The sequence below is a fragment of the Rhamphochromis sp. 'chilingali' genome (assembly GCF_963969265.1).
Source record: "Rhamphochromis sp. 'chilingali' genome assembly, chromosome: 1".
Lineage (NCBI taxonomy): Eukaryota > Metazoa > Chordata > Actinopteri > Cichliformes > Cichlidae > Rhamphochromis > Rhamphochromis sp. 'chilingali'.
Window position 1 is genome coordinate 54,352,654 of NC_137929.1, and position 144,179 is coordinate 54,496,832.

A 144,179-nucleotide genomic window follows, 5' to 3' on the forward strand; every position below is an offset into this window, starting at 1 on the left:
CTATCCTGGTTGGCACATCTCTGTTAACAACTACATATGGAAGTTGGGATCTGACTGGCTCCTGTTTTAAAAAAAAAGAGGGACTGGAGAGTGTGTTAAATTCAGGGGGACCACACTTCTCGGCCTCCCTGGGAAAGTTAATAACATCGCACAAGAAATTAGAGTGTAATCTCAGATTAGTGAAATCTTAGATTATGGAGGAAGAATGCAGTGTTCATCCTAGGCATGGGACACTGGACCAGCTCTTTATTCTGTCAAAGAGATATGAGAGTAAGTAGGAGTTCAATCCGTAGCAAATACATTAAAATATATTCTGTGTGCTGACAGTGGGGTTTGAAGTATCTGTAATGGAATGTCAAGACAAAATTGTAGGTGGAGATTAGCTGCTGCTGTAAGGCACCACATCTGTTCAATGCTGAGAAATCATTTAAAGTTGTACCTTAAAATCTCCCAGCAAATAAAATAACGCCTAACAACATCAACAAAGGCGTTTCTGGGTCAGCTTGAACCACCAACCTTTTTGGTAACAGCTGAATGTGCTAACCAGTTGCACCACAGAGACTGCACTGGTCAACCCACTGGTGGGTATATCTTTAATCTTCACCCCATACAGTAGCCTATAGAGTCTGACTTCTTTAGGTTTGTGAAGATATTTCTCCTGCCTCCTAATGAAGAGGTCAAATAGGGGAAAAAAGAACCTCTGTGAGATATTTACTAAGCTATTGAGATCACCTGAGACAAGATGCACGTGGAGTTCAAACTGCTGGGAATGGATCTCAAGACTGTACTGTAGGTGGCTGGTGTCATAAGTTACCACCTCTGTTCAGTGATGGCCGTTCATGGCTGGTGTAGATGGCTTCCTTTACTTTCTCTTATTTCTCTCCTTAGTCCAAAATGTGAACACATTTAGGCTGTTTGGTATCTCCTATTTAGAGCTCCAGGTATTGCACTCCACAGAGAACACTATATTATTTAACCTGTATGTGATGGACATTCTTCTGCTGGGAAAAAGCCAAAGAGACTGGGCTGGCTCACTTAAGGGATGGGTGTGACTTCCCTCCTCTCCTCCAAACAGTGGTCTGCAATGTTAATATTTTAAATGTTATACTGGTAAATGGTGATTATGCTGAGGTTTAACTGGTATGTAATGCAAGTGCTTCATCCTTTATTGAACTATCAATGTTCTACAATCACTTTAAGTTGTACCTTAAAATCTGTACATATTTTAAAGGGTGTGGTTAAGGAAAAATACATTGTCAGGTAGGCGTGAACCAGCGAACGCTCCAGTTAACAGGAGCCCTGTTAACCAAACGTGCCACAGAGACTAGACTGGCTTAGCCAAAGGTAGGTGTGGCCTCACCTTTGACTCTAAACCCACCTTTCCTAGTGGGTGAACAGTGAACAGCCATATATGTAAACTATAGCTTGACAAGTTTTCAGAGAGATACAATTATGCAGTAGTAAATTAGCAATCTGGTAAATTATTATATGATAAATATTCATTTCATGTTTAGCTGTCTCAATGTGTCACTGTGGGAACCACTTCATACATATAAATATGTGTTCCAATGAGGGGGGAGGGTTTCTACTCATGAGGAAAGGACTATATGTAACTGCCTCAGTCACACTAACTGATGATAATTATCATCACTGTGAAGAGGTAGGAGGGAGCTTTCTGCTATAATCTATTGTTCAGGCTTTGGGGAGTGGGAGAGTGGTGGTTGCCGATTGCGTCCATTCCTCTGGAGGGGTAAAGTGGTGGAAATCTCTCTAAGCCTGTTTGACTGAGGCCCTAAACACATGAAAATGTGTACTTTTATGCGGAGCTGAATTGCTTGTGGATTTACTGTAGTAGAGCATACACAGCATAGTGATGAATTCTTGGTGGTTTAAGTCTTTTGTTTCGGCTATGCTACTATGTTCTTCTTCTTAAGATATTCCTTTTACACATTTTTTTAAACCAACAATGGTGCTGAAATGAAGAAGAAAGCCAAATGTTTGACCTATATACCTTTGTTATTCATGAAAGAGAGCCTTTGGGGCTTCTTGTTATTTCATTTCATCTTTATTTAATCAGGCAGAGATTAAAAAATCTCCTTTCATGAGAGACCTGAATATTCACATTGTATGTTATCTGGAATCAGCTTTGCCAAGGTTAGTGTGGGAATGTCAAATAAGTATTTACCACAACCTCAATTCCAGAAAAGTTTGGGCTGCAGTGATGCAGGTCAAGGTAACCTAAGGAGCTTGGAAAGAAGAGCGATGGGAATCCTTCAAAATACTTGAAAATGTTTCTTCTCTTATTTGAGAAGCTTCTTTAGTTCTAAAACCAAATGGTGGAGAGTCCTACATAATTAAGTCCTACATAGTGGGCCTCATTACATGAGTCAAGGTGTGGAAAGGGGTGAAGGTTTTGGGTGAAACCATTGTGAGTTCTTGACTCACCCTTTCATGTGACCTACTGGGATCAGTGAAAAAATATTCTCCCATTCCTGCATATCAGTCCTTGGTCTTTCTTCATGTATTTTTCATGTCGCGATGTTCCAGATTTCCAAATGGTGAAAGGTCTAGACTGCAAATATGCCTCTACAAATATGAAAGCTGCCAGCTCCATAGCACCCCCGTACCTTTAGAGATGCTCACTATAATTATAATGAAATGAAATTAATTGTTGGTAACAAGATGACATAACGAGATGGTCCCTCTTTAGTCCACAGGACATGGCATCTATATTTACCAAGATTACAATTCATATTTCAGCTCATCTGATCGAGGAACAGTTTTCCACTTTGCTTTGTTGATTTAAAAGAGCTTTATCCCAAGATGGGGGTGTTCCTGGATCATGTTCGTTGCATGGCTTTTATCACTGTATTTACGGATGGCACAGCGAATGCCTTTTAAAATTTTAATTACAGTATGGTCAGAGTCACTAGTAGAGCTTATTAATAAGTGCCAACTGAAGTACTGAAGATAGACTGAAGGCCTGAAATTTCACAAACCAGCTTTGTTAAAGGTGCTCTGACAATATCTAAGGTGGAGGATTTATTAGATTTTGAATTGTAGTTGTTAAAGCAAATGAAAAGAGCTATCTGAGGTAGTGTGGAAATTTCAACAGCATACATTTATAAATGAATGAGACTGGATTTTTGTTTCTTCTTGACTGTAAGAAAGTCCTTCTAACTTTTTCATAACAAAAAAAACGATGAGTAGAAAATCTGAAATATTTATGACGCATTAAGAACCGTGGTATACAGAACACTGAAGACGTGTTAAAGAGGCAGAACATTTTCATAGTCAAGGACAGCCAGTTGGAAGAAAAAAAAACAGTAATATGCCAATTCTGTACAAGAAGCTTCAATTGAGTTTAAATTTTTGAGCCAGACATTAAATATGAATCTTAGATGAGGAAGGAAAGGTCGTTTTGTGAAGCTGTTGTTTTAATATAAAATCTTAAACTGTGATAGAGAAAAAATATATAGATGATACCAAAACAGTGATTCAGTCATCAAAAGGCCAGAGCTTTGTGACCTATTTAGGGGTCAGATGGCCTTACTTTGATAAATTATTCCCAAGAGCTAGGGATCCAAAGTAAGCTGTTTTTTGTTTTGTTTTTTTTATTTTGAAGACAACATTCCATTTGTTTCAGTGGCATTAAAAGAAAAGTGTTTTACAAATGTTGTATTATCCAAAATGCCACCAAATATCACAGCATGCTGTTTCAAACTAAATGTCATGTTTTGATATAAAGCTGCTGGATAAAGCTCACTGTGAAATTGTGCGGGAAGCAGGGAAACAAAAAGAATAGACGCTATGAATGTAGTTTAAATTTTCAAGACATCATTGAAGAGTCTGACACAAAAGCATAGGCTATAATATACTCAGAGTAGACAATGTAATGAGGACAAACTGAAATTTTCACCAGTGTTTCACATAAACTGATGTCGTCTTATTTTTCATTAAGTTTTTCTACGTGAGAAATCTGCTTTTAGATTTATAGTAAGGCATGACTGTCAGGTATATGTGCAATATGACTCATATTTACTTATGTTCAGGGTTTTAACACTCAAATTATAAAAACAAGCATAGCATATCCTGACTGCATTTACAGATGAGCCTGAGCTAAAACCAGACTGCTGTGGCTGGAACAAATTCAGTGAGATAGTAAGGGGAAGTAGTTGAAAATTCACTGGTTCATCTAGGATCATTGATAAGGAATGATATCTTTAAGTTGATTTTGGAGACGTCACCACTTTGTGAATTTGCACCCAAAGGTAAACATAAATGTGTCTCAATTCAAAGCAATTAATCCAATGGGCAGCTATTTTCATGTGGGTGCAAAAAAATGGACCCTCCCACCATTTGCCATCACCGACATCCCTCTGGACCTCATTTCTTCTACATGATTTTTCTAACAATCCGCAAGTGACACAAGTGATAAATGTAGCATGTGTAGAAGCATTTGCTGAGGTTACATCCCTGCGTTTGTGGTTTATTTTTAAAACCGAGTTCCTGGCAGCTCAAGCTGATGAACAAAGCCTTCACAGTGGGCTGCTCCACAGTGAACAGTGAGCCTTTTTGTTGTTGTTGTTGTTCTAATCCAAAACACCCACCACTGAACTGTCACTATGAGTCCCGTGCCAGCATCCTGTTTTCAGCTGGATCTTCATCAAATTTGTCTATAGCTGATTTGTTCTCAATGTTTTACAAAGCTTACACAACCCGGCCTTTATCATAAAGTTAAACTAGTGACTAGTTTCTGAAAACATTTATTAAAACAAGATATATGTTTAAAAAGTCCAATTTAAATTGTTAAACTTCATTTAACAGAAAGAAAACTGTGAAGGGGTAAAAGTGAAGCCTAAATGTACCTGTGAAAGCCTCAGAGACGAGAATGGATCATTGTGTTGACGGCACTCACAGTGAAGGAGGTTAAAAACGAATCCAAGCAGCGCCAGTGCCAAATGTTGTCTGTGCCTAGCTGGGGAAACGTCCCAAAACGAAGTGACGGCCAACAAAATCCTCTAATTAAGCAATCAGCGGAACAGCAGAGGACTGAGGCTCGGGATGGTGCAGGACTTGGCAGAGCTCAGAGAGAGAGAAGAAGCCTTAAACCAACAACACCGGGACACTGTCTCCTTTTGTTAGAGCGACAAACAAAACACCTCCAGTTCCAGTCGTTTTAACTGAGGACGATGGACTTTTCTACTTTGTTTCCTCTGTGACTCAAACACATGAGGCAACAACATACAAGCAAGGCCCAGTGCAATGCTCAGCTTTCCAAGAAAGAGCATCTGTGGCAGACAGATACTCTTCTGTGCCTCAAAATAAAAACAAAAATGAAATGTACATGCTTCATTTTCAGCTGGTATAACACAGAAAGGTGAAAATGTGAGTCAGAAATTTATTTTTCCTCAGTATTTTAAAAATAGTAATAAAAATAATTAGCTGAATAATCTGAGTAATTTGTTGAAAAAACGCAGGAATCCGACCGATGATTCAGATTTTTATCGCTGTTTCTTCATTTTCCATGAGTTAATTTCTGTGATGAAGAACAAAACACATCAGAAAAGATAGGAAATGAAAAGGGAAATGTAGTTACAGCATGGCATGTTTCTTTGGGTCAGAACGACAGAGCTCTGTCATATTCACATCCAGCTAGTTTCTTTAAAGAAGGCTGAACTGTCTAGTGAAATGTCTAGTAAACTACATGATCGTTTACTTAACTTCAGCCTGGTGGAGTGATGGTTGGTGATTACCCCAACCATCAGAATATGCAATTTTTGCAAGTTTTGATTCTTCTAAAACTTAGTGTTAGGGTTGCATGATTTAGACTCGCAGGGTTGTGGAAATTTGCTAATCAGCTATTATGCTATCACGTTCATCCTGATCTAAGTATGACTGGTGGACTAACTGACAATTAAGCAAAATTAAAGATTCAGTGTATTTGCCAAAATCAGGATTGTTAAACTTGTGATTGTGACATTGCTGTATTGGAGCCTCATTATAGGAGCTCAATCATAATCTACTGGTTTCTGGTGTGATATTAAAGTTTTTCTGGACTAGCTCAGGGCTTTATTAGGACCAAAGCTATATTAGTCATAAGTAGCTTAAATTAATGAATGTCATTCTGCCTTAAATCTATGGCTGTTGATGCGACTTTCATTTCACTATAAGTGGAAGTCAATCCCCCCCCCCCCGCTTGAGATACTTGAATCAGAAACAATCCTAAGAGGCTACAGACAACTACAGTATTTCACAGATTTTTCTCAAATGCAAATTCAATCCCCATTTAATCCAAAATTGAGCCCTTTATTGTTCATGGGTGTCAGAGAGTTGATGTAAGTTTAAATTTAATGCGGTTTTAAAAAACTAACAAGGTTGTTTTAATGGCATTTCTACAGTCCCCAGAAACTTCTTTCATCATCTGAAGGAAAAAAAAAATCCTTTCAGTTAATCATAAAATAACTAAAACTATTTCCCGTGCTGCAACTATTTTTCATAATACAAACTTGTGGCAAGGAACAATTGTCAAATGACCTCCAGGGATTTTCAAAAAATAGTTTCAGGGGAAGCAGGGGTTTGTGATATGAATGTATCTCACATGACGTGCAAAGTAGAAGGTACTTTTAATCAAATGTATCCTGCATCGAAATTAATCATTTGTACAGACATCTGAAAAATGATGTTAACTAACTTCATTTGTCAGTACCTAAACTCTTTAATAAATTGCTAGTAGAAGAATATCCAAGACGTGTCTGAAAGGCTTGGACATGGTTTGGGAAATATACTCGGCCACACTTTATTTAGTACACTTTGCTAGTAGCAGGTTGGACCTCCCTTTGCATTCAGAACTGCCTTCATGGGATAGATACACCATGGTCCTGGAAACATTCCTCAAAAACTTTGGTCCAATATTTTCAGCAAATACCCATAAAAAGATGGGTAAAGTTTTGTTATGAAGGGATGAAAGGGTATACATGGTCAGTGATGAAAGCTTTGGCATCTGAACATTGTACCAGGTGTACCTTAGTACCAAGTGGGCCAAGTGTTCAAAGAAGGTATTCTCCACAACATTATATGGCGCAGGATATGTGCACTCAAAACCAGATCGCCACAAATTGGTGCTTTTAAGAGTACTTTTGCTGATAGTAACACCATGTGATTCAGCTAATAACACAAGGATGTCATCATTTGTGAAGCAATTTGCGCATTCATGACTGGTAGTTGGTAGCTGTAATACTGGTAGCTTAGCTGTAGCATTTGTAGCTAAGGGCTTCAGCTTCCTGGTAACAAGGAAATGACATCATTCACGTAGATTACTGTTTGGCAGCACTAACTCAAAATTTAGAGTTACTTTTCTCGAAATTTTGAGGGGTTTTTTTTTTTTTTTTTTGTGGCGGAAACAGGCTTCCAGAGAGCACGATGGGTCCATGTGTTCATTTCAGAGATGTTCTCCTTCGGATCTTAATTGTAATTAGTAGTTATTTGAGTTTCTTCTGCCTTCCTTTCAGCTCAAAGGAGTATGACCAGTTTCCCCTGACCTCTGAAAACAGCCAGGCGTTTTCACCTGGAGAACTGCTGCTCATTGGATGTTTATATTTTATTCATAATTTAATCTTTCTTTTTGTAATAATTTTCTGTAAAACATAGAAAGAGTTGTGTGGGGAAAATCCCTTTACATGAGCAGTTTCTCGAATATGAAAAGCAGCATGTCTGTGTGGCGGGGCATGGCCTGCAGATGCCGTGCAGGGAAGGCGGACGCACCTGCTCGGCATCTGCAATCATGCCCCGCTGACTTAAATATTGTACCGAGTTCTGTGTTTGTTGTTGTTGTTGGTGATATATATTCCTGGCAGCGGGAGAGCTGCAGCCATTGAGAGTACTGTTACAGCAACCGTGTGTGTGCTAATAAAGTATGCTGCAAAGCATGTTCATGCCATCGGGTCTGCCATGGTCCTTCACAGTCTGGTACTCACAATCACTCTGCATTTGGAAGTTGATACTGAAGTGTCGAATGTCAACAACTTCTTAGAAATCAAAGTGCGGATTGTTCATGGAAATAAATGAGCCAAAATGATTGCTGTCTGCCTTAAAATAAAAGCTGGATGTCATGTCTATTTTCAGCTCGATCAAGGATTATAACCAGCAACCTTCCGGCAACAACTCATAGTGTGTATAGCTGCCAACGACACTTTGAGAAATACAGAGTGAGAAGATGGAGGGATTTGCATTCAATTGGTTTCTCTCTCAGGAAATGAATCAACGTAATTACAGGCGACAACCAGTCATTTGACCGATCAGTGTGATCATTGCTTGTGTGATTTGCATAATTTTCTGCACTTTGCTAAATTGGTTGAAAATGTTGACAGCTACGATGAAATGCCCGTCTCAACCTCTTACTTCCTTTCAGGCGAGATCAGGCACACTCACTCATTGTCAGTAGATACCAATGGAAAACACACATTTTTATGATTAAAACAGTGTAATGAGATAAAAACGGTTTAAAATGGCCTGCTGCAGGTTAAACAGTTACTGGGAAAACTGAAGCTACACAAAAGCAGTTAATTATTGTACAAGACTATGTGATTCGGTGAACTTGAATATAATGTTTAAATGGATTAATAGATAGAGAGTACAGCTGTCAGCATTCTTTCTTCTTGGATAAATGAACGATTGGGGTCAGAACTGACGAGTTCTGTCTTCAAAAGCACTAATCACGAATAACAGTAATAAGATGAAAAAGATACGCAGTGTGTGAAACTTTATTTGAGAATGTTATGTTAACTTTTAAGGAGAGCCACTTGAGAGTCATTTTGATCTGAATATATATTAAATATGAAAGCTGCTGTTTAAAAAATAAGATTTGTTATCCTCCTGAAGATATATGGAAGACATAAAGCAAGAGAAAACGGCTGTAGTGTTATGGCCATTGCTGATTGCCATCCTTGCTGATGATGATGATGATGATGATGATGATGATGATGATGACGACAAAGGAGAAATTAAACATCTCTGCCATCTAAACTGAGACACAGCCATGTGTCATATGTAAAAAAAAAAAAAAAGTATTCCAGATAGAAAAGCAACTCTCACATATAACATTAAATACTAGTGTGGTAGCTCAGCAAATGTGTGTTTTGTGCCTACTGGGAAAAGATATCATGCATATTAATTATAAGCTCCAAATTCAATTGAAATATTTTCTGCTACTCTGAGAGTAGCTCCCATTGTTTTTGTCCATGTTGAGTCATTTGTCTCACTTTGTGTTGACTTCTATTGCAAAACTATCAAAGTACAAAAACAAACCTACCAAACATTTTCAAAGCTAAGAAGAAAAAATGTAAAAAAAAAAAATTGAGTTTGAATCTCAAGGTCGGCTCATTCATGAAAGTCCTCTGAGACTCATTAATCTGCATCTTAATCTCCATCTGACACTAAAGTAATTTCTTTTGTTGATTTAAGAGTTTTAATTAAGTCGTCCCAATGCCTGTCCTTGTGGTAATTAAGCAGAAGTGTAATGGAGTTTTTACCACTTATTACTTAATTTACATAAGTCTTTGTGATATCTTTTTTTTTTAACTGTTTCAAAGTTACAAGCATACAAAAAAGCTAAACTTTGTGAATCTACATCGGTTGCCCAGTGAAGCCTCTCAAACGCACAGGAATTTTTAATTAATGGTAATCAATCTAATAGCTATTGATGTATTTAAGTGTTAATATTTCATTCTCTACCATGCTTGGTTATGACACCTCAGACAGTGAGTCACTCAGAGAGTTACTCGTTTAAATGTGTGGATTTAAATCTTTTCTAAACCTTTGATTTTAATCCGTGGGTGAAAGTGAAAGTACAGCAAGTGTAAGAAAACACTGACAAATATAAAACAAACACCCCCCACCCAACAGAGCAAACAGAGTCTAATCACTTTGGGCTTTTCATATAGCAAGATCTTAGGACATAACATTTTAGTAGTACTTTGTCAAATGTGTCTTTGGGTGTGATATTTTTTCCATGGTCATTATGGTGCAAGTGAAATGAGGCTGCAGAGATGTGAAGGTCAGAGCGCAAAAATCACACATTTGTCTGCAGCAGAATCGATGCGTGTGTAGCCGTGGGAGACAAGAGTCACGTGTTCCAGTGTGCTGATGGATAGCAGGAAACAGACAGATGACAGCTGATGGCAAAAATAATGCAAAGTCCTGAAATGCTGTAGGGGACAGGTTATTGTGGATTTCTACTGAATCTGTGCCATGGTGGAAGGACAGCTAAAAGTCAGGAGCAGCGAAAAGCTGATCTACATGTTGATGTGTCATTAACAGAAGTCAATTTCTCTTTAGCCAGTATGAATTATGCGTATTTATAACTCATTCCAGCAGAGGGAGTCAACAGAGGACTACTAAAGGCTCCAAACAGAAAATGCTTGTTTTTCTTTTGTAGAAACAAGCTATGAATACTTAGTCACATGGAAGCTTGTCAGCAAAATGATCCATATTTACACATGAAATATAAGTAGTGACATTATGAGTCAAGTTTCTGTCCTAATGAGGTACACTGCATTCATAAAATTAATTTAAAAAAAAGAGATTGCAATGGAGATGTCAGTAGAAATTAACATGTATTCAGTAAATGTTCACTTCTCAAATTTGTAATCTATAAACACAATCCAGGCTTTAATTTTGAAATATTTCCAGTCAGAGAGGCATTTCAGCATAATGGACGTATGTGATCTATAAGAATAGGTGACATTAATTATTTAAGCACAGCTGTTTTTTAGTGTCATTAACCTTCATTTTGTCCACAACATTTTAAGTAATAACCCTGATATTAACAAATTGATGCAAAATTTGTTAAAAACACATGCCCCATACAGCTGTTCCTAATGGTCTACAGAGACCAAGGTCAGCAGACGAGGCACATGGTAGGCAGAGATCAGCAGGTTTCTGCAGAGTAAATAGCTACAGATCTTGAAACTTCATGTGGCCTTCAGATGAGCCCTAGAACAGTGTGCAGAGAGCTTAGTGGAATGGGTTCCCATGGCCAATCAGTGCAATTTAAAGTCTTGAATGCAGTGGTGTCCCTAGAGCAGCGGAGATATGTTCTCTGAAGGAATGAATAATGCTGCACAAAGTTCTGACCTCAGCCAGATAGACCACTTTTGGCATGAAGTAGAGCGTAGACTGCAAGCCAGTCCTTCTCGTCCAGTCCAAGCTCACAAATACCTTCTGGAAAAATGGTCAAAAATTCCCATAAAGACACTCCTAAACCTTATGGAAAGCCTTCCCAGAAGAGCTGGAGCTGTTATAGCTGTTAACATGTTTTACAGCAATCAATAAACAGAGTGGCTTTCCATTCAAATTTAAATGTCACAACTACGATCTTACAATGTTCAACACAATTTTTAAAAAATGCACACGTTACAGTAAGTGCAAGACTCAACCAGTGAGGAGAGGCTTTCCTCACAGTTTAACAGAGTAATTAGAGGTTTCCCACTGAGAGAAGAGATGCAAAGATTGCATCAGCAATCAGACGTCCCCCTGGGTGAGCTGAGGCGAGCAGATAAACAGACGCAGTGACATGTTTTCTGTTTGCAATGGCAGCAAGCTGAGCATCTTAACCAGGTGTATCATTCACAGGGAATGAGCTTCACCCCCTTATTTCCATTCATTGTCTTATTGATTTTAGTGTCTCCAGCTGTTTTGTTGCCACTCTTTCTGTTTACTTTACTCCCTCTGCGTTTGTACTCGCCGATGTGTCAGTCAGCCAACAGATGTCGTTTCTCTGTTTGCGCTCAGCTAACAGTGTCATCGTTCAGTCATGCAAACTGTTCAGCCAAAGTGAGACCAATTATTTGGGGTTTTATGTGTATTCCTCTATCTCTGTAAGGAATATTGTGATTTTTTGAGTTGGACAAAAATTAGACATCTTTAGAAAGGACAACTCTGACCGAACAGATTTGGGAAGAATCATATTATAGAAAAATGAAAACTTTAGTTGTAAAATTTTGACATTTTGGTATAGACGTTTGGCAATTTAAAAGAAAAAAGGGAAAATGTGGAAAGTTAACCCTATGATGCCCTTTGTATCATATTTGATACATGAGTTTCTGAGACCTCAATCTCATCAACATCAATACTTGCCATAATTTCAAAATGTTATGGACAAAACTCTTTTTTTGGTCTAAAATGAACTTTAACAAAAATGGCCCAAAACACCCAATATATCAACTATATCATATACAGCATGATATATCTCAAAAAGTTGTGAATTTTGTTTTAGGGTTAATAAGCATCTCAGCTCCCCAAAAAAATCTGAAATCTTTGGCTATTAATTGATGGGTTGGGTCTTACAGGGTTAAAATCATTTGGAAAGTTACTCATGGACATTATGAAAAAGGGGAACATTATGGATAAATTACAGCTTCAAGAACAAACACATGGACAATGGTAAACTAAGGACAGATGTATAAATTGAAGGAAGAAAGAACATTTCCTAATATGTCTGTAAAGCTAGGGCATTGGAAAATTAACACAATTTGGGCAAAGTAAAGCAGCTTGTGTCACAATGGCCACAGGCCGATAGCTAAACTGGACTCAAACGCAGATAACCAAAACAGAGATGGCTCGTACGTTTTAGAGTGTTTGCAGGAAGGATGATGGCTCCGCCCAGGGGTGGAGACCAAGGAAGGAAGGAAGGCCAGAGGTGGAGACCAAGGAACTCAGGTGCCTGATGGAACTTTCCAGTCAAACCTCCAGATCGTGACAGCTTGGTAAGAGTGGGCATTTGTGAAAAGTGTCTTTGATGAATTCTCAGCATTTTGGGATATTAAACCATTTTTTAATAAATGAGGGAAAGTATGATATGTTAAGGCAGTAGTTTTCAACTGTGAAAAGTAAAACATTTCCTTCAGAAATTGTGGCATTTTGGGAAATTTGAGCAATTTAGTTCTTGCTGCAAACTGTTAATGCAATTTAGCATTTTTATCACTTTCTAACTGCAGAAACACACATTTTTCACAAATTTGGCACGAGTATGTGTATCAGTGGCAGCAGGCATGATTCCAGATCCCATCACTGTAATTACAGATGGGCCAACACATTGCTTTTTTGGCAGACTGTATTTTCTTTTTTGCTGAAAGACAAACTTGAGTTGATGAGTGGCAGCTGCACACAGAGACACTGAAGGTGATCTGTCAAAGAGACCTCGTTGCTAGCGATGATTGAAATTTGCTGGAAATGTTCGCAGTTAATTACCTTTGCAAAGCCGTTGGAACATTTTTTTATCTGACTTGAGGAAAATGAAAATATTCAGTCTTTATAATCAGGGTAAGGGTTTAAGTGTCCTTAAATAATGTATTTCCATGTCAATTGTTCTGTAACTGAGGTCAGCATTTAAGTGCAAGGATTCTTAACAAGCTGCATTCACAGACTAAAGAATAAGAAATTCAGTGCCTCAATAAATGCGTTTGATTTCCTGAGCCTGTCCTCTCAAGGAGAATCGGTTGTTCCAAAACATTTCTGTACATTTTCAGCACCATATTTATATTTCTGAACTCTGAGAAAGTTTTACATGATTATAGCAGAAAATTATGACACATCAACAGGTCTTAAGATCCTCCAAAGGGAGGGTGACGGGGTGGGTGGATGGCTCAAGATAATGTTCTTGGACTTCAAAAAAATGCCTGCTGCTTGCTTCTGTATTTCTTCTCCAAGTTAGTATTTTTTTTTTAAGATGACCACAGTCATTGAAAAATCTCAAAGTATGTCTGCATACAGTCCTGTGTCAGACCATTGTCTCATGATTGTGTTGATTTACTTTTTAGATAATACTTTTTTTTTTCTTTCCTTCACCGACTGTTAGATTTAGATGCTAAGGGTATTAAAGGTTAGGAGGGTTAGGAAATGATTCTAGATTAGAATAAAATAAACTCTGCATTGTAATTATAAATTAGTATAAATTAGTTCATCATTAAAATGTCTTGATGGCAAAATTTCTTCACATTTTATTCATTTTCTTGGTCACTAGAGTAACTGTCTTAAGGACTGACAGGGACAACAACAATTATGATGTCACCTGAGGGGTATACCGTGAAACCGGTGACAAAACCTTGAATTCTAATCACAGATAACATGTATCACAATGGTATTCAGCTTTATCTGTTAAACAGTGCCTTTGGCTTCTGGTTTTGAGTGTTCTCACAGAAAAGGGATATCTGACAAGTCATTTGAACCAAGTGAGAGCTACTTTGAACAGTTCACATGGGTTCTTCATAGTTATTCCCAGCAGGCAAAAAAGTAATGCTGTTAATATGACAGATGCTCTCAAGTGGTCTGAATACTTAAACTAGAATCATTAGAAACCAGAGGTGTACTTATGTGTGACACGCATGGCGATATGAAGGTCATAAAGACCTAAACTTCACAGGATTAAATGGAGCAAACTCAAATTATGTGGGCTGGCACAGACGGCTGATCTGTGCTTTATGGTCTGACTGAACAAGGCTGAACAAACCCAGAATGTTTATGAAACACACAAAGAGCATGCCCAAGCCATCACTCACCTAAATAGATGGTTATTTTAACTTGTATCTTGTGTATTGTTCAAAATGTTGATCAAATGTTAGAAAGCTGGATTATCCAGTTTATGGTTAATTAACAAATGGTTTTTCTGTCAGGCTCACCATGGCTGTCGTGTCTGGTTTCAAAACACTGACGGCAAAAGCAAGTGGAATCTTCAAAACCGTCACTTCAGTCACTGATGGATGAGATTCATCCTTCCGCAGTCCCCAATAATTACTACTTCTCCTAGGGTATATATTTAATGTCTTATAAGTTTGTGCGGTACAGCCAATCACTGGCCAAAAAACCCAAAAAAAAAACTTTATTTCTGAATTGTGATGGAGCTGATGTGTCATTTTTTGTTTTGCTTTTGTTTATTAAATTAATTGGAACATTAATGAAAATTGTGCCTGTATTTTTGACTAATAAACTTTTTAAAATTCAAACTGGTGTGTTTTATTCATGGGGAAAGATCAGAGAGAACTAAACAAAGACAAGCAAGGGAAAAATATCTCACATCCAGCCTGTCATATTTTTACATAAACCCCTTGTTAATTCTTTTATTGTTACTTTCCTTTGAAGGGGATTGCTTCTAATCTGCATCCTGTTATTGCAGACAAACAAATATGCCATTAAAATACTGGTAGCTGTTTAATTACAAGATGTTTTTTTAAATTCAGTACATAACAAAATTCATACATCAGCATGCATTGTTGGCTTATTTATGATTGTAGCCTGAGTACAAATTTAAAATGGATAATTATAATTTTACATCATTTTAATCAGGCAGATAAGAAACGGAATTCTTGGTTTTATATCCAAATTTAACATTGCACACTGGAGTTGTCTGAGAAGTCAGAAATGAATCAACCATGACATTCATCAATTCATCCTGCCATACATTTTTTTTCTGCTTATCGAGGGCAGGGGGTTGTGGGGGCAGCAGCTCATGTCCTCCAGCTTGTCCAGGGGAACACCAAGGCGTCTAAAGGCCAACTGAGCGATATAATTTGTGTCGTTGCTCTTTCCTGGGGCATCCTCCCAGTGGGACATATTTGGGACGCCTCATTAAAAAGACAACCAGGAGGCATCCTTGTCAAATGCACGAACCACCTCAACTGACTCCTTTCGATGTGGAGGAGCAGCTGCTCTAATCTGAGCCTCTCCCGCATGGCTGAACTCCTCACCCTATCTCTAAGGGCCAGCCAGTCAAGCTCATTTTTGTTGCTTATTTGCGATCTTGTTCTTTCAGTAACTATCCAAGCTCGTGACCATAGGTGAGGGTTGGGACGTAGATCGACCGGTAAATTGAAATATTTGCTTTTACACTAAGGTTCTCTCTTCACCACGACAGACCGGTGCAGCAATAATCCATCCATCGCTCTCCCATTCTCCTCACTCATGAACAAGACCACATGATTCTTAAACTTCACTTGAGGCAGGAACTCATCCTTGATCTAAAGTGGGCGCCCTTTTCTGGCTGAGAACCATGACCTCAGATTTGGAGATGCTGATTCTCATTCACTCAGCTTCACACTCAGCTGTGAACAGCTCCAGTGTGAGCCGGAGGCCGTCACCTGATGAAGCAAAATTCTGTACATAAATATCATAAACAGAATCGGCAACAAAGGGCAGCCCTGGCAGAGTCCAACACCCACCAGGAATGAGTCCAACTTATTACTGGATATGCAGACCAAACTCTTGCAACGGTTCTATAAGGACTGAATGGCTCATAGCAATGGGCCAGACACCCCATACTCCCGAAGCACCTCCCGCAGAGTACTCAGAGGGACACAGTCGAATGCCTTCTACAAGTATAAAAAACACCTTGGAGTTTACCCAGTCAGGCATGCACCCTCAAATATCTTCGAAAGAGTCTGAAACCTCAGTATACACTACCAGTCGAAAGTCTGAACCTTCTCATTTAATGTTTTTTCTTTATTTTTACTATTTCACTACTTTTTACAGATCAAGAAGTAAACAAAGCAAAGGGTGGTTATTTTGAAGAATCAAAAATGTGTTTTTATGAGTTATTTCACACATTTTTTGTTTACTACATAATTCTGTATGTGTTTATTCATAGTTTTGGTGCATTCTGTGAGAATCTATAATGTCATGAAAATAAAGAAAAACCAATACATGAGAAGGTGTGTCCAAGCTTTAGTGTATAGCGAGAGAGAGACTGATATAAACAGAGACAATGTGTTGGAGTAATATTTTAATACATTTTCTAACGAAAATATAAAATTTATTAGATAAATTTCTGAATCCAGTTTGAGAGCAAAATGATAAAAGAAGGGGTATTTTTATTGGAGCTTTCTATTGAACATTCAAAACACAATTCACCACAAACTATGCGATCTACCTGCCTCCTGCATTATAATCATCACAGTCAGGGACAAAAACAAGTGAAAGTTCATCCCGTTTGTTTGGTTTAAGTAGGTTGGTTGGATCACTGGTTATAAAACTGCAATCTGTTTGTTAAACCTGACATTATTGTTCATTTCCTGATCCAAATATCCCTTCAGGCCCCAAAAGCAAACACTGAGGCTCCACTGAGAGTTAAAAATACTCCCAACTCTTTCAGTGCCAAGAATATGAATAGTGTGGCTGTTCTCCCAAGGGTTACCAAGATTCCATTTCACTTTCTATCTAAAGATAATAAATGGCTGACTGAAATATCTCTGAAAACTAAATATGGAGCACTAAATGCCAATCCCATTTAGAGGGTGAATGGAGTTGGGTTAGTTGATAGATAAAGATGTGCTTTCTTGTGGCAGGCTACAGAGCTAGGGCCGATCTAAACAAATCAGCACAGGGAAAACTCTGTATGAGGGTCAAATTGTTCTCAGTCAAAGTTGAGACTCTTTTATGTGCAGAGACAAATGCAATCTGATGGCAGGAAGAAATGCCAAAAATGAGCTACCAAGAAAACATGTGAGACGATCCATACACAACAGCAGGTTAATTATTAAGGTGTTACCTTCTAATTTGGTTCACTCACTAGAAAAAAGTCCTGATCTCTAAGCGTTATGTCCTCACTGAATTCTTGTTGAGTGATTCTTTTCTGAAGTGTTCAAATATTTGGTGTCTTGGACTTATACTCAGGCTTGCAATGTTTTGATTTTTACTTTTGTTGGACTATTTTGGACATCTGTGAAAGTATATATTCAGTCACTAATGGATGTGGACGGACACATCCACGAGTGGGCCATTAGTCAGATTTCAAGAGGTTGCTTAAGGATTTTGAAAACCAGAGTTTCTATTTTCTCAGGTGTAATCTTGCACTGTAAATTTAAAAGAAGTTAGCAGAACTCCAAAAAATTCAGTGACTTGGACGAAATGTTTCTCCCAATGAAAATGCTACGTCCAGATGAACAGAAAAGGTTTCTCCCAAAAAGTTCAGCCATTTCTCTACGTGGTCAAATCACTAAAGATTAAGTTTTCTCTGCGCTTTTACCAGTTCATGCCAATTACCTAACAATTATTCCTGGCCATTTCTTTTTATTAATTCTGAATTCTGAATTAATTCCATCTCCTTAAATTTGAAACATTGCACTTCATCATAATAGCTGAATCAAAAAATAAAATAAAATATAATAAAATACTACATTATAACCAGGGGTGCACATAAGTGGTCTGCAGGTGCGCATGCGCTTTCAAAATAAAAGACGTGCACCATATTAGAAGTTGCAACGCGCGTTTGCGTACATAAGATTTTCTGGAGGAAGACAGACAGTTGCAACCTCTTATCTGGTGCGCCTCTTTTATTTTGAAAGCGCATGCGCACCTGCGAACCACTTACGTGCACCCCTAATTATAACACACTGTCTACAGTTTAAAAACTTAGTCTGTCTCTGCAGTGGCTTCAATAAGTTATTAGCTGCTAGTCTATTAATTGTTATATAACAGTGCAACCGAATGAGAATTGCTTTGCTGAGATTTCACTAAAATGGCTTAAAATCTAAAGAATATTAGAAAAATTAGTGTGATGCAAACAATGCTGGCAACGGTCAACAGTGATGAATGCAGAGGGACTTTACAGCTGATGGTTCTGCCTTTCAATGAGTGTTCAATCATGCCCGCTCAAATTTCATAATCAAACAACTGCTGACAGACAAGTGGGCAGACCTCCGTATTTGACCTCACTAGTGGAGTCTTTATTTAAAGAAAATACAATTTTATTTTATTTATTTAAAAAAAAAAAGGAAATTAAATAAAAAAGGAAGTTGACTGTTTTAAAATAATTCAGTTGACGCAGATTTTTTAAATTCTGAAATAAAAAATAATTTACTCCAATGAATTTAAGTTATAAATTGTTTTTTTTTTATGTCATAAAATGTTTCAAAAAGAAATAAAAGCCACCAAAAAAACAACACACAAAAAAGAATTGTCTTATCTCAGAATTTAAATCAGTCCAGCTGTCATATCAGACTAAAAACTAACACCTTTTGTGTTTGGGAATCCAAACCTTCCAAAGATTATTTATTGATGCTGTATAATTTAAATAAATAAATAAAATAAATAAAATTGTTTTTCAAGTAGCAGGTACTTAATATGCAAAATAGCTTAAGTTGATCAAAATAATAAGTTTGACTGTTTTCAAAAATTACATTTGCATTACTTAATTTATTTACTCACTTTGAGCTTTTGGGTTTATAGTGCAGAATTTATATTATTGTCACTACCAGACAAAATTTTCATAAATTTTTTGCTTCTAAATAAGGTGTAACATTGACTGCTGAACTGGTAAATTGACTGGTTCATTGCTAAATCTACATTCTTAAGGACTAGAAATCCACTAGGGTCAAAACAATATGTTAAATTGACTATAATAAGACGTTTTGAGATTTTCTTTTGGGGTTTTTGTCATTTCTTTATATATTTATAGTTTGATTGTTTGTTTTTTTTGTAATGCTTACCTTGCTTACCTTAACCTGAAAGTTTGGTTAACAGTTTAGTTATCATTCAACAATATCTTTGTTAAAACTGAACCCAGCTAACATTTGGACACAGAAAGAGTATGGTTAGGTTATTACTTAACTAGTGAAAAGTACAATTGATATATAGGTCGTGGATGTAGCCACTGTGACATTTGGAACCAGAGCACTGGATGGTTCATACCTTAGGTTGTTGTGCTTTTTGATTTTACTTTGAACTATAATGTGCAAAACAAACATCATGTTGTATTAAATATCACCTGACACTAGTAACTGAGATTGTAAGTAAGTGTTTACTGCAGACATCGATCAATTGAGAATGAAGTTCCTTTTTCTGGCTTCCAAAGAGGTTAACCCCTGCTGGCCAATGGAAAAAATGCAGATTTAGGGCACTTTTGCGCTGGCTTCTCTTTAACCCAGGAGTTACAATCATGATTTAGATATGACTGATGAACTGACCGGGTTTGAACTGTGCTGTGCACATGGAACAGAAATGTTCTGGTTAGCTCTATATTGGTGCCTGAAGGCTTGATTTTCTTTTCCTCATTAGTTCAATTTAACATGACACATGGCTGATTTTTGTGACTTTCAATGGACTCAACATTTATGAGATAAATTTGCTTATTTGTAATTTGAGATGAAGACAGATTCATAGTGAGATGCTCTTTGTTTCTTGTCAGTAGCTGACATCAGGCCAGACATGCTCTGTGAACAGATAAAGCATTTAATGAGATTTTTGTTCTCCACACTCTAATGACCATTTCTGTGAATTGCCACATTGTTCTCTATCATCCTTCACTGTTCGGTTAGAGAAGCACTTATGGAAAATCATTTGCATTATCATAATGTAGACCTTAATACGCCATATCAATCCACGTCAGCAGCCTATAATTCTCTTCCATCCATCCGCTAGCCTCAGTCATTAAGGGTCAACGCCACTGACTCTTTCCCCAATGCCGACAATTATCCCATCAACTCAAGACAATAGGGGACATATGGGCTGAAATAAGCTATCACTCTCCGTCTTCCCTGTGCAGAGACACCGATCTCTCTCCATCCACTCTCCAATATTTTCTTGTCAGTCATTCTCCATCTCCTCCTTCTCTCTGCTCCCCACAGTTTTCAATCAATACCTCTTCCTCTGTCTGTATTTTCCTCTCACTTTACTTTCCTTACCTATTCTGCTCACTTCTCTCTGCCAATAACCACACGGAGCAAGCTTGTAGGTAAAATTTCACTCCTTTAGGATTTTCTAATTGTTGGACATTGTAACACAAAGCTCAAAACAGAAGAGCAAACATATCCAGGTTGTTCTGCCAAATAATAAAGAAAAAGACTGGATGCTGACATGCCTAAGAGTAAACACCATGGCTAGAAGACAAAGGTTAACAAACTACATTTGTCTCTTCATACATTCAATGATATAGAAACATATTAAGATGTTTCTGTTCTGTGGTGTCCAAGCTACATGAAAGTATCTGTAGCTTATGTGATGTTTATATCTGCCCAGGAACTGCAGATGGAAATGAGCTATTATCTAAATGTGCTACAAAGCAACTTTGCTATAATGAACAGAGGACATTACAACTGTTGGTGTGCTTTGATGTTGTTTTGGCTTGTCATGAATGTTCTCATCTTTGTAATCTTTTTTAAGGACAGTGACTGTCCACGGATCTCTGGTGCCTTAGAATTGGGATACATGCTTCAACCTCAGGGATACACCAGGCACTGTTGACCAGATCCTGTCAGGGTGCTGGGTCAGTGGCCCAGCATTTTGAGTGTTTTTTTCTTATTTTTATTTGTTTTTTTGCTGTATTAGAGAAATGTTAAGTTCTAGTGTTTACTTTTAGTATGTCTTAGTTAGGTTTTAGTTTTTCCCATCATCCATGGTTCCCTGTTTATGTGTCATTCCCTATTTTCTGTGTAGGTCTATCTTGTCCTCTGTGTATGTCTTTTAAAGTTATGCCCATGTCTTCCTCTGTCTCACCTCATCTCCCTTGTGATTTACATATTCCATAGTTTCATTCCATATTACCTATTTAGCTTAAATTTCTTCTAATTGGCATCTATGACTGTGTTTGAGCTCCGTACTTCTTTTTGAAACTGCTGTTTTTCTTTTTGTATAAATATCCTATGAGGAACATTCAGATAAATGTGACTGAACATCAGTGTCACTCATATTTATGATGGTCAGCTGGAGTTGTCAAATGGGATTCAGAGTTTTGTTGAATATTAAGTTTAGATTCAGCTGGTGTGAATCTAAAGTGATTATTGAAGCCAGAGAAGGGAAAAAACACTCTAAAGTGTAAACAAGGGAAATAGCGTTCTGTAAAAACATCAGTTAAAGTTTATTATAGAATAAGATATGACCAAAGTAAATTTTAGTTTTGATGAGGTCATGATACAGTTTTGTCTTCTAGGGATTAAATGTACTGGCACCTTCTTTTAATATGTGATGCATCGTTTTTGTGAGTTTTAGACTTCTACAGCATCAGTGGGAGGACAAACCTGAATAAATTGCACAATATGTTATTAAACAATAAATTAAAAAAAACAACAACAACGAGGACCAAATGTTTTTTTTTCTTTTGATTTCTTGTCCCAGTCAAGACAAGCAATACAGGGCAGTTTGCCCGAAATCTTCCCTGAGTTGCTTCACTTGGCTTCCATTAAAAAATAGATCTAGATGATATTTTTAGCAACACATTGCAGAATTGTATCTGCTGTTACAACATCTACCCCTGATCCTGAGTCCCCATGGTCTACGTTTTCTAGACTAAATGTTGTTGGAAGGTTCTTGTCCTCAAAAGCGGTTCTTCTTCTATGTCATTTGAACAATTTTACAAAATCTACAATTTTCTTTTGTCCATTGTAAAAAAGCTATTTTATGTCTTCCAGAAACATCTGATTTCTCATAACCAAAATAATCCAAGGTATACAGAGCAGTGTTTTGCATGTGAGATATTTAATTTAAATAATAAATACATATAGTGTCCAGAAATTCTACTTCAACTAAGAATAAGCTAGGGCAATGTTGGAGTTTTAAAGTTTCCATCTTTCAGATGTCCTTCTTGGAATTTCTAACAAGGGAAAGTTTCTTTTGCAATTTTACTGTTGTTTCTTGAACAATCCTTTCACCAGTTAGAACATAAATGCAATTAAACATGATCTCTTGAGAACCGGATAATTATGTCCACATGTTGCCACTACTTCCCCATAATGGGTGTGGGTGTGAATCAGCTTGCCATCTCAGACATTAGATGCAAACAAATGTGTTCTTCTTGGGGAACGTAACTTTTTAACATTAATTTTGTACAACTTCTCACGTTGTTCTACCACCACATTTCTTCACTGCACTACATGCTCTTGTAACCTCAAACCTGCCTGTTAAACATACTTTGACAAATGCAGCATGATTGTCTTTTACTTTTCAGTTATCTGAGAAGGTATTTAATTTTTCAGTTTTAAATGTTTTGACATAAGTGTTCTTAAACCTTGTTTTTGTTTGCTTTGTTGGCTGTAGTTTGCAATTAGATTAATATTATAATGGGAAAACATTTCCTTCATGTTAAAACAAGCTGCTGCCTCTTTATTTATCTCATGTTAAAGCTGGAAGACGAATGAAAGTTCTTCACAATTAGAACCATAGAGACCCATGTATTTCCACTTTGAACTAATTAGCATCTGGTTAGTGTAAATAGGTCAGAGTAGATATAGAACTGCAACTCAGAAAACCCTCTTTGTCACACACAACTGTAAACTTGCCATAACTGCCAAGCCTAAAATATTATAATTTACAAAAATATAAACAAACAAAACAAACCTTCAGAAAGATTGAAGGTCAAATTTTAGATGAAGTAAATGTGTTTAAAAATTTGTATCTGAACAAAAGCCACATTTTTTTTCTTCTTGTCAACACCTAATTAAAAATAAATCCGCTAAGTCTTTAATTTTGATTTCACACAGCACACAAACCCCATTTTCACGGGTTAAAGTCCTGTGTTTCATCTTTAGCCACACTTACTCGACTATAGGAAGAGTTGCACTTCTGTACCCCCACAAACTTGCAAAGCTATGGCATGGCGATCTTAGATTAATATTAACATGGCGTATATGATACATTGCCAACACGAGGACAACTACGCCAACTACGCCCATTGTTGAGCATATGGTGTAATCACTAATTGCGCCCACAGCCAGTCTATGGAGAGTATGTTCATTTTATAGTAATCCAACTTCCCTTAAGTTGGCCACAACTATTGGTGAGAAGATCTTAAAATGGAATCGTATCTACTGCCTCTCCCCCTTTCATTGAAAACATGTCAAAACTTTTACCCAGTGGACTTAGATTTTTAAACTTTGGCTCCAATGGGGCCCATTAGCCATGGACACCCTCCAAAGCACCTCTCTATAAACTTTGCAGTAGAAACTAATACTTTCTTAACATCAGCAACTATCAAACAGCAAGACTGAATATTGTTACATTAAATATTCGATAAGTTGTGTAAAAAACAACAACAACAACAAAATGCCGCAGAGTGAATAGTATAATGTGCTCTGTGGGAGTGCTTTTGTTGTGCACTCATATCCAGGCGAAGTGGGTGAGTGAGTATAACAGAGATTGAGAGAGGAGTTCAGATACTCCATCTCAGCTTGAGTTAATGGAGAGGGATTGAAGAGAAAAAGTGAAGGCCACTCAGATCTGAAAATTTAAGCTCAGTGTGCTGACAATGGGAGAGGTGGTTACGATGCACAGTTTGTCACAGTACAAAGCAACCTTACTGTGAGAATCGTGTTGGAGGACCCTTGTTACAATTTCCTGTAAGATCTCTAGCAGAAAAAAAAATGAGGCTGGCGGGTTTTAGAGTGCTACTACAAATGTTCAAGCCATTAATAATGTCTTCTGCTGCTATTAAATGGTGATGATGTGGTGATGGATGCTGAGCTTTTATTGTCTTTTAAAAAAATGTTTGAAAGGTAGACTGCATACAGACCTGAAAAGTGGAAGTGCCTCAAAGCAGCATTATTTTCAGTATCCAGCAGAGCACAGCCTATGTGGTTGCAAAAATAAGTCAAATCTTTTAGGTGTCTGTGGTAAAACAACCTTGCTGCTCACTTGATCTATGAGCTCAGTAAACATTTTGCTGAGGAGTTAATTATTTTAACTGTTAGTTTTCAGTTTTTATGAATACAGAATGATGCTAATTTTGTAAATGATGGTCTCATTAATCAAAAAGTACGATAAAGGTGGCGAGAGAGTATGTTTTAGGCCAGGTTACTTGTAGATGTAGCTATACTGAATGATATCAGCATCAGAAGGAGGAACATGACAAGGTGGAGAAATACCAAGGGCTGAGACAAGAACTCTAGAAGATGTAGAGGGTGAAGGTAACAGTGGTCCCAGTGGTAATAGACAGCCCGCAAGAAGGGAAATTTTTTTAATATGTTTTTTTTCTTTTGAATTGCTAAAACATGTCGAATGTGACATGTGTTTTTTTATTCAGTCAAGGATATTTGTCTGTATTAAAATTAAAATTTCAGCTTTTTGTTGGTTTCAATAACCGCAGTTAAATATCAGTCATTTGTCAACATAATGTATATAAAAATCACTGATAACCCTGTATTTGTGCACCTAAAAGGAAATTAACAAAATATTGTTTCATATTTTATTACTGAAGCTGTAATAGTAATACACCGTCAGAGAATATCTATAAAGGTGTTTTTTGGGATTTAAAAAAAAAACTTAATTTGAACCACTATATTTGGATGGGATTTATTGCTTTTAATAGTGCAGTTATTTTAATCCAGTTCAGAACATTTATCATTATGGTTTCATTTAAAAATTAAAGACAAAATTTAGCTTTTGTATGTAAATGGAGGAAAACGTTTGTGCCAGTCTGATAGGCAAATGCCATTACTTGGAATTCATCATTTGGGAAGCTTGAGGGCCCAATTTCAATCTGCTCCTTCTACCCTTCCAATCTGTGATGAGTGTATTTCCATGAGGAATTACACTTGAGGTTGCTGAAGGGTCTAAAAGGCTAAAATAATAATAATAATAATAATAATAATAATAATAATAATAATAATAATAATAATAATAATAATAATAATAATAATAAAAAAGAAAGAAAAAACAACCCTGAAAGCTTTGGGAAACCATCAGTGTTCTGTGACAGAAAATGGAAATTATAATCAGCATCCCTGGCATTGATACTATCAGATCTATTCATAGATGTATCAAGATCCCATCCATCAATTATTGGCAAATGGGTTTACTCCATTTCAGCTTCAGTCACCCAAAAATAGATACACACAATTTCGCCTTATTGTTAAGGAAGTCCTAAAATAGTAATGCAGAGCTTTTTGTAAGTGCTGGACTTTCCTCTATATTGGAGTTACAAAAATGGTGCTGAACCTTGAACAAGTATGATTAGTAGTAGTAACAATTTTGGATGGCTTTTATTGGGTACCCCTTGCTAGTACCAGGTTGTATTCCCTTTTCTTTGTGGCACAGATTACCGGTCATGGCAGATGGATGCTCTCCTGGTTCTCTGGAACAAAACTGAATTGAATTAAACAGATTTTTACAAAGGGCTGGAAACATTCCTCAATTTTTTTCACAATAGCATCACACTGTACCTGCACATCAATGATGTGAATCTCCTGTTCCAACAAATTCCTAAAGGTGCTACACTAAATTGAGATCTGGCGACTGTTGGGGCCATTTGAGTACCAGTATATTCATTGTCATGCTCAAGCAACCCATTTGAGATGATCTGAGCGTTATGACATGTTGAGCTTATCCTGCTAGAAACAGCCATAAGGAAACGGGCACATTGTGGTCATAAAAGGATGGACAATACTCAGATATACTGTGATAAATGCAAAATTACTAGTAAAAGTGTGCTAAGAAAATATTCCACACACCATTACACCACCACTCACGTTGATACAAATCTGGATGGATCCATGCTTTCATATTGTTAGTGCCAAATTTTGACGCTGCCATGACTGTTGCAGCTGATATTGAAACTAATTAGTCCAGGCACGTTTCTTTTTCTTCCTCCATTGTCTTCTATTGTCTAACTTTGGTGAGCCTTTATGAAATGTAAAGAAGAAGGGGCTTGGATTATCTCAGAAAATAAATGCAGTTTATGAACAATTTTTGGTGCTCGTTTGTTGGAGGTTGCAAGATAACCTTGGAGATATAAAAAATTCTACTTTTGATGTATGTAAGTTCCAGTTTTTAGTTATAAAAGGACACAGACACACAGAAGGAGTCCAGAGGCACGTTTGTGCTTGAGAATAGTACATCTGTTGTTGGACACTGTTAAAGGCCAACAGTTTGTGCTTGGTTACAGTCGTTCACACAGTCAATATTTACACAGAGTTATAGAATATACAACATTACAGCCATGTTACAAAGCAGTTTACATTCATATTTGATAAAGGTCGAGCAGCATCTGTGGCCTTCTGTCACAAACTGGCACAATATAACCTGTAAGGAGCTAAATATCTGTTCAACTCTTTTCTTATAAGACAAGCAAACAAACAAACAGAAAAGACAGCCCATTTAATCACCAGAAGCATTTAAAGCAGAGGTTTATGAAAGTATTTCATTTTTAATTTGTTTAAATTTGGCCTTTGAAACTCAGTGAAAGGGAAAAGTCATATAATTTTTTTTTTTAAGCAGTACAAAAGAAAAATATTTTTGCCCAAGATAACAGTTAATGGAACAATAATGTTGGCAAAAAACCCGAAAACACATTGAAGAAGTAAACCATGACTCCCGTAGTGAATTTTGTTTGAAGACATTATGTTCTAACAGAAAACTCCCTATTGGCAGGTTAAATCTATTCATATCTTATTTTTGGATTAATTTCAAAGGAATTTTTAAGCTATGGTACCATGGTATTTGCCACATCTACAGTTTTTTCCACTGATGGTTTTATTGTATTTTTTCATAGAAACAGTTGTGGAGACTTTGGACCATTTGAAAAACTAATAGACAGTGTTTAGAATTCATATGAGTCAAAAGACTTATATCTCATGAATTGAGAACTCTGGAGAAAATGGAAACAATTGGAAACAATTGGCCCATCTCCTTTTGTATCTTTCTAGCAATGTTAATAACATCCAGGCTTACCTTTATTAAGATACTCTGTTTGGTCTTAGTTGGTCATTTGAGGAAGATAAATCAGGAGTCCAATACTGTAGCAGAAGAGGCTTAGTGGACATGTAACTTTATTGGTCCAGACGCTGTTGTGGAATAACTAAGAGTTTTAAGAAATTTCATGAAGTTGTTGCAACAGTGATATCCTGCTAAATTACCACGCTCAAGTTCAGTGAACCCTTCAGAACAACTGACGAATGTTTTTAAAGGCAGACTGCATGGCTAGGTGCTTGCTTTTATACATATGTGAGCAATGGGACTGAATGAAACAGCTGATTTCATTGGGTAATAAAGTAGGGGCAAGTTTTATTATTCTTCAGTTCATCTTTTAATGTTGTTCACTGGGAAATAAAGACAGATGGTATCAGAATAGGCCCAAGCTAGACCATGACACTGACCTGGAAATGTGTGTTTAGGTTCTCGATCATCCAAGTAATGCTAATCTTATGAGCTTAAATAAAGAATGCAACTTAAAGAAGTCCAATTGCCTTCATTTTTCAAGATTCTAAGGTCTGAACTGAATAAGCAAAAGACAGATAGATGGCTAGATGGATGAGATATAGCTACATTTGTGGAATTTAAAAAATGTCTAGCTATAATTGGAAGATTTATATTGGGAGGATGCATAAGTCCACGTAAAATCTTCAGGAAATGATGCGTATTTCATAATGGAATATAGTGGTTAGCCATTTGTTTAAAATTTTCAACATGCTGAGTAATATATTGGAATCAGTGGGAGTTCCTCAGACTCAGAAAGGGCAAAAGTTAGCTTTTCAATATATTTAACATTGTGAGGGTGTTGTTTAAACCCAACCTTTTAAAATGCCTCCAAAGGAGGGGTAAAGGTTGGTTAAAAAATTTGAATAATGTGTTAACTTGAAAGTTACAATTACCAAAATTACAAAAAGGAATACAATCAGTGAGTTGTAAAAAGTGATTTATGGTTGCTTTTCTTCTTTTTGCGTTTCCTCTGCCTTACATATCAGTGCAACCCTAAAAGTATTCTGATAATAATAAATGCTAATTCTCTGTTCATAACCCCGGCTTACCCAATAAAGTTTCCCAGTGGATTGCTCTGAGGATAATTTCTTTTGTTGGGAAAACTGTAATTGAGCATTACTTTGGATCTTATGACGAAATGTAGTTGCACTTAGCCAATTGTTAGCACTTTTTTAGGGCATGGCCAATGTTCTTACATATGTTGTTGAAAAACAAAACAAAACTAAATGGACATAACTGAAACTTATTTCAGGCATCCAACCAAATACCTCGTTGAAAAACATCCAATGACTTTGAGATGAGGGAGCAGTTCACCAAAACAAAGATGTTTCGGGGTAGCACTCTGTGGACAAGAGTGGATGTTGATGTTTACACATAGCTCATTTGGGGATCTGGGGAGTCTGAGCAAACCATGTATCTTCAACCTACCCTTCTGAACCGCTTTATATGTCCACGTAAGTATAATAGCAATGAAAATTCATCCCAACGACTTTAAGTCAGAAGTCTGTCATTTAAATAAAGCACATTATGGTTAAAAATTGCTACTGTTTACAAATATAATTAAATAATTGAGGTCATTTTTTAAAAATTAAATCTGTCATTTCTAAACTGTTAGTTTTGACACATAAATTTGCAGGCATAATTTTTTTGTTTTTGTGTCTAAGCACTTAGACTTATCAAAAGAACACTGACATATTTCATATACTTTTTGTACATTTCTAGCTGCTTAATGCATGCATTCATAGGAGGAAAAGAGACAGATGAGGAGCTGAAACGAGGACAGAGAGAAACCAGTTCAGTGGGAGGGAACAGAGGGATTGTGGGATTGCTGGTCGGGTGAAGCAGTGATGCAGCTCAGAGAGAAAGGATCCTCTAATCGAAGGATTTAAAGAGGCATAGATGTCAGGAACACCAAGGCTCAACCCCCCCTCCAAAAAAAGGAGCTTATCTGCAGTTTTTGAAACAGAATGAAATTGTGTCTACTTTTGATTCGTTTTCTTTCACATCTCTATCTCTGATATGTATTCACCTTGTGCAGGTCGTTTTTCAATCAGCCAGCTGCACCAAATTGGTATGTTGATGAAACTCCTGCCAGGGGAAACCTGAGAGTTGGAATTACAATTAGGCAATTAAATTTTAGACTTAAAGAAACAACCTTTGGTAATAACAATTTGAACAAAGGAACTAATTAGTTCATAATTAACAGAAAATTAAGAGCAAACATTATGTGTGGAAACACATACGAAATGTTGATATTACTTGTGGGAAATATTCCTACCTTCCAAAAATAGTAAGTTTAGCCTTTTATTTATGTTACTTAACCCAGACCAGAAACACATTGATTCTTTTCTACAACAAGCTGTCAAGGCACATAGTGGGATACTTAAGGGCAAGAGAAAAGGGATAGTGCAAGACTGGATCAGCATGAGGGATGTGCTCATTATGCTTATTTATGCTTATTCATTATTTAGACATATCTTACTAACACTAAGCCCACCATATTAGGTCAACAGAAGCAGACCACCTGATTTGAATGTTGTCAATATAACAGGTGGCCATTATAAGTTGTCATATATATTGCCAGTAGTTGATTTCCCATTGAGAATACAAAGCATGCATGGTTACGGGATGTTTTTTTAACTTAAACTTGGTAGTAGTTGGTAGTTGGTTTGGATTGGGGTCACATCACGTTCACACCATAAACGAACCGCTAAGGAGTTCTTTTGAAACCGTACTAAGTTAAAGTTTTTAACTCCATAAGTTAATTGCGAAGATTGTTTATTACTAAACCTTACCAAGAAGTTTAAAGGTTTTAACTTGTTTCAAAAGGTGCAACCTTTATGGAAAATGTGTGCGGTCTACATTCCCATAGAAACTGTGCTTCAAGTCCTGCCTTTCATAATTTCCTTACTACTTGGGAAGTGCTGAGTGTACACAGACAAGCTAGCATCTTCAGTGCAAACCACAGATAACCATCGTAATTTGCTAGGAACCAATGCCAAATGAGTTTTTTTGATGGAACACTAAATAGATATTTGCAACCAGTTTCATGTAGCGATAGGCAGCATCCACTCACCAACCCATCAGGGAACACAATTTTTTTCCTGGTGACCCCAAGGGGGGGAGGGGGGGGGGGGGGGGCTGATCCAAAGGACTGTCTGATTGAGGCCCGATATTTTTAACTACCTGCTCTTCCCAACTGTTTCATCTTGCTGGAGGAACTTCCTGTCTATTCCTATGGCATAGGTCTTCGAAGGAAGGCACTGAAGCCGTTGATTGAATGAAGAGAAGATTTTTAACCGTTAAAGTATATTATTTTAATCATGTTTAATTATAAACACCCTGCTACTTTCTACCTGGATAGAAGACGAACATGTTAGAAATGGATGGATGGTTACCAGATTCTGTGGAACTTTTGAACAACAACAGTTGAGTTTTAGGGAACTTAGCTGTGTGACCTGAATGAATCCCAGTACATAAGGAGCAGAGAGAGGAAACAGGGCCGACTGCAGTAAACAATTTGATTGGCAGTTTGGTGGGTCAAAGGAAGTCGAGTGGGACAAAGCATTGCAAGCAGTTCACTGGCATTTGGATGAAAGGGCATTATCATTGCAGTACATTCATTTTCTGACTTTATTGTGTATGCTTCTGCCCTTGGTTTTAATCAGCTGCGATTCTTTTTAGCTCATTTTGACTCCAGCAATGACAATTGTGTTATGATTTTCCATGTGTTTGCTTTTTCTAAACATCTGTTCAAATAATCTATTGCAGCTTTACTAGGTTCACTTAAGTGAAATTTTATTTATATTCCACCAGTGGAACCACAGTCTTCTCAAGATGCTCATTTTAAGCATGGAATATTAAAGACCACCTCCAGCAGACCAAGCAGTGGGTCGCCGTTTTCCCACAATTTCCAGATGGCTGAGATCAGTGTTTACTTCCAGTCAGACTGAAAACCAATGCTTGAAATGTTCAATGTAAAAAGATGTGGATTAGTTGTTCCTAGGATTTGGGAATTCTTGGGTTTAACCCTATTTAGGAAGGCCTGAACAAAGGTTAATGTTGTTGGAGCCTTTAGAATTAAAGTGAACTCAGTCTGCTGACAGCTCTGGATATTTTGGCTCTATGATGAATCGCAAGGACAGGTCAGGTGCTTGTTGATAGTGTAGAGGCATAATATCTATCTAGGGAGTTGATGCAGGATTGCGTAGGCCAGCCTCTGCCTCTTGGAATGATGTAGCCCTATTCCCAGTGGTGTGGTAACACCAAACTCAAGGTGAATTGTGGCCTGACAAACAAAAGCTAGAGTGTAATGGAGTGCTAGAAAGAAGTTACTGTAACATCAGTAAGTAAGATATCAGGAGGGTCTATGACTTTGCTCACTTAAAGCCCATTTTATGTTTTGTCTTCATATAAAAGAGAAGTTGAATCATTTAGCTCTGGTTTGTCCTTCATCAGGCTAATCCAGAGTCTATGAGGCAATCTCAGCTGTAAGGCTTTCAAATTTGTAATTTGAATTTAATTTGAAAACTTTTTTAAATGTACAGATGTGGTACCTCTTGGTGAGGTTTCATGTGACTTTATGGTGAACACAGCATTACATTTAGCCTAAGCCACCATTTGGTTGAAGTTTGGTAGTTTTGTTTGGTTGGAATCCAAAGCTACAAAATCTAAGTAGATACAGGGTAAATTTGGTAAATGATTTCAATTTTCATTTCCAGAAGCTTCCATCTTTTTTAATGTCTGTGGACTGGAACTCATCCCAGATGGCATGACTTCATAGGCAAGGTATAGCTACAGTCTGCAAATGAGGACTTTGTGAGAACAGAAAGACAGGGAGGGTTCAGTTAGCTGATTTGTGCACAGAAATATGAATTAATAGACTACTAGTCATGACTAGTTCACAAACTGCCGTAAGACTGTGTTTGGAAGGGTTGACAAGATTTCTCACAAAACATTCAGTGGCGCTATGAACTCAGGAATCAAGATCATATTTTAACAGTATAAGTGACAAGATGAGCTTCTTTTAAAAAAGAAATTCATGGTGGAGGGCAAACGTAGTGCCCTAAATCCATGTAAAAGTCTATGAATAAACTATTCACTTGTGGAAGTTATTTGGAATTCAAAGCATCCATTAAAGTTATTGAAAAATGGCATATCTACCTAATGAGTTTTGCTTTAATGTAGCCAATCATATTTTAATGATATTTCTTCCATCTGTAATTGAGTTTCAATAAAAAAGACTTGGTAGACTGAGCAAAGATGAATAAAATAAGATTAATATTAGAAGCATAAAATAACGACCTGGTCTTTGTGTCTGTATAACTGGAAAAATTGCAATGTGATAAATTTATGGCTTCAGTAAGGTGATAAAGTGATCAAAGAAAAGGAAGTAAATCACTCAAGTTTTCATTTTATTCAAACATTCGTGTGTTAGCTTGAAAGTAGGGATCCTTTCTCTGATGTTTCTTTCTAAATTGGATACAGTTCATTTGAAATACCTTGTTTTTTATGTTGCCTCATTATCCCACATTTAACTCTTGTCTTTTTCTCCTACTGATCCTTTTATCACAGTTACAGCTTCGGCCCTTGTCTCAGATTCCCTTGCTCTCTATTCTCCGCCAATTAAAAAAAATTAAAAATAGCAACAAAGCATCTACCTTCTAATATGAATAATTTGACCACATCTACTTCTTGCCCACCTCTGTGTTTTCTGTTTTGCATTCCTCCAATCTGGCTTATTTTCAGATAATCCACAGCAAATGCACATTTTCATAACAGTGTTTGAAATTTCTCAAGCTTGCATCATGCATCCAAATTGTATCCCCCCCAGCTTTTCTTTTAATCGATTTAACAGTGGCCTAAAAATTCATACGCTTTCTGTAAGAGAGCACATTTGTAAACCACTGTGAATTATATTTTTGAGTTACATGTTTCATCTGTGGATTGAAGATGGAGAAAAAGCCCTGTGCTGACTAGATTTTAAACTCCATTTCTTTTGGTAATTTTTTTTTTTGTCCATAAAAATGTGCCTACTTAATCTGTTCTCCATACAGGCCTGCCCGCTTTTTTTAAGTGTCACAGATCCTTCAAACACAATTTCACCCTCAAAGCATGTCTTTACAGTGTGGGGATTTTCCATCACAGCAAGGTCATGTCCTCAGAAAGATGCAGTTTCAGTTGTTTAAGAAGACTTTGAGTCATTCAGCAGCTCCTCATCGTTTCTCCTGTCATTCTTCCTCTTCTAATCCCCAATCATCCCCGCCTTCTCCTCTATATTTGGGCTCTTTAATCCCCCCCATTGGCTCCCTCTCACTCGTGCCGTTTCTATTTTCTCACACATCTTTAGGTCTTCTTTTCTTCTGTCTCCATGTGCAATCTTTTGTCCTCTGGGAGACAAAAGAATATTCTTTTCCTTCCTTTCTCTTCCATGTCTTCCTCTCCTCCATCCCTCTTCGGCATCTCACACATCAGTGGCGTTGAGGCATGTAGACACCACATCCTGCGTTTCAAGGACTATCTTCTTTGCCCTTCTGCCTCCCCCTCCTGCCCCTCCCCCAGCGGGATGAATGCTGTCCAGTCGGCCACCCCTTTCCCTCTCGCCACCACTGCGACATTTAAAGACAGCGAGAAAGGCAGCGCGGTAGTTGCGGTTCATCCAGCCGTAAAGTAGTGGGTTTGCAAAGGTGGAGCACATGGCAATCACGTGGAAGACGGTGTAGAGCAGGCGGAAGTCCCGCATGTCCAGCACCGCGCTGTCAATATCAGTGGCCAGCTGGAAGGCGTGGAAGGGAAGCCAGCTCACGGCAAACACCACCACCATGGTCACCAGCATCTTGGTGGTTTTGCGGCGTCGGCGGTGGCGTTCGGAGGCGACGCTGCTGTTGACACCACTCTCTGCTGGACTGACATGACCACGCAATTTGGACCAGATGCGGGCGTAGGCAAAGGAAATGATGGACAGGGGGAGGAAATACTGCAGGATAAGCATGGAGATGCTGTAGATGGTGCCATCTGTGTTTGTCCCGGGCCATTTCTCCATACACGCCTATGACAGAGGACAGAATGGGATGTTTGGTTGAGTTTAGTCTGTGTTACATGAAGGTACACTTTAAATACCATGGTTAGGTTAGCCTCTTAATATCCCACAGGTCACTGGATTTAATTTTAGCCACATGGTTAAAAAGGCAAATCTCCAGAAACTAGAAGATGTAACATTAAAAATGAAGTCACATTTTGCCATTACAGTTTTTCTGCGCAATGTTTTTTTTTTTCTTTTCCCTTTGGGTATTCCCAATAGATGAGAAGTCCATACAAAATGGCAAGTCAATGTTTGCTCCAATCCAAAGGTAATCAAGATTATGTGATATATGATCAAAAGCTTTAGAAAAGTTACTAAAAAATTGGATTCTTTTGGCGACTAGATCAGAATTTTGACATAGTTTACATTTGATTGCAGTGACTGGAGAGGCTGGGATTATGAACAATAGGAATAAGGTGGGAAACAAGAGTTTGGAGAGGAATGGATGTAAGGAAAGAAAAGAAGGAAAGAAGGATGAGATAAAAGAGGAGGCAACGTGAGGGATGTGAGCAGCACCAGGAAGATCAAAGGGAAAGAATGAGGAGGGAAGTGAGGGGGCCGATCTGTACAAATATTTGATTCAGAAACATGGTGTTGTAGGTGTGTGACTGCATATACCTGTATGGTATGTCCAGGCTCCAGTGTGAAAGAGCCGTACTCTCTGAAGATGGCAAGAGGGCTAGCCAGGATGGCACTCAGCACCCATGTCAATGCTATCACTGTAAAACACACGTCCTTACGCATCCTGGTCTCCAGGTGGTACACGATACACCTGAAATGCAAATTGGTGCATACCAAATATTTATATAAACTTGAAATGTTCACATGAGGCGCACTTTATAGTTTCTTTTTCAACAGGTCAGGACACAGAAAACCACTGATATTATATCAGTTTCCTGATTTTTAGATTGCATTAGTTATTACCAGGAAGTTTTGTCACACTTTATTCAGAAAATCTTACTTTTCAGGGGGAACATTTGTAGCTATTTTTACAAGTTTTCAAAATCTGACAGTAACCTTCTGCATTCAAAAGTTGATCAATTCTCACCATATCCCCAACACAGCAGCCCCAAACGACAGTCTCCACTGTGTTTTACAGATGGCTGTAGACACTGACTGCTGCTCCTGACCTCCTCTGTTTTATAAAGATGATGATTTGAACCAAAAGCTTCAAATTCAGAATCATCACTCCATGAGACCTGTTGCCAGTAATTTTCAGTCATTTTTTTAATGCAATTTGGCATACCTCAGCTTTGTTCTTTCCCTTTTTCCCTTCCTTACAATAAACGAACAGTAGATGGATCAGCTGAAAGGCCAAATGGATCTCTCAGGCCTTTTGTCAGGATTTTCCCTATTTCTGAATTAATCAGTGCATTTACACAAACCTTTCATGGATTGAATGACCATGAAAAGAGGCCACAATAAATTGATTAGAAATATAAAAGATGGATTTAATCTCACCATAATGTCACCCATTAGTCAGTAAAGTCTCATTTTGAAGCTGGCCAAAGTGCAAGACCCAAGATAGAAAATTATGCAGCGACACTGCTCAGATAGAACAACGTCATCGTATAGCAATAAACACTTTTTGTGTGGTTGACACTACCTTAGAGTAGCGGTCCCCAACCCCCGGGACATGGACCGGTACAGGTCCTTGAGTCGTTTGGTACCAGGCCACGAGAGTTGAGGCTCGGGTGTAAAATTTATAGTTTTCAGGGTTTTTATCGTTATGTTTTTGATCGTTTTTATCGTTAACTCGGTTTCCCTTGGTCTTTTCCCGTGTGTTAAAAAGATATATATATTTTTTGGTACCGGTTCTATTTTGTTGTATTTATCCGCGACACCTTAAAGACCAGTCCGTGAAAATTGTCGGACATAAACCGGTCCGTGGCACAACAGAGGTTGGGGACCGCTGATATTAGAGGAAACTTAAAATGAAACCCCACAAAAGTAAGCATATATGTGAGTTTGGAAGTCATGCTGACTGTAATGTACAATCTGCGTAAACAAAGATGACAAAGAAAAATTCTCAGCAGGCTCATCTAGCAAGTAGCTAAAACATGCAACACCAACCCTAAACTGGGTGCATTGTTTGTGCAGTTTTTTTGTAGGCCAAGATCAAGTCCTTCTTTACAGCCAGAATCAATGCTGCAAATCTTTCTGTTTGTGGTCAAATCAGCAACACTCATGAACATAAAAAACACCCAACAAGCCAGTAGTGAAGGCCACTCACCAATTAATGTAAGCCGCATTGCAAAAAACTCATATTTCCAAATGTGTTTGTTTTGCTGGTTACAACTGAGGCTCTTTTCTAATCTACTGAATATGGAAGTCAATAAGAAACTCTTAACACTTAAGAAAAAACTTAAGGATAAAAGAATGAAACTCATTACTCTGACTCTCAAGTTTCTTGATCAAGCCTCCAGTGAGTACAGTGGTTTCACATACTCAGCACAAGTCTAGTGGGTCTCTGTGGTGATTTTGGCAGCCATCTGTTTATTGCTGCCCAGATTAAATTATAAAAAACTTCTGGTAAAACGTATTTTAGCTTTTACAATCCCTGCTGATAGAGAAAACAAAAACAGGGTGTAACATGAAATCATTATGGATGAAGTTTACAGCTGAGGCATCCTGACACTGAGGTTTTGTTTGGGCTTTGTGCTTTGGCACATCCAGCATGAAACATAATGAAAGTTACATTAAAGTTACAGCTTTAATGTAGCGTGGGTAGAAGAAAGAACTCTGTGGGCACATCACATTTAATTAAGTTTAATTAAATACTGCTGAAGCACAGAGCATGAACTCAGAAATTTCTCTTTGAACAATACTACATTAATTTACATGGTGAGTTAGTTTTAACTAAAGAAGGACGCCAGACACATTTGTACTTTCAGCAAATTTAACACCCTTATTCATACAGCCTTTAAATAAAGTTGGTCTAGTTGGTCATCATTCACCATGTAGAGGAAACGTTTTCTTTAACCCTTTAAGACCTACCATAGAACCAAGTCCGCCAGAGTTATCTTTATATTTTTACATGCTGCAGTGACATTTTTGGGAGCATTTCAAGTTGCTCCCAAGTATACATGAATACAACCATTATAGCCCAAACTTTAATAATATGTATGCGTTAAGTCTATAATAACTACATTAATTGCAACAAACTGCAATAAACTACAAAAAATTAAAAATCGTTTTTGTTTTTGTTTTTTTTTACATATATTTGTAGGTAAAGAAATTAAAGAGGTTTGTCCCGCAAAACTGTAAATACAAAAAAGTTGCACAAAATAGTTTCTAACAACAGGAAATGTATTTTGAGTGTCTTCATAGTTTTGTTTTTGAGATACACCAATTTTTATATACTGCTGGAAAAACAAAAATAAATATTATAATGCAAATTTGCGGGGGAAAAAAACAGCATTTGCATCAAAATAAACTATTTCCGGCAATTTGAGTTCTAAGCATCCTAGAAACTATTCAGACAAGCATGAAGTCAAGCAACACCAGTGCAGGCTTATAAGGTCCCGAAGGTAAAAAAACAAAAAAACAACAACTACATTTTCCACAAAAATGACATCACTTCCGGTTTTGGCCAGGTCATGGTGGACACACTATAGTTCGCGCTGACGTCTATTCCAAAGTAGGAAGTGTTACGAACAGCTGATCGAATCGGCAAAGCGTGTTTCTGGAATATTATGTTTTTGTTGCTGCAAATGCTTTTTATGCTGTTTTTGCAAAGCTATATGTGGAAGGAAACTGTGACTTAGGACAAGCTGATGACATAAAATGTAAGTACAACTCCTCCAGTTTCATATACAAAAGAATTATTGTGCTATCTTAACTGGTTCCGGATCTACAGGGATTTAAAAATAGTTACACAAAACTGAGCGTACCCGCTCCGACCGGTTTTAAAGGGTTAAGGTAGCTATTTTCTGTCATATGTATATATATTGTTACTGGGGTGGAGGCTCATAGTCAAAGTTTGAAATAATGAGGTCAGAGTATGTACAAGTACTCCCTTATATGGTCATCTTAAGCGCACAAGGGGGCAGCCAATCACAGGTAACCTGGCTTTACGCAAACTAGTCTTGTTTCGTACAGAAGATGAACTGAGGAGCTGCTAAGAGCTGCCAGGCCAAGTGTTTGATAAATCATGGAGAGCTACTCTTGCAGCTTGAATCTTTGCTAACAGGACCGTAGGGCTGTAGCAGGAGAGCAAAGTTTTAAAGCAATATCATATTCAAATCAGAAGAGTGGACACTAAAGTGCATCAAACAAGTCTGTAGACTGACTAAATGAGGTTGATTTGACTCTCTTGATGTTTTCTCAAAAAAACAAACAAAAGAAAAAAAAACAAAGAGCACAGATGCTTGGATCTTGAAAAGTGATCTTTTGTAAATTTGTTTGTCAGGAACCATCTGCCCAAAAAACAAATAAGCAAATGAAAATCTGCTTTACATGCAGAGGAGAGATTCGTTCGTCTGTTTGCAATCTTTGGACAGGTGGTGGAGAGAAAATAAGCATAATGGCCTGTTGCCTGTAGATACTGATGACAGCCACAGGAACATCCTAACATGTGTATACATATACACCACCACGTATAGCAAGATTGGTGCCACAGTTGCTCTTAATTAACAAGTGTTGGCCATTACCAAAAATAAATAAATCTATATTATAGTTTTTAGATGTCTGTAATGGTTTATCCACCAGTTCATGCAAGCAACATTTCAGTGCTTAACCCTTTACAGACAATGATTTCATGGTTCAGGCTTTAAAGAGTTAAAAGCCAGTCTGCAGGCTTATAGAGGTTAAAATGAATAATCTGTTGTTCATTCTAAAGTCACTGCATCACTGCACTTAACACCTACACTCCAACTGCCAAAACAGCAGGCAGCCAAAGTCTAATTGTGCCGTTAGCGGTGCAGTGGCGGTATGACAGAGTCAGAGAATCTTCACTGTAATCCTCTTTTCTCTGGGCCAGGTGTATTAAGGTGGAAATGGATTTTAGATTTGTCATTAATATGACGTCAGCTCACAGCGAGGAGGTGAAAATCTGCAGGGGAGCACAAACTGATTGCATTTTCACAAAAGATCTGAGAAACGTCATGTAGAAAACAGGATAGATGTGAAAATGTGAAGTTAATTGATTACGATGGCCATCAGAGCACGGTAATCTAGCTGTATCCTTTCCCTGAGAATAAGGGACAGTCAACGTGCAATAATAATCTCCAGCTACATACATCTGTATATATAGAGTATTGGTGGGGTTATCTCATTTCCACCCCATTCCCTTCTGAACGTTACCTCCAAATGAGGTGTACCTCGCTGTGGATGTTATATAACTTTTCATTCACTGGGATGATACTGCACTCTGTTTCAACCATTTGAAATGTAGTTCAGAGTGATTAAAAACAACAGCCAAGATTTTCTAATTGGCAGTAAACCCAAAGTGCAAAGTGCAAAGAATGTTATTACTTAGTCATAAAGTACATTGATCTTCTTTGTTAAGTTTGACAGGTTTTATTTCTGTTTGCAGTATTTTATAAGGATTTAAATTCTTTTTGTGCTTGAAAACATTTGTTTGCAAAAGTTTCCAAATTTCTCCTCTGCAAGTATTGAAAAGAACCTTTTGACAAACATAACTAAGCAACAGAAGAGCTGCTTTTGCCGAGCTGTGGATGGACTCCAACTCTTTGTTCTGTGCTGCAGCCTTGGTGAGTTCTGCGTAGGATTACATGAACCAGTTCTCATTGTTCAGGGTCTCGTTGGCGTGGCCCTCCAGTTCACATAAGATGAACTCTGCAAGAGAACAAAGACCGCCTTCGCAGCTGCAGTCCAGGACGGTGGAGTTGGAGTTCATCTGAACGTGCGAAGCAGCTGAAGAAAACTGGATCTCCAAGATAAGGAAGTAATCTGGACAATGGGGAAAACAGGAACACGGTGCCATTCTAACACATGAAAAAAAAAAAAGAAATGGCTTAAATGAGCCATCAAACCTACTTGTGTGGAGGTGGATCTACTGACTAACCAGTACCAGTACCATGGATACCTATGGACTTTATCCATAAAGTCAAACGAATCATATAAGTATAGATTGAAAATCTGTTTACTGTCACGTCAGACCATACAAAGTAGAAAAAAAAACTCTCTTTGACTTCTTCTTTTTGTTTGATGGACTTGCCTGTTTCCAACATTATGCACTGTCATCAATTGTCCACAGATACCCAAACCACAGATAATAGTGATATAAACACAATTAGAATCCAATGTGCCCGTCTCTGGTTATGAAGCAGGTGAAACAGGTAGCTCACCAGGAAGATCGTGAATACAGATTACATTTTCTTTAAGTGTCACCCACCTGTGGCGGTCCAGTGCGATGACGTTGAGCGTCACAGTGGAGACATGCACGGTGAGCCCCTGGGCGTAGGGCAGCAGGAAGCAAAGTGTGCTACCAAATTTCCACTCACCCTGCAGGGTGTAGACGAGGGTGAAGGGGAGGCACAGAGTGTTGACCAACAGGTCGGCTGGAGATAGACAAGAAGAAACATGTTTGGCTGTAAAAGTTCTCATGAATACATAACAGAAAACTTCCACTAAACTAAGTTATACAAATGCAACTTATGTTGCTGTCTGTGTGCCAGGAGGCACTGGAGGCAAAAGTTAAGCAAGTGTGTGCATTTTGCCTGCCTTGGATTTACTCTTGATAAAGTTGGATAGTTTAGCTTTTTCCCAACTTAAGGCACCAAATGCTATTTTCGGATCCAGCATCATTCAGTGTCTTAAGTTGAGGAATTTCATTAAGCATTGTCTGTTGGGCATATGGAGTCTTTTTTTTTATTATCGCTATCGCAGGGCATTGCTATACAGGTAAAAATGTTTCTGTTCACCGATTACTCACCCTAAAAATTTAATGCAGTGTTACCATTTAACTCATAAAGGCACAAATATAGTATGATTACGTCCCTTACTATCTTTCCCATTTTATTTTTGTGTTTTTATGTATATGAAGAAGAACATTGCTTTCTTCTTTTGTCTGCTTCTCATCACAAACACATTAAACTCGTTCTATTTCTGAGGTTAATTTTCTCTGAAATTGCTGCAGAAATTCTACACCACCCACTAAACTCTCTCCCTTTGTATCTTCTCCACCATCATAGATAATTAACCGGGCATCCAGCCTTAACTGTCTCAGCTGTTTGTTTTTTGAGTTTTTTTGTGTTGTTTAAAAAAGACACACTTCCCCTGCAACAAGAGGGCAAAGGATAGATGAAAAGAAAAGGGAAAAAATACATGAGCTAGAGCATGCACCCATGATGATATATAAAAGAAAATTCCCCTCTCGCCCCTGCGGATGGTCTATCCTTCAAGCTCGGGTCCTCTACCAGAGGCCTGGGAGCTTGAGGGTCCTGCGCAGTATCTTAGCTGTTCCTAGGACTGCGCTCTTCTGGACAGAGACCTCCAATGTTGTTCCTGGGATCTGCTGGAGCAACTCACCTAGCTTGGGAGTCACCGCACCTAGTGCTCTGACTAACACTGGGACCACTGTTACCATCAACCTCTACATCTTCTCAAGCTCTTCTCTGAGCCCTTGGTATTTCTCAAACTTTTCATGTTCCTTCTTCCTGATGTTGCTGTCATTTGGAACCGCTACATCGATCACTACAGGTGTTTTTTTCTATGAGTTGTTGTCCTGACTCGCCCTTGCCATAGCATGTGTGTTGTACCTTGTCAATCTCTAGCTGTGAGCAGTCCCTTCTTCTGAATGTTTGAACAATGAGCTAATAATTGTTTCACCATCAATGTGGATTTTGGCTCTTGAAGATTCCATAGGTCCCTCATCCTATTCATGTAACACCTTCCGTTATTTGCGTAGTAGTATTCCAACAATGCCCTGTTTTCGTCTCTTGCCCACTGATGCCTTCTTGTTCCAGTAATCCATTTCTCATCGGGTTGACCTGGTTCCTCAACACCTGGCCCGGACCTTGTTGATCAAGGCTTCATATTTATCTCTCTCGCTCATGTCTGCGGTAGGCTTGCTTAGCATGGGGGATCTAGCCTTTAGGACCCTTACTGGAGACAGATGCCCCAGGCGGGAATCGAATCGAATTGCGACTCCCGCTCCGAAAGTGTGCAGTCTTTGACCTACCACACTTCGAAAAAGGTTCAGGCCAAGGTTTTGCATTTCATGCCTGCTTTCTTCTCATTAGCAATTTACTAGGAAACAAAAAATGCATATTAATTATTATTGTTTTCAAAAGATTGTTTAAATTTACTGTTTTACAAAACAACAACAACAACAACAACAACAACAACAACAACATCATCATCATAAACCCCACATGAACACCTGGGATATGTTGGCTTTCACGTTGGTTTATGGCTTCAGCTTTTTCCAAGTGTTTCATCTGTCCTGTTCTTGTCCAAGTTCTCAAAATGTAGTCATTATCCCAAATACAGAAAAAAAAATGGAAGGGTTGTTGTTTAATGCAGTGGTTTTATTTGTGATCCTGACTATACACAATACTTTTGTAACACTGAGATCAGCTTTCTTTTCTTTTTCTTTTTTCACTCAAACACAATCGGCTCATTCCATTAAAGATGCCACAATTTTTCAGTGTTACGGTTGATGTGAGCCCAACTGTTGCTTAAGATGCTTTGTTTTAATTGTAAATGTATGACTCTCATAACATTCAGTTTGTTACACATAAAGCCCTCTTGATGTAACATTTAGCCAAAATATTGACTTCAGACTACAACCAACTCAGACAAATGGCTCCACAAGCTTAAAAATGACTAGCAGGTGGAACAACTACATAACTGGGTCCAAGGTGTCAAGAAAGAAAGAAAGAAAAAGAAACAAGTAAGGAACTTTGATTGTGTAGTTTACTTTACACCTCCATCACTTTGAGTTTTGACTCAAAAAAATCATATTGTGCTGTAGCTGTAGTCTCTTTTCAGCTCAGCAACTTTCTGACACCTGCTCCCTGCCTGTGACTCCATATCAGTGCTGGTGTGTGGATTCAAATGTCAAAATGAAAATCTTTGAAAAGAGTTTCTCCTGGTAAATTCACCTGCAAATATGGAAAATCGGTCCCTATATTTACTTGTCCAAACCCCATGTGTAGAGGTCCTATGCTCCAAACATACCCTGACATCTCTCCCGATTTTGTCAACAATAAAGTCTCCAAAAACTGGTTTGATTATTTCCTTTGGTTTCTAAACAGGTTTGTGAATATTTATTCTGCAGCTAATTAAACTGTAGAAGTATGATATATGTATGATGCCTGTGTGTTTTAATTTGATGCTAAAGGTTATTTTTAAAAACATTTTCATGTGTTTTACCTGATGTATCTTTGCCTCTTATTTCTCCCTCTGGGTCTCTCTTTACGGTTCGAATCTACCACATTTTTTCTGCACTGATGACACCAAAAGCAGGTCATATCTATTAAACAACGTTCAAGTTTTTTCAGACTAATTAAAGGAAAAATGGCAACCGCAGTAAAAACTCTGCTGCTAATTCCTGTCCGATCTTGTGTTTTTCTTGCCTACTGTTGTTATATAACCATATAATCGTCTTTTTCCTCCTTTATCCGCGATGTTCCTTTATAATTGAATTTTTACATGTCATCAATGAGAGCAGATAAGGCCGTGGGAGCACTGAGCTTCTCAGGATTCATTGAGTCATGTGAGGATACACGCAGAGACAAAGCGACTTGTGAGCATCTGAGCCGCTGTCCCTGAAACATCAGACATGGAGAGACGCCATCTGCCCGGAGAGCTGCAGACGGACAGATTGTACACATGATCAGTACAATCAGATTCAGTTCTCTATGTGTGAGCATCAGCGGGGGCAGCAGCTGGTGCCGAGGGGCAGTCAACATCTGTAGATTCATGTCTATCAGACACTGATGTTCTGCACATGCCTCAATTTTAATGGCAATACAAATGAAACCATGCAAAGAATTTAAAAAAAGCAAAAAACTGAAAGATTACTTTACTAATCCATGTGTAAAATAACCCCTTCTCACTTAATTTCCTTTCGCTGCTCAGCTCTCACACAGTGGCTCAGCTAGAGTGGAGCGTGCTTCTGTCCTCTCAGTAAGTGAGGTAGACAGTAGACAGCGGTGAGGAGGGCTGTGCAAAACCAAAACACATAAATATGCCTGACACCCGTAAACGAAGCGGCATTTGGCAGCAGTTTAAAGACGCTTTTGTCTTGTCTCGACTTTGTCTTGGTCTCGATACCCTCTGGTCTTGGTATTGGTTTAGGCGGTCTTGACTACACGTCTACATATTACTTACCACACTTTGACCAGATGGTGATGCTGGCAAATTACATCCAAAAACTATATGTGTGCAATGGAAAGACACATAGAGAAAACAACACAAATATGGTCCACGGGTCCAGTTTAGGTAAATTGTAAATGGATTGGTTCTTATATAGCGCTTTTCTACTCTGAGCACTCAAGGCACTTTTCACAACTTGCCTCATGCACCCATTAACACAAGCACTATTTTCTACACTCCTATGTAAGTACTCCATCTAACATCCACACACATTCATACTCCAATGGATACACTAGAGAGCAACTTGGAGATAGTATCTTGCCCAAGGATATTTGGCATGCAGACTCCAGCAGAACCACCAACCTTCCGATTTGTAGTTGACCTGCTCTACAACCTGAGCTACAGCCACCCAAAGGTGAAGCCTAATAGACAGCTAGCAGATACAGACACCTGCATCAGGATATTGCTCAATCAAATCAGATTTCCCCATAACTCCAGTATCCAGAAAAAATATAGAGTTTTTATGAAGGAGGAAATTAGCTACAGTAATTACTTTTTGTACCTAGCTGTAAATTTGCTTATTTCTGCAATAAAGCTGGACATTTAAAAATGGGAGCCTATGGGGATTAACTCATTTTTACAGCCTGTCTCAAGTTAACATTTGAGAAAGTGCAGCTTTCAGCACATCCACATTGGCTTTTATGTTACAGCCATGGGTTGGTGCTTGTGTTTGATACTGCTGCCAATGTGCATTACACTAGAGTAAATCAGACTCCAAAAGGTTTGTGATCCCCTCCAGAAATAAGGTTTCTTTGAATTCAATAAATCCTGCTGTAATCCAAACAATCAAATCCTGACTGAATGCTTCCATCTGACTAAAGGCTAAATTCTGCAAAAGTCTGTATGTTTTTTAATTCCTCACCTGAAGGACTAACAGATAATCGACTCTGCACTGTTATTCTTGTTCCGACTGGACCACCTGCTCTCCTGACTGATTCTCTACCGGTGTTAGAGATAGCATAAACAACAGCTGCAGCTGTTTCAATCGAACCTTGTATTCGACATCTAATTAGATGTGACTGTTTTTTCTGGTACATGAAGCCCCCACAGGGACTGTCCCCGGAAGGAGGCCAAGGCTATTCTGCAAATCTCTGAACCATGTCAGTTTTTGATGATTAAATTTGTGATAAGGGCATTGTGCCAGATTATGTTAGGACAAAAAAGCCATTTGGGGTTGAGCTGATTCTGATGTTTGCCCAATGCTTTCCTTCGGTTTTGTAAATTTTGGCCTGCTGCTTCCTGTGATGCTTCAGGGCAAAGACAGAAAGGAATGAAGGGAGACGGAAAGAAAAAAGACAGCCAGACACACAGTGAAACATGAATCAGCTACATGAAATAAGTAAGACTTCAAATAATTTTAAGATAATTTTGAATGAAAAGGAGCAGTCATACAAGGAAGACAGAATACCATCAATATTCATAATAACCTTGGAAAATAGAATGAAATTGTTTATTTGTGTACCTACAATCGGCACGTTACAAAGATGAAAGGGTGATAAGACCTTAGTTTATGTCCTGTTTTGTGCTTTGTTTTATTTTTTATTGCAGTAACTGATTTGTTTAATTTGCATTTGCTTTTACTTTAACTTGTTCATTTGGTTTAGGCAGTAAGAACTACTCAATAAATAGTTATTTTTAGGCAATAAGAGCTACTTGGTTGGGTTCAGGTACTAAAGACAGCCCAGTTTTAGGTACTAAGAATTACTTGGTTAGTTTTCAGTATGAAGGAATACTCAGGTAGGTTTTACACGTATGGCCAATTAAGTACAACCAGCATATATTTAGACTAGCATCCTTTTAGGGTGTGAAATGCTTGCCACCCAGTGACATCTTTCGATATGTGCCAAACCCTTGTGACCCTGAATTGCATAAGTGGATTAGAAAATGGACAAACTGATGGAGTTGGGATGTCAAAACTACTTTTTCAATGCCCTGGAATGAGAGCGGCCTGGTGATTAAGCATATTAAAGTATATGAATGAGGCAGCCACACTAGATCATCTCTTTGTGCCAGCCACAAAACTTGTCTGCTCCATCACAGCTAAAGAACTAAAGTAATAGTAGATGAAAATTCAAATGTCATTCATATTAGCTGGAAGGGTCAGTAAATGTTTTCCTCATTGTGTTAATGCTGGAGGCGTAGCTGCACCAAAATCAGACACAGTTTGTACTTTTCTGTTCTGATGTGTCGGGGTAACAATCGCACTTCAGAAGCTAGTTAGTCCGCTCAAAGTCATCCGATGTCCAATAATGAGACAACAGCCACGCTCCCATCAAGACAACCAGACAAAACTCTCAGCAGAGAGCCTGAGAGAATTAATGAACGAGAGGCAGCAGATGAGCCTGTGGGCGAGGAAGTGCAGTGCTTGCTTTGTTTATCACACACTGCCTGACTGCTCCTGTTTTCATGCAGGGGAATTGAACCGACAACTTTCTAGCTGCTATCTTTCTACCTTCCTGCACATTTCACAGTACATCGGTCACATCGCTCGCTCTCTGTTTCCTTCTGCGTTTGATTTTTCTTTCACAGCAGCCCTGTCTTTTAATTCAAAGGGGGCTTTTTCAGATGTTGACAAACTGAAAGAGGCTCAAATATGAAAGGAATGTGCCCATTAAATGTTCCAGCGCACCCTACATTTGTATAAGCAAACTTCTCTGGTTCGTTTTTGAATAATATGCCTCTAGCAAAACCTTTAAATCTAATTAAATTGCAACAGGACGACATAACTATTAATTTCTCCATACATTCCTTGACAGACAGACAGCATCTTGTTACAGTCAAAGGACAAATTTAGGGGCTGCACCACTGCAGTGTATAAGTGAATAAGGACTATTTTGAACTGTGAATTGGCAAAGGAAATGTAGAGTCCAAGTAGAAAAATATGAAGCTGAACATCATAGAATAGATCTCTAAGCGACTATAAATCATGACAAATCCTGATGTGAAAACATGCTTCTGAGTGCACTGTAACAGAGAAGCACTTAAAGACCACATCTTCCATCAGTGGTAATGTTCTGTTTTGCAGTTTAAAGAGTGGACTGAACCCTCATCCACATTTTAGTCGGTCTGTTCTTTGCAGAGGTTCCACCTCTCTGGCAAGCTAATAAAATTTGGTGGGCTAATTTTTGTGTAAATTTCTTGAAAGACAAATCTCCCACTTTGCGAAACCACTGGACTGTCTGTTGACTTAGTGTCTTGTGATGCAGCCAATATCTGGACCAAGATTTTAATAACCAGTGAATTTAAGGATATCTTCCCCCTTTTGCCTCTACATGGACCATCTATTTCCATGGAACCAAACTGGTCAAATGTGATTGATCATTTAACCTCAAGAAACAAACAGAAAACAGCAAGCGTTCAGTACCAACAAACTTGTCCCCTGCCTGCAGATTCATATGCATATATTTGTTTATTACATAACACCACCTGATCTTCAGCTTGGAGGAGGAATAACATTAATCCTCAACAGAACCAAATGTCAGGGGGTTCAATAAGCATTAGTGAAGATTAGAAAACAATCTAACAAAAAAAGAACTGATAAAAAGTAGATTATAAGTTATCTGACTAAAACATTGACCAATACCAAAGAAGGTTTAAAATGATGCCACAAATTCAACCATTATTATAGGAAACCAGCAAGCATCATAGGTCAGAATTTAGGAACCCTTTCTGCCATTGCTCTAATACCATGGTTTTTACCCTACAATCCTCTTAAAGCCTCAGATCCTTTCAGTAAAGGTTCATGGATTCAAGAATTCAAGTCGGTGCATTAATCTAAAGTTGCTCTTAATCTAAAGCCATATTCTATAAGAGCACTGGCCATTATGGTTGTCCATGTTTTGATAAGAACTGCAGTTTCAAAATAAGTAAAATGCTAAAAAAAAAAAAAAAAGTTTAATGGTTTATATAGTGAGGCAGCACGGTGGCACAGTGGTTAGCACTGTTGCCGCACAGCAAGAAGGTCCTGAGTTCAATTCCACCATCAGGCCGGGGTCTTTCTGTGTGGAGTTTGCATGTTCTCCCCGTGTTTGCGTGGGTTCCCTCCGGGTACTCCGGCCTTCCTCCCACCGCCCAAAGACATGCAGCTTGTGGGGATAGGTTAATTGGATAATCCAAATTGCCACAATGTGTGAATGAATGTGAGTGCGAATGGTTGTCTGTCCCTGTGTGTTGGCCCTGCGACAGACTGGCAACCTGTCCAGGCTGTACCCCGCCTATCGCCCTATGACAGCTGGCTCCAGCGCCCCCCGCGACCCTGAAAAGGATAAGCGGAAGTGAATGGATGGATGGTTTATATAGTGGTGTCTCTAACAGTTGTAGTTTTACATCCAAGATTGGTTCTTTGTTCCAGTTCTAGCCCCCGTCAACAAGAGATGACCATGAAAATGACAGGAATTTAGATTCCATTGGCTCATGGTCAAAGTAGCTCCCAGAGATAATAACCAACTATAGCCAAACAGTGAATTTGTAGATTTTACTGGGGAAGTACCATAGATTTAAGTAATGGTTGGTTATGCCACAGCAGAGATACATAATTTATCATTTAAATTACTATGATTTAATAATTTATATCATTTGCTTTTGTTTATGTTTGACAAGGTTTGTGGCCTTGCCCCATGTGTCACAAACCGTCTGTTTCTGGAGCTGAACTAAAACCACATGAGACTCCGCTTACTGTCATCAACTGAGTGAGCTGTAACGCATTTATACGGCCGTATTACGTCTATCACTATGATAGGTGGAAAAAGTAGTTCCTATCCCATAATATATTTACTCTCCATTGTTATACACTATGGAAAAACATTTTTTTATGTATTTCGATGTCCTGTATAATAGTAACCTTACTTATAAAAATTCTATTTTGTAATAAAGCAGTGCAACAGTTTGTTTTATTTAAAGTCAGTACATTTTACCATCAGTCACTTTTAGTTCAGCTTCTCTTTTCTGTGCTTTGTTTCAACTTCCTTTCAAATGTTGTTCCTCTGGCAGCCTCATAATTTTTTCCTCTTCCATTTTCTCTCCCGGTAAAATACTTCTCTCATGACTAAATGAAAGTAAATGGAACGATCTGATATCGTCATGTTGGTGTTGTTCCCACATCATCATGAAAATGTTCTTCCAGGTTCAACATTGCAAGTGACCAATCAGAATGTGTGACGTCATACTTTTGCGACTTCGGGAAAAACCGCCTTAAAACAAAAACCTGTACTCTGTCCGCCGATCAACGGACCCTGACCCTAACCCTAACCCTTTAATAAACGCTAAGCAGAACTGATATTGTCCTTGCAACATTGGAATTTCATAAATGCACGAATGGCTTGGCGCGCAAAAGAATAACGTCACAAGAATGTGATTGGTCACTTGCAATGTTGAACCTGGAACAACATTTTCATGATGATGTGGGAACAACACCAACACGACGATATCAGATCATCCAAGTAAATGCTTGGTCTCAAATGCTTTTCATTTTCAGCCGCAGGTCTTTTCTAAGACACTGCAGCAGTGTTTGTAACCTTTAAACCTCTCCTCATGAGCAGGCCCAATTCTAATTAACAGCTCAGTTTTTAAAATGTTACCCAGTGAAAAGGCTAAAATGGAAAGGCTGTTCAGGACTACTGTGACTGTTTCATTACTTTTTTGCTTTCAAATCTCACCCTGACCTGCCGGAGACAGCAACATGCTATATTTTAACATGCTATACTATATTTTCAAAATTTTATCTACTGAGTCCAAGGTTGCTCAGTTTGGGTGCACAGTTTTAGAGCATTTTTACAAAAAGCAGCCTCTGGCACCATGAAAGACTCTCAGCAGCACTTTCATTCAGATTATCATTTCTCATACTCAATTTCATTCGTTATGATATAATGTGCTAAAAAAGAAAGAAACTGACATCTATCACTTTTCCTCTCCATCAGTGAAGGTGTGTTCAGCTGGAAAACACAAGCATCTAACTTCTTCAGATGTTATAAGCAAACGGTGAAGATGCCAGAAAAAGATTTCAAAGGCATGAAAGCTGTGCTTGTGTCCTGCCAGACGGATGGGGTACTGAGAGATAAACTGAGCATGACTGTTTATGCAGACTGTCATATCTGCTTGTGTCATGTCTCAGTTTTATGTAACGTCTTTATGCGCTCACTGTAGTACACGCATCCCTGAAACTCTGGACTATTTGCCTGGATCAGAGCAGAATATACTGCTCTCAGGCTCAGCATGCCACAAAAGAAAACAAAAGCTCACCATATGCATTTTACACTATATGAGCAATTTATCTCTAAAGTTATTACATCAGCTCAAGGGAGACTGGTGAACCATCTGTAGCATGCAATACGGGTCTATTGTGGTGAGAGAGAGCTAAGAGTACAGGAAATGCTGTCATGTTACTAGTCTATCTGCAGTACCCCCTCACCTATGGCTAAGAGCTCAGATACATGTAGTAGAAATGAGCTGCCTCTGTAGTAACTACTAGGGATGGGTACCGGTATCCGGTGCCATTATGGCACTGGTTCTGACATAAACGGTAGTAACCAGACTGAAAGGCAGCGCACATTTCGGTGTTTTATTTCAGTGCTTTTTTTTTCCTGAGATGTCACACACTTTGGATTCCAGCCAATCATTTTACCTTTGCAAGCGTAGTAGGCGGGCCCAGGTACGTACGTCCTTTTAAAGCAGAGCTACAGATTAAAAATGCCCAAAGCAAAGCGGTCAAAGTCTGGCTGTACTTCACAGCAAAAGATGCAAATTCAGCAGCCTGCAACAAGTGCTTTAAGGTGATACTGTCAAAGGAGGTAACACCTCAAATCCGATGAAACACCTGGCGACGCATGGCGTTTTTTTTAAAAGCCGAGAAATGCACCGTATTTGATAGCTTGCTGCGAAACCTCACACCGTGCACATCTACTGCAGGTGTGGTGCCTCTTATCGGACCCGGAGTTAGCAACATCCCCCAAAAACCCGAAGAGGAGAGTCCTGGCCCCTAGCCCTGCCAGTGTAGCAGAAATGGGGACGGATGATGATGGCAGCAGCAGCCGTTCTTCTCTGCATGAGTAGCTTAATGTTGTTCGTGTGTAATTTCCGTTGAGTAGGCTAACCATGTTATTACATTAACAAATGTAAGGTGAACTAGCAAACACCATCATAGTTACATGCAGCTGTCTTCTTGTTTGATGGCAGATACTCCCTTCACCCTGGCCAAAAAGGCTAAAATGACCAAAGAAAAAGTGGGAAACAGCTAAACATGAGAGGTTTTTGGACAAAGTTTGTGTTCTTGATTCTTTAAGCACCGGCACCATTTCAAAAGTACCGGTTTGGTACTGGTATCGGATAAAACCTAAATGATACCCATCCCTAGTGACTACAGTGACTAGCTCAGAGTAGAGCTGCTACTCCTCTACACTGAAAGGAGCAAGCGGAGGTAGTTTGGGCATTAGATCAGGATACAACCTCGGGACCCTTCCTTGGAGAGGTGTTTTATGCATCTCTTACCAAAAGGAGAGCCTGGCCAGACCCCAGGGTCTGGGAAAATGTCTCTTAGCTGGCTTGGGACAGCCTCAGCAAACTAGAGCATGCACATATATAATATTGATAGAATATCCGCTACAACCCGCGTTTATCAAATCACTGCCAATATCCTACACATATATCCATGTTACATCGAACCAGGTAAGCTTTGAGGTAGCCTTTCAGCTTTTACCCAGTGCTAATCATAAGGGATTATCTGACTACTGTGATGTTCAGTCTAGTACTGTATGGCATTTATCCTACAATATAAAACACCTTATTGTGAACTGGATCTAAATTAATAAAACTGAGCCAACATATATATAATGCCACTGATATTATATGTAAGCCTAGCTAGATGTGCAGTGACCACAGTGCATTGTGAAGGAGTGAAGGAGAAGGAGTGCAAGGAAGTAGTAATGAAAAACATTACACTGAGATTTAACTGAGGATTTAATTTGCAAAACTTGCAAAAGGCAAAAATAAGTTAATAGTGTTTTTCCAGGACATGAACAGTAAGTATGTGTGAGCATTTATTAATGATGGCCAATGGTGGATTTTATTTTGCATCCAATTTTCTCTACTCCTCTCAGAACAAGCGAGTCTCGGGGCTATATAAAGATGCTTCTGCACACGAACACACGTAGAGTTAGGCACACACACACACGAGTAAGCAAATGGCGTTTGATCTAATTATTTTTTTCTTTTTCTTCATTAGCTCATTTTGTACTTTGTGACAGATGGAGAGGGGATGCCAGGGACCTCACAAAGCTGATTGCAGCGCCTCAAAAAGCTTAAACCAGAAGGCATGTAGGTCATCGAGTCACAGTTAAAGAGATTTTAACAATACAACACGCGGTTGTTTCTGTCTTCATCTTGCTGCTTTATAAAATAGTCATATGCTTCATTTAAAAACAGTGAAGTGGTTGTGAATTTAAAGGATCTTAGCTTAAATGTACAGCAGTTCTACAATGAGCTGTGACTGCATGTAAAGTTGTTTATCATTTATTATAAATAATAAAACTGCAATTAACTATTTACCACCTTATTTTGTCAGCATTGGACGAGTGTAAGGAAGTTCCACACTCATAACTGCACGATAGCGAGATGTTACTGAACTAGTCCAAGGGGTTCTCAGGTTTTTGGGACCAAGGAAAATCCGGTATAGTCCTAAAATAGATTAAACTGCTTTTGACTTAGCATCACTTGTCACAATCACATCCCTTTCTATTACATGCCTCGACACAACTGAACAGATTTGCAAATGATTGCTCCAAAGACAACATGTGAGAGAGTTATGGGCATAAAATTGTTGTGAATCATCCTGATATGAATGGATATTTTAAAGATGCATCGCAATATTAACCGTAAAATTAATCACATCACATTATCTTTTAGAAGTAAGCTACTTTTCTTTCTGCTATATAATTTGTGTTTACTTCAAACATTAAAATCAAGTCAGGATGGAGTTCAGCCTTTCTATGTGTGATTGTTGGTATTGCGATGTTTGTCATTTCTAGTACTTTTTTTGACTTATTTTGTTGGCTTGTGGGGCTTTTTTATTGGCTGTTATAGTGATGGTTGGGTTTCTATTCTTGATTGGTAATTTTTTTAAATACGTCCAGTAGCGGTGGTAAGGTTTTTCTGTTTTGTTTGGTTTTGTTTTTGGTTTATGTTGGATGATAATTGCTATTTTTGTGGATTGTCAGTCCTTGGGACCTTTTGCTGTTGTTGATTGTGAATAGCTGCTGTTGTGGTTGGGTTTTTCGTTTTTGAATTCTGCTGGTTGTTTATTATGTGTTGTGATCATTTTTGTTTTGGTAGATTCTGGTGTTAGTCTTGGTTGTTAATTTAAATATTATTCAATTATTGGTTTTTGTTAGGAGATAATGTGTTTTTTTCTACGTTGTTGGTTGCTGGGCTCTCTGTTGTGTTTTTGGTTGGTAAAAGTTTCTGTTGTGGATTTTGCTCTTTTTTAGTTTTTGGATTGCAGTCTTTGTGTTTACTGTTGATTATTGTGGTGAGTTTCGAGGGGTTACTCTTTGTGTGATGATTATTGATTTTGGTTGTTTTTGCAGAGAACTTCTCCATGGGTATTAATGAAGTACACATTATTATACCCTCGAAGTTAAATCTTAACCTTTCCCAAACACAATGTACTACTAAAGGAGGATCGACTCACACAGCGTGGAATTTTTTAGACAATAGTAGAAGTCTGTAAAACAGAGATCTATGATAGTTCAGCTTTTTAAGCAACAGCAAAAATAGGAGGAGGCATTTGTGTGTCTTTATTAGATTTATTGACAATAACAAACAGTCTCTTTGCAGAGATTCTTTGTCTGTGCACTCTCATCTTAACACGCCTTGTAGTACTGATACTTCTCTCTCTATGCAGAAACATTTTACCTGTCCATCAATGTTTTTTGTCTTGTTTACTGCTACATCAATGCTCCCTGAAGTGTATGCTCTGAATAAAATATATTATTGTGCTTCTTCAGGCCTGACGAGCTCTGACAGCTAAGGCAATTTCCCTCCCACGTCACACTCCATTACCTCTCACAGTTTGTTAAAATTCATTAGCATGTGTGCTGATGTGGTGCTTATAAATTCACCTGTTTAGTTAGTCGTTTCATGTTAAGTCATGCATTTAGAAGACTAAATTCTCTAAGATTTATCAGGATGTTTTGTATGTTTTAATTAATTGCTATCATTTATGTCTTGTTCACACTAATTTATGGCAAAACTCTCTCAGTTGTGTTGGCATTTCTGAGAATAACCTAAAAACACAGATTTTCAACCCATCTTTCAGTTTGAACATGAATAGTTGCGCTAAAACAAAGTACGGTGAATCATGCAGCCGAGTGAAGTTTCACAACTAAGCATCACAGCCGGGGGACATGTGAAACTGTTTACACTTGTCTCATTAGACAGAAATAAAACTGAGGTGAAACTGCCTACCACGTATCAAAGCAGGTGATTAAGAATTGGTCTTGGCTTCTCTTGCTGTTCAGTCCTGTTTCATGCTTCATGTTGACACCAACATAGTCTCCAACTCATTAAAAAGGTAAAACTGGCACAAAGGCAGTTTAGTCCTTTACAGCCAGAAAACAAAACTTCAGTCACGTGATACCAGTCTTCTGTTGCTACACTCATTACTGCTCAGTCTTTCTTTTGACTCTCACTCTATGAATACTGAAAGACTGCATTTGATTCATCGTGTGCAATCAGCACCATCAAATGTTCTAAGAAAATGCATCTTCATATTTCTAAAATTTAAATAAATATTCTAGATTTACATCTCATTAACAAATGCAGATGACTGACAACATTTCCTTTAGACGTTCATAGATGAAATATTCTTCCCTAATGTCTAAATTATTGTATACATTTTTCTGGGGAAGTAATTTAAAATATTTATTTTGTGCACATCAAATTATTTTACTGACAACAATGGGAAAAATCTTGAATTCTCACTTAAGAAGAACTGCGCGAGAAATCACTACCTGGAGGGTGGTCAATTAAAATATTTTAATTTCATTAATTTAATAGATCAAAAGCCAGAATTCCTCATGCTTTATCTGCAGAATCATTCCTGAATTAGTCATTTTTGACCTATTATTAGTGCTGAAACTGTGCAATAATTTTACTTCTGCTTTGGCTCTTTTTCAAATATTCAGGTACAGAGATGGCGTTAAAGACTTACTTAGGAATATTTATACATGTAATGTAGCATCGTAATTATGGACAGACCCTCGAAGTGCGCTTTCTCAGCTGAATTCTACTGACATAGTTTTACAGTTAAGTCATACAATTTGGGAAAGAAAAACATACATAAGTTACTGTCGAATTAACTAAGCCCATGTTAGTGATTTTGTTAACAGTAGTTTGGTGCTGAAGGACTATGGAGCATTTGGGTCTGTGCAAGTTAGATATTGGGGAATACATTCTTGAGCTTTTGCAGGTAATTTTAATATGGAAACATCTGCACATTTGAAATGGAACTAATAACCGGTGACACTGAATGCCCCACTGTGTGATGGATTCATTATTATTTCCATTAAAAAATGCATCTCCTGTTTTGTGCACAGTGTAATCTAAGATGCTTATTTTTGAAATAAATATCAATGTACTCCTTTCCTGTCTTTTTTAAAAATTAGGTGGGCCGAGAAATTTCCCCAAAGTTGGTCACCTGTCCATTTTTTATAGTTTTAAAAAAACGCAGGTGCCTTTGATGGTACCAAACTTTTTTCCGGTATTGTAGGGGAGAAAACTTACAGTACAGCACTTCTGATTCACACTGCTAGTGAAGATTTATATAAATTTGACAAGATGAACGCATTCTGTACTGTACAGGAGATGCGGCACGAGATTGATTGATAATGGTCTACAGCTGATCAGGAAGCAGAACACGATGCGCTGTACAAAAAAAAAGAAGAAAGAAGAAGAGGCAAATTGCACAAAAAAAATACGAAAGGTGAACCGTGTTATAGCGAGGGACCACTGTAATGCAAATATTTGAATATCTTTTTAATAAGAAATATCTCAGTGGTAAATGTTTATTCCCACTGTGCTTAGTGGGGTCAACTAATTATTCTTTATAATCTTTATAATCAGATTTGAGTGATCCTAGCCAAACTGCCTACATTCACCTCTGAATCACATAATACATCTAAATACAATTAACAATTAAGAAAACCAAAATGATAATGCATGATAATACAGTCATTATGACCAATAAAAAAAGGGATCTTGTAATGAAACATTAAAGTTTCGACTTTATTTTTTAGAAACGTCTGATTATTGTCATTCTAAAGCACATCACGTTTAACTTCCTTTTGAGCTTTGCCTTTTGTATACCCAAAGTCTCCTTCTCTAACATTAAAAATATATTGTGCTCATAAAAAATAGATCATAGATCATTTTAATTTAGATTTTTCAAAACAATCAGTTTAGTCTTATCTTTACACAAGAGAGCAGTGTGTGAGGGTTGACCAAAAAAAGTCATCCATGTTGGAAAATAGAATGGGTATCCCCCAAGGAACTGTCCTTGGCCCATTGCTGTTTAGGCTACGTTCACACTGCAGGTCTTAATGCTCAATTCCGATTTTTTGATCAAATCCGATTTTTTTGTCTGCTCGTTCACACTACAAATAAAATGCGACAACAAACGCTCTCTAGTGTGAACGCTCAAAGTGTCCCGCATGCGCAAAAGAAGATGTCACACAACGCGCTCTGTTTAGACCCAGAGCAAACAATATTGTTTGACTGATGGCCCTTAATATAAAGACTTCGGACTTCACGTTTCCCAATTTTTGCTTTAAGTTATTTTGTTATTTGCATAATAATGTAGATAACCTAATAATGATCCTTATTGCTGTTTTAGAGGAGCGGTGCTTCAAAGGATAGTTGCAGATTTCTGTCAGAATCTGCAGGTTATGCAGTACAAATAAAATGTTAACGTTTCTCCAACGTTGTCTTCCCAACAGTTTCACCGGATGGCCAGGAGGTGTTCGCGATGTCTTATCGGGCGCTTCTCCGGTGCTGATAATTGGCGTCTGTTTTGTGTCAGTGACATAAAAGACGGATTTAATGCGACTTGACCGTACACACAGCAGTCGCTTTCTGAAACATCGGATATGTATCGGATTCAGTACCACATACGAAAGTGACCCAGATCGGATTTGAAAATATCGGATTTGTGCCGTTCACACTGTCATACCAGGATCGGATATGGGTCGCATAGGGTCAAAAAAATCGGATTTGATGCGCTTTCGCCTTACAGGTATTAGATCATTTACATTGAAGGTTAAAGGTTGGTTAAAGGGAAATCAGAGCTGTAGTCATTTTAAGTAATCTTTTTTTTCTTTTTACATTGTCTAAAATTGTAGCTGTATTCGTGGTTTATTTTGGGTTCATGAAAATGTATGTTTTAACTCCGTGTATTGTGAATGTAAGCCCAACAAGGGACAATGGTTGGAAACTAGCAATACCTATAAACTTATGTGCAGTACATCAATTTTATGTTTTATACTTGGACGATGTTAATCTGTACTGTCCCTTTTAAATAAAGAATTATTATTATGAATTGGGTCATCATACATGAAATAAAAAGGAAAATGGCAAAATAGGATTTGTGCATCTCTTGAAATTCTTTTGAACTCTTTAGATGTCACTTTTCTGTCCTCTGTATAAAATCCTTATTTATGTGCTCACACAGACACTCTTCACATATTGGTTAAGAAAACTCTGATTCCTCCATTTAAAATGTCTGCGTGTCACAAAAACAACAAATGTCTGAGTTCATCTCTGCATCCGCTGGCCTCTCCCACTCGAACCACCCAACAAATTTGAGACATCACTAAGATCTAGCACACAGCGGCAGATGTTTGAGTCATCCTTACTGACAGCTTACACATACACATATACAGACGGGTTAGAAATTAAAGGAATAAGCTGAACTTTTGACCCCTACGTTGAAGAAACGGTGACTGTGTTATGCTGCAGGCAGCATTTTGCTGCTGTTGTTTGGGTTCACTCGCCCCAGAAATCTGTTCAGGGAGAACACCTTAATCTTATGATGAAAGATTTCTATGGTAATGGGAGTGGTCTCTACCAGGATGACGCTACCACCATCAACAGGGCATGAGTGACTATGATGATATGAATCACATCTAGGCTGGGGTACTTTTTATAAAAAGATATGTGCATAGAACAAGCCAGGAATTAGATTTTCGGTACCTTTCTGGTATTTGTTGTACAAGTTGTGTTGACTGTCGTGATGTTTTGGATTTTTTTTTTTTTTTGGTTAACCCCTGTAATTGATGATTCTTATTATTTGGAGATTTAAAAAGTCTAGTCTCTCTGGAGCTTTCTGGGGGAAAATTATCTTATTTGTACTGATTTGCAACAGATGCTTTGGCTCTTTATGCCTTTAAAGCATGAAGCCTGAAATAATTACCAGAAAATTCAAACATTTGGAAAAGTTGGAGTGTATAGTGAACCTCACAATGAAATTAAAAAAACAAACAAACAAGAGGGCGGTAGTCTTTACTGATCATGTAGAAGTCTCAAAAACTCACCATAACTCACATATCAAATATGATACACTTGGCTTTAAAAGGTTAAGTTGCATTTTCCATTTACATGCAAAGAAGTCTATCAAACTCATTGCAAGATTACAACTTTGACATTAGAAGACCACCTCTGTTTACCTGTTACGCTTGACATCAAGTTGACATACCATTCTCAGTGGTTGAATTTCATTTTGGGACTCATTTAACCAATTCCCATGAATCTAGCCCTCATAATGCAATTTCATTGATCTAATAATGATGAACTCAGTGTTGGCACTAGTGTAGAATGACTAGATAGTGCAACAGAAGTGAATAAACCTCTCCAGGGAAACATCTTGGGAACTTTTCCTCTTTCTACCACACTCTCAATCTGCCATTTCTCTTGCTAGCAGGCTTCAAATATGTGAGCTTGTGGCATGTAAACATTGATCACTATCTAAAGATGAAAATCCACAAAACCACCAGGGATTAAAAGGAATATTACCAAGGGCAGTCTCCATTAAGTTAACTTTTATCATTCAGATCACCAGATGGGTAACGCTAACATTATTAACGTGATGAAACAATCCAAAGAGGGGTTTTCAGGCAAAATGGCTCATAATGTCTGTGGCACAACCTTTTAACACTGGAACGAGCATCTGGATGTGTAAAACTTACAATGGAGAAAGAACAGAACAAGCAATGAAAATGGCAGAAAACATTCGGAAATAGTTTCAAAAATCCAAATCAAATAAATCCCTCCTGTGGGAAGCATTAAGATTGGAAAGCCTTGATACCACACATCTCCACTTCAGGATATGTATTGGCTTTCTATTTTTTCTACAAGGGGCCAAACCTGGTTCTATTATACTCTCTAAATTTACTTTCAAACCTCCAGCAGAACCAGGCTCAGGGAGGGGCAGCCATCTGCCTCAACTCCTTGGTACTGACTGGAAAGAGAAGAAAGCAGAGAGACACAGGACAAAAGAGTCACTATGGGAGCAAGAACCAGAGTATAATAACTGCTAATGATTTAGCAAGGATAAAGTTTGCCAACTGCAACCTTCAAGAAAAAGAAAGTTTTAAACCTAGTGTCAAGAGTAGAGAGAGTGACAGTCTCTCAAATTCAAACTGGGAGGTTATTTATTAGAGATGGCTGAATGCTTGATCTCCAGTTCTCCACTATTCAAAACCACAACATGCAGTCTGAGAGTAAAGTGCTCTGTTAGTATAATGGGCTGATATAAGGTCTTTAAGATATGACAGAGCCTGATTATTCAATACCTTATATGTGAGGAGAAGGATTTTAAATTCAATTCTGAATTTAACACAAAGCCAATGAAGAGAAGCCAATTTTAGAGAAAAGTCTCCTTTTGCAATCTCATTTTGCTCTCTTGCTGAAATATTCTGGATCAGCTGAAGGCTGTTCTGAGACTTTAGCAATATTAAGCAAATGAATGAACGCAGTCCTACATATTTGCTTAATGTGAACACTGAAGAACAAATCCTGTTAAAAATGACTCCAAGTTGATATTACCCAGTAAGTAACTATCTGCTTAGACACCATGTTTCTCACACTTTTAGAACTGAGTGCCATAACCTCAGTTTTGTCTAAATTTAGAAGTAGGAACTTTGAGGTCATCCAGGTCTTGATGTCTTGAAGACATGCCTATATTTTAAGAACATAATTTGTATCATCTACATTCATTAATAAATCAAACTGGGTATTATCTGCATAGCAATGAAAATGATTTCAGTGCTTCCTAATAATATTGTAAATAATCAGAAACTTTATTGTCATTGTCATGAGAACAACGAAATTAAGAATGGTCCCCGATCATTGCATCATCCCTAGCAATATCAAAATATAAATAAAACAATAAAATTCAATAAATAAAATAGATAGAATACTTAAAATACTAATAAGATATAACAGTAAAACATTCACATACATTCCCACACACATGCTTCAGACCGTGCATAGATTAACACAAGAGTGGCGTGATGGACATTTTTTTGTAGTATTCAGATGTGTTATTGCAGTTGGATAACAGCTGTGTTTGAGTCTATTAGTCCTTGCTCTGATTGCCCTGTACCGTCTGCCTGAGGGCAACAGTTCGAACAGGGAGTGGCCAGGATGTGAGGTGTCTTTTATGATGTTTTGGGCCTTTTTAAAACAGTGGGCGTTGTGTAGAACTTCCAGTGTGGGGAGAGGGCAGCCAGTGATCTTTTGGGCGGTGTTAATGATCCCTTGGAGTGCTTTCCTCTGAGCCCCTGTGCAGCTAGTGTACCAGATGCATATGCAGTAAGTTAGAACACTCTCAATGGTGGCTCTGTAGAAGGACACCAGCAGTCTCTGTGTGATGTTATTCCTCCTGAGAATTCTCAGGAAGTACAGTCTCTGTTGGGCCTTTTTCAGCAGCTCGGAGGTGTTCACACTCCAGGAAAGGTTCTCCTCTATATTGACTCCCAGGAAGCGGAAGCTTGCCACCCTTTCTACACAGTCCCCATTTATGAATAGTGGTTGGATCTCTGCCTTTTTCCTTCTGAAGTCTATTATGAGTTCTTTGGTTTTTGAAGTGTTGAGGAGGAGGTTATTGGCCTTACACCATGACGTCAGCTGCTCCACCTCGTCTCTGTACGTAGACTCGTCTCCCTTGGAAATGAGCCCCACCACTGTGGTGTCATCTGCAAATTTCACAAAGATGTTGCTGTGGTGGCGAGGAGTGCAGTCGTGTGTGTAGAGAGAGTAGAGCAGTGGACTGAGCACACAGCCCTGGGGTGAGCCAGTGCTGAGACTCAGGGCTGAGGATGTGTGATGGCCATCTCTGACTTTCTGTCTACGGCCCGAGAGGAAGCTATTGATCCACATGCAGGTGCTGTATGGAAGCCCCAGGTCTTGTAGCTTGGCCACCAGTTTGTGTGGAAGGATGGTGTTAAAAGCTGAGCAGTAATCCACGAAGAGCATCCGCACATAGCTACCATGCTCTTCCAGGTGAGTTAATGCAGCATGGAGTGCTGTGGCTACAGCGTCTTCCGTGGATCGGTTTGCTCTGTAGGCAAACTGGTGTGGATCCAGGCTGCGGGGCAGGGCTGCTGTGATGTGTCTGTGGACCAGCTTCTCAAAGCATTTCATTACCACTGGGGTGAGTGCCACCGGTCTGTAGTCATTCAGGCCGGTGATGTGGGGCTTCTTAGGCAAGGGGACTATGGTGGAGGACTTCAGGCAGAGTGGGACAGTCGCCTGTGCGAGGGATTTGTTGAAAATCCTGGTGAAGATCCCAGCCAGCTGTCCTGCACAATCCCTCAATATTCGACCTGGCACACCATCAGGACCCGCCGCCTTCCTCGGGTTAACAGCCTGCAGCATGCGCCTCACCTCGTGCTCTTCCAGGGTGAGGGTGGTGCTGCTATGGGTGGCGTGTTGCTGCTGTGGCTCCAATACCTCCGGTACCCTGGTCTCAAAGCGGGCAAAGAAGATATTCAGCTCCTCTGCCAGCTCCAGGTCACCGTCCGCAGCTCCGAGATTGATCTTATAGTTGGTTAGGTGCTGGATGCCTTGCCACACCTGCCGGCTGGTATTACTCTTCAAATGGTCCTCGATCCTCCTCCTATAGTCCCCCTTTGCCTCTCTGATGCCTCTCTTCAGGTTGGATCGGGCTGTGGTGTAGTAATCCCTGTTGCCAGACCTGAACGCAATGTTCCTCTCCTTCAGCAGCTGCCTGACCTCCCGGGTCATCCAGGGCTTTTGGTTGGGATAAGCCCGGATCCGTTTGACTGCTGTAACAGTGTCTATGCAGTGTTTTATATAGCAGAGGACACCGTCTGTGAACATTTCCAAGTCCTGATGTTCAAAGATATCCCAGTTAGTCCTGTCAAAACAGTCCTGCAGCTGCTGAGAGGCACCCTCTGGCCATATGGTAATATTCTTTGTGATGGTAAGAGCAGTTTTCTTGAGGGGGGCATATGCAGGGATTAGAAACAGTGACAAGTGGTCAGACTGACCCAGATGTGGCAAAGGTCTGGCCCTGTAGCCCATTTTGATGTTGGAATAAACTTTGTCCAGAATCTTGTCACCCCTAGTGGCACACTTGACGTGCTGGTGGAATTTGGGGATTGCTCTTTTTAAGTCTGCGTGATTGAAGTCCCCTGCTACGATATGTACAGCGTCAGGGTAAGTGCTCTGTTTATTATTGATGTTTGTATGCAGGAGTGTGATCGCAGAGTTAGCATTAGCATCTGGTGGTATGTAAACAGCTGTTATTATGACAACGGTGAACTCCCTAGGTAGGTAGATGGGCCTGCATTTAAATAAGCACCAAAACAGCACTAATGAAGGTTAGGAAAGGGTAATCATCTTCTTAGGGCTCTAAAAATGGACTTATCTCTGTGCTTATATAAATTGCAATTGCATAAATTGTATAAATGCACAATTCTTGAAGACTTGTCATCCTGAGGAATCCTTAACATGAAGCTGTCTGTTCTGTATCACTAAAAGTTGTAAAATGTTGTATCACTAAAATATCATTCTCAGTCAGTTGTTATTTATTATGTGTTTACAGCGCCCTCTGTGGCTGCTCCAAGTAATCCGCTCAGTCAAGCAAAGCAAGTGAGAAAGAAGAAGGGAAACATATCGGCACACAGTTTATGGTGTCCTGTTGGAAGAAATACTGTCCACATCTTCTGTTTATGGTTGTATCGCCGGTATGTACTTAAAGTATAAGTTGCAACTTTTTGTACAATATGTTGCCCGCTAATGCAGTATTTGGCTGTAAAGCTAGTCCTTTTGTTAAGCTAGTTACCTGTGATTTTGGAGTTCGTCTGGGATAGCATCAGTAGTAGTTTAAAAAGTTTACATAATTAGACATATGCTATGTAGTAGCAGGGTGGTATATAAATGCATATTATGCTGCACATATGTATGTCATGACTGTATTTTTTGTCTTGCTTTTAGTTTTATATCACAATGTCACCAGGAGACCGAGGCCCTGTACAGGCTCTTGGTAAATGCATTGAGGAAATTAATGACTAGTTGTGCCACAATTTTCTCCAGCTAAACAAAAACAAAACTGAGGTAATAGTCTTTGGCGCCAAAGAAAAACAATTACAGGTCACCAGAGAACTTCAATCTATACACCTAAAAACCACAAACCAGGCGAGAAATTTGGGTGTAGTGATCGATGCAGACCTAAACTTAGAAAAACACATTAAGACAATAACAAAGTCAGCTTACTATCACCTCAAGAATATTTCAAGGATCAAAGATCTGATGTCTCAACAGGACCTGGAAACACTAGTCCATGCATTCATCTTTAGTAGGCTTGATTACTGTAACAGCATCTTTACAGGTCTACCTAAAAAATCAGTCAGACAACTATAGCTCATTCAGAACTCTGCTGCTCGAGTCCTCACTAAGACCAAAAAAGTGGACCACATCAGTCCAGCTCTGAGGTCTTTACACTGGCTGCCTGTCCGTCAGAGGATAGACTTTAAAGTTCTGATGCTGGTCTATAAAGCTCTGAATGGTTTAGGACCAAAATACATCAATGACCTCCTGACCCAGTATGAACCATCCAGATCCCTCAGGTCATCTGGATCCGGTCTTTTATCAGTTCCCAGAGTCAGAACCAGACACGGAGAAGCTGCATTCAGCTTTTATGCTCCTTATATCTGGAACAAACTCCCAGAAAGCCTCAGATCAGCTGAAACACTCAGTTTATTTAAATCCAGGATGAAGACTCACCTGTTCTCAGCTGCATTTGAATAAAGTACCAAATCCACACTTTTAAGCTTAAATTTCAAAACTTACATTTAACTACTGATTTTATCTACTGTTCTGATTTTATCTGTTTTGATTCTATATACTGTTTTGTTTGTTGTTAGTTAGTTTGTTTGCTTGTTTTAATCAATTTTAAATCATGCTTTTTATTTGTCTTTGTTTCTAATGTCTCTGTAAAGCACTTTGAATCACCTTGTTGTTGAATTGTGCTATACAAATAAATTTGCCTTGCCTTGCCTTGCCTTTACCCTTTTGAATGTCAGTAAACCTGTTGACAACGCTCATCGGTCTTCAGAGTGGTGATATAAGAAAGGTGTTAACGCCCCTGCATCAGACATGCACCCATAACGGCACACTGTCCTTGTTTTAACAATAGCACAAACCTAACTTTACCATAAACTCAACCAAATCCAAACTTTTAACCTTACTCTTATCTTTAAATCTTAAATTTGAATGATTTCTGTCATGGGCTCATGTTCCCAAACAGATTAAGTTCCCAGCAATCTTAAGAAGACATGCACTTGGAGACAAAAACACACAAACACCACCACCTACACATGTCAGAAAGTGTTTTATTGCTCTGAGCACAGTGACAGTATTATATTAGAAGCAACAAAAAGCTGCTGGCGTGCGTCTGTATGTATAAACTTACCAACAGCCAAATTAGCAATGAAGAAGTTGGTGACAGTGCGGAGCGTCTTGAAGCGATAGATGACATAGATGACAAGAGAATTACCCAGAACTCCCAGCACAATAATGGTGCTGTAGGCCAGGATCAACACCACCTGTAAAACAAAACAAACAAACAGCTGTAAACATCTCTCAGAGGTAAATTGTTGCAGCAGAATAAACTAATTTAGAAAAAACAGAGGTGATGTGAAGTGGAACTTCTGTATCCCTCAACTGAAGAATGAATCGAGATTATATGATACTCTTCTTTTAGATAGTTTTATGTTTTATTTCCTACTTTTACCAAATTTATTTAATTATAATATGTTTTGTTTACACAGAGAGCAAAACAGTGTGTTATAATATAAAAAACAAACTGAAACATAAGACACATTTGGGGCGTCTGAACCTACAGTCACTTGTCAACTGGCTGTATTGCAGACTGATGTAAGGGTAAATGGGAATAATGGGAAAAATTGCAATCACTTTAGGCTACGTCCACACGTACACGGGTATTTTTGAAAACTGAGATTTTCTGTTTTCATTTTTTTTAAAAATCCCGTCCACACGTAAAAGCCAAAAACGAAGGAAAACGCTGCTAAGAACATTCAGTTCAACCAGGAAGGAGCATAGCAGCAAATAGGACCATCGTTTGTACCGCGACAACCTGCCTCCACTCAAAAACTGTGCTGTCAATGATTCCTGGAAAGACACGCGATACTTGAGGACCACTAGAAGCTCTAAAATGTCTCCTAAAAGGACAAGGAGGAAATGCAGTTGCTGCTAGGCCTTCTTTACCAGCACGTTGGTGTTGTGGGCCCAGGTGAGATTGACAGAGATCCTCCAGCAGCCACTAGGCCCAGGATCCTCCAGCAACCACTAGGCCCAGGCTCTTCCAGCAGCCACCAGGCCCAGGACCCTCCTGCTGCCACCAGGCCCAAGATCCTCCAACAGCCACTAGGCCCAGGATCCTCCAACAACCACTAGGCCCAGGCTCTTCCAGCAGCCAGTAGTCCCAGGATCCTGCAGCAGCCACTAGGCCCAGGCTCTTCCAGCAGCCACCAGGCCCAGGATCCTCCAGAAGCCACTGGGCCCAGGCTCCTCTAGCAAGGCACCAACAAGTAAATCGACAGTGACTTCAACGGGCCATCACAAGGTAATACCAATCTCACCATTTTCAGAATGCCGCCTAAAAAAGCAAACCCAGGAGTTGAAGAGGAGTTGGAGGAGATTAAGAAATCACTTAATTTCATGTCTGATGAACTGAGCAAAGTGGCTAAACAACAAGGTATGCTACATGACCTAATGGATGAAATAAAACAACTAAAAAACATGATAAAGGAGAAGGACAAGAAAATAGACGACTTGGAACGGCGAATCGAGGACCTTGAACAATACACAAGAATGGATGATTTAGTCATAAGTGGACTGGAGACGCAACACCGAACAGCAGAGTAACAGCTGGCGGAGGTAAAGACGGTGAAGATGCCCCGGTAGAGGAGCTGCAAATACTTGAAAAGCAAGTGATAAAATTCCTTCAAACGAAGAATGTAAGTATTCAGAGCCATCATATCGCAGCATGCCACACACTCCCCAGAAAAGACAGTAAAACAAAGCCAGCAATTATTCTTCGGTTTGCGAGTCGCAAAACAAAGATTGAGTTACTGAAACAGGGAAAGAAGCTGAAACGGACCGGTGTGTATTTAAATGCACATTTAACGAAAAAGACTGCTGAAATTGCAAGACAGGCATGCAGCCTGAAAAAACAAAATAAGATATAAGCGACATGGACGAGGAACTGCAAAGTAATGATAAGACTAAATGGCAATCCCAAAGAAGCGAAAGTTGTGATGATAAGAGAACTCAAAGACTTAGAGCAATATACATAATCAGGAATGGAAAGTGTTTCTGGCCTTACGGCTCAAAAAACAATAGAAAAAACAACAACAAAAACAAAAAACACATAAATGTCAAGTTTGGACACAGATTATAGGTTTCCATTCAAAGATATTGAAGAGGAAGACTTTGATTATAAAAAGGACTGTCAAGGAGGTTATTTTGTGACACACACTGAGACAAAAAACTTCAAAACGTTTCAACTATGCAGAGCACAACATGCATGACCCTGAAAGTAACATTGACCCAGATAACCACTTCTACAATAACACCAATAATACTTGTGAGTACTATACAGACGACCAATTCAATAGGAATATTAAAATGGCAAATGCATTGTTGGTCATACATTTCAATAGTAGAAGCCTGTATAAAATATTTTCTAAAATTACAGAATGTTTAAGTAAGTTAAAAAATTTTAATATAATTGCAATATCAGAAACATGGCTCGATAATGAGAAAGTTAGTGAAATGGGACTGGGAGGATATGAATTATTTACAATGAACAGAGTGAATAAAAAAGGAGGCGGTGTTGCTTTATATGTAGATAAAGTTTTGAAATGTAGTCTGATTGAATGTATGTCAAGCACCATAGATGACGTATTGGAATGTGTTACTATTGAAATCCATGTTGAAAAAGCTAACAATATAATTATAAGTTGCATCTATAGGACACCAGGATCATGCCTCGAGACATTCAATGAAAAACTTGCTGCCATGTTTAGCAACCTAAATGATAAAGTGCAAATAATTTGTGGTGATTTTAATATAGATTTGCTAAACCCAAATGGACATCAGAAAACAACAGATTTCATTAATACAATGTAGAGTAATTCCCTTTTCCCTGTAATTATAAAACCAAGTAGAATAGCAATTGATACTGCTACATTGATAGATAATATATTCACAAATAAAATTGACTATGAAATAGTAGGTGGACTTCTTATAACTGATATAAGCGATCATCTTCCTGTTTTTGCAATTTTTCAAAATTATTTTGGGATTAAAACTACAAACAAAACAATCAAACATTTGATATGATACAACATAGAACAACAAGAGCCATTGCTGCCCTCCAGGTGGACTTAAAAGAACGCAATTGGAATGAGGTTTTTGCAAATGAAGATTAAATAGTGCATATGATGCATTCCTATCAACTGTAGTTTCACTATATGAAAAACATTGTCCTTTAATGAAAATCACTAGAAAGCATCACAGATCAAATAAGCCATGGATCACAAAGGGGATAGAAGATGCATGTAAAAAAAAATAATAATAATCTATATAGGAGATTCATAAAACAGAGGACAAAAGATGCTGAAATGAAGTGCAAGTTATATAAAAATAGATTAGTAAATATTATAAGAACAAGTAAGAAAGAATATTACCAAAAATTATTGGAGCAAAGTAAAATGGTAAATGGCCTGCATTTGTATAGCGCTTTTCTAGTCCATAGGACCCCAAAGCGCTTTACACTACATTCAGTCATTCACCCATTCACACACAGGCGATAGCAAGCTACATTGTAGCCACAGCTGCCCTGGGGCGCACTGACAGAGGCGAGGCTGCCGAACACAGGCGCCACCGGGCCCTCTGACTACCACCAGTAGGCAAACACGGGGTTAGTATCTTGCCCAAGGACATTTGGCATGCAGCCAGGATGCAGCCTGGGATCGAACCACCAACCTTCTGATTAGTGGCTGACCTGCTCTGCCACCTGAGCTACAGCCACCCCTGGCTGTAGCTCAGGTAGTAGAAGTAACACACAAAGTAGAAGTAACACACAAGAAACATGGAGGATATTAAATAGTATAATCAAAAAGGGCTCAAAAAATAAGAATTATCCAGACTATTTCAAAAAAGATAAAGATATTGTGCTTGATAAAACTAAAGACATTGCAAATGAATTTAATGATTTCTTTGTAAATGTTGGCTTTAATTTAGCAAAAGAAATTTCAGAGTCAAGAAATAATAACGACCTAAATAAACATATTACTCAGAATGTGTCCTCCATGTTTATTGGTGCTGTAACTCATAGAGAAATAATTAACATTGTGAAGACATTTAAAAATAAAAAGTCCACTGACTGTTTTGGTATTGACATGATGTTAGTTAAAAGTATTATAGAATATATAGTGCAACCTTTCGCATACATTTGTAATCTGTCCTTTCGAACTGGTGTGTTTCCCTCACAAGTGAAAATAGCAAAAGTTATTCCAATCCATAAAAACGGAGAGAGATGTCAGTTTACCAATTACAGGCCAATATCACTACTCCCACAGTTCTCAAAAATTTTAGGAAGGTTATTTGTTAATAGACTTGATAAATATATTGAGAAGCATAATCTAAGTGATAACCAATATGGCTTTAGAGCGAAAAGGTCCACTTCGATGGCAGTGATGGAACTTGTAGAAGGGATATCTAATGCAATAGATAATAAGGAATATACTGTTGGTGTTTTTATAGACTTAAAGAAGGCGTTTGATACAATTGATCATTTTATATTAATGAATAAACTAAGAAAAAAGAATGGTTAGGTTGTATGGCGGTGGTCAGCAAAGAGGTACAACAGTGAGTGTCTGCAGCCATCGGTAAAACATGTTGGAGGCCTGAGGTAGATGGAATTATGAACACAGAAAAGTACTGTCAGAAAAAAAGAAAAATCTTTAATTTTGCACTATAGTGTGAACACAAATCCCCCAACTCGAGGATCACCACAACTTGACCTAATAGACCTACACTTTAGTTCACAGATTCACTTTGGCTAAGGTTTATTTCTGGGATTTCACACAACCCAGGGTTCAAATCATGAATACATAATGGTGTTGGATTTACATCATTATGAATGAAATCTGCTCTATTTGGAAGCAGCATGTCCCCCTCCCCTTTCAGCGGGTTACTTGCACTGCTGTAACTGGAGGCTTGTCGTCTCGTCTCTCTATGTACTGGACTGTATGTATCAGAGATAACAATAAAGTTTACTTTGACTTCAGCAGCGAGCAGGCGCACCGAGGGCTCTCACGCTCACTTTTCGCGTATAGAATTTCAAAAAAACATCGGTGCAAATTATAATCATGGTGTTTTCGTGTTTGTTGTTTTGTTTTTAGTTGGTTTTATTTTGCGAGTTGGGTATTAGATGCCGCTCCAGCCAGCCAGTGAATCCCCCGCCGCCCCGCCCTCTCCTCCCTGTACCACAAGCAGCAGGCGCACCTCGCAAACGGAAGGCACCCTTACTCCCAACAAATGGGCGACAGAAAACCGATCGGTGCCTATGCCATTCCCAATATGCGCTGGCTGATGTCAGGGCAGCATGAGTACGAGCAATTTTTTTTTTTAAATTTTTTTTTTTTTGCCGATGCCCGTGATGCCCCCACCAAGATGCCGCCTTGGGCAACCGCCCGTGTCACCCGTATCAAAAATCGCTACTGGTTGATGAAGTACTATAGTCATCTGGACGACCAACTGCTCCAAGCTGGTCAAGAAGGCTCACCAGCGCCTCTTCTTCTTGAGGACTCTGAGGAAGAACCACCTGTCCTCAGACATCCTGGTGAACTTCTATCGCTGCACCATTAAGAGCATACTGACAAACATACTGTAGCGGGTCAGGGCTGTTCGGGGTTCTGTTTGTACAGTTATGTTTTGTGTATGTTGCCATGGTGACGGGTGACGCCCTCTCGCTGCAACGGTGTGTCCTTCCGGGGTCAGAGGGCGCCCTGTGTGTTGTTGTTGTTGTTGTTGCCGCGCTGAGCAGCTAGCTAGCGGCAGTGTGTGTTTCTCCAAATGTTAATAAATGGCTGTGCTCCCTGGCTAGCTCATGGGAAGCAAGACCGAACGATACCTCCGTCTCCTCCATCTCTGAGCTTGCCACAATACTGTATAACAGTCTGGTACAGGAACTGCTCTGCCTCGGACCGGAAGGCGTTGTAGAGGGTCGTGAAAACTGCCCAATGCATCGCCAGAGCACCACTTCCTGCCATAAATGACATCTACAGGAAGCGGTGTCTGAAAAGGGCTGGGAAAATCATCAAAGACCCCAGTCACCCATCACATGGACTCTTCACCCTCCTGCCCTCTGGGAGGCGCTACAGGAGCCTCCGGACTAAGACCACCAGGTACCGGAACAGCTTCTTCCCTACAGCTGTCCAACATTAAACTCATGGACTGAACATACACACATCCACAACCACCTACACACACATAATGGACAAGACCCTCATACACACAATAATAACATGGCTGAACCACCACTCACAACCACTAGCACTTTATATAGCCTCTATAGAAATTATCCACATATTTCACTTAACTGCGCTACTGTATAATTCTGTAAAAACTAACATTCTGTACAATACGATAATTTTAATTCTACAACTGTTTATGACTTGCATAGTTCATATTTCTGTATAGTTTTCATATATATATATATATATATATATATATATATATATATTTATTTTTTTTTTTTTTTTTTTTTTTGAGGCGACTGAGGTCCTTCAACATCTGCCAGAAAATGCTGAGGATTTTCTATGAGTCTGTTGTGGCCAGTGCGATCCTCTATGCTGTTGCATGCTGGGGGAGCAGGCTGAGGGTCGCAGATGCCAACAGACTTAATAAACTGATCCGTAAGGCCAGCAATGTTGTGGAGATGGAGCTGGACTCCCTCAAGTTGGTGTCGGAGAGGCGGATGCTGTCCAAGATAAAGACAATGTTGGATAACACCTCCCACCCACTCCATGACATGTTGGTCAGTCACAGGAGCACGTTCAGTGAGAGACTGAGATTACCGAAAAGCACCACTGAACGACACAGGAAATCATTCCTGCCTGTGGCCATCTCCCTGTACAACGCATCCACTTAACACACTGTTTGCTGCTACAGCTACACATGTTTCTTTTCCAACTATTTATTTATTTATAAGTGACTTATGTATGTATGTATGTATATATATGTATATATTGTACTATTCTTAGTTAGCGTATTGTCTGTCTTGTCTTAATGTTGGTTTAAAATGGAGCACTGTAACAAAAAATAATTTCCCCCAGGGATCAATAAAGTATTCTGATTCTGATATATATATATATATATATATATATTCACTTGTATTTTTATTTTTTATTTTTTATTTTTTATTCCTATTTATTCTATTTATCCCCTTTGTATATTTTATTTATATTTGTCTCTGTATTTATATATGTGTGTGTGTGTGTGTGTGTGTGTGTGTGTGTGTGTGTGTGTGTGTGTGTGTGTATATATATATATATATATATATATATATATATATATATATATATATAACAATTCTGTAACTGTAACTTCGGTCGTTGCTGTGCTTTTTGGAAGTCGAATTTCCCAGAGGAACCCACCCGAGGGATTAATAAAGTTCTATCTTATCTTATCTTATCTCTTATATATATCAAAGGTGTACTCTCAGTGGCAAGGGAACAATAATAATAAGAGAACAGCACCACCAAGGCTGGAGACGGAGCAATACTGAAAGAGCATATGGGAGAAGGACGCAACCCATAACGGCAATGCTCAGTGGCTAGTGGATCTGAGGGCAGACCATAGCGACCTCCCTGAACAGGGTACAGTAACCATCACAGTGGCAGATATCCAAGAAAGGGTCTCCAGTATGAAGAGTTGGACAGCACCAGAGCCCGACATGGTTCACGCCTACTGGCTAAAGAAGCTGACTGCACTCCACGAGCGTCTGGCAGCACAAATGAACCAGCTGCTAGTTAACGAGAGACACCCGGAATGGCTAACCGAAGGTCGGACGGTCCTGATCCCCAAGGACCCCAAGAAGGGACCGGTCCCCTCCAACTACCGACCAATAACCTGCCTCAGTACCACATGGAAGCTCCTGTCAGGCATCATATCAGCTAAGATGAACAGGCACATGGGTCAATACATGAGCGGGACACAGAAAGGAATTGGCAAGAATACCAGAGGCGCAAAACACCAGCTACTGGTAGACAGAACAGTCAGCCGAGACTGCAAGACCAGACTGACCAACCTGTGCACTGCCTGGATTGATTACAGGAAGGCCTATGACTCAATGCCCCACAGCTGGATATTGAAATGCCTAGAATTGTACAAGATCAATGGGACCCTAAGAGCCTTCATCAGGAACTCAATGGGGATGTGGCGTACAACACTAGAGGCCAACTCCAAGCCCATAGCACAAGTCACCATCAAGTGCGGGATCTACCAAGGAGATGCTCTGTCCCCACTGCTGTTCTGCATAGGCCTGAACCCCCTCAGTGAGATCATTAACAAGACTGGCTACGGATACCGACTACGGAACGGAGCAGTTGTCAGCCACCTCCTGTACATGGATGATATCAAACTGTATGCCAAGAGTGAACGAGACATCGATTCACTGATCCACACTACCAGGCGATACAGCAATGACATTGGAATGTCGTTCGGACTGGAGAAGTGTAGTTGAATGGTAACAAAGAGAGGGAAGGTAGTCAGAACTGAGGGGATTGAACTACCAGAAGGCAACATTGCAGACATAGAGGACAGTTACAAGTACCTGGGGATCCTGCAGGCGAATGGGAACCATGAAGAGGCTGCTAGAAAAGCTGCAACCACCAAGTACCTGCAGAGGGTCAGGCAAGTCCTGAGGAGTCAGCTGAATGGTAAGAACAAGATCCGGGCCATCAACACGTACGCCCTGCCCGTGATCAGGTACCCTGCTGGGGTAATAGGCTGGCCAAAGGAGGAGATAGAAGCCACTGACATAAAGACAAGAAAGCTCCTTACCATGCATGGAGGGTTTCACCCCAAGTCCAGCACCCTGAGGCTGTACGCTAAGTGCAAGGAAGGGGGCCGGGGACTGGTGAGTGTCAGCACCACAGTCCAGGATGAGACAACGAACATCCAAGAATACATTGGGAAGATGGCCCCAACTGACCGAGTGCTCAGTGAATACCTCAGGCAGCAGAAACCCAAGAAAGAGGAGGGAGACGAGGAACCATCATGGAAGGACAGGCCCCTGCACGGTATGTACCACCGGCAGATAGAGGAGGTGGCTGATATCCAGAAATCCTACCAGTGGCTGGACAAAGTTGGACTGAAAGACAGCACAGAGGCACTAATCATGGCAGCACAAGAACAAGCTCTGAGTACAAGATCCATAGAGGCTGGGGTCTATCACACCAGGCAAGACCCTAGGTGCAGGCTGTGTAAAGATGCCCCAGAGACAATCCAGCACATAACAGCAGGGTGCAAGATGCTAGCAGGCAAGGCATACATGGAACGCCATAACCAAGTGGCCGGCATAGTGTACAGGAACATCTGTGCCGAGTATAACCTGGAAGTCCCGAGGTCAAAATGGGAGATGCCCCCAAGGGTGGTGGAGAATGACCGAGCTAAGATCCTGTGGGACTTCCAGATACAGATGGACAAAATGGTGGTGGCTAACCAACCGGACATAGTGGTGGTAGACAAACAGAAGAAGACGGCCGTAGTGATCGATGTAGCGGTTCCGAATGACAGCAATATCAGGAAGAAGGAACACGAGAAGCTGGAGAAATACCAAGGGCTCAGAGAAGAGCTCGAGAGGATGTGGAGGGTGAAGGTAACAGTGGTCCCCGTGGTAATCGGAGCACTAGGTGCGGTGACTCCCAAGCTAGGCGAGTGGCTCCAGCAGATCCCGGGAATAACATCGGAGATCTCTGTCCAGAAGAGCGCAGTCCTGGGAACAGCTAAGATACTGCGCAGGACCCTCAAGCTCCCAGGCCTCTGGTAGAGGACCCGAGCTTGAAGGATATACCGCCCTCAGGGGCGTGCTGGGTGTTTATATATATATATATATATATATATATTAGGGGTGCAACGATATTCGTATCGATATTGAACCGTTCGATACAGTGCTTTCGGTTCGGTACGCATATGTATCGAACAATACAACATTTGTAATTTATTTTATCAATTTTCCTTCTGACGATGCTGTCTGTGTGGAGCGCTCAGTGAATCTGTGTTCGACTACTCCGCCTAGGCTGCACTGTCGAGCGCAGATCCACTGAGCGCTCCACACAGACAGCATAGTCAGAAGGAAGAGCACAGGGCAAGCTAGCGAGACAGAAGTTAAGCTCTCCTTGCAACAGGCAAATTGACCCTCATTCAGATCTGGCGTTTGGAATTATTTTGGTTTTCATGTGACGTATGACCCTGAAGGTAAGCGAGTCATGGACTAAAGTAAAACAGTATGTTGGATGTGCCATGCAATGCTCAATTACATTGGTGTGAACTAGTGTGTTAGCGCAGTTAGCTCGTTAACGTGTTGGCCGTCTAGCCCCATGCACGGAGCGATCGGCGGTAGCTCGTTAACGGAGATTTGCCGTGTTGTGGCGTTAAGGTCATTTCAACGAGATTAACCTGAAAGCACTAGTGGGAACACAACGAATATGACTGCACATTTACACCGACATCATCCTAGTGCAAAGACAAAAACAACAAGCATGCTACTAACTTTAGCCGAGTCATTTAGACAGCTGTTAGCACATGATTCTCCTTATGCTGCTGAGAATATAGCCCAGAAGAAGCGGATAGTATAGCTTTTATTTTGGAAAGAGACATTTCTCTGTAATAAACTCTCTTTTCCAAAGATGAGTGATTCCTCAATCAGATACAGGGCTTGCAATATCGCTAGCCCGACATCCTGGAGCTAGCGATTTTTTCAGTCGGGCTACCAAAATCTATCTCTTCCCTGCCCGTCGGGCTATTGTAGGAAAAATATATGTCAATGCTTTTGCATTCTTTCAGAAATGTAGCTGGGTAATTATGTCATTGGCATCGGTGAGCCACTGTCAATATGTGACATATTGAAGTCGCGTTTGAATTTGCGCTTGTTTTTTTGCTTTCACTTTGCAATCGTGCGAACTGTGTATAGAGAGCGACAGCACTGATCTGTGAGTGATGATAATTTGTGCACCAATTCCTCTGACATCGTCTTATTAATCGTTAGCTTACTATGCAAACATGACAAGTGAAATCTCCCGCAGCAAGCTTAAACATGTGAGAGGTTGATCGCACAGAGAATCGCTGAGCTTATGTGAGTGCGCGTGTAAAAGCATTTCAGTTCTGCTGAGCCAAATAAGACAGGTCAGGGTGAAGAAGTGACAGCCAAATAAAAGCTTACCACAAAACGGAGAAGTTATGACAAATCAGACTATAAGGCAAAAAGAAAGTGCAGCTTTATGGTTTCATGGACAAAATAATTTCTGTGGCTGCGATATGATGAGCTAAATAACCAGGGCTGCACATAAGTGGTCCGCAGGTGCGCATTCGCTGTCAAAATAAAAAACGCGCACAAGGGTTAGGGTTAGGGTTAAATTTAAAAACTGTACTTTTGAGTTAAAATATATATTTATAATTTTAATAAATGACAAATTAAAAATGCATGAACATTTTTTTTGTATCGAAAAAATATCGAACCGTGACACCAAAGTATCGAACCGAACCGAACCGTGAATTTTGTGTATCGTTGCACCCCTAATATATATATATATATATATATATATACACACAGACCCATTTCTGTAATATGTCTATATAATTGCTAATATATATTTTGTAATATCATGGCTAAAGCACTTTCTGGATGGATGCAAACTGCATTTCGTTGCCTGTACTTGTGACATGTGCACTGACAATAAAGTTGAATTCTATTCTATTCTATAGCTTTATGTATAGCAAGGTGGAAAAATCATTTAGGCAAATTCATAAAGTATATGAGAATACATGCTATATTTTTTTATTGTGATAGCCCATCATTTCCAGTGAGTTATTACACTGTTGGCCTGCCAGGCAGATTTGAGGCACTAGAAGTGGATAAATTATTCATGTTTTTCCTCATAATGGAAAAATTAATGGAAGTGAGACCAATACCTGTACACTTGGTAGGCTGATGGGGTCCTCTAAGAAATTCACTCCTTCAAATGCCAGTGTAGGAAGAGCTGAGGGAGCGACACCAGTGTTAGGGTCGTATTCGAGGAAAGCATTGTTAAGGGGGTCATCGTCGGGTGGGAGCTCGTCCTGTGTGGAGTTGACTGCAATGATGGCCTCCATGTCAGATCATATGTGCTTAGCTGGCAGCGCCATTTTACAGTCACACAGTTATACTCACAGGACCTGTGGGAAAACAAAGAAATATACCAATGGACAAATGTTAAATTAACATGCTTAAAGAAAGAGTAGAGTATATGGAGGTTTTTTTTTGGACTGAAGTACATCTTACATAAGATACACCGACTGATTGATAAAGCTATGTCATATTATGGAGCAGCATGACCATTCTACTACCTGAATCGAATATTTAATCTTATTTTATATCTTCACTCAAATGCTCAGATAAATATCTGACTCTTTTATTCCTTTAACTAGCTAGTCAGTAACTGTGACCTTTAATGATTCGCAAACAGATTTCATGGAGGAACAAAGCATAGAAGGCTAAATATGTGGTGTGGAGCAGGGAAATTATTTTACTGCTATTGTTAAATAATCATCATCATTACCATTGCATTAATAATATAATCTGCAGCATTGATATTGTATTCAGAGGTTTAAACAGTGTGTGTGTCTTTCAGAAAGACTAAGTTGCAGTTGACAGGAAGTTGCAGAAGGCTTTGCAGAACTGAAACCGAAAGTCATTCTGAGCAGGTTAGACGAGGCTATTTGAATTACTAGGTTATCCAAATTGTCTGTTATACTTTTATATTCTTTTACTAAACTTTTAGTAGAGGTTCTTGATTAAAACATTTATTCAACATAGTACATGTAGTTTCAGTTAGGTTATTACACATAAGGATGAGCCTCTGGTCTGGTAAAAGGTCAGAAGTGCAACGGGTGAATTGAGAGAGCATTTGAGGACGACACACACACACACTCAGTTAGAGAGAATCATTTATAGGTGGAAGTTTAATCATGTTTTGCTTGGGGTTGCAAAAGAGCAGTTTGTCGCAGAACTGCTGCTGAGGTGTCAAGATGACAAGAGAGCATCCGGCAGTGACAGGAAGTACCGGCCATGAAGATAGAAGACAACGTTCCTTTAAACTGTGTTAAAAGTCATTATGGTTTTAATTTGACGTATGTATATATTCTGTCTGTGACGTATGAAGGGGCGTCGTTAATTCAAACCCTGATGCTATAAAAATCTGTGTATGCTTTGATTAAGTCGAAGATCAAGTGCTGTCTGCGTACAGTGGTCTTCCCACGTGTGTATTCATTAAAATCAATTGTTTGACCAAGATCTTCTGGACCTGGTTGTTTGTACTCTCCTTCCTCAATTATGTGAACCTTAACATTGGCTAATTAAAAACAAGGTCAGCTAAAAACATAGTGAATATTTAACTAAAAGTTATGATTTAAAAGTTAACCCAAGTAACAGTACAAGTAGTTAACAAACAGAAATGAAAATTTAGCAAAAATTTATATTTGAATTTAATGTCTGTAAGATAAGATGGGGCCTGATTATTCAAGAATGAATGTTTAAAAAAAAGGCTATGGTATAGCTGCAGTTACATAACTGAAACCTCTGTGTCCTGAATCCAACCACCTCCAACTGTAACTTTTTTAACAATATAAGTGATGTTACAATAGTTTAAAAACGAATCAAAAGACTAAAATAAGTTCAACATTTTTCACACATGATGAGAGGATTTTTGAAGGGGGAGCTCTTCTGACAAGTGAAAGAACGTTTGATAGAGAAAATTTAGTATATACTGTATTTGACACTACAATGGCAAGTAATGAGATAATTAAATCTGCAAGCCATATCAATAAACTTTGTTTTAATTCACGTCATACTCAACAGATTACAGCAAGCAATCAGGTTAAAGCAGGAAAACCATGTTATTTGACGCTGATTACTCTAAAACCCCAGTTTAAGTCAACCATTGGTGTTTGCCCATAATAACTATCCAATCTGCTGTAAACACAGACAGATTACTAGAATGCCCCACTAAACACAGGATTAAATCAGGAACACTTCATCCTGCAACAATATGAAATGTTATTGTAGGGTCTTTACCTTATATCATAAAGCACCTTGAGGGGAATTTTTCTTTATTTTATTTTGGTGCCATATAAGTAAAATTACATTTAACTGAACCCTAAACATTGTTGTTCTGAAAATGTGAAGCTGAAGTTTGTGAAAAATACTTTTTTACTCAACAACTACAATTAGTATTTATTTAGTATTTATTTAGTATTTATTTATTTATTGTCATTGTCAAGAACAATGAAATTGCGTTTGGGGCTTCCATACAACCCAAAAAAAGAAGAAAATAATAAATACCCCTTAAAACCCAAGTGTACATATTTAACCCAGTGTGACTCCAATGCAATAAGACAATCCTTAGCAATAATGTTCGTAGAAATTCAGACAAAGACCTGAGAAACATGACAAAATACAACAATGCAACCCATTCAATATTATTGTACTGTGAGATATGATATCAGATATGATAGTTATCTATTTAAGAAAGAGGGGGGGGGGGGGCAGGAGGGGGAAGAGAATAAAGATATGATGCACCAATGCAGACCAGTTCATTGCTATTAAGAAGTTGGATATGGTTATTGTCCGTGAGAGGGGGGCAGAGAGTTCAGGAGCCTCACAGCCTGTGGATACAGGTTGTTGGCCAGTCTGGATGTTCTGGCCTGTATAGACCTGTACCTTCTCCCTGAGGGCAGCAGATGGAAAAGGTGGCGCGCAGGGTGATGTTGGTCCCGCAGGATACTGTGCACCCTCCTCAGACAGCGAGTGGGGAAGATATTACTGATCTCTGGCAGACTTGTTCCAATAATTCTGCCAGCTTCTTTCACCACCCGCTGGAGTGCTTGCTGATCGGCCTTGGTGCAGCTGGGGAACCACACTAGAAATCCATACGTCAGAACGCTGCTGATGGCACAGTTGTAGAAGTTCAACATCAGAGATCTGGGAATGTGTGCGCTCCGCAGTCTCCTCAGGTAGTAGAGGCGCTGTTGGGCCTTCCGTGCAACTGAGGTGATATGGTTGCCCCAGGACAGGTCCTCGGTACAATGCCTTCATTTCTATGAAAATCACGTTACCCATTTTCACACACACCTAAAAGTAATCAGGTCACTGTCAAATCAACCTGTGTCACAATGTTATCCTTAATCCCTGTTCCTGGAAAGCAGCATAGAATATAAATGAGATCAGATTACTCCCAAAAGTAGAGCCTCAGATAATCTGCAGAACAGTCAAACACACATATACATACATATATGACAATTCATGAATAATTCCACCAACAACAACAACAATGTTAATAATAACGATAAATAAACAAAGTTGAAAAGTGTTAAACATTCCTGTGATACTCTGATAAAATATTTATTTTTAATTTGAGATAAATAAAACTAACAATACTGAATCAAACTAGTGAAACAGTAACTGACCTCATGCTGCTTGCATTACCAACAATAATATCCAGTTAAAACAGCAGCAGTTTAAAAAGTGTGCACTTTTAAATATCTGGTTTTGATTTTAAAAAAAAAAATATTGTTACTTTGTCTCATTTTGAGTATCAAAATTTTTGCCTCAAAAATTTAATCAAAAGACTGAATCCTAAGTGTCGAGGTGCCCTGCAGCAGGCAGAAACGTCTGGCCTGGTTGGTAGAGCAGCAGATGGGCGCAATACTGGGCAGCTCTCAGTGAAGTTACACCTTCAGGCTGTTAATATCGCTGCTCATTTAGCCCATGTGGACAAAGTAAAAGTCTGAGAGCCTACAAAGTTTGGGCATTTAAAAACTAGTACTGGATTTTGTATTTCTTATCACCAGGATTTGATAAGACCAGGAAAAAAGGAACTTAGGTTAAGTAGTAGTTAAGTTTCAGATGCTGTATAAAATGCAATATCCATAATCTCTAGGAAGGTAACTGCAAAAACTTTAGCAGTTACTTTAAACATACAAATGCAAAGTAATGATTTTATTGACTGTGAGGATGCTGTTTTTGATAACTTATATTTTAAGTTATCAAAAACAGTTACATCTGAAATTCCACAATGTCAGATGTCTCACTTTTTATATCTTTATTATGTAGATATTCAAAAACTGGGCATGCAAGCCAAGCAGTGCTTGCCCAATGAAACCTAAACATAAAAATCACACAACGACCAAGACTGTCCAAGCCGGGGCTCGAACCGGCAACCTTTCCAATTACAAGGCGACCTCCCAACTCTTGAACCACGATCGCCCCTAGATGCTATTGATAGCATCAGTAGTTTATATCAGCATGCATGCTTATGTCCCATTAACAAAGGCTGGAGCTGAACAAGCTGAGTAGACACTATAGCCTCTTTTCCTATAGTACCTACTTGGATTGGCTCGACTCGACTCTATTCTACTCTACTCAGTTTTATTCATTTTCCATGCTCTAATCACCCCAAGCACATTGAGGTGGTATTATAATTGAATACCACCTCAATGTGCTTGGATGGATTTTTGTGAAGGAGTCGCTCTCATTAGCCGTTTTGTGGGATGTAGTCTCCTTGATGTCACATTTTCAACCCCAACCGAGCAGATACTATCACGTAATGGAAAATCCTAAAATCTGACTTAAGTCAAGTCGAACGAAGTACGTAATAGTGGAAAAATTGGTACATCTTAATCTGATTATACTGTCTAGTTTTGATGGGACCTAGTGTGTTAGACAGTGAAAGCAAAATCAGCAACAGCTTCTCTTAGTTCAGTTACAATCTTGACAATGTGTAAAAACCAGAATGGTAAATATTAAATGGCCTGTATTTGTATAGCGCTTCACAATTCTGCACTATACAATATAGTCCTTTTTTTTATTGTTATTTTGTTGTATTTTTAGTTCCAGATGTCCACCTACTGCAAGAACCTAAATTGAAATGGATAGGTGCCATCTTGGAAGAAAGTTTCTAGTTTCTGTATAATGGTGCACAAAGTCAGACTGTGTGGTTCACAGGTGGGAAGATGTCACACCAGCTGTGTCATAGTGTCTGAACACTACCATGCACATGCAACTGTGACCTCTCCATTTCACAGCTCTGATATGTAGGTCAGTTAAATAAGCCTCAAAGGACATTTCATCAAACAGACACACACACACACACACACACACACACACACACACACACACACACACACACACACACCACCAACAACAACACAAGAATGGTAACACAAACACACACCAATGTGAATCTAAATGCACTTGCACATGTACTCACACAAATCCATGTGGGAATAAGCACATACAAAGAAACACATTCACACACAAACACACGCACCCCAGCGAGCTAATTCACTGAGCAAGTTGCTAGAGGGAATTCAGCTCCCTCCTGCTCTTTCTCTCGGCTGACAAGATCAGTGACTGTGCCGAATCATACTCACCACAAGAAACACAACACTGCGAGACAGTGCTCAGCAAACTAAACTCACAAAAGGACTCAACAAAGCATCTTTTTCATGTTTATATGTATACAAAAAAGAGACAGGTGAGGGCTGTGTGTTTGTGTTAGTTTAGTCAGTCACATTCATTGGTCATCAGAGGACTGAAAGAATTGCAAAGAACTGCCAGAGTTAGCTGAAAAGGTTAATATTCATCTGTTATGTATTAACTGGCCTCTGGGCACAGACATGTGAAAGGCCCCCTGCTGCTTGTACTAGGAGCAAAACATCCAGACTGCAGTCCAAGTCATTGTCATGCACTGAATCTGAGGGTATGCCTGTTTGATTCATAGCTTAAAAAAATACTGAATGGTTACTTTTTTTGAAATAAAGGAAATAATTAATGAGTAGATATAACCAAATCTAGTTTTAAAAAGTAGATGTAGATGTCAGCCATGAACTTTGGCATTTCAAAGCCTCAAGGTTAGTGGTTTGGGGGTTTTTTTAGCCAGAAGGGACCATTCTTGGATGAGAGGGAGGAGTTCAAAGTTATTATGCTAACAACAGCTAGCCAACAATCATGGCTTTCTCTTTACCTTACAATATGAAATGCATTGAGGTGACTGTTGGGATTGGTGCTATATAAATAAAACTGAAAAGAATTGAACTGAACTAAATTGACTACTGGTGGATTAACCATTACAGAAACATCAAAAATGATTCTGGTAATTGCCAATATTGTTACTTTGGGCTGCTGTGGTATTAACCTTACATTGGATGGTATATAAGGACTCTAGTATTTACAGCTTTCGCAAGCGGCGAGGATAAGATAACTAACAGATTGTGGAAGTATGTAAAGACAACACAAGAGATCCTAATATTATAATAATATAATATTTTACTCCAACTTTAATCTCCGCTTCACAGAACTGAGCATTCAAAGCACCAAAAGCTAACCCATTTGCATCCAGTGTGACTGGAGCCTCCTGGTGGTCCCCCCTTCCTCGAACGCGTAGTAGTGTCTCCTTTTAGTCCAGGACCCTGGGCTTAAGCAAACGGGCGGAAAGGCTGAACTTGGGAGGGAGAAAACTGGTAGAGAAAGCTCTATCCTGAGAATTAGGGGGTGTGGGCAGAAAAAGTAAAGACTGAAGAAAACTGAAACTCCATCGGTTGAGGGCTCCTAGGGGGAAAACCAGAGTTAGTTAACCCCTTGGAAGACAGGCGGCCGTGGTGGGGGGGGGGGGCTGGGCCGACCCTACTTGATTGTCCCCAAGAACATCTGCAGGTTTAAGTCTATCAACACACACAGTCTCCCTACAACCTCCAAAGTCCGGCCCGATTCGAGGACTCTAAACGGGCTGTCATACAGCAGACGCAGTGGTGTACTATGAGCATTGCCTGACAAAACAAACTTATAAGTTTCTAAAGTCTTTGGGACAAAGGTATCAGGGCTAGGGCCCATTCCTTCACAGTTTTGTGAAGGCCTGGCCAAAAAACTTGGAGCTGACCAGTTTAACAGAGGCCCGGACCCCTGGATGTGACAGAGCATGCATGAGTCAAAAATGCGACGACACCATGAAACGGGAAGCACCGGGCGTGGGCGACTGGTGGAAATATCACAGACCAGGGGAGGACCACCATCCTGCACTGGTCTGTCCTCCAGGATGAGGCCTGTCTGAGCAGGCTTAAGGGCAAGGATGTCCAAGTTACCACTCTGGTCAGCAGTCATGGCGTAATAGTCTATGCCAACATAAATAGGAGAAACTAGTGCGTGGGACAAACAGTCAGCCACATGGTTGGACTTACCAACCACGTGCTGAATGTCCATCGTAAACTCAGAAATAGCCACCAAATGGCACTGCTGGCGTGCACTCCAGCAGACGGCGATAGGTGGGCCAGTACGGCAGCACAAGCTAATGCAGAGCATAGCATCGGAAAATGCCCGGATGCTTTCCGGGAGCCAGTCAAAAGAGCCACCAGGATATCATCTAGATATAGTAGAAGAGTAATAATAGAATAGTAGAAAAAAAATCGAGGTCCACCACTAGATAATAATATTAGACTGTTATACAAATTGTTGTTCTTGACTGAACCATTGCTTGGCTTGTAATTTTGGAATAGCTGGGATTCTTTGGCCAGCTTTTGTGTTGTGTCAAAATTTCAAGAAGAAGCACTGAAAGCCTTTAAGGAAACTATCCATGAACCCTGAACAACTGTTGGAAAGATATCCTAAAATGAAACTGAATTTAATAAACTCATATCTGACGTCAACCACCGATTAAATAATATCACGTCCACTAAGTAAAAGAAGAAGAGCAGAGGCCAAACCCGTTAGTTAGTCATTTAATAGCTTTGTTCTAATTTTGTCACATCACAGCTAATTTCGGTTGTAACACAGAACTTCAACAGTACAACATAAAGGTCAGCCTTTAAAATGTAAATTAAAGCTTTCTGGTGCCAAACCTCCTGTGTAAGGTTCAAAATTAAAAAGAGCTGATGTAGAAAAAAATGGATCAAAGCACAGGCTTAGAAGAACTAATAAGTGAAGTGTAGCTTCAAACTGATGCCAGACCTCTGGCTTCTCTCTGTAAATGTGATGCATTCACTTCCAAAAATATATTTAAAGTCTCATGCCTGGTGACCAAAGTTTAAATGACTTCTTCAATTAATCCCTCTCTCAAAGCCACATATAGTCCTAAAATACTTTGTTTGTTACTGAACACAGACAGAAGAGATGCCTTCTCTATGCATCGCATGCTTGCTGAGATTTGCCTCCAGAAGCAAGAAACTAAATTACAGTACACGTTACAGTATCTGTTTCTGTCTTTTCTCTGTGACTGCAGACATAAATCTTGCATCTGCACCAGGGGATGATTTCACAAATGATACGTTTGGATCTCAGTGTCAACTTTAAAGTTCTTTACTGTTGTGATAAACCAGCCATGTTTTCCCAATTCACAGAATCCTTAAACGTCTTTTAAGGTTGTTTGAAGGCTTTCCAAGAGTGGAATAGTAAAGTGTGGCATATTTTTGAATATTGGTGATTTTAAATAGTATTTCTAAGAAGCAGAGGGACGTTTTTTTCTTAGAAATTACTCTTTGCATTCTTTGGGGATGCCAAAGCAAAGTAATAATGTTATCTAGTTCTACAGGATCATGATCGAGGAGCCTGATCTTGAGTCACAGGGAACTGAGGCTGACTTGAAACCTGAAGAGCAGAAATTAAGAAATAATGGCTTTCATTGTGCACTTTAAGTATATCACATCAAAAATAAAGAAACAATAAATGTCTTTGTGTGTTTTCGGATATCCGGGTTCTAATAATCACCTTTTTTGCCACATAATTTTCAATTCTTGAGGGACCCACTAATGTTGATTTACAATTAGCTTTTATATATAAAAGCTGCACTGAAAGCTTAAGAGTAAGAGAAATGTTATGAATATACCAGCTGATGTCGCACAGTGCAGACTTTCAGTACAATCATCATAGGACACGATTTCACAAAGGCTGTTTCTCAGACAGATCATACAGTTCATAGGACCTACAGAAATACTTCTAACAGTTCTGCAGTGGTTATGGTTGGAGAACTAGTGATGGGCAAGACTACTTCTTGAGGCTTCTGTTATTGTTATTTGGCAGTCTACAAATAAAACTGAACTGAATAATAATAATAATAATAATAATAATAATAATAATAATAATAATAAATTATTTTTTAAAACTGCAATCTAAGCAACAACATGATAGAGATTTTTATCACTCTGCTGCCGTCTGCTGTGGGAGCAGCATCGGAGTAGGTGACACTGAGTGAACTGATCAGGTAGGTGCTTTGTGGTTGGCTACAAATGGGGTCATCCATTTCTGATGCACTGTCTCTAACAGTCTGAATCAGCTAAGCTACCCACATGCTCTGTAATACATCTGTCTGGCAGAGAAGCATCTGGCAGATATTATTACCATCATTGTTATTATTTTATAATCATTTCAGCTGCTATAACAAAATAATTTCCCAGATTTGGGAAGTATCTTTATTTTTCATTTTCTAATGACATTGTTTGTATGCTTTGGGGACATCACAGACTTGATAGTGATGTTACAAATACTAACTTTCCTTGTACTATTTTTGTATATCACACACCTAAAAATCACATTAATTAGTTATGAATAATCATTTTCAATCATCTAAGATCAATGATCAGTGCTCTAAGGCTGGTCATTAAATAGGCTAGTAACTAACAGAGACCGTGCATGGATGAATGCATGACAGCAAAGGCGAACAATTTTGGCCGATGTTTTACTTATCCATTTCTCTTTTATCAGAATGGTGTTACAGAAATTAATGTGGAGTAGGCTGGACTCAAACTCTTTTAAACCACCCCTGCTGCACATATTAAAGTGAAGAACAAGCTCAAATTAGCGGCCTGGGATTTCCAGAACAGTTCCAGCATGCTGCAACAACAATGCTGATGTTACATTAGACAGCTAAAACATTGCAGAACCAATAATGTGCAAAGAATTTCAAACAAGACCACAGACAGATAAGCAGCTGGCATAATATGCAGAAGAAGTTGCCCCTATTCTCGACTGATATATAAAAAAAAATCTTTTTGGTCATTCAAAGTTCACCACAAGCTATTTCAAAAGAGCTCCATGCTCCAGAGGCACTGCTTCATACAACCAGACCTCAACTTTCCTGTAAGGCTATAAGAATGTGAAGGGCCTCAGTGAATCAGTACAAGAGGAGGTGGTGTGGATACATTTACTCCTCATCCTCTACTCCTGTAAAAGCGGGATGTTTTAATGCTAATATGGTTTTAAATCATGAGAATTCCACACCTTTTGAAGAGTAATGGGTGCAGCAGTAAGGCACAACTTTTACCAGGCCAACTTTCTCCATTGTTGGTCTGACTCATAGTTAATGAGTTTCACTGACGTTCATCCACTATTTAAGTCAGGGCAAACTATGGGCAGTGGAGGCAATGTGCGCACAACTAAAGCAATTAAAAGCAGGGTTTTGTTTTTTTTTTGGTGTAGCAGCCTCTTTGCAACTGATTTCACTAAGTGAGCCAGCCACATCCGTATATACACATTTCCCTTATGACCTGAAGCTGACTGATCTCTAAGGCCTGTGTGAAATAGCCCTACGATAATGCTGCCATTACGATTTTCTCATAAGCTTGATTAAAATAATTGCATTTCATAATGTATTAACTTTCATAAAAAGTATCCAACCTCTTGACACTGCCACATTTTCAAAAACTAAAGTTTTTGTTCTAAATATATTTAGCAAATACATTTCCAATAAAAACAAAATGTCTAACTTTAGAACTATTAACACCCACTCTGGCTACAAATTGCAATTAAGCTTAACTCTGTTAGAATGTAGGCCAACAGGAAAAACTGGTTTGTAAAACGAAATGAACTGTATTTCAAATCCCGAACAAAACAATGGTGTCTGAGCTTCTGTTGCCATTTGAGTTGAAAACACAGCATCTTGGAAAGAAATGTCTCAAAGAGTGTTTATGGCTTAAGAACAGGCTCCTTTTATTTTAAATGATGGGCTGAAAATGCACTCCTTCAAACACTTGATTGCCAGTGTCCATGTTTTCACTAAGCAGGTGCCTTTAATATAATCTAAATAGTGTGACGGCTGCACGCCTCTTCTCGCTGTTATTTGTCCTTTGTTTTCTTGCCAGCTCTGACAGAAACAGAGCAAATCCCCTTCATGTGTTTCTCCTGCTAATCTTCTCATTACACCTTAAACAACTGTTTACATTGTAAATCTATCACTCCTGACTAAACTCTCAATTTAACACGCTGTCTGTCTCTATCATTACATATTGGCTGCACGGAGTCAAACACTTTGATTTTATTTCATTTTTGTCAAACTGCTTCATTGACATTCAACAGATGCCTCAGATCTTGGTGCATCTCTCTGCGGATGACTGCCCCTCATTTATTTGTACAAGCTGGGTCAAATCAAAGAGAAGGAAAACATCAAGAGGATGCATCTGTTCCAGAAGCCAACACAGTGCTGTAAACCAACCAGTTTAATCATACAGGGGTTCTTGGGGGAGTCTACATAAAACTCAGTGACCCAAAGAGAAACGAGGGTTAATAAAGCTCTGCTGACTTTTCTGTCTGTCTGAGCACCTACACACAAACTGGCTTCCTAAGATCAGGCAGTACTGTTGGTTGAAGGTTTTACAGGGCAAAACAGCCGAGTGGACCTGAGCGAGAAGGTGATAAGAGTAAATCCTTTTGTACTCTGAGTAACGTTGGCATTATTTAAAAACTGCATGATTATCCATTCATCCCTTCAAGTACCTTCTAAAGTTCTTACATATCAGAGATGTCAAATTTAAAGTTCAGGAGCCAGACCCAGCTGGCCAAAGGATGCAACCTGGCCTAATACAGACCTCTGGATAGATGAAGGATATAACTATATTTTGGAGCTTGAGGCTTGGTGTTGTAAGTCTTTATCATGTCATGGGATTAGGATGCCTCTATTCTCCGGGGGTTTTTGTGCATTTTGCCCTCTCGTCTATTAGAGATGGCACGATACCATATTTTTATGTCCGATACCAATATCATAAATTTGGATATCTGCCGATACCGATATGAATCCGATATAGTGTTTTTTAATCAATAAAACGTTTTTTTAAATATCTTGCTGCATTTTGTATAAGTTCATACTCAAGTTTAAATAAACAACAACACTAAAGCTATTCTGTTATACCTGTATGTAAAAAATACACTGCGCCCAAAATATTTCATAGTTCAGCAACACTGATCAATCTAATAAACTTAAACCTACTCCATCCTCCCTATTCTGGTATTTTAAAGAGTACTTAGTGGAAATATTAAGCAACCTAACTAATGTGATGTTGTTTATTCTATTACTCTTGTTCTCTTCTGCTTGTTTTCTTTTTTCTTTCTCAGCAGGTGATCCAGGTGATTGATATATGCTTTTTTTTCCCTTTTTTTTTTCTGCCCGTTCTGTTGGTTTTTGTCTTTTGCCCTTCTCCCCCGTCCCTCTTCTCAGCTGTTTCTCTTTCCCTCTTTCTTTCTCCCCTTCTTTTCCCCAGTCAAGTCTGTCCCGTATTCAGTAAGTGAAAATAAAATAAACAATAAAAGGTGAATCAAATGGACCATTACGGCAAGGCTGGGATGGTCAATTTGGTAAAGTAAATCCGTTGGGCATCTTTCTTTGCCTTTAGACAACAATTCTGATGGCAAAAGAGCCAAACGGGACAGGCAAAAAAAAAAAAAAAAAAAAAAAAGCAAGCTAACTAATAGGGTTGCAAACTCCCAGCAAAAAAAAAAAATAGGGAACCACCCTCCACCTCATGATGCTTAATCGATGTAATGAAATTTAATTTGATGCAGTGTGGGGAAATGCACAGAAATAAATTATTTTTCAAGAATAATTAAATAGATTCAACATCTTTCTTCAACAGAATTGCAGAATTCACAGATGGTACTTTCCCAAAGGAAAAAGTACTATATCTTATTAGGATATATTAGTCTTAACTGTTACTATATACAGTAATGGACTTCTATACACTTTACATCAGATAAGAACTTTGGGTGTAAGATTCGGATAATTATTTATTAGAAGCTAGACGTTTTAAATGAGAATAAGAAAGAAAAGTATGTCTTTGTGCCCCCTTTTCCCTGTTCATGCCCTATCAGCCCCCCTGGCTAAACTTTGCTAGATCCGCCCCTGCACAGTTACCAGCTGTCAGCTACGTAGAAAAAGATCCTGGTGTAGAAAGTAATATTAAATAAATTCTAACAACAGCTGATCAAGCTTAAACGTGCTGCTGTTGTTCAGCCGCTGGTTTCCTCTTTCTGGCACAAAGTGGGCCAAAAACAAAGAAGATCATTAAGCAGTTTCGCGATTGAAGTAGCAGCAGGAGAGGAGAGAGAGAGGGGCAGTCGCTCCATATATCGGTTGTTAAGCTTAACGTGGGAATGCTTTACAAACATTCAGAAATGAACTTACACACTTGCTTTACTTCTCTCTGGGAAAACTTCCTCGGAGATGAAATGCCGGATTGCTAGCAAGGCTACAAATACACACAGCCGCTCTATCACGTGATGCACACTGCTGCAACGTGCTACGGTTATGAGCCGAGTTACGCCGTGTAGCAAGTTTTGTAAGGTGCTTTTTTGATATTTAATGGATCGGATTACATTTTTTATTTCTCGCCGATATCCGATCCAGTAATTTGGGTCAGTATCGGACCGATACCGATACATAATATCGGATCAGTCCATCTCTATCGTCTACATGCAAATGGCATTTTAGGTCACAGAAAATTGAGCTTTTGAAAAAATGTGTTCCTGGATTTATATCTGGACAAGTAAGACCAAGATTTGGTCTCACAATCTCAAAGGTGTGTGGCGTTAGCTCTGTTTTTGGCATCAGACTGTGTGCTCTGTTATTATTTGCAGGCTTCAGATTGTCCGACAGTTATACATGGTTATAACTAGTATGGGAACTACCACTGCCACATATGAGGCCATGGTTGTCAGTCAGAAAAGGGTGGAATATCGCTCCAAATTTGGGGAGGGTTTTCTGCGATGTGATATCTCCCAGAGGTAACAGTGAATATAAAATAACATTTATCTGTATTGTTACCTGTGAATAAGCTGTAAATTTGAGAACTGATGTTTTATTTTGTTTTCTTTTTCTTTTTTAATGCAAAATACTTTTTTTTAACCTTGTCTTTGCTGCTGTTGTCTGAACTTCTGGCCTTTTGGTAATGGGGACAAATCAATAAGCCAAACTTTAGTAACTAACTTTCTGTCACTTTTACCTGATGCCTCTCTGTTTAACTAGCCTACAGTTCCCTCCAGGGAAATATATTTCACCATTAGTAAACCGCTGGGCCTAAATAGCAGGACAGTTCCAGATAAACTTGACAACTCTTTGGTGTAATGACAAATTAGTTGGGTGACTGAACTTCACATTCAGTCATTAATCAATCCCCTAAATGACTGGCTCATTAAGCCTACACACAGCCCTCGTGTCAGTGGTAAAAAATGAGGTATAAAGCCAAATGACTAAGCTTTAGGCCTCAACATATTCAGATCAAACAAGCACAGATCACATCAGTGATTTAAATGCTGATGACTAAATGTGTTAAAGCAAAAGAAAAAAAAAAGTTTCTATTGATATCTAGAGCAAGATCGTTTTAATTTACTGCATTTGAGCTGGTTATGACTCAGTCGTTTAAGCACTGTTCAACCAGGGGAGTTAATAATAAGCCAATTTATAACAGTGGGCAGGAGACTTGCCAGATACCTCATAAGGACTAGTTATTAAGAAATAAAACATGCACCACTGCACACCAGCAGAGCAACAAAAATATTAAAATCCTGTTCATATGAAATGGAAGCGCTTCTGATTCAGTGGCTTCATTAATTTCTCATTGCAGAGGAAAGAGATTTAACCAGATGTTTGAACTATATTTAATTTCCTTACTATTATGATAGCCTGTGTCATTTGACCATGACGCTAGGCTTGATTTGAAGAAAAATTTAAACTTTACACACTTCTGTGATAACTGATAACGTGAATAGCATATAAAATGTTTTAACACCTTTATCTATGTTTTCCATTTGGCAGGAAGTGCTGTGTTATCTATTTGTTGTGATGGGGTGCTGCGGTACTCTCAGCACCCCTACTTTCGTCTAACTTGATATTATATCCTCCTTTCCTTACCGTAAAAAACACCTTGAGGGTATTGCAAGTAGCCTCAACAGCAGACAGGGCAAAACATGTTGAAAATATGGCTAAATGTTGGACTCTCCTGAATCCAGTTCATAGCCTAGACCACTGTCTAATCAAGTCTACCTGCAAAAAAAGGACTGTAAATAAGTTAAAGGGTTAAGTGCTTATATGACGGTAAATGGCCTGTATTTGTATAGCATTTTACTTAGTCCCTAAGGACCCCAAAGTGCTTTACACTACATTCAGTCATCCACACACGCATTACTCACACTGGTGATGGCAAGCTACATTGTAGCCACAGCTGCCCTGGGGCGCACTGACAGAGATGAGGCTGCCAGACACTGGCCCTCTGACCTTTCTGATGGAAAATATGTGCATCTTCCAAAATTTGAAAATTCATGGGGAGCATTACTTAGCAAACTTGTACATATTTGAAAACAATTTGTTGAAGTTGAAAAATGCTTGTTTGATTTGTCCTCAGGGGCCAGCATAGATACTCCTCCACCAAAAAAGGTTTTAAATGCAAAATAGTCCATACAGAGGCAGAAGTCGTCACCACCTTTCAAGAACTCCAATAAGTGCCAGGTTTTTTGGGACTAACATACTAAGTTGAAACACTCGTTAAAAGTCAAGAATGTTGCTTGTGGGTGTTTCTGCTTTTCATTTTTTTCTTCAAAAGGATCCCTTTCTAACGTGACATAGCTTTCAAAATGCAATAAAAACTAAAGTTACAAGAGTCACAACAAGCTCACAACTCCCATCAAATGCAAAGAGAAAAGATTTAGACAAAGGAAACAACAGTCACCCGGCGGGCTGTGACACTTTAACACAGGAAGTCACACCATTTCTTTTTGCTGCCGAGCAGGAAATGACACGGTCTGAGTCACAGCTAAGGTCAGAGAAAAAGACAGCAAGGAGCGTCCTGGTTATGTGGTCAGAAAGCAGAAACAGAGCACAAGGGAGTGTTTCTAATTCCCTTTTTCCCCCGACCCCAGTTTCAAATGAGAATCAATCACTGAGCCTTTAGAGTGCTGCTCATTAGGGAGGATTTGATGGGATCGCATCACTGTGAAATCACAATCGTGCCGCTGGACATAAGGCCAGATGTCCACTTCAATCCACATCAGTCCAGCAAAGCAGTCTGACGACAGAGATGAAAGAGATTAAAGATCTAAGCCTAGAAACACAGACTCTTTTCTTTAATGTTGGACTAAAACATAAAAAAGTGTGAAGTACTTTTAAGTAAGAAATCCTATTTAAACAAAATGTTAACCACTCGGATACAAAAATCACCAAAGATATGTGGACAGGTTACCAGTACACCTTTTGTATCTCTTTTGTAATGATTTGAGGAATGCCTTCCATAAATGCGTCCACTAACATCAGTGTTTGAGTCTCACCAAAAGCAAACCCAAAGTAGGACCCCAAAATAAACACTGCTTACTGCATTGGGGAATGAGGATTACATTTTGAGCCCAAGTACATGAGTCAAAACTTTGACCACACGGCAGCACTATAGAGAGACTCTAAGAGTTATAGAGGTTATCAGAATTCATGGTAGCAATGAATTTCTGATCTAAACATTATTTTACCACCCATCTAGTAGATGTTTCAGAAAAAAACAAAACAAGAATCTGTACTTTACATTTGTATTGTTTCAGTTGAAAAGTCGGTTAAAAAGAACCACGGGAGACAAAGAGTACTGAAACAAAATTTAACTGTAAGGCTAAGCACAACATGCCAGCCTCAGAGTGGTGAAACATACACAGTACCCATATCATTAGGATGCGTTCTCTGGACACCATGAACTTGTTCCAGTGGTTTTGAGTGACCAGTCAGAATTTTGATCTAGCTGTAGCAGTCAAAGAATTACAAAACTTGTGATACCTCTGGGTACAATGACTGTCTGATCCCATTCAGTAGAAGTTTTCTTTCAATAAAAAACAAAAATGATGGCCACAACAGGAAACCTAATGGAGAATGGTCAATCTTCCTGAAATTATATATCTGGACTCACCTGTGAGCCAAACCATTGAGGAATGGAACCAAAGCACGAAATTCAGTAAAATTTATCATGACAACTATCATTACCAGCACTAAGGTTTTAATCCTCTGGAAACAATATCAAAACCAAATTTCATCACAGGAAGTCCAACAGTTGTTTTACCGTTACTTCATACATGCAAACATATTGGAGCACCACAGTCATTAGTGTGCTTCTTCTGCAAAACCATGAATGCTGGGGCGATCGTGGCTCAAGAGTTGGCAGTTCGTCTTGTAACCGGAAGGTTGCCGGTTCGAGCCGCTGCTCAGACAGTCTCGGTTGCTGTGTCCTTGTGCAAGACACTTCACCTACCGCCTACTGGTGTTGGCCAGAGGGGCCGATGGCGAGATATAGCAGCCTCGCTTCTGTCAGTCTGCCCCAGGGCAGCTGTGGCTACAACTGTAGTTTGCCTCCACCAGTATGTGAATGTGAGAGTGAATGAATAGTGCAATTGTAAAGCGCTTTGGGTGCCTTTAAAAGCGCTGTATAAATACAATCCATTATTATGTGTGTATGTATGTGTCAGTCGACCAAGTCAACAGTTCAAAAATGTGGTCCTACTATTTGATCAAAGCAGGAATCTTTAAGAAACCGTGAACCCCTCTAAAAAACACGATCAATCCTCAGAGAACAATCAGTTATCAGGAACACATTTCAGCTAAATGCTGTTTTATCAACATATTAATGTAAATGAAATATTCCTATTACCAGAAAAACTTTCAGAAACCCCAATCTTTTAGTAGTTATGCCTGAGCAAAAAGCAAAAATCATCATTGTCGTACCTTTTGACGAATCTGTAAATTTAAATGTTTTAAAGACAAATATCTGGCTAAAATCTGTAGATTTCTATACAGGGAGTGCAGAATTATTAGGCAAATTAGTATTTTGTCCACATCATCCTCTTCATGCATGTTGTCTTACTCCAAGCTGTATAGGCTCGAAAGCCTACTACCAATTAAGCATATTAGGTGATGTGCATCTCTGTAATGAGAAGGGGTGTGGTCTAATGACATCAACACCCTATATCAGGTGTGCATAATTATTAGGCAACGTACTTTCCTTTGGCAAAATGGGTCAAAAGAAGGACTTGACAGGCTCAGAAAAGTCAAAAATAGTGAGATATCTTGCAGAGGGATGCAGCAGTCTCAAAATTGCAAAGCTTCTGAAGCGTGATCATCGAACAATCAAGCGTTTCATTCAAAATAGTCAACAGGGTCGCAAGAAGCGTGTGGAAAAACCAAGGCGCAAAATAACTGCCCATGAACTGAGAAAAGTCAAGCGTGCAGCTGCCAAGATGCCACTTGCCACCAGTTTGGCCATATTTCAGAGCTGCAACATCACTGGAGTGCCCAAAAGCACAAGGTGTGCAATACTCAGAGACATGGCCAAGGTAAGAAAGGCTGAAAGACGACCACCACTGAACAAGACACACAAGCTGAAACGTCAAGACTGGGCCAAGAAATATCTCAAGACTGGTTTTTCTAAGGTTTTATGGACTGATGAAATGAGAGTGAGTCTTGATGGGCCAGATGGATGGGCCCGTGGCTGGATTGGTAAAGGGCAGAGAGCTCCAGTCCGACTCAGACGCCAGTAAGGTGGAGGTGGAGTACTGGTTTGGGCTGGTATCATCAAAGATGAGCTTGTGGGGCCTTTTCGGGTTGAGGATGGAGTCAAGCTGAACTCCCAGTCCTACTGCCAGTTTCTGGAAGACACCTTCTTCAAGCAGTGGTACAGGAAGAAGTCTGCATCCTTCAAGAAAAACATGATTTTCATGCAGGACAATGCTCCATCACATGCGTCCAAGTACTCCACAGCGTGGCTGGCAAGAAAGGCTATAAAAGAAGAAAAACTAATGACATGGCCTCCTTGTTCACCTGATCTGAACCCCATTGAGAACCTGTGGTCCATCATCAAATGTGAGATTTACAAGGAGGGAAAACAGTACACCTCTCTGAACAGTGTCTGGGAGGCTGTGGTTGCTGCTGCACGTAATGTTGATGGTGAACAGATCAAAACACTGACAGAATCCATGGATGGCAGGCTTTTGAGTGTCCTTGCAAAGAAAGGTGGCTATATTGGTTGCTGATTTATTTTTGTTTTGTTTTTGAATGTCAGAAATGTATATTTGTGAATGTGGATATGTTATATTGGTTTCACTGGTAAAAATAAACAATTGAAATGGGTATATATTTGTTTTTTGTTAAGTTGCCTAATAATTCTGCACAGTAATAGTCACCTGCACACACAGATATCCCCCTAAAATAGCTAAAACTAAAAACAAACTAAAAACTACTTCCAAAAACATTCAGCTTTGATATTAATGAGTTTTTTGGGTTCACTGAGAACATGGTTGTTGTTCAATAATAAAATTATTCCTCAAAAATACAACTTGCCTAATAATTCTGCACTCCCTATAGATGATAAAAATGTTTTACAGTGTGCACTGACAAATGGTAAATCCTGTGCAAATCAGCAGTGACATGTAGGAAAATGTGATCACATCACTGTCATCCTGAGGAAGAAGGTGATCTCTTTGACCCTCAAGAATGGCAAAAATCAAAAAGTAGAATATTAAACATGACGTACGCTCTGTACTAAAAGTTAGTAAATTCTAATTCGCATTGATCTTTCCTGACCTACATAAGAAGTGCATCAGGGAAAGAGCTGAGCAGCACAAGGTCCTGTAAATTTAATCAGAAAGGAGACCCAGAAGACAGCATGCCAGGAGAACCATGAATTACATTTAAGCTGTAATAACAGGAGCAGGAAGTGCTGATGACGGGGAATCAAACCAAAAACAAAAGAAAAAACCCAAACTGTGAACAAACTTATGAACTAAACTGTGAGAAATTAATGTGATTTTTTTTATGTTACTGGTACACAACAACAAAACTGGAGAACATAACCTAAAAACATTCCACTGGGGAGCCTTTCCAAAGCTGCTCCCACACCTTCAGCATTTAAATTATTAAAACAAATCAGAGAATAAAGACAATGCACGAGATAAAATATTTAAAACACTGCTCAGACTTCATTCTCTGATGAGCTGATGAGCCACGATGAAGCCACCTAATCAAATCAACCAGCTGTCAGTCAAAATGCTAGGAATTATATGTCCTTATGATATAATATTCCAACTGGCACTGCTTAAAAAGTGACATAGGTGCACAGAAATAACAGAAACAATGACAAATGTTCTTTGCCTTAACACATAAAGAATAGACCTTAAAAAACAAGAGCAAAAAACAGAATGTGATAATCGACTGTTTACCCACATCAGATTTAACAATTGTCCACTTTCTTCATTAGATTTGACTGTTAAGTCTTTTGAAATCAAATGCAAATGCATATTTTTCCTTTGGAATATGGCTTGGAAATCCTTGGGAATTTAGCAATTGGCAGCTTTTTCAAGCGTTCATCTTTACACTTACTGAGCTGTGAGGTAATGCTCCCATTTCAAAGAGCTGCTAAGTGTTCATCAGAAGGCTCCAGGAATGGCAGTGTTAGATATTTGTTAGGAAACTGTGGTTGGAATCCAGTTGAAATCTCTGTGTTTTGCACTTTGATTTACTTGGGTTTTGCTCAGAAAATGTACTCAGAAATTTATTTTCGTTTGTTAGGTTAAGGAAAATATGGTGGTCTCAATTAAATATGATTCCAGGAGGTCAAATGTGAGGAAGGAGAGTCCTGACACAGACATTCACCTGATAAGCATCATCCAATCAATCAGCAATGCAATGTGGCACCTCATTTTTCACTCTTCACAACACACCACAAGTGCGTTGAGTTGATTGGCTAACAACAACACAAATACTTTAGTTCCTCTGATGTCAGCTGAGAACAGAGATGTAGGTTGCAAAGTCCATAAAAGAGAAACACCCAAAAAAGTTAAAGATTAAAAGAAAAATATGCCAGGTCTGATAATCCTGCACATCTTTGGAGGGTGTAGATTATTAGCCAGAATCAGCAACCAATATCTGGTCCCAACCTGATTGGTATCAATAATGCAGACTTGCCGCCTCTGCTGTAATGGTGTGGGGGATGGTTTTGTGGGCCACTTTGTAATTGCAATCAGTAATCACTTTGAATGCCACAATCTAGCTGGGTCTTGCTCCTGCTGCTCAGATGTACATCCATATATGGCCTCAGATTTCTTGGCTTTTTCCAGCAAGAAAATAGACTATGGCACAAAGCCAAACTGAATATGGCCGTTCATTTAGTGTACTTCAGGGGCCTTCACCCAGTTAGCACCTGAATTCATCAGAGCATCTCTGTGGTGTGGCAGATTTGGAGACGGGCAGGATGAATGTGCTGCTAACTGCAGCAATGTTGTGACTGATCATGTAACATGGAGTAGAATTTTAGAGAAAGGCTTTCAATGGTTGATAGAAACTGAAGTTGGGCAAAGAAAGTCATGACTGTAATGTGATGTGTGTGTGCTAATCAAAAATTCCTGAAGTGAGTATAATTACTAAAACTGCTGAGTCATTTCTATGTTAAAAAGACCCTGAAACCTGAAAAAATGATTTAAAATAGGGGGAAATGGGCAACACAAAAATAAAAAGCCAAGTAGGGGAATTAAACCAACAAGACAAAGAAATATATTCCCAAACTGGTGAGAAGTGAAACAGCAGCTGGCAGCTTTTGCACAAAATCCCAACACTTCATTAAACTTTGATGTCTAACATTAAGAAGTGGAGTAGTAGCGGCTGAAGCGGTAAAAGTCTCTCAGTAACATAATGTTTGGATGTGGAAAAGACTACGCAGCTAATAACCAATTACTGTTTCTTCTAATTTTGATTTGTAACTGAAATGTTTTCCTCACAAACTGAAAAGCAGCTTAGCTTGAATATAATTAACATTTCAGTCACCCACTCAGTATCAGTGATTCCAAATGCCACCATTGTCTAAATGCCAGAATAAAGCTGCAGGTGAAATTAAAGAAATTATCCGTGACATTTACATGTCAATGAATAAATAGCCTTCTTTCACAGATCTTACAGTTTTCCCTTTTGGTATTTGTAATGTTCACTGAATGTCAGCTTTTATTTTTATTTTATTTTTTTTAACAGTCATTTGTTTGGAATGAATTAAGGAAAGGAAACTGCAATAAAACATGGGAGGTATGAATTATATATCAAGGACTAAAGGAGTCGCCGTAGTTATAGTTGGAATTTTATTGATTTTTTATTAAGTTATTCATAATTTACTTTTCTGTTTGTATTATTAGAGATTATGATATGCTGTTTAAACTATTAGACCAGTTGTTTGGTGGGTTAACAGAAAACAGACTCTTAGTAAACCTGAATGGTTATGGTTAAAAATAGCTTCCTTGTGTCCAACGTTTTGCATTTATGAACATGTATTAAATGTTAGATCACAGAAGAAAAACTATAAGCATGATATATTTTAGCAAATGTTGTAAAACTTATCCTGTTTTTAATTATAGAGTTTTTGGCATGCAGTCTTCCAGAACAAAAGGAATTAGGAAGTGAAAAATTATACATTTGTATTTGAAGAGGTCATGATTAATTTTAATAAGACCTTATATATTTATTTTAATTTATTTTTTAATTGTAAAGGTTTTAATTCAAGTGAGGGTATTCAGTGTATCATTGCATACATTTTTTTTCTTTTTCTTTTTTCCTAATTTTTGAAGATCTGATTTAGTCTCCACCATTCACGCTTCATCTACTATCTTTCTTCACCCAAACTATAACTGCAACTTAAATCTGACAAAACCAAGTCATTTTAACCCAGCCCATGGCCTTTATTGATTTACTTTTTTTAAAGGCAAAAAAACATAAAAATTGTCTTGGCTTAGCAAGATGATGACATCTGAGCATTTGTGAATGGTTTTGGTGTCTACAGAGAGAAGAAATATTTGCAGATGTGAAATCCAATTTTAATCTTCTTGTTATATTTTTTTTTTAGTATTTTCCCACAAAAGACTGAACTAAAAAAAAATACAACCTGCTGATGGCATTAGATGAAGTCAGTGTCACAGGCTGGGTCTCTGACCCAGCGCTCTGAGTTCATTTTGTATTTGTCTCATTTTAGATTTGTGATTAGTTTGTGTCATTCCTATTTAGCTTTAGCTAAGGAAAGGCAGTTATTATTTATTGTTTCCTTGGTTTCTATGTTTGAGTTCTTGTATCGTTCATCACGTGTTAGGTCTGTTAAGCTCGTGTTGTCATGTCTAGTTTCAGTGTTTCCTGTTTTATTTTGAAGGAGTCGTGTGTTCTTTGTTCATTGTATTTAGTTTCACTTCCCCTGTCCTGTCATTAGGTTCATGTCAGTCAGCTGTTCCTCCATGTGTTCGCACTTCCCCTAATCACCTCATTTAAGTCCTCTGTTTTCAGTGTGTCATTGTCAGATTGTCTGCTTTGTTTGCAAGCCAAGAAGTTGTGTCAAGTTTCCTCATGTCAGGTCCATGTTCCTGTTGTAGGTTTTTAGTTAATTTAGCTCACCCAGTTTAGTTCATTGTTAGCCTTGCATTTTGCCTTTTGTTTACAGTTATTTTGCCAGCCTCAAACGGCTCGTTTTTTGTTATTTAAGTCATGTTTCACATTTTGTTTCCGTCTGCATTTGGGTCCACCCTTCAGTCTACACACAGTCAGCCCTGCTGATTGTGACAGTCAAAGCATCAGTGTTCTGTTGCTGTTCCTTTACAGACAGCTACACATTTACACAAAGGTAGTTTGCACAAGTGTCAAACATACAAACACCCAAACAAATCCACTAGTAATTCTAGAGTAGCAAGGATGGTAAATCACAAGCTGCGAGGGAAACAAACCAACAATTTATCAAGTCATGAAAATCAATAGTGAAACTTTTAGTTGTGTATTTTTCTTCCTGTTTTGTACCATAATTTGTTTGTTATTGGTGACAGCTTATATGACAGAAACAAAACAATGAATAATGTATAAATAAGATATGTGACTGACAATCCAAAAATGAGAGCTGAGCTACAAAAACACAAAATGGAAATGAAATAAGCAATATGTTGCTTAATACCCTGAGAAGTCACTGCCTGAACAACATCTTCAGTTCAGCCGTTGTCCCATCCTATTCAGGTATAAATCACTGCCTGATTGGATGGGCCGAATGAGAGCCTGTGGCTCGTACTCTTCAGTTTTTGGGACTGAGATTCCCTACTCGACACACAGTCTGAGGATTAGTGTCACACTGTTGATTACAGATGGAGAGACAAGCTGCTCTCTGGCACACACAAGCCTCTTCTATCTTTCTCACCCAAGCACGAAAACCCATTTCAGCAAAAATCAACTGTTGAAAATGAGCCTGACTGTTAAAAATATACCTTCCCTGTGTGGTTAGTGAGATTCAAGCAGCTGTTTATCATTAGCACCTCCTGCTTCTGTTGTTATGTGAAGTTGAAGCCAAAACCTTTTCAAGCCTATTTCTCCTGATTAATGCTAGTAGGAAAATGGTATCAGACTCCCACAGTGTTTTTCCAAAATATATGTCCAAGAACAACCCAAAAACTACAAAATTATACCCATCACATATAACACATCAAGTGTTTCAAATGTTTCCTCTGAAAGAATTTACAATGAAAATACAAAGACTGCATATTGCACAAATGGGGTCTTGGTTTGATTTGATTTTGTCCAGGATTCTGGAGGATTTGGAGAGGGTAATGCACCAAAACCCTCTTTGTAATTGCTCCAGAAGAAAATAACTTTTGCCTTCAGACTAAAAGTTATGCCCTGCTATTCCAACACATTTCAAATGGTGCAAAACACTAACATTTGTAGTTTGTATCACACTTTAAGTTTTGCTGAGCATTTGCTGACTAGTGACATCTTCCATGAAAAATGTGGGTTACTGGGATCAAAGCAGTAACAGGGAGGTTTTAAGTGCAGCACTGCATAGCTGTTTGAAACCAAATACTTTTTTTTTTTTTTTTTTTTTTTGATCGACCTTTCGTTATTATTTATTTTATTTTATTTTCAGTTGTTACAGACGGGACAGACATGACTGAGCGATAGGAAAGGGAGAAAGAAAGATGAAGGAAAAGAAAAACAGAAGGGAAGAGAAAGAAGGAAAAAAGAAATCTCCTGGATCACCTGTTGAGAGAAAAAGAGAAAACAAGCAAAAGAAAAAAAACAGAGCAACATACTAAACACAACACCAACACACCATCTGTGTGTTGTTGCATATGTTGTTGTGTAGCAAACAGGACCGACAGCGCACAATGTGCTTGGAAATAGCACCAATAAAGGTGTAGTTTATGCCAATGAACAGTGAACACCTGTGTGCACACCTGTGTGGATCAGCGCACTTGTATTCAAAAGGTTTCCCCATGTAATGGTCTGCTAGAGGATGTAGAGAGCCATAGCCTTGTCTCCCAGGGCATGAAGCAGGTATGGAGGAGATCCAGGCTCCAGACATCCAGAGGCCCCAGAGTGTGAGAGCCCAAGGAGGACCACCAGAGGCGCATCCGTGCCACCCTCCTGGGAAGAGCTGAGGAGAGCCCCAGATGAGGGGTCACCCAGTAGCCACGGAGCAGAAGCCAGAGGGGGCTGCAGTCACGTGCCCGCCGGCTCTGCCGGCAGCCAGCTGTGCCAGAGTGAACTGAGCCGCAGGCCCGAGGGCCCCTTTTGCCCCAGAAGAGGCCTCACCGGGCACCAGGCCCCGCCAAGTAGTCATCGTGAGTGAGCTGGTACATACCTGAGCGCCCAGCCCCGGACACCAAGAACCACCAACGCACCGACCCCAGAGGGCATCAGTTACTGGCAGGGAGTGTGGTGAGGGGAGATGGGCCTGGGAGTTCCCAGAGAGGTGGAGTGTAAGACCCGACCTGACATATAGTCACAAACAGGTACACACAGACACAAACATGCATTCCCACCCTCATGCACACATATACAAATACTCAGCACTCACCCAACGTAGGGATAGACATACATGGACACTGTACACACAAACACACTCCCCAAACAAACTCCCCTGCACCCTGGTGACACACCCGCACCCCAAGACCCTACTTGTGTGGGTGGGTGTGTTGGAGCGGGAAGAGGGAGGCAGCCGGGGATGGGGAGGAAAAGAAGGGAGGAGCAAGATGCCCCTCCCTGGGGCCAGCTCCCCCACTGACCCCAGTAGGCACCTCCGTCCTTCGGCATCCACCAAGGCAAGGGAGCCCAGGCCCATCCAGATCAGGGCCTACGGCAGCAGGACCACCCAGCCATACAGGACCCGGGGCAGCCCACCCGACCCCACCCCAGAGGAAACTGTACCCACCCTAACATTCAATCATCTCCCAGACTTCACAAGACAGAAGTTTATTCTCTACCTCTCCTATGACTCTCCCCCACCTGCAGAGTGGACTCCTGCAAATACATCTACCCACAGTTGGCAACATTCAACAACCACTCACCAACCAGTCTGGGAATATGCATGTATGTACCTAGTGACGGGTGGTCACCAAGTTGACTCCAGGCCACGCCAGTGCAGTGTTGGAGACAGATGGACTGTTAAAGTTCAGCATTGATTTTCTCTGAAATTGATTAAGTCTAATTCAAACTGTAGCTGAATATGATAATCATGTATAATTTGAGGGAAAACACTTAATTTCATCAGGAAACTAAAGACTTCCAGTGATCAATTGTGAATTAGGTGAAGCATCTGAACATATGTGAAGGCTTGTTACTGCCAAACACTCAGTACAGTGATGCACATTTATACTTGATGCTTTTTCTGCTCATGCTCTCTGGGACAAGGACAAAAATAGAGGTGCTGCATGTGACAGAGAATTAAAAAAAATGAGAGATGAATAAATCAGCGGACTGGTGATGTGCAGCTAAATGGAGACAGAGAGAGAGAAAGCATCAGAGAGAGCGTCAGACTGAGAGGATGAGTATCTATGTACGAGTGGAGACCAGAAAATACAAAAGCATGTTTAACATTTGGGATTTTGTCAACACTGAGCAGAACTGACAGAACAACTCTTAGGTTTTTTTTTTTTTTTTTTTTTTTTTGGGGGGGTTGGCTAAATGTAAGCAGCACAAATACTCAACCTTTTAAAGTGCAGCCATCTCCTCAGTCTGAATCAGTTATCTGTTCAGTATTTACTGTATATTGTTATCCAAACAGAGTGAGAGACCGAACCCTCTGGGACAAAGTTGTAGTTATGTACAGTATAGTATAACTTTCACAGCCTTTCTCGGAGACTCTTTGACACTTCAGATAAACAGCAGACAAAAATAATTGGAGTCAAACTGAAGGTCTGAGGAACAAAAAAATGCTGTCCCTATTATTTTCAGGCCATACAGGCAATAGTTAGGCACACCAGCACTTCGGGACACTGCCCTGTTTCCAGTCTGGCTGCCTCTGCTTCTTGTTCAACTCCTGTTCCTTATTTGCTATCCTGCTGCTCATGGGTGGGGAACAATAGATGAGGACGGGCTAATTGGTGAGGTTAAAGATTATCCTGACTCCAGCTACACGTCCCAAAACGCATATTTACCAATGAAAGACCAAAGGAAAGCAAGTTTAAAATGTGGGTATAATTCAACCATTTGGATCATATTGAGGCTTAAACTTAGTGGTGTGGTCACGTTATTCTACAAATATGGTCACTTCTGGCTCAAAGAAAGCAGCATAGCAACATATGGGGTTATCTGATTGTTGGGATTTTAATTTAATGTGTCAGTCCCATATTTTTTTCCTGATTTATGAATTTTGAGGAATTCAAGACAATACCAGTCTCAATTTAACTGTATTGATTTATTTATTTATAAAAAATTTTTTTATGTATTTTATTAATACTAGTTCTAACAGGTGCCTCTGTGTTGTTATTCTGCTGTGAATGTCACCTACACAGGTGTATAGGACAAATGCATTCTACTTATTCTACTTCTACTTCTGGTTTTAATTTTAATTTATTTATCTGGAGAGGGTTCAGAACTGCGACATATCAGATGTAGCAGTCAGAAGGTCTGCATACACCCACACAAACCTCTTATCAGGTAAGAGGTTTTGAAACAGGAGATACATGTGGGAAGAGAAGCAGACGAAGTCAGGGAGAAAGAAATGAAGGAAAAGAATGAGACAAACATTAACAGAAGATGACAAGAAAGAGAGGAGGAATGATGGGAGGGAATCAAAGAACAAAGAGACAAACAAAGAAGGTAAAGACAAAACACGAGAGAGGAGTATGAGAAACAAAACAAAAAAAGGACTGAAGTGTGAATAATACAAAGTGACTGGAGATGGCGTGTATGAGCAGATTTGAAGCTACACTGCTGGATTTGTGCAGCTGCTCACATGCTCCTCACCTGCAGGCCACCTGTCTGACAGTCTAGGATTTATCAAAGCAATAAAGCCGAGATGGACTGCAGTGAAATTAAACGACGGAAGGAGGGAGGGGAGGGAAAAGTCTAGCTGCAGGATGTAAATGTCAACTCTATCCACCGGGAAAAATCTTTCGAACTCAGCTGAGACAGGAGATAAAAAGGAAAAGACGTCTATTTACTTTTACACTTAAAAACCATTTTGGTGCTTTGTGTATTTTTCTGCTAAATTAAAGTGTTTAAGATTTATGATTTTATAACATCTGCGCAGCTGCTGTTTACACAGAAAAGTCCATTTCTGCTGGGGAGTTCTTAATCCTCCTCTGTACCCAGTGGGACCTTATCTGTTGGTCTAATAAAAAGTGATTCACAACCCTCAAACAGTACTGTGGGGGTGATTTTTCCTATTGAAGGTATGAGGAATTATTACATTAGGTAAATTGCATTTTAAAAACTTACAGTTTAATTCAAAAAGTTTATTGAGGTATAAAGTGGATATAAATACAGATCTTTCAATTTTAGAAACAATGACAACTTAGGAAGTGGACACAAACTCAAATAATGGTTCATCTATTAACATGATCCAGGTCACCATCAATCACCCTATGTTAGGGTTTTAGTTAGGTTAACATCCACCTCTTTCAATAGACTCTTCTCCTATTTAGTGAAAATGGAAATGCAAAACAAAGTTGATGCATAGACCAGAATGGTGACATCTCCGACCCATATTAGATTTATTCATGGTGTTCCTCAAGGCTCTACCTTTGGTCCCCTGTCTTTCTCTATATATTGCCTTCTATGATAATTCCTTCTGGATTCTCAGTTAAAACATGCACATTTTGCTGGCATTTGGTCAAAGTAAGTCCTCCAAAGTTCTAGATAGCTAAAATATCATTTTATATATCATTTCTCATCTAATTTTCTTTGTCTTGTTTTCCATCTTTCTGCTTGTTTGATATCTCTTTTTTTTTTTCTTGTCTTTATGGCCATATGGGATTTCAAATTATGTTTAGGTGGTTTCATGTCTGATTTTGGTGATTTGTGCTTCCTTAACATCTAATTTTGTCTCATTTTCTTCTTATTTCATGGAAATTATGTCCTTCTGTACCTGTTATTCATAATTTGTTAAGTTTATGTCTGATTTTGTTGTCATTTTGCCCATTTATAATTTTCTTTAATTCTCCAATTTTGCCATATTGTATGACTTTACGCATTTTGCTAAGTTTACAGCAATATTTTGTGATTTTTTTTTTTTTTTTTTTTTTTTTTTTTGCATAATATTCACAGTAACATTGTTTTATGTTATTTTGGCTATTTTGTATGCCTCGGTTTTGTAATTTGTAAAATGTGGGGGTTTGTATCTTTTCTAATTTGTGTTATATTTGACTAATATCATGCAGTATTGCACACATTTTATGATCGATATTGGTTAGTATTTTCAGTCTTCTTTTCACCATTTTGGTCATTTTAGCATTAACCTTTCAATTCATTTCAGTTTTATTTGTAAAGCACTAAATCACAACAACAGCTGCCTGAAGGCCCTTTTTATATTGTAAGGTAGACCCTACTATAGCAGCCATTTGTGAGGGTTTTCTTTCTTATTTAAGGAAGTTGTGTTTTATTTTGCATGTTTTGTGTTTAATGCTGATTCTTTTGTTTGTCAGTGTGATTGTTTCATGGTCATTTTGCTCTTTTTAGGTCTCAGTTTGGTCATTTTGGATCTGGGAGGGCATTGTCTTGTTTTGTTAGTATGTGTCTTATTTCTGTGTGCCATTCTGGTCATTTTAGATCTTTTATCCTTTTGCATCCATTTGTGGGCATTGTGCATTCTTTTTGGTCATTTAAAATCTAATTCTGAAGATTTTTATTCATTGTTTGCAGTCTTTATAGTTACTTTGTCCCTTTCTGGTCATTTTGCATTTTCGTTGTATTTTCTGCATGCCGAAATCATGGCCTGTTAAGTAACACATTCAAATTTGGGGTGTTTTCTCTCATTTCTATTATACTTTTATTTTGTATTTGTTTTCCTTCTGTGTATTCTTTAAAAACCACTTCGTAAGATAGTTTTGGAATGTGTAAAAAAAAAAAAAAAAGCTACAAAAGTTTGTTATTATGATTCGTATAATATAATTTGCATTTGACCTTTTGCTTGTATTGCTAAGGTAGGAGCTAAGCAGTAAACAAGAACTACACAGATGCAATAAAAATGCACAAAATCCAATTTACATAAAAAGACAGTCAGGAAAAAGAAAACATGCAAGGACAGACTGAAAGAAATGGGTCAGCCGAAGTCATAAACCTTATGGCATCAGTGAGTGATTTTAAAGGTAGTAAAAATGAGATGTAAAGTTCAAAGCCATGTTTACAACATGTTTTCAAGCCATAAAGATATAAGCACACAAAACAAACACACATAAACCGAATCAATATATGTGGACTTCTTAAAAGAGTGAAGTTGGTGGTTGCACGACTAATGGAACACTAACAGCCCCTGCGAGTGTGGGTGGTAATCGTCTGTTGATAAGGAGATAAACACGTGGTTTTATGGTTGAATGCTGAAACAAAGTCAGCTGTAAGCTCAGTAATAATGTCAGGTTTAATTAACTCATCTGAGAAAGATGAAGACGGGCACACGGTAGAGGATTAACATCAATCAGAAACGGGACAAGTTAAGGGTGGCCACTGCAGGCAAACAAGCTGGTGGTTCGGAGAAGTTGTTCAGCTACACAAACATTTTTACAACTCTGAACAATGAATGAAGCAATCTGGTGTGATAAAAACAATAATTTAATCAACTCCAACTTCCAACATCGAGTTGGAAATTCTCCAATGTAAATGGCTTGCTGCTCTTTTTATTCTTTTTAGATATCGTTCACATACTTTGAGTTATGTGTTGCATACAGAAGAATGGAGAAAAAAAACAGACAGGAAGTGATGAGGAAGAAAGAATATTAGAGAAATGAACAAATGAAGCCATGTGCAACCATGCTCTTCGATTATCTGATTGCTGACATGTACAGTTTTAAATGAGACCTCTTAATTAACCCGCCTAGCTCATTTTGTTTTCTCTGCTCATTCAGACTAACAAGATGCTCCGACGGGCACGAGCACATCATCAGCAAATAATGTCTGAGAGCACAAATCATATTGAACGTTCTGTAATAATGCAAATGAGATGCAAATGATCAGAGCTGCACATCAAGCATCATATTTAAGACACGGAATGATGAAAAACTCATCCCACAACAGATTTACGTGCACAGATATGATAAGATTCATGGTTAACACTTTGCAAAAGGCAAAATTAGAAAAGAGGCTTAAATTCATGTCACAGCTATCTTTCAGATTAAAAAGATAGATTTGATTCAACCCAAAAGTTCATGTTACAGCAGCAAATTCAACAATTGCTAACCGTTTAAAAACAAATGGATCACTTATAGACACTCACCAGACACTTTATTAGGTACACCTGGTATATATGGTCACATTGCATGGCATTAACACTGTACATGCATCCATGTAGATGTGGTCAACATCATGCTGCATTTTAAAACTAAGAATCAGAATGGGGAGAAAGGTGATTTAACTGACTTTGAACACAGCATGGTTGTTGATGCCAGACAGGGTGATCTAAGTATTTACTGGGATCTTCCCACACAGCCATCTCTTGGGTTTACTGAGAATGTTTCAAATAAAGAGAAAACATCCAGTGAAAATGCCTTGTTGATCCTAGAGGACACAGGAGAACGGCCAGACTGATTCATGCTTATAGAAAGGCAACAGTAACTCGAATAACAACTCAACCAAGGAATACAGAAGAGCATCTCTGAAGGCATGACACGTCAAACCTTAAAGCAGATGGGCTAAAGTAAAACCAGCAGAAGATCACACCAGGTGCAAGGAAAAACAGAAAACCAAAACTACAATTCACACTGACTCACCAAAACTGCACAACAGACGCTTAGATAAAGGTTGGCCGGTCTGATGAGTCTCAATCTCTGCTGCTACATTTGGATGGTAGCGTCAGAACGTGGCATGAACGCACAGATTTATCCTGCTTGGATGGAGCACTTTCAAATTTACAGCCCTCGGTGTACCTGAGTGTTGTTGCTGACTACGTGCATCCCTTTGTGACCAATCTGTATTCATCTTCTGATGGCTGCTTCCAGCAGAATAACGCACCATTTCACAAAACTTCATCACAAACTTGTTTGTTGAATATGAAAAAGAGTTCACTGTATCCCAATGGCCTCAGTAGTCAGCAGGTCTCAATCCAGTAGAGCACCTCTGGGATGTGGTGGAACAGCAGATTCTCATCATGGATATGCAGCTGACAAATTTGCTGCAGATTTGTTTGTGTAGATAAGGACAAAAATCTCAAAGAAATGTTTCCAGCACGTTGTTGAATCGATGCCATGAAGAATTAAAGCAGTAGTGAAGGTCAATGGGTGTCTTGACCTGGTACTAGCAAGACATACCAAATAAAGTGGCTGTTGAATTTCCCACCATTATTTTCTTGTTTTTAAATCACAACATCATGACTTTTCCTCTTCAAAGTCCAAAGCTAGAGGCTGGAGGGGTTGGTGGTGGAGTAAATTACTATACCACTCACACTAGGAACCACAGCTTGAGACTTACTGGTCTCTGTTACAGTTTTCCATCAATCAACTTTTTGGATATTTGACCTTGATTTGTAAGACAGAAGTCACTTCCATCTCTGGTAGACAAGAGAGAAAATATATTTCAGGAGATGATGGCAGGTTACAACCTTCAGGATAGGAGGCTGACCATCAGAATGATTGAAAGGTGATATAGCGAGATGGAGGGCGGGGTTAAAACAGAACATTTGCTGCCTCAGGGGGAAAAGCTGCAAAGCTGCGTGTTGAAGCTCAGCTGCCAGCAGCCATTAGATCACCCTCTGTGTGTGTGTGTGTGTGTGTGTGTGTGTGTGTGTGTGTGTGTGTGTGTGTGTGTGTGTGTGGCTGTTGATAATCTCTCACACGGCTTCCTGTAACTTTAATTGCCCAACATCTGTAGCCATGGTGTGCTCATTAGACAGGAGAAACAGTGAAACAATGGGGAAAACACACTGAGGGAATCACACCTCGACATCCTCAGTCCTGGTGTGTGTTATGTGTGTGCCCTGAAATCAGACAACACACACGAGCAGCGGGGTGATTGGCGGTGAGGCCTGAGTGCGCGAGTGTGGGGCTTTTTGTGATTATGTAACCATGTGAACAGACACACTGAGAGAAGCGCTGGTTGTACATGCCGGGATCATTCCCATTTTCTGTTGGTCACATTTGTGAGTGCACTGTGGTGGCACATTGTGGGTTCCTATTAGATGCCAGTGCCATGGTAACACTGATAAAGGAGAGTCAATTAGGACCAATATTTGGTTGAATGGTATGGATGCAGTCCCCTGCAGAAAAGATAGATACCACAATATTATGCCCTTTCATTCAGGTTAAGCATTGTGGTGGCACATATGCAGCTCAAATGATGGTGCTGACACCATGGAAACTGTGTCGAAGGTGAATTAGCTACTGCTTTTTTTTATTATTATTATTAAGTACAACAACAATGACAAAAAAAAGTTGGGATGTTGTGCAAAATGCAAATAAAAATAGAATGCAGTAACTGAAAATATCATAAACACCTTTTTTATTCACAACAGCAAATAGAAAACATATAAGATATTAAATACATGAGAAAACTATTATTAGTTTGAGTTTGATGGAATGAATGCATCTCAGAAATGTTGTGAGGAAACACAACAAAACAAAAAGCTAGAAAAATAACTGGTGCTAAAAAGAAACAGCTGGACTGGGTACAAAAAGGGGATCTTACAGAGGCAGTTTCTCAGAAGTAAAGACAGGCAGTGGTTCACAAAAAAAAAGTGAAGCATATTCAAAATAATGTTCCTCAGGGTCAAATTCTAAAGACTTTTAATATCATCTCCTGCACATAATAAAATCAAGAAAGAGAAATATCTCAGCACATGGGACAAGGACAAAAATCAGTACTGGATGCTCATCTGGTGGTCTTCAGGCACTCAGGTGGCTCTACATTAAAAACAGGAATGACTCTGATATGGAATTTACAGCGCTGGCTCAGGAATATGCCATTCACGAATGCAAGTCAAAGCTCTATCATGCAAAAAAGACACAACCTGAATGGCCATGATCCAGAAACACTGCTGTTGCCTCTAAACCAGAGCTCATTTAAAGTGGAATGAACTAAAATGGAAACCACAGATGCTGTGTCCCTGGAGTAAAGAGGCGAGGGACCACCCAGGCTTTTTATCAGTGTTCAGTTCAAAGACCTGCATCACTGATGGTATGGAAGTGCTTCAATGTCTTATATGGAATCAGCAGCTTGCTCGTCAATGGTTAAACATATATGCAGGTTTTAGAACAATATATTCTCCCATTCAAAAGACATCTCAACATTCATCTCCCTTGAAAACAAGAACACCGAAGCTAAATAACCTGAACAAGAGATCTGAAAGCCCAACAACTGTATTTCACAGAAAGCGATTTAGACCCTACAAGCAAAAGCAGACAAAACTTCAACTCAGAGCTGCAGTTTGACAGATTTAAAGCGCTATATCATTCATGCGTGAATCAATTTCTATTCAGTATTCATGTTTTGATTTTTCTGATATGTCCATTAGCACTCTTTCAAAACACATATCAGTCTCAGTTTATAACGGTCAATCCAAGCAGACGCCGTTACTTCTTGACAAGACTCAATGAGATTAAATGAGCCTGAGAAAGCGCAAGCAGCTGGAGGAAACTAGCAGTATGAGTGATGCCACTGTCAGAACAAGCTCGGTGAGTGACAGTGACTGATCGATTGACCGGTCAGACTGACACATCAAAGTCTGATTCACTGTAATCAATCAAAAGTGGCATATCCAACAGAGGAGGAGATTAAAGAGCCTGGAACATCGAGTGACTGTAAACCAGCTCTGTCAGTCACAATCTGCTACTGCAGTCAAGATGGAGTGAGTGTATGTGAAGTAAGTCTTCCTCTCCTTGTTAATATACCTGCACAGTTTAAAAAAAAAACAAAAAAAAAACAAATTCTGAATGCACCCGTTATGACTCTGTGTTGGACTCAGAAAGCTCAAAGTTCACTGTAAAGCTGCCAAACATAAAGTTCAGTGCACATGAAAATATCCATGAAAGTGTAGAACTGCAACTATAGACCATATATGTATGAAGAACATGGGTCTAAAAGTTGAAGCTGATACAGATGTGCTTTAAACCTGCATTCTCTCAAATGACCAGCAGGGGGCGACTCTGGTTGCAAAAGGAACACATTTTCTTGTCAGTTCATCAAACACTAAAACACTTGCATCATTTAATCTATTAATTTGTGATTCTGGACATTTTCTCAAAAGCTACTTGGTTAGGTTTAGCCACTGAAAACTAGTCTTTAAGACTGGATAGAAACTCCTTTCCACTGGACCTAAGGACTGTGAATACTATTGATACTTTTAAAAACTAACTCAAGACTCACTTGTACAGACTTCCCTGTATTCGGTTTTATATCTTTATACTGTTTCAATTGATGCATCTTATTCTGTATTGCAAAGCTTTTTGTGAATTTTCTTCTTGAAAAGAACCTTAAGGTAGTGAAAGCTACTGATTTATGTCCATTGCTCAGTCGAGAGTAAAAACTAGACTAAACCTGTACTAATATAATTTTGATTTTAGGTTAGGGGTTTTTTTTTTGTTTTTTTTTTTTGCAAATTTGTGGAGACCAAATAGTCCCCCAGATGTTGAAGGTGTTGCACATTCAACTTCACAAGGTCATCGCATAGGTCTTCTTGTGGGCGGCAGTTTGTCTCCAAACCCAACTTGGACTGTTTGCTATCACTGTTATGCAGTCTAACTTAGACGTCTAACTTAATTGCTGTATTATCACAAACAGATAATCATGTAGGAGTGGCATGGTAATGTGGTGGTTAGCGCCATCCCCTCACAGGAAGAAAGTCCTCAGTTTGAATCTACTGTTCGGCTAGCACCCTTCTAGGTGGACTTTGCTAATTTCCCCCCCATGTCTATGTGTGTTCTCTCAGGTACACCGGACTCCTCCCACATCCTAAAAGCATGTATGCTAGGTTAATTGGTGATTTTAAATTGACTAGGAATGGTTATAACTCTTTCTGCAATAAATAGGCTACTTGTCCAGGGGTTTACCCTGCATCTCACCCTGCATGAGCTGAGATAGACTCCAGCTCTGTAACCCTGAAAAGCAAGAGAAAAAAATGGATAGAGATTGAATGTAATTGGCAACTTGACCTCATTCAATTGCAAAATTATTATCCTATTGCTGTTTTATTGCCAACTTGATGCAGCAAAGTTGTTCTGAAACAGCAACTCATATAGATCAATTATAGACCAGATCTCCATCATCAAAGCCATTCTAAATGCATCTAGATTGCAAGTTCATTACATATATTCACCATAACCTTTGCTGTTCCAGCCACTGTTTTCCCTAACGTGACTGTCGCACTATGCACAAAAAGCTACTTGGTTAAGTTTGGGAAATGATACCTTCCTGTTTGGCACGAGACTGGGTTGAAAAAGTACACTTATCTAAAGAACTCTATGAACAGAACAGAAGAGCTGCGTCTCTGCTGGCAATGCTTCCAAACAATGTGCTCAAAGCACTAATGCCTCAATTCAAACTGTCATACTGTTGCCTTCCTAGTATCAGAAAACAGGACAAAACTGACCAAACACAAAAGTAAAATTGACTCAGCGGTCATTCCAAACATTAATACGCACCTGAATATACTTGACACCCAGGCGTTCTCACAGTAAACATTAACCAGATATATTGGAGTCAACAAGCACCTGTAGCATGAATACTGTAAAGCTAAACGGGAGCTCCTCCAGGAGCAGGAAGGTGCTCGTGAACTCACCTGTGCAGCACAAACTCTCCCTGATCACTCAGCTTCCATTCCACTGAGAGCTTTCAGAGAGCTGTTGCTGCTCTACAGACTCACAAATGGCAAACAGGAAGGAGCTGCACATGATTCAGGATCCAATGTGCATCTCTGGACCAGGCGGCAGCGTAGGCGTGTTTGATTAAGGCCGCTGGACACACATGCCGAGCGGAGCACCAATTTGGTCATCGATAGCTAATAATTAATTTCCCACAGCTGATATTGTGAGCTGGTCTCAGGTTTTATGTCAATGGGACTAAATGTTGTCACATAGGACTTCAAAGGTCCATTAAGTAATTTGCTGACTTCTGAATCAGATGGTACACAGAAATGAAAAGCTTGTTTTCCTCAAGCTGGATTTACTATCCGTTCATCTAATGAACAACATCTATGTTAGAACTTCAACATCCAGGAACAGTGTGTACCATTTAAAAGGTGGCCACATTAAAATGTGGTCAGACGGATGAATTATTGGAAGCAGGTCATCAGTAGGGATGGGATCGTTTAGGTTTTATCCGATACCAGTACCAAACCGGTACTTTTGAAACGGTGCCGGTGCTTAAACAGTTCTCGAACCGGTGCTTAAAGAATGAAGAACGAAACTTCAAAACTCCAAAAACCTCTTATGTTTAGCTGTTTTTTTGTAAAAAGATAACAATATTAGCCTTTTCTGCAGCTATAGGGGATTTATGGTATCACTCTTAGCTGGAAGCAGTGCTTAAACAATGGAAAAAACACAAACTTTGTCCTAAACCTCTCATGTTTAACTGTTTTCCACTTTTTCTTTGGTCATTTTAGCCTTTTTGGCCAGGGTGAAGGGAGTATCTGCCATCAAACAAGAAGACAGCCGCATGTAACTACGACGGTGTTTGCTAGTTCACCTTACATGCATTAATTTAATAACGTGGTTAGCCTACTCAACGTAAATTACACTTGTGCTCAGCGTAAATTACAAACGAACAACATTAAGCTACTCACGCAGAGAAGAACGGCTGCTGCTGCCATCATCATCCTCATCATTTCTGCTACACTGGCAGGGCTAGGGGCCAGGACTCTCATCTTCGGGTTCTTGGGGGATGTTGCTAACTCCGGATCCGATAACAGGCACCACACCCGCAGTAGATGTGCTCGATGTGAGGTCTCGCAGCAAGCTATCAAATACGGTGCATTTCTCAGCTTTTAAAAAATGCTATACATTGCCAGGTGTTTCATCAGATTTGAGGAGTTACCTCCTTTGCACAGTATCAGCTTAAAGCACTTGTTGCAGGCTGCTGAGTTTACATCTTTTGCTATGAAGTACAGCCAGACTTTTGACCACTTCGCCTTGGGCATTTTTAATCTGTAGCTCTGCTCTAAAAGAATGTACGTACCTGGGCCCGCCTACTATGCTTGCAAAGGTAAAATGATTGGCTAGAATCCAAAGTGTATGACATCTCAGGAAATAAAACACCGAAATGTGCGCTGCTTTTCGATCTGGTTACTACCATTTATGTCAGAACCGGTGCGGTACCCATCCCAAGTCACCAGCTATCAGCTCAGAGAGGAAACCTCACTAAGCCTCTGATTCTTTTTAAGACCTCCGACAGAAACAACCAACATTAGGACTTTTCTTAAGCCTGCACCTTTCTGTCGTCTCAGAAGCCACACTGACACTCAGACGCACACATTAAAGTGAGTGTTTGTGGGCGAATCGTTGGAGGAGAAGTGTGCAGGACAGATTTCTGCTGGAAATGATGGTTTAATATTTAAACAGCTGCGCTCCTTATCGCAGGGAGGATAAGACAAGCAGTGAACATGTGCAATCACGGCGCTGTTGTTTCTCTCTCATTTAACAGCATATCAGCGCTGCGTGCGAAACCAACATTTGCTTTTAAAGGACACATTTTCAACGTGGAGACCATTGAAACCAAAATAACACTAAAACTAAAGCTTGAACTAGAACTTTTAGAGCCAAAACTTTCTGAACACAGTACCTACTTCTGGTGTGTACATTCACAGTCACAATATAAAGAAGACATACTCTTGGGTGTCTTCTTTATAATCACCAGAGTCTAAGTGAGACCAGTGAGGCACACACAATACTGCATACATAACAACTCCAAAATAATTTTAAATGAAATTAATATATATTTTGATTGTGTGTGTGTGTGTGTGTGTGTGTGTGTGTGTGTGTGTAATGAAGTGAAAAAGTACATAAAATGTAAATTTATAAAATAAATTTATAAAAATCAAAAAAAGGAAAATATTAGAAAATATAAAAATTTAATTCATGAAATGAAATAGGATGAACTAAAATATTAAAAATAAGTATTAAATTACTTGTAATTTTTTTTTTACGTGAAAATCAAATAAATTAAATAACAATGTGAAATTGGATTAACGGAAATGAACCGTGAAAAGAAAATAAGGCCGTCCTATTAATAAAAAATAAAAGTGCGAAAAGTAAATTAGCCCCACATCTGAAGGCTCGCTCTTTTTTCTCGCGCGCATTTTGTATTCATTGTAAATCAGCGTGCGCGTGCGTCCATAAGTGCACGTGTGCTCGCTTACAGTACAAGCATGCTTCCTGTACTGACACAGCAGGTGCATGTGTGAGCGCGTGGTGTGCGTGCGTTCCTGACACACTGACCTGCTCCGAGTCTCTCCTCTCAGGCGCTCAGCGCTTAGCTCGGGTCCCGGCACCGCTCTCGTATCTCGGATCTCTCCTCTCTCTTTCCCTGGCAGCCCGAGCGGAAAACCCCGGGAAGAGTCACGCGGCTCCCGGCTGCCATCAACATAAATAAATAAAACAAAAACTTGAAATCTAATTTAAAAGGGGAAAAAATTAACAAAAAGAAAGGAAGAAAGGGGCGGGTGTCTGACGTTGGTTGAGAGTTTAAATCCCCATCCTCTGGATCCTCGTGTGTAAGTCCCGCTTACAAGTCTCTCTCCTCTGCCCGCCTCTTTCTCTCTCCAATGTCTTTTTGAATTTACCCAACCTGGAGCGGGAAGCGAGGTCTCGGTTGTCCTTTGCCCTATTTTAGGAAACAATCGCTCGGCTGCTGTCTGAGGCAGCGCTGACATCCGCGCCTCTGTCACTTTGGATCAGCGGAACCCGCCGGTAAGTTCGGCCCCCAAACGAGCCTCCAAGGAGCCGAGGACACTTTTAAAGACGGAGTCACCTCCTGCACGGAGAGCCAAATGTAAACGTACACACTCTACATCGGTGTTTAAAACATGCACATATGTTCTTCTCCTGCTCTCTCTTCTGCTGGACTGTGCGCTCTGGACACGGACTGAAAAGCTTTACGCACGGCGCGTAAAAAGGAGTGGAGGGTCATAGGAGGAGGGCTTCTCGTTTTTAAGAGGGGGGGCGAGAGAAGAACGTGGGGAGGGAGGATAGACAAGGTGGTGAAGACTGGGGGAGGGGGGGAAGAGACAACGGGGCGTGTGTGGGGGGGGCTATGGAGGTGCTGGAAGCTATGTGAGGGAGGAGTTAATTTTCATTTTATTCATCCATCCATTGAATTTCTGTGGCTTAGATGCTTAGATCTCCCTTTCCTCACCCTCCACTTCCAGTTCTTCAAACGTGGGCACAGAAAAAGGTGATCCCAGATCATAGCTGCTCCACTGTGGCCTGGGCTCAAGGGTTTTCTCACTGCGGCATATGCAAAAAACGTATCCAGGTGGCATTCTGAACTGCCTTATCTTCTTTTACTAATGAGGAGCTGTGGTCACTCTGAGGCTCTTATGACTGAGAATAACTGAGCTCCTTACTGTAACTGCAAAGGCTGAGCCCCCTTCAGGGCAAGCACATGTCTGCCACTTGTATCATCACAACTGTGATGACAGATGAGTGTAGGAATGTAGATCAACTTCATCTGCATTACTATAAAGAAAAGTAAGAGTAATGTGTAATACAATTAGCGTTTTTTTGAGTGATATCTCCACCACATAACTGTTGACCTCACACACGAGCTCACGCTCCCTCCCCACTAGAGAGATAACATTTCAGTTTCAGTTCCACAATCAGACCACAAAGGGTTCAGACTGCTGCCAGATTTAAGAAGAAATACTTTACAAATTCTATTTTGCCAATTTTTTATAGCAATTTTAAATCATTTAAACTAAATAATGGAATTCTGTATTTTTTTTAAATTATTCGCATTTTAGTTAATCATTTAAAAGGGTTAGGTTAATAGACTTCTTCATTAATTCATTTTCTTATCTTTATTTTTCATATTCTTTTATTTTACTTTATAATTTGTTGTAATGATCTTATTTTTTATTTTCGATTTAATTGTGTTTCTCTGATGAAGACAGAGGGGTGAGAGAGGCAGAAACAAAAGAAGACCAAAGAAACGGGATTAAGAATGATGAGAGGAGGGAATGAGATTTAAAGGGAATTTAAAGGATAAGGAAGACAAAGGCAAGAGGGGTAGACGGAGGAGATAGGGGAAAGAAGAAAGGAGGGACACCAGGGAAGGAAAATTAGAGAATGAGAAGAGGAAGAGGAGGAGAAATGTGTTTTGATAAAGGCTGCAGAGGAGGAAAAGTGGGTAGAAGACAAGGAGGAGGAGGGAGGAGAGTACAGAAACAGGAGCCAGAACCAATTTCAGATTTTAAACCATCAGCATTCAGGCTGCTCTTCACTCCTCATTTATTATATCGGTGAGTGACGAACGTGTTGAAAGATGAAAACTATATGTGTGTGTTTGTGGCGTCACGGTGGGAAGGTTTCTATCTTTTTGAGGCCAAATTTCTGCTTTTACCCTTAAATGTATGGTTTGATTTTTTTTAGCTTAGACTCGACCAGTCCCTGAGAACATGCAAAGGCCACACAAGAAGACCACAGGTGATGAAGAGACTCAAACCAGGGACCTTTTTGTGAGTTGTGAGGTGATAGCTCTAACATTAACACAGCTGAGCTGCTCAAACTCATAGTTGCCACTAACAAATTGTGGGTTGTGTTTAATATAATACAAAACAATGAGGAACCTTGTTTCTTGCAAAAAAATATATAGATAGATAGATAGATAGATAGATCTCATTTCAATGACAGATGTTCACATTTAACATGCCAAAGTTTACAATTATGAGGTCAGTATTTGTACAAGTAATCCCTGTGAGTCAAAGGCTGCAAGGTTGTTGAATATGTAATTAATCCACTTTTATCATTAAAATGCACTGAAATTCCTGCTGTCCGGATCCCAGCACTGCCGGTAAATTACAGTATGTGAAAAGAGAAAGTATTTCTACTTTTAGGTTGTTTGGATCATAAAGAAGTTAACAATATTATTGTTTCTTTAACCTTGCTTCCAAAATTACAGTAACTTAAGGATGAATTTAAAAATGTTATGACAGAAAGCTAGTTAAGATGAAAGAGAGAGATCGCTTCCACTTTGGTAGATTTTAATGATGTCTGATTTTAGTTTTGCTTGGCAAACACTGCTTGCCTTACTTGCCCTGACAGGATGCCACTGCTAAAAAGGTGAGGAGCTTGTTTCAGTTGATAACTGGGAATCATACAAAGCTATTCTAGCAGAGTCCAAGAATACGAATATGGAGCTGCATATTTGCGCACACAACATACACACAACACACACAAACCTTGATGTCCTTATTAATCCTTGTACCTGTGTGTACTTCAGCAGTAGAATCATATTACAGTGCAACCCGGTTAATTCAGCTCACTGAAACAAATGATTTTTCAGCCTGACTGGTTCCTCTGAGTGGTAAAATAACTGCTGACCATCCAGTGAGGTAATACATCTTAATTAATCCCACAGAAAACAATGGATGAAGCCATCTCGCTGACAAAGTCGTTTTACAAACAGACAGACTGAATCGACCTCATGAACAAGCTGTCAGTCATGTTTAATAATCGTGCTGGAAATGTTTTTCTCCACATGTTATTCTAAAGGACTGCAGGCCACTTGTGCTGTTTGCAACCCAGACCTTATTTCAAATTGATCTTATATTCAGAATCTGTATCTGTCGAAGACAAACGACACGGAGTCCAAGTGGAGGTTAAACAATTTGTTTTATACAGAATGAGAGAGGCATCATGGCTGTCATCTCAGGGTTTCTACGAGATTTAATCCAGAAGCCTGGGCCCAGGTCCAGAGCATAATAACTTAAATAGGTAAAAATAATCAGTGTCCACCAAAAACTGATTATTGTTCAGGTTATATAACTCTGCAGCTGTTTTTATCTGCATTATATGTCTGCAGCTCCAGTCCAAATCTATAAATACCCATAAATTAGCATCTGTCCAAGGCAGTAGTAAGTGTATGTTTATGTTACTTGTGTGTGTCTAATATCCATGTATAGTCTGCATATGTTTTGAAGTAGACCTTAATTAACATTTCAGCTACACAGATACACTTTATGGCAAATAATTGTGGGCTCTATGATGTCATTCATAAAGTATATACCTGCATAGCATAGTTACAGATTCCTATTAATTAGTGCTAAATAAAAACAAATTCCTAGAGTTTCAATCAGCAAAACTGAAGTGCAGACTTCTTGGATACAGCCGGCACTCACCGCTGCCTGTCTTGCCATCTATCTGTCAGCCACCCTCCAATGGACATTAGAGCAACTGCAATGTTTTTGCACCTGCAACCAATGAACTAGACAGTCAAGGTCATTTTAATCAGCTTTTCTGCTCCATTCTGATACTTGGTTTGAACTTGACTGTGACTTGTCTTGAATGCATTGAGTTGGTGCCATGTGATTGGCTGTTTAGATCATTGCATTCAAAGCCAGTTGAACAGATGTACCTAATAAAGTGGCCGTTGACAGTATGTAACACCAGAAAAAACTAAAAAATGCTCAGATCTTCCAGATGTTTGAATGAATTGTAATGAAGTGAAAGGAACTCTGGAGTAAAGAAAAGATAATCAGTTGGGGAGAAGGAAAGTCTTCCACGGGAAAGAGGCTACTAAATGAAACTAGAGCTATAGAACTGTTATAGAGGAAAAGAAAAATATCAAGCATTACGCAAAGCAACATGCTATGAAACCTGCCACTGGGCAAAATTACTTATTTTTTATAGTATAAATGAGAAACCTTCACATATGTGGTGGAACCACTTATGGATTTTTCACTGACGTATGAGAACAAAAGTTTGGGACTGGGAGACAAAGAGTTTTTAATTTGACTGTTTTTCATCTGATATCAAAGACTCAGTCTTTACTCTAGTTATATTCTAGATCACTCACTGGGCCCACGTCCTCATTTGAGGTTTGGCAGCATTTTAGTTGATAAAGGTGAAAGGCTTGGACATGAATTGAGCTGCAGTTTGGAGAAGGCCTCAAAGGAGACTGGCGGCAGCTCCCAGGCCTGGCAGATCCCCTTGTACTAAATAGAAGTGAAGAAGTTAAAGAATTGAAAAGAGGAGGGAGGGTGGGGAACGGAAACGAGAATGAAAGTACAGTTTTACTTACAGGAAAATGGGTGAAATGTATTTCTTGACCGTCTTTCTTTTCCCCTGGACCTCCTGTGGAATGTAACATGCAGCAACACTCTTCAAATGCATAATACATGCCTAAATACATAATCCATAAAAGGAGGAAAAGCCTCTGTACAGGACACTCATGTAAATTAATGAGTCAGATTGAGGTTCTCAGTGCAGCTCGCTCACTGTCACAACAGCCTGCTGATTCAAGTCAAAGCGACACAAATTTGGGGAATCTGGTGTCCACCAGCTGCTGAGGGCGACGGTTTACATCAACCAGCCATGTGTGAGTGTTGCAACAAAGCCCGCTTCATATCTGCTGCTGTCGTGTGTGTGTGTGTGTGTGTGTGTGTGTGGCAAAGTGTGTGTGTGGCAAAGTGTGTGTGTGTGTGTGTGTCAGAGCTTGTGCTGCAAATGTGTTGTGAGGAGGATATCACGTGTTGGCTTTTAGTGTGCTATTCATTGATGCTGAAGAAGCTCGTGTATGTGTGTGTGTGTGTGTGTGTGTGTGTGTGTGTGTGTGTGTGTGTGTTGTGAGGCTCTGATGTGTGTTGGCAGAGTGCAAATCTAAAGCAAAATGAAGTGTGAAGTCTGGTGCCAGCATGTCAGCGTGTGTGTGTGTGACACTATCAGTTTGAAGAAGCAAATTTGAAAATGGAGTCAGCTGAACGTGCAAAATTATCACAGACCAGCATTTATGGACTTCAGATCCCCATCATGCCACAGGAGGAGATGACAGACTGCACACAGAGCTCACTTGGTCTTCAGTTTGTGATTTATATATTTGAATTTTTAACTCACCTGCAAAAACAGTTTTATGGGTGTGTTGGTGCACTATCACTGTCATTTTGAAAATTCACTCTTAGCTCATCAGCTGGACAAGAACACCTTAATCTCCTCACTGCTAGTCCCACACAAAAAAAAAAAGAAACCCATAGTAGATCAGCAGCATTGTGTTCTGGATCAAAGCTTGTCTGTATGCGGGTGTTGATGTTGTTAACTTGTATAACAGAAGTTATTTGCTTGTGTTTTTCTTTTTTATTCAATGAGATTTGATTCACCGCTAATTTGGTCACTAAATTGTTAAGAGATAGTCACACTAGATCTTCTCCATGTAGACAGATGAGTTTTATAAACAGAGCGTGATTGTTTAACAGCGCTTGTAAGTCATTTATGTTCATCTATATGTAAATTCTGAACCCATAAATCCTGTCATGTGACTGCTTAACTACCCAATAACTCAGCAGGATAAGAAGTGGTCCTCACAACAGCAGGTCAGGAGTTTCACATTTGTTGCTTTAAGAGAATGTGTTGTGAAAATGTTTCTAATTGATAAACGTATAAGAGAATCAATTCTTGAGCCTACATTTACTTGGTTAGAAAGTGAAACAACGATCTCTGAGTAATTTTAAAAAACTTTAATTTTTTAACAAAATGGAGAAAATATGATCTATTGTGCTATAAAGAACAGCTTTATTACTTGACCAATGCACTTCATTGGCGCATTCACCTTGGAATTAGCTGAAGTTGTGATAGAAATATCTGTTTTAAGAAAATATGATCAGTCAACTGTTTTTGGAAGGCAAAATGTATGCTGGGAGGTTAGTCAGCTATTAACTCATTCTAGTTGCTGTCCATTTTTTGGAAGTTTAGTTAGTCTGCTGATTTTTTTTTTTCTTTTTCTGTCATCCTCTTGTGTTTTCCCACCATTAAATTCCTTTGTGTTTCTGGGTTTCCTAATTTCAAATGTGGTTCTCATTAATTTCCTGTTTTATTTTGATAATTATCATGTTTTGTGCAGTTAGTTTTTCCTTTTTCCGTTCAGTTCTCCGTCGCTGTCTAGATTTGTTTCAGCTATGTCCCATTATCGTCCTCTTTTGAGTTCCCTGATCACCTTGTGTATAAATAGTCCTGTCCTTCACCCCAGTCTTTGTTTTAGCATCTGTTTTACCTTCATGTACTCCAATGTTACATTTTATGGACTATGTATTTCAGACTTTTTGTTTATCCAGACACATGCTCTGTGAGCTGGAGGGCCACTCCAAGCAGAGCGTGCAGTGCCTGGCACTTCGTCTACTGCTATTTGTAGTCCAAGAATCTACATGACGAATAAGTCAGTGAAGACCAATTATGGCCTTCAGTTGTATATTTCATTTATGTATTTAAGAAAGCTTAGGTGCGTGCTACTGTGACTAACACAAATTAAATCTATACTGTGGAAAACACTTTAGACTGTAAGCTAATAGCTACTGTGATGTTTCCATTGGTTAGTGTAGTCAGGTTCTGAAGCCTTAAGCTTGTAATTTTTTCTGTTGTTGTCTTGAAACACAAAATAAGAAGCAAGACCTTCAGTAATAGTAATAAATCACAGCAATAGTACATTCATGTAGTTGTAAAAAAAAAAAAAAAGCATGATAATATGTAATCCAAAGTATTCAGAATACGTCACTCTCATTGAGTAATGTAACGGAATACGTTACAAAATACATTTTGGGGCATGTATTCTGTAATCTGTAGTGGAATACATTTTAAAAGTAACCTTCCCAACACTGTCTAAAGCAGGGGCGGAGCGTGGGGGTGGCTTACTGGGCTTAAGCCCGGGTTGTTTTGTCAGAAGCCCGGGGTCTTTTGGAGTGCAATTTTTTCATAGTTAGATGCCTGGCTGACAACTGTATAAAACAAAAAGTACACACAATATTCGAAGCACATAGTGCACACTGTGGGAATTTACGACTATGCGTGAATCCCCCCTGATATTGGTATGATCCGAGCTCAGGCACTAAGCGACTGAGCGAGAGGGCGGGGCAGCTGCTGCCAGCAGTGAGTGCGCTGTTGGAGAAACGGAGCCAGCCATACTAAGGAGAGCTTAAGTTTGACCAGGTACCAAAGAAAATCATTCGTACCGTACAAATAATGTAAATATGACTGTGCATCACAAAAGATTGATATCAAACTGATCACTTGACTAATATTATGTTACTTGCTCTTCAAGTGAATCAACAAATGGCGAAATGAAAAGCCAAATAAATGCTATTTTTTTAGAGTGTTAGCTTACGTGTGTTTATTTCATATTTTCAGTTCTTACCCTCCCCGACTAAATCGGTTTCAGTTATGTACTGAAATATAAGAATGGACATTAGAGGGTTCTTTCAAAGAAAAAACTCAGGTAAATGTTATTTTATATATTATGCTTTGTATGTTGTTCAGTATATTTCTATGCAAAACAAGAGGGATTTCAGTACACAGCAGGATATTCACATTTGTAACCAGATATTTACATACACTTTAGGGAGAAAACATAAAACATTTTTACTGTACAACATCAATTTAGAGTAAACTTTTGTTTTAGATAAATATTGAAATATATTTTGAATTAGTTAAATGTCAGAATAAAGAGAGAGAGATCTGTCTATTTTTATCACTTTCATCCAATTTAGGAGTACATATACACTAAGTTTATTGTTAATTAATAAGAAAACTCCAGAGGATTCCATTCTGAGCTGAAGAAGCTTCTGATAGGTTAGTAGAGTCCATGTGAGTAAAGTGGTGGCACACCTGTGGATGCATATAAGGCAAAACACAGAGCCTGTTTCTTTGACATGGGAACATCAAGAGATGTCAACCAAAACACCAGGAAAAGAACTGTGGAGCTCCATAAGTGTGGCTCAATTTTGAATACAATTTGGTGCCATTTGCAATTAAGAAATACAGATAGTTTCTCTCTTTACTCTTAAAGTTAACAAATATGTTTTTTTATATTTATCAATCTAAAAAAATAAACATTTAGTCTGATTTGATGTTACAATTAAAAAAGTGTTTCTGTTTTGATCTGAAGAGTATGTAAATATCTGGTTTCCCCTGTATATTTGATGATTGTCAGCACAAAGAGGGAGAGAGAGGAACAGAGAGGGAGATGGAGAATGAGGACAGAACAGAGATGAACAAGAGCAGGTGAGACACACATGTTAGTCAAATGGTTGTTTACCAAAAGTATCACCGTATCATAGGTACTCATGTATCTCGTACCTAGTGTTTCTTTTTAGGTTTGTTATTTTTCAAATTCTATATTTGTTAAGTTATGCAGGCTTGTTTACACAACAAGGCTAAATAATTATATAAACTTTTCTCAATCTAAATAGTGTACTTTGGTAGAATTAAAAAAACAAGTGTAGTGCAGGTATATGATGATTTTTAGTGCTACTTTCATCTAGTTCTGATTGTGGTTCTGTCTTGGTTAAATCCCAAGTAGTCCTGATTTTGAACTGTTGTAGTCCTGTTTTAATTCTGGATCAGTTCTGGGTCTGGTTGAATTGGGGTTTAGTCCTCGTGTCTTGATGCAGCCCTGACCTTGTTCTGCCTTGCTGCTTAATTAAAAAACTAGTTTAAGGTGTCCTGCATATGTGATATATATTTTTCCCTATATGAAGTCATTCCTTTTTGAACAAAACTCAAAACAGAGCCTATTAATCTTTCAGTCATTTCTACCCCCCACCCCCCCCAAAAAAAACAAACAAAAAAAAACCCACATGCATACTACCCTTTTGGGATAAGCCCCAGGTGTTTCAAATGTCTGGCTCCGCCTCTGGTCTAAAGGTTACAAGGATAATGTTCTCAGTCTGTCTTGCCATTTGCAACCAGACAAGTTGCCCCCTATTGGCCAGAACAAGGAATGAAGTCTAAGGCAGTTAAGCATTGGTTACTCTTCTCAAAATCAGTGGCCATGTGTATCTTGATAGATTAGAATACAGACTTTAATTCAACTTTTTTTTAAGGTCATGTGTTTTGTTCATAAAGTCAACACATCAAATTCAAAAACCAACAGTAGGTTAAAAATTCAAAACTTTCCTGACATTGTGAACCATTTTCTGACTGATTGATTCTCTTTTGCTTTATTTAAAGAAAATTCTGCAGCTGTTCTGAGCTGCTGTCCCAGTGCTGATCAAGGTTAAATCATTTGAGACCAATGGGAAATGGAAAGTGGAATCATTTGATTCTCACCAGTTTTAAGGTATTTGAAGTAAAGACAGCTACTTAAAACACCAATATTGACTCTCTTACCACAGCTTACACATCTACAGTGAACAGCCAACTCATCAGCGGATCTCCACTGGGTTTATAATTGTACTCGCTCTGTCTCCATCCAATATGGTGGTACAGGCCCTTTGTTGTAGTCATTGCAGTGTAATTGATTATTTAAGAGCTTGTGGGTTAACCTCATTAAAAGGCTTATTAGGTACATTGGCCCCTCTGCTTTTAGTCAAACGAGCTGTATTTAATTAATTACAACAGTCTTGCACATACACGCACACATGAGTACGGTTCTCTTTCATTTGAAATTTCCATTTCATTTCCCATTTTCATTTTTTACGTGGGCACACAAAGCCTGCATTTTCTTTTTAAATTAAGTCAACTTATTATATATTTCTTTATCCAGTTCACCAAAGCCATACACTTGTACAACATAAAATCTAGACAAAACAATTATTGTTCTAGAAGCTCAAAACAAGCCTGTATGCAAAAGTTGACGTCATTTAGAAATCTATGGGAAATGGCCCTCAACCCTGAGCTGTCTAAATAATTTCAGATGATTGCATGCTCTCAGTTACTCATTTCAGATCATATTCCATAAACCATGAAGTCCATTCTCTAAATAGTCATCCTGAGAGTCAGAAAAGAGGATTACTGTGGATATATTTATTGGCTTGTTACCAGTGAATCAGATAAACAGATAAAATACTCAGTCTAGGCTTTGTAATAGGACCTTTGTATGGCTTGATGGTGGCTACATCCATATACAGTCTATGGTACATTTCCAGTTACTGTGTGTGTGTGTGTGTGTGTGTGTGTGTGTGTGTGTGTGTGTGTGTGTGTGTGTGTGTGTGTGTGCGCGCGCGCGCGCATGTTACTAGCTATTAGCTCTTCAAAATAGCAGCATGACTTTACAAACGTCCAGCATTTTTTATTTTTGTAATCCCATTTGAAATATTTCTATTTCTTTTTCTCATCAGAAGAATAACAGAAGCATTATCAAAGTAATGAATAAAAGTCTTAATCTGCTTAAAGGAAAAAAAACTATACCTAGCTATACCTACTTTAACATTTTAATAAAAAATAAAGGACAGATGTTAATTGTTGTGGTAGGATATACTGGTTAAAAAGTCGAAATGGAAAAGGCATAATTCCACTAGAAAGCAAAATAAAGATGTAGGAAACTGTACTCTTTATGGGTTATGTGGTTTTTCAGGACTCTGATGGGATGAGCAGAGACGATAGACTGAACCATTAATGAAGCCATGTCAAAGAAGCTTTTACTAGAATTAATGTTGATCCTACACACAATGACTATTGCAATGAATTGATTCCTTGTAAGTTTGACACTTTGTGACATCCTCTATTTTTTTTTCAACTCACATCAGGTAATATCAAGGAAAAAACCATAAGGCCAAGGCCCCATTAACACAATGTTACAAGTCAAACTATTATTTACATTCTCAAATGTTAGCTCTAGTAACGTAATAGCTGCTTTAGTAAAATACATTGTATTTACCTTGTTTTGTAAAGTTGCAGAAAAGACGAGTTTGGTTATTTTGCTATCATCATGAGCATCATCACTACACATGAAACATCAGATGTTAAGTGTCTTAAGATAAAAGGTGATTTACACAGTAAGCAATAGTTTTTTTCTTTAGCTCTAACAAGTCCTAGATGGCACAGATTTAAAATACTGCAAAATTTCATTAGAAGATCAACATCAAGTTAAAAAAAATTGCACAAATATGAAACTGAACTGAAGTGAACTTTAATATTTGGTCTGCCATTCCTTGTTTTTCTCAGAAATTTGCAGGACTTTCCAGTGGCCTGAATACGTTGTGGTGCTTCGTGTCCTGTCAGAAGACAGATTACTCTTGTCAGGACCACCAGCCGAGTGTGAATATCAGACTTAAGGTTTCATCTACCCAGCACACTCACTCATACACAGTTATATAACACAGGTCGCACACAGTCTTACTTTCCATCAGACAGTTTTTTGGACGCTCTAATATTCACCACTCAGTCCAAGGGAATTTCATTTCCCACGGTTGTCACAAATGCTGAGAATAACTCTCTGACACATTTTTAATGGGAACACATAGAAAACCTCTCCTAGTACCTCTGTTGAAAACTTTGTAATGCGTCTGGCTGCAGAGAGCTATATTTGTCACCACTCCAGCACAGTCGATTCTTTTCCTCGTCAGCGTTTGAAGCCTCGCTGTAATGAGCGTGCCAGTCACAGTGTCTGGGATTAAAACACAGAAAAGCTCCACAGATGACGATGATGACAGCTGGAGACGGTGAAAAGGAAGAGCAAGAGAGACCAAGAGAAAAGAGAAGACACTTTCTTTTCAAGTGCCACAATATGCAACTTTCCGCCTGCAGGAAAGGAGGTGTTTTGTAAGCAGAGTCCTTCCCCTGTTCTGCTGTATAGACTGGATGCATTTTGTCAGACACAATCCAGAGATCCAAAATAAAATATCTCTTTTGACAGTTTTGCCACGATACTTTAATATGTTCATTTTCTTCTGAGATTCAGCTTTCTGGGCTCAGCTTTACTCCGTCATGCCTTAATCAAATAACTGCATGTTAAGTAGAACTAGTGTTTGTTTCTTTAACAAGAACAAGACCTAAGAGCCTTCAGTGACAACCCACTGTTAAAAGATGAAAGCAAAAAGAAAGCAAAATCAGAGCTGTCGTGAAATGTTTGCCATCGCAAAGACTGAGATGGAAAAACTGACAAAAGAACCAAGTCTTTCAAAATGCACACATATTCCAGTTCCTATTAAATGTTTACACTGCAGTCTAAAGTACAGCTTGATTAAAAGTAGATTGAAAAATGCTACAGATGAAAACTATTCTAAAGTGTGATTAATCTAGATTGTAGGGGGAAGTTAAGAATTCTGACAATGAAATTGAACAACATGTACTGCAGATCACATGCAGGTCAGAGGTAGATAAAAACTAAAAACCAGAAGCACAAAAACTGTACCTAAACTGAGAAAACATGGAAAAAAAATGAAGATCTCAAGGAACACATGCTTGAACTACACATGGAAAAACTGGAGGATTAATGTAAAATCCCTCTTGTGATCATTATGATTGCTTGTGGATTGCCAAAATTGATCATACTTTGGAAGAAACACTATGTGCACTATGAAAGATGTGACACACCAGGAACAGGAGACCTATTAGCTTCAAATGTATGGCTTCTTGTGGCAACCAACACATTTTGTGTCTCACTTTTCACACAGTTTCACACGACTCAGTGAGCATTAGCAGCACCGTTCATGCAAACTACAATCAGCTGCAGCAATTTGCTAGCAACCAGAGCAATTGCACAGAGGTTTTTGGTACAACACTGTATATGACTTGTGACTAATTTCACCTTGCAACTTCCAGGAACCACTCACTCTGGAGATAGGCAATATCTGTTTTTTCATCTATTTATCTATTTTCCCTCCCGCTGGAGGTTTCCAGGGTCTGCATGATGGGGGATAAAGGCAGAGTTTATCAGTAAAACTAGAACTAAATTAAATTGGTGGGACCAATGATGGTGGAGCAGAAATAAGGCAACAAAAAGAAAGGCAGGAAGTGAAAACAGGACACTTGAGCAAACTAAGCTTCAGTATAAATCAGTAAGGGAACAAAGATTCTCATGCAGGCCAAGTCCAAGTTAGAATCAGGGGAGCCGAGACGTAAGACAAAATGAACTAAGACAGACCTGTTATGGCATTATGGTGAAGTTACTCTATAAGCTAGTTTTATGCATAATAATGGTAAACAAGTTATTTTAATGACTCGCATCCAGGCGTTCCTCATAGCTGGTCCCATTTTCATTCCTGTCATTTATTCATGCATGCAGATATAAGTGTTGCCCAGTGTTTATATTCAGCATCCAGCTAGAAAATTGGGAGCTGCCATCACTTGTTTGGAGAAGTTTGCCAATGGTAACATGTGGCCATAAGTTAAAAAAAAAAAAAAAACACTTAGAAACAAACATCCTTTCAGAGAGAAACTAAAAGCACCAGATTTAAACCAATTGTAGCGATACTGCTGGGATGTCAATGCCTGTTAAAAAATATAAATATAATAATATTTTATTTGTAGAACACTTGTTATACAAATGTAAACAGATACTAACATACAATCATCCATTTATTACACCATACAAACTTCCATACACACATTAGAAAAACGAGCAAAAGTAACAATAACGGGTAATTCATATTCTCATTTAGGTCAATTTCAGCAGATAATGGCAAATAGCTTGAGCACAAATTGACGGTGTGGTGTGGGAAAGGTGTCAGATCGGACTGGCAGTGGCTCCCAGGCCGGGCAGATCCCAGTGTGAATGAATTGTGAGAAGTGAATGAATTCAAAAAAGTGGGAGGGTGGGGCATGGAAACAAGAACAAAGAACAGGAAGGGGCGTGTATGGAGGTGTGGTCCCACTCCTGAAATTTTGTCTCTAGTGGGTAAGGAAAAACAGATAAATAGATAAAATAATTAATGAATAAATTATTTCCAAAAGAAGGCAGGTTAAATGTTGCTGGAGTGGTGACATTTGTGTTCAAACTGGATCCTGTAAATGCCCTGAACCGATGATGTTAGAGGTACAGATATGAATGCAGGTGTAGCGAGAAATTATGGATAATTATTATGTTCATAATTATGGACAGCTTGAAAGGCACCAATTTAAACCGATTCAGAGTGTGGATGACAGCACTCTGAACCAACCAGCAATTTACAGGGAATGTGCTGAAACATGCACATGGGCATTCCCATTACTTTCTGTGGTACAGATGTGTGCTATTTCTTGCTTTCACTGTTTATTGCTGTTGTCATATAACACTGTTCCCATGGTATTCATTGTTGTGAATCTATTTCCCCATGAGGTGTCTCATCAGAAATTGTATTTTTTTATACAGAAAATAATAAGTTGCAGTCAGTTCAATTGCAGCACCTACTTGCTATTTGAGACAGATGGATGTTATTTCGCAAATGAAACCTGTGCATTGCGGTCTGACTTTTATTCATCCAACCAATGAATGAACATGTGCAGTTTCCCTTTTTTCAATGAGAATCAGCATGTGAGAGAGCTGAGTGATATCTAACAATCTGCTTGTGTTTGTCAGCAGCAGACAAACAATTTAAATGTGTTTAGCTTAGAGTTTAATATGACAAAACTGAACATAAGTTAAGAGGTTTATATTTGTGAGATGCATAAGAAGATTACCCTGGTTGCTTACATCAGCGAGGCTTCCTAACAGTTTTTTTTCATGTGAAAGCAGGTAGATATCATAAAAGGTTGTTGTTCAGAATGAAAGTTGTGTCGTCTACTCGGTGAACTTGGATGTCCTTGTTAGACTTTCCAATACAAAAAAAATCTCTGTTGAAGAATTTTAACCACTTTTGCTCAATTTGGGTGACAGGGAGAAAGAACCATGAGTACAACACAAATAATGGCTAATTTCTCATTTCAATTGCATTAAAGAAAGTCATAATTCTAGTTACTATGAATATTTAATCTCAACTACAAGAGGTTATTATAGTTAATGTTGCCCCCCAAAGACAACATTTGAGATTGTGATATTCTTTTAACCCTAGAACACTATCGCCGGGTGATTTTCACCCGAGCAAATGTATTTACATAATTTTCAATATGTTGCGTTTGAGTGTGGTGGATCCCTGGGTAGCTTCAGCATTGTCTTTGACGTCTTTGAAGGCGTGGGTGTTTCCCTACCCCAAATCCCGCTTTTTCCTACAGGCATGTGTTCGGGTGAATTTCACCCGGCAATAGTGATAGAGGGTAAAGTAGGTTTTGAGTGGATTTCACCTGGTGATAGTGTTAGTGTATAAAATCAGGCGATCTTGCCGCATTTCAAGGGTGACAACATTCAGGCTCACCATATTTACTGTACCTCTTCAACTACAGCCGTCACCCTGTTGCAGGTTTAGTGTCTTTGGCATCCCAGCTAGTGAGTAACACATAGGTAAGGTTTGTTTAACTTGGCAATTGTTAGCTGATTAGATTTCTTTTTCTTTTCTTTTTTTTTATCTAAAAGCTATGTTATGTAGCTAGCTGTGGCATGACCTTAGTGGGAACAATAAAAGCAAACAAAAGGGAGATCCCACAAGGGATGAAAGTTAAAGAAAATCACACGCCAGGCTCCAGTGCATTTCTCTTTACGAAAGAACTAACCTTGGTGTCCTTCCTCCCTGACAAAGCTTCAAAAAAGAAGGTTGTACTGCTCCTGTCATCCATGCATACACAACCAAGCATAGGACCCACTCGTAAGCCCGAAGTGATTGAATTTTACAACAAAACAAAGGGAGGTGTCGATACTTTTGGCCAGATGTGCGCTCACTATGGTTGTGGAAGAAAAACCAAGAGATGGCCCCTTTGCGTGTTCTATGGCATGATCAATGCTGGTGTGATAAACTCATGGATCATTCACAATGAGAATGCAATGAAGAGAGATGAAAACCAAATGCAGAAGAGGCCTTATATGCAGGCTTTGGCATTGGCACTCATCAAACCATGGGCAGAGCAGAGGCTCCCCTCTTCAAATCTGTCACGTCAACTCAGAGTCCTGATCTGTAGCGTGCTCGACATCCCTACCCCTGGCACTCTTGAAGGTGAGGCAGGACCAGTGGCAGCAGAAAGCAGTGGTCCCTTAGTGAGGTGTGCTGACTGCCCCACAGGCTTGGACAAGAAGACGGGATACAGGTGCCATGTCTGCCGTCGACCGGTGTGTCCACGCCATTACTACCCTGTGTGTACTGACTGCATGTAAGGAATAGGTAAGTAAGAGTGGTCCTGGAATTTGCATGTTATCCTTATTTAGTGCAGTGGTTATGAATAAATATCAACAAGTGGTGATTTCCAAGTGAATTCATATGGTTAAAAAAAAATATTTTAGTCAACTGGTCATTTTTACCCACTCAAAAAATGCCATTTTTTTGTTTCTCTCTCCTGCAGCTGTTCGCGTGTCAAGGAGACTGTGCCTTCACCAGGGAAGACTCAAATATCCCAGGAATGGGTGGACCAAAGACCAAGTTTCCAGCATCATTATATTCACGTCATCTTGGTGGCTGTTTATGTTCCCCCCTCTGCTAACCCCACAGCTGCATGTGACACTATCCACTCTGCCATAGCTCGGCTACAGACTCAGCACCCGAGTGCCTTTATTGTGATCTCGGGTGACTTCAACCATGTATCACTGGACAATACACTACCAACATTCAAACAATATGTGGACTGTCCCACCAGGGGAGAGAAAACTTTAGACTTACTGTATGCTAACGTCAAGGATGCATACAGCTCCTCCTCCCTCCCCCCACTTGGTAGGTCAGATCATAACCTGATTCACCTCACCCCCTGCTATGTGCCAATTGTGAGGAGGGAACCTGTGACCACCAGGACTGTCAGGAGGTGGTCAGAGGAGGCCTTAGCAGAACTACAGGGCTGTTTCGAGGTGACTGACTGGGAAACACTCTGTGAGCCTCACGCCGAGGACATCAATGGGCTTACTGAGTGTATCACAGGCTACATAACTTTCTGCACCGACTCCATTGTTCCAGCTCAGACTGTTCATTGTTACCCAAATAACAAGCCGTGGGTGACTAAGGACATCAAAGCCCTCCTCAACAACAAGAAGAGGGCTTTCAGAGGGGGCAACAAAGAGGAGGTGAGGAAGATCCAGGTGTTACTAAAGGACAAGATCAGAGAGGCTAAGGACAATTACAGGAGGAAGCTGGAGTGGAAACTCCAGCAGAACAGCATGAGAGAGGTGTGGAGGGGCATGAAGACCATCACTGGATTCAGGCCAACCAACAGCAGGGGAACTGAGGGAGGTGAGAATAGAGCCAACGAGTTGAATCTGTTTTTCAATAGATTCGACACCACAGTGTCTGCTCCCACCCCCACAACCTCACCTGTAGTCAGCCTGGAATCCCTCCCCCACCCATCACCTTCACTCAATACCAGGTTGAGATGCAAATGAGGAGACTTCACTCAGGCAAGTCTGCTGGACCAGACGGAGTGAGTCCCCTCGTCCTCAAGACCTGTGCCCCCCAGCTGTGTGGAGTCTTTCATAAACTGTTTATGCTGAGTCTGAGTCTGCAGAGGGTCCCGGTGATGTGGAAGACATCATGCCTCGTCCCTGTACCAAAGACGCCACGTCCCAGTGGCCCCCAGGATTACAGGCCCGTGGCACTGACCTCCCACATCATGAAGACCCTGGAAAGGCTCATCCTGGACCAGCTGCGACCCATAGTAAGACCACACCTGGATCCCCTTCAGTTCACTTATCAGCCTCGTCTCGGAACTGAGGACGCCATCATCTACCTGCTCAATCGTGTCTACACCCATCTGGACCAGCCGGCGAGCACTGTGAGGGTCATGTTTTTTGACTTTTCCAGTGCTTTCAACACCATCAGGCCGACCCTCCTGGGTGATAAGTTAGCAGCGATGCAGGTGGATGCTTCTCTGGTGTCCTGGATTGTTGATTACCTGACAGGAAGACCACAATATGTACGTCTCCCACAGTGTGTGTCTGACAAGGTGATCAGCAACACAGGGGCACCACAGGGGACTGTCCTCTCCCCCTTCCTCTTCACCCTCTACACCACAGACTTCAGCCACTGCACAGAGACCTGCCATCTTCAGAAGTTTTCTGATGACTCTGCGGTGGTTGGATGCATCAGCAGGGATGATGAGACAGAGTACCGGGCTGTGGTCGACTCCTTTATCACGTGGTGTGAGCAGAATCATCTGCAGCTCAACGTGGCAAAGACCAAGGAACTGATCGTGGACTTCAGGAAGACCAGGAAACACTTGACCCCTGTTTCAATTCAAGGGGTCAGTGTTGACATTGTGGAGGACTATAAATACCTTGGAGTACACATTGACAATAAACTGGACTGGGCTAAAAACACCACAGCACTTTACAGGAAGGGCCAGAGTCGTCTCTATTTTTTGAGGCGACTGAGGTCCTTCAACATTTGCCAGAAAATGCTCAGGATTTTCTATGAGTCTGTTGTGGCCAGTGCGATCCTCTATGCTGTTACATGCTGGGGGAGCAGGCTGAGGGTCGCAGATGCCAACAGACTTAATAAACTAATCCGTAAGGCCAGCAATGTTGTGGGGATGGAGCTGGACTCCCTCAAGGTGGTGTCGGAGAGGCGGATGCTGTCCAAGATAAAGACAATGTTGGATAACACCTCCCACCCACTCCATGACATGCTGGTCAGTCACAGGAGCACGTTCAGTGAGAGACTGAGATTACCGAAAAGCACCACTGAACGACACAGAAATCTTTCCTGCCTGTGGCCATCTCCCTGTACAACGCATCCACTTAACACACTGTTTGCTGCTACAACTACACATGTTTCTTTTTCAGCTATTTATTTATGAGTGACTTATGTATGTATGTATGTATATATATATATGTATATATTATACTATTCTTAGTTAGTGTATTGTCTGTCTTGTCTTAATGTTGGTTTAAAATGGAGCACTGTAACAATAAATAATTTCCCCCAGGGATCAATAAAGTATTCTGATTCTGATTCTGATTGTTTAGGGTTTGTTTTGTTCTCCAACTGCTAATTTTCCAGAAATTTTGGAGCATTTTTTAAGGTCCCCCCATGAAACTTTTTTTTTCCATTTTGTTAGATATGGCACAGCTGAAAATAAAAGAAAACCACTCTAATTTGTCATGTGTTGTTATATATTTTATATATTTTGATGACAAGTACTTTTTGTTATATTGGGTAAAAATCACCCGGCGTTAGTGATGGTGTTACTATTTTTAGCGATAGTGTTCTAGGGTTAAATGTACCTAAACACTTTGTAGTTCTTTATGGAATTATAGGAACTTTTTAAGTATGTTTGGCTATAATTTGTTGAGTGCTCTAGCATTTCACAAACAATCTACAATTGTAAACATATATGTTTTGGTCTTGTTACTTTTTATAGAAATGAGAAATTTAGAACTTTGCCTTTATTTTCCAGAACTTTAGACCATGGTGCAGAAGCAGCGAAGGAACCATTCAGCTCCTTGGAAATTTCCTTGACTTTTCATATAATATATCTTTATAGGAGAAATATTTCAAACACTAGCACTGACAGTGTTGGTTAGCCAATCTGATACTGCAGTTCGGACTGAAATATTGGAACTATTAGTTTTTGTAGATTTCAGAAGACTTTGACAGTTTTGTTATCCCCACTAGATTACACAAAACAGTTTTTAATAAAAATGATTTAATGTTCTGTCGCAAGTAAAAGATTAAAAATGGTTCATAATAATTTAGTGATAAAAATGTCATATTTCATCTGTGGTAATTTATGTTAAAAAAAGAATCATTTAGTTAAAAATATTTTCTATACAGTCAGCATTAGTTTTTTTTTGTTGTATCTTATATTGAAGGAGTAATCTGTGTTCGCAATGGATTGTGGGAAGCAGAAGCCGCAGTCAGTTGGGAAAAAACATTGTACAGAAAACCTGCCTATCCGTGTTTAAACTTCCCCTCCTGTGTCCTGAATCTTTATATACACCATCAGTTTAGTTTTCTGGCTGATGAAAATTGAGCTTGGCTTGCTGTTGACCTGCGTTAACATACACAGTGTATCCAACACGTAGTGATAACAGTACATTTAATGAGAAATAAATGTGACTGAATTTGTGATTTGACCCAAGAAACATAAGTGACGTAATAAATGAGTCAAGCATCTAATGCATGAGCTATTTTAAAGGACACCAGCTTGTTTTTTTGTTTTTTTCATTTGAAGAACTTCTGTAATAAAGCAGTGCTGTCAAAAACTCATCAGAGAACTTTCATTTCAAAGTAGGACTTTAAATAATATTATAACTGTGTGGTGGTCCTTGTAAACTAACAAATGCCCTCTGCTATCATTTACCTTAAAAGCTCTACCGTAGCCCCGAGCCTTCGAGGAGAATCTTTCCTTTTGGGAAATAAGATTTAACTCTTTTATGAGACGTGATTGAACATCATTTCAAGACAGGCAGCTCTTCCGCTTGCTTGCATTGATTTCAGAGGCAGACATGTCTTCACATGCATTCCTCTTCTATTACATTAAAATAAGGATTTTTGTTCATATTGCTTTACATTGTGTAGGTGCAGATAGCTGTGCATCAGTCAAACCTACCCATCTACAATCAATATGTTCTGAAACTGATATCTGCAAGCTAAATTCATAGTGAAGTGTTTCCATCGCAGCTAGAATGGCGCTCTTCATCTGTTGACACCAAACGCCAAAGATTAGCTTGATGTTGGTGAAGCCTTCTCCCATGACAAAGCTCTTTGGGGTGTGTTTCACACTGCGTGTCATGTGTACTGACAGTAAATCATTGTCCTGATGACAGTCACTGCAAACAGAGTTGCCTTCCTAGCAGCTTTGTAAATCAAGACTTCCCAAACTGATTTGGCACATTTTACTAAATATGGCAAGCCTAATAAAATTTCAAGTCCGAAAGAATTTTACAAGCAGGCCTCTGATCACATGGTGCATTCTGAAGACAAAGTCCTCACAAGGTTTGTCTAACTTTGAGTTTTAAGCATGAAGGTGCCATTTAATTATTCCTTTTGACATAAAAACTGACATACAGTTAATCTATGTGTGTTAAACAGTAGTTAGAGTGAATTCAGATTAGCTTAGCATGAAGGATAGAAATATGGGTCCAAGTGGTGACTCCCACCATTCAAAAACGAACTTAACACAGCAGTGTTAAGCTACCCCACTCCTGCTTCACAGGTGAAAATAGAGCAACAGGACCGCTGAGTCTTTGACTTTATTTATTTTCTGCTGTGTTTTACTTGCATCTATTTGAAAGAGTGAGTGTAAACACAAAAAATATTTTATTTTATGTGCTGGAATGTGCAGAAAATAGGTTTAAATGTTAAACTAATTTATTCAAGTCAGAGAATGTTGCATATAATTAAATTTTTGCTTGATGCATAAAGTTAAAAGATTAAAACTAATAAAACAAGTTTTAAAAAGAAACTTTTTCATTTGATGACATTTTCTATGATGGATTATGCAGAAACAGTAGAATTGGGCTGAAAGATCTATCGCTTTATCACCTATTCAGGCTGTAAATCGTTTTTTAAAAAAGTAACTAAGTAATTAATTACTTTTGAAAATAAGTAATCAGTAAAGTAATGTGATTTCTTTTTGGAGGAAGTAATCAGTAATTAGTTAGTGATTACTTTTTTTCAAGTAACTTGACCAACACTGGGCCTCAGTGACACAAACCTGATCGTAACCTCTTGGTCATAATTTGATACAGTTTTATCATATCCCATGTGCAGAACCATTGGGTTATAATGAGCCATCTGGAAGATTAATTCCCAACAGCTTTTTGGCATCAACAACTGGGTGTTTTAGTGTGATTGTCACAGCTTTATACAATCTGTGCCTATTCATCACAAAATGGGGGTATCACTGTGCAGTGTCTGGGCACACCATTTGACCATCTTCTTTTTTTTTTTTTTGCTTGGAAAAGCATTGTGTCTCCTCAAAAGGCCCCACAGGCCTGGTTCAAGAGGACAAGGGTATGCGTGCAACCGGAGTCCACCATAGTCTGGTACATACCTTCTTGATACTTTACCAAAATACTGTATGTCCTTCCCAAACCAGAGGAAGGTGTGGCAAGGCAAGCTACATGGATTACCTGCCTCACTTGAGTGAGTGGGCAGTCCTTTGTGGTCCCCAGACCAAACCCCCAAACCACACCCTGCACCCACAGACCTACCTTTTAAAATAAGTGAATCTTGTGGCTTTGTAAATGTCGCTTCTGTGATTAAAAGTTAGTTAAATCAAGATAAATACCTTAATAGAGCTGCTTTGGCTGTGTAATTTATTTCAGCAAACCTTTTGGGACCAATATATGTTTTTTATATATGCAAGTGCAACAGCCAGCTGCCAGTAACATTACTGCCTTCCTCCAGCAGTACCGCTAACTGAGGGTTAATATTTCCTCAGCCAGGAGGGATCAGCTCAGTGTTCTTGGCCTCAGACCTCCACATAAATAGTGATCATATTTTTACATTTATTGATTGCTTTACAGCAGAAGATTCCAAATTTTGGGCCCTTTGGCCTTTTGAAATTCTGAATCTTATTCACAAAGTGATTGGATTCAAGAACAGCATGACCCATTTCTAACCACATTTGAAAAGCAGATAAACTTCAAGGCAGTATTCTGTTTAAGGTAAGTTGCTTTAGTTTTATCCTTCTTGCTCATGAAGATAATGTTAACCCATTCTATGCCTATATATACAACTTATATATACAACAGACTGGTGGCCTGCTCAGGCCATAACCCCTCCCTCTTGCCCTGTGACAGCTAGGATAGCTTGTTTAAATGATGCATCCTTCAGCTGTTATGGTAATTGCATTGAGGATGGTTAAGCATGTAAAGAAAGGGAAATAATAGCAACCATGACTCTGTGTGACTTGATGTCCTTGCCAGGTTTATTAGACACATGTTGCCCTTCTAATAGAATGACGGGATTACCAAAATCTCAGAGCATGTAAACACATTAACGCCATGCTCAATATGATCCATGACCACATTCATAATAAGGAATTTCAATTACAATTTTCACACGGATCCATCCATCATGTGTTTTCCAATTTTCAGAACTGACAACAGACTGATACTGGTTATGATGCAAAAGGAAAGAGAAGCTAATGTAAATACAGAGAACCAATATAAATGCAGAGTACCGACACTGTTTGCTACAGCAGAAAATACTTTTTGGTGTTTTTCTCATTACACAATATATTCAAAGAGAAACTATGTCACTGACGTGACTAATATGTTTTCACGTTTTGAATCCGACAGAAGAGCAGTCAGGATAAATGCACAGAGAGAAGGTGGAGGAATGCAATGAATGAGTGTGCGTCATGTCTGACGCATCCAGACAAGTGAATGCTGAAGGTTGTGCATGACCAGAGCTGATAATAACAACAGAAGACGGCAGTGAGGAGATGTGACTTGGTTTGTAATGGAGCTGTGAAGGAATATGGTGTGATACGTGTAAAGGTAAATTACACTGGATGACTAAAAGAAAACAGTCTGGAGATCAAGTAATAAATTGAAAGGATTTCACAGACCGAGGCATTCACCAGACACTCCCAGTGCACCCTCACTTTACATATTGGTGCACCAGGCCTGTCCAGCATCCTTCCCTACCACCTGATCCAACTCCTGCCAGGTGACAATCAGTTGAGACTTCAACTCCTTTCTTCACCTGAATGTCCAAGAAACATATTTTCTTGGACAAATCTAAACATAAGATGATAATGCAGTTACAAATACTCTGTATGACTGAACATGGTGTTCGTAATAGACAAACTGTGGTTGGCACAGAAGTGCAATAACAGAATGACACTCGGGTTCATATCAGACAGGATGATCCTCCCTGTCACATCTCACTGTTGTTGCCTATGTGAGCGTCTATCTCACTGTTGTTGCCTATGTGAGCGTCTAATAGTCCCAGTAGGTGGTATCCTCTCCAGGAGACTGATTTCAGAAACATTAAGTAATGATCCTGCTCCAGTATGTTTGAGGCATTTATAGCTACTTGGTTATGTTGTAGGAAGAAAAACTGACCAGTTAGGTTTAGGTAATAATAAGTACATAGGTTCAGATATTAAAATGAGTTTAATGGGTTAAATTTCTATAGAAAAGCGGTGGGTGTTGACCAAGCCCAAACCCCAAGCTAATCCTGGATAGCTCTCCAGTGACCAAGAGAATGTTACGGGGCTACAAAACATGATGAAGTCCATATTGAAAGGATTGTAGAAACTTCTAATTAGTGTACATTTTCTGTTTGTGTGTTTTTGAACGTACTTTCACTCACTGGTTAAGTCCATAAAACTGTTTGCTTAAAAGAAGAATTTTGACCATTCAGTTAAAATTCAACCTTCTCAACTTTTCACATCGTCTTACAAGAGGCAGAACAAACGTTTTTGTGTAGATTAGGAAATAAAACAAAATGAGAAAATAAAGGAGACCTGCCTATAAATGTGACATATGGCTGTTTTTCTGGTGTGTTTCAACCAACAAAGCTTTGTGGGAAGCTATTCTTTTGTTCTCACTGTTTTTTTTTCTTCTCTGTAATACCTTCGCCTTTTGGTAACTGAAAACTGTGAAGTTGTGAAACAAGCCATCTTGGACACGAGTATTATTTTAGAAGTGTCACTGATGAGTTTTCATCAGATCCCCGGAGGTCTGTGGAAAACGAATACCAAAACAAATGGCCTATATTTGTATAGCGCTTTACTTAGTCCCTTAGGACCCCAAAGCGAGGCTGCCGGACACTGGCGCTCTGACCACCACCGGTAGGCAACGGGTGAAGTGTCTTGCACAAGGACACAGCAACCGAGACTGTCTGAGCAGCAGCTCGAACCGGCAACCTTTTGATTACAAGACAAACTGCCAACTCTTGAGCCACAATTGCCAAACAAACCTAACCTTGGTTGGCAGAAGCAGCAGGGAGTCAAGTTCATCTGTAAAATGTCAGCTCTGCCAACCTGCTGAGAAACAAAAATGAGTAGGAGTGTATCAGCAGAGCCAACAGTTCTTCAAAATGGAAACCATATTGTGGTTGACATTTAGGGTTTGTGTTTGTGTTGTAAGGAGTAGTTCTGTATCTAACAGCCTTGTACCTCACATTAGGAGACCTAGGAGAGAAAAATCGAAAGCACAACACAACAAAGGGTAAGAGGTTATACAATAAACTTCTGTCTTTTAAACGTTCGGCATATTTGGGGGGAGATTACAGTCCTCATTTAAAAGAGCGTTATAGTCTACATCAGGTTGCTGGAGGGCTAGAGGTGGTCACCATGGTTGATGTGCCTTTTGAAAACCTTTGTGTTTTGCACTCACTGGTCAGGTTCAGATTAAGTCTTCTTTTTTTAGAATGTTTTTTAGTAGTTTACATACCACAGGACTCTAGCTTTACCTCGTTATTGCACCACAGAAACTGGCCTTTCGAGCACACCTGAATTTCATCAGCTATCTTATATTATATGGTCCAATAACATCAATATAGGGTTCACCTGGACCAAATACATCAGCCTTACACTGATCAGCTACCTGTTCTGACCTCATCAGGAATTAAAAGAAGAAAAAGAAAAAAAATAAGAATTCAGTTCAATGCAATTTTATTTATACAGCACCAAATCACAACAACAGTCGCCTCAAGGCGTTTTATATTGTAAGGT

At 39.2% G+C, this 144,179-nt stretch overlaps 1 protein-coding gene across 1 annotated transcript; it reads right to left on the reverse strand.

The window, feature by feature from the left end:
• Positions 1–34,132: 34,132 nt before the first annotated feature.
• On the reverse strand, positions 34,133–118,684 carry npy2rl (neuropeptide Y receptor Y2, like; the record flags this gene model as incomplete). The annotated part of the gene is made up of 6 exons (XM_080898774.1): positions 118,077–118,684; positions 77,891–78,133; positions 66,078–66,210; positions 41,109–41,274; positions 35,369–35,522; positions 34,133–34,717 (listed from the first exon to the last, which is right to left on the reverse strand). Exons 2-6 carry the CDS (start codon positions 78,068–78,070, stop codon positions 34,133–34,135), a joined length of 1,218 nt encoding a protein of 405 aa, XP_080754900.1. The 5' UTR covers positions 78,071–78,133; positions 118,077–118,684.
• Positions 118,685–144,179: the final 25,495 nt, after the last annotated feature.